Raw genomic sequence first — 144,179 nt, 5'->3', positions numbered from 1 at the left:
CTGGACACTGTAATTAGTTGTGACTGTTATCTTTGGTTGGATATTCAACCGTTTCTGTTTTGGATTTTATGGTCTATTTTTATGATTAGTCTGTTCTTGAGTGTTTGGGGGGTTTTCTTTGGGGTTTTTTGGCTGTGTGTTCCTCTCTAACCTGCTATGAAGACTTTACTGCTAGACACTCAGGCCATGTTCAGTTGATCCACATAGTCCCAACAGCCAAGGTATCTTGCATTCTCTTGGAGTTGGATTATGTGCTTGTGCATTTTAGGATGATGCATAATATCCTGACCAGGAGAGATGACTGTGGAAAAAAGGAAGAGGAGACTGGGATTCTGAATCAGGTGACCTCTTGCTAGCTTTAGGGAAAGAGCTGCTGGAAAGCAGGTATGCTTTTAAGGGACTGCTTTCCTATTATGGGTCTTAAGAGTTGCACAGCTTTAATTCTCATTTTAGGATTAGTCTGCTGTTCCTGGTTATATCCAGATCACAAAGCAATTTTGCCATTGCTGTGCTGACCCACTGAATGATGCTGTTTCAGAGCAGAATGGTAGTGATTGCTAGTCTAGCTTGGGCAGGAAATGGCCAGTGTATCACTACTATCTCTGCCAAACTCCAATTTGATTCCTTCTTTGTACAGATGTAAAAGGAGCGTGTGCTAACACTCCTGTGCAAAGCAGATCTTACAGTATAGCTGAATGTAACTGAAGATCAGAACTACCCACCAGATTTTATAGTGTATGATATATGATTGATCACATGGAGACCAATTTAATGGAATCTTGGTCTGTTGTACTGCTGTACTTTGAAATCAATCCCAATTGCACAATTTCACTGAGAAGGCCTTTATTCAGCAAAGACTTGAAATGCAGTTTGTCCTTCCCTCCCTCTCCCACTTTTTAGTCTTGTACGACATTCTTGAACTCACCACGTCCACCGTGGCTGGCCAAGCACTTGGAGTTGCTGACCACTTTGACACTTCTACCTTTGCCTGACCTCTACCGAATCTACTCCTTTAGCAGTATTTGCAGTATCTTTCTTTTCTGGCCAAAAGAAAGCATGTACATCTTATTTGTATTCAAATTTTTGGTTTGTGCCTCACTCAGTAATTTTGCTAGAGGGGGCAGCAGTGTGAGTTTGGAAGGAGGGCATAAGTTATGTGAATGATGTTGTCTCAACAGACTTTCTCTTACAGGCAAAGGCCCAATGAGGGTCGGGGGAAAAAAAGCAGCTCTTGATGTTCAAAATTGGACAATTATTACATGTAGAACTGTCTTTTTAAAGATTTGTTTTTCTTTTTAAATTCTTGAAGTGTAGGAATGGACATCTCTCTCTGTTACCCATTTTGTCAGTGCTGGCAAGTTCAACACTGCAAGTGTTGCTTGTTGATGAGCTGGAATTCCAGCGGTGACACTGCTGTCGGCTCCCTTGCTTTCTGCTGCTTTCTCTTCCTCTTCCTCTCTGGTCGGTCCCATGGTAAACAGTGGTGATAACTACCACTTCTCAGCATGTAAGTATACTGTTCAGCATCTATAAAGCAGTGAATACGTTATGCTACTCATGGCTTTGGACTAACTAAATTAATTTGAAACTGAGGAGTTCCTCTCTTAAAACATCCTCAAGATCTTGTTTGTAAACCATCTTAGAGATGAGTGATGCATCTGATTTTCAATATTTCTCCTGTTTTTAAGTGCTGAGGGAGACAGTATAAAAAGTGTCAAAAAAAGTATCAAAATTGGTGGAAGCAGCTGAAAACTGATTTGTTTTAGGGAAAGGGAGTGCTGGCTTGAAGGAATGATTCTTTAGACCTAAGTGCTTGATATTAACACTGAAATTTCACGGGCTTTGAATGCCATAGACATAAGTTACAATAAGGAGGTAACAGGGCAGCAAAATGAGTCAGAGAAGTGAGAGAAACTAGGCAACTCAAATAAGTTCCCTTGTGGTAATGAAGTCTTGAATGTATGGGGTTTTTTTGAAGAGGTGGTTCAGAACGGTAATCTGCAGCATAATCAAATGTGTCTTCTGAAGGAAGAAGCTGCTATTATTATGAAATCTGAACATGCAGATGTCTCTGAGCTTGAAGGAATATTTCAAAAAGTTAATTTTGAGGACTTGGAAAACAATCTGATAAGCATATGTGGAAATTGCTCCATAGGACTTATTAGGTTGGCAGAAGTCATTGGTTTACACGCTGATAAAATACCTCTTTCATAAGTGTTGCTACTCGATAAGTCTAAGAACATTATAATTTGGTTTTGCAGCCCTTTCAGAAGATGTCCTAAATAATTGATACCCTGGCCAAAGGAGCTAAGAGAGAAACTGTAACAGAGGCACCTCTGATGTCACATTTTAGTTGTATAGGAACACATTAAATAATGAAACCTTTAAATCTATGATCATATTTTATTTTGGCTAAGATTGGTGTTTATTTAATTACAGGTGTGCTCTAATTCTAGCGGTTTTATGAGAAAGTTTTGGAAGTTGAAAATGTTCTTGCTCAGACTGAGCAGTTGAGTTGAACAGTTGAGCATGGCAATTTACTGCAAGTCTCATTAGACATTGATGTTACCTATGTTGGGATATGCATTCAGGGTGGACTGCTGTGACTTGAATCAACAGCAGCTGGTTTACAGATACAAAAGGACTCGTTTGTTTGCCAGGTGCATCTTAGTCAAAGTTGCTGGAGTTATTTGAATGTACAGTCAGTGAAACCTATACACAGGCTCCTGTGTAGAATTTAGACAAATATCACTGGGATACCCACACTCACACTGTTTAGAGCGTGTCACAGTTGCTGCATTTTACTTGTTTAAATCGGATTTGGGGGATGAAATAGTTTACGCAGCTAGTACTTGGCTTTTATTTTGGTATAACTAATTGGTATGTAAAGGATGAGGATGGAATTCAAACTGAAGATTAAAGAATGAGTTTGCCTAAGAGACCTCAAGTAATGTGATTTGCTGTCTGAACTCATGACTGAAGCTCTAACTATAGTACATGTTTCTGGCCTCTGTTTCTGTACTGGGGCACTTTGTCAGAAGAAACTCCCACCTCTGTTACTTGCACTCTTGCACATGTCAGAGGTAACTCAGTAAGAGTGCACATTGCAAATATGCAAAAAAGTCCTGATTTATAGCTGAGGTCTGGCTGAGCAGAGCTATACAAGTGCAGGTTAGAAGTCACTCAGATAACATAAATCCAGAACGCTTAGGTTTGCCAGCTGGCTGATACATGAAGTGGGTGTTTTACAGCACATATTCTCTAAACTGTAAGGGAGGGATTGAAAACAATTGTTGATTCCTAGATTTGCTGTAAACCCTGTTTTAAACTGTTTGTATTGTGCTATTGATGGTGTATTTTCCTGTGTTTTTTAGCTTGAAGGTAGGAAAATTCCCTTGAACATAGATGAAATTCAAAGATGATGCAAATAGGTACTTTTTGCATTCATTGAGGTTCTTACCCTTCCACATTCAGCACAGTGGGTTACCTAGCTGAGGAGGAATTGCCTTTATGATGTGTCTAGCTTTTCAGAAGCTTTTTACCAGCCTAAAAAAACCCCTCAGTCTTAGTCATTTTGAGTTTGGAATGCCATGTTTCACATCAAAAGGGAAATCAAATTTACCTTTTATGTTGTAGTCCTTTGTGTATGTTTCAGAAAATGCACTTACCTGCTACTGGCTAACTGGTAAACTGAACATCTGCCCTAAGCATGCAGGTTATGAGTTTGCATGGAGCTGCGGAAAAGCAAGAGGGCACACTTCTGTGCTGGGCAGGACTGAGCTGGTGTCTCTGCAATGCAGTTTCTCAAGCATCTGAAACAGGGAGGTCTGCTCTCATTCAGATGTCTTCCCCAGCGGTGAGGCAGGAGGAGTGCTGACTGAGTTTGCCAGCAGTGATAAGGCCTCCAGGTGGTCGTCACAGTAAACATGCTGCGAGAATCACAGCCCTGCTTTCCTGGGAGTTACATGAGGCAAGGTTATACTTCTGTCACTTGTTCTGTTGGAAGCTTCTTGTTGCTAGCAGCTAAATGACATGCAAAGCAATCAAACTATGGTTCTTTCAGCATTACTGGTATTTGGCTTGTGGTACTTGCTTCCATTTTGAAAGCTGAATTTGTCAGCATAGACAGACTACTTAACTCTGAAAATGTAAACTCTTATCACAAGTGCTTCTTGTTGTAATAAACATACCTAACTTTCCTCTACAAGAGCTGATATCATGCTTGCTTTTTTCCACCCACTGTTTATTCAATAGCCTGCCAAACAGCATAGGTATCTTCTGAAGAGATTTATGCAAAACTGGCAAATCAGGTGCTAATGGTGTTGCTTCCAATAAATTCAGACTATTGTATTCTATGTATGGTATTCATGGTTCTATTACTGACAAACAGGGCTGCTATTGGCTGCAGTGAAGTACACCACAAAATCACTCTGATCTTAGACTTAAGCTATAATTTGAGACAGCTACCTTAAAAGAACCTAAGTCCATATGTAAGCTATAAGCAACATAAACTTTAAATAGCAGAGACAATTAGCAAGGAACTACACAAATCCCAGAGGGCTAGATAATATTTACCATCATTATGTAGTCCACTAAGGGAGTAACATTTCCAAAGCTTAGCTTGTGAATAAGACCAGATTGTTTGTGATATGATTTCATAAAACTAACAAGGAGACTAAAGGGTCCAGAGGCTACTTAAGGTTTTGCAGATGTGTTAATGACTACTACTTAATTGTGTAAAGTATGTATAAGGAGATACATGGCAGTTGTAGAAAGAATATCTAAGAAAGAAACTTATCATTAGATATATGCTGAATTTCTTTATCAATATATCTGTTTCCAACTGTTCAATTTTATTACCTTCTGTTTAAAATAACCTTTAAATGTTAAGTGAGATTTTTGCTGCTTATTGTGCTACATAATGTGTGTTCCTGAATATGTTCTGTCTCCTGTATTCCAATTGTGCTAATAAAGTGACCATTTTCTGTGACGTTTCTTGTTCTCCTTTGGTACTATTAACACATACCTGTTCTGATTCCATATATCCTATCTAATTCTGCCACCTAAGACAGCTGTGCCAAAGAAGAACTGGGAAGAAAACAACACTTGCAGCAGTCTAGAAAAAAATGCTCCCCAGAACATGAGTGCTGGAGGAAAGATTGCTGAGAAGAGGTGTTCAGCCATGGAGTTGGTGGACTTCCTAATGGGTTGTCTTTCTTGGCTTTTGAGTTAGCCAGCCCCAAAGAGCCACAGAAGTATAGCCACCGTGCTGAAGATCATAGGAAGCTGTAGCTTCCCTTTGGGGTGCTTTAAGAATGGATTGGGCCTCTTCCCTTTCTTGAGAGCAATGAGATTCAGCTGTTGGGGACATTTTATCTAGGGACCCTCCTGAAGACCATGTCTTCCATTTTCCTTTTTTATGGTTGTTGTCTAATTGAGATAGAGCAGCATGTGTGCTTCTGATACAGGAATTTGCACTTGTTCAGATAAAACTGCTGTGTGATGCCCCCCCAAATACAGAAGGAATCACAGAAACAGCAGCAAAAGTTCTGCATGTAGGCTTGTAGAGGGGAAGGCCCCTTCTGTGCCTGTTCACTGTTCCCTCATACTGGAGCCTCCCTTGTACTAGAGCCTCCCTCATACTGGAGCTTCCTGCAAAACAATGGCTTGTCCTGCTTAGTAGCATGGATCCCTTTGTAAGCTTTATTGTACTTCATAGTGTCTAACTCAGAGCCCCTAGAGAACTTAGAAATTTGGGTGATGGGAGCCACTGAATTGTCCAAAATGGGTATTCTGTGGACAAACTTCCTTTCCTTAGGCACATAATCTAAAAAGTTGCTCCAGTGAGTTTAACATGAATCTCAGTGCCTTTTTAGCCTTTAGTTTACTCATCCTGTCTAGACCTCTGTGAAACTGGAGAGTTCTCTTCATGAATGATGGACTGGAAGCTGGATTATGGGGTCTAGCTACCATGTTCTCACCCACGTGTACCAGCTTCCCCCTTTACACCCCTCTGCTTTTCTGACCCCATACTGAGTCATCTGTGTTTAATGTGTAAGGAAGTGATTGAATTATTTTTATCAATGCTGGTCTGAAATGAGTCAGTGCAGGGTCAAACATGTTGTGGAGCAGGGAAGGGATAGACTCATGCTGCCAGGGAGAGGTGTGGGAATCTGGCAGCCAGCAGCTGGCCGAGATTGCCATGCAGCCACAGACCAACCCCAGTGATTTCTCCAAGGTCACACAAGCTTCTGTCAGCAAAAGGTTGAAACCCTCTCTCTCATGTTATAGGATGCTGACCGCAGGTCTGTCACATGCAATGACTGGTAGGAAGTGGCTTTAGGTTTATTCTACTTGAATGTATTGTTTGCTTGCAAATACTGATGTATGAATTAATAGATGCTTTCTGGTCTATGCCAAAATCCAAATGTACTGAGCTGGTTATAATGTAGAAAACACAGTTAACTTCAGGTAACTTTCCCTTAGAAATGTGATCTATTTTTTTTTTCTTTGATAGTGATCTGTCAACTATAGCACGTTTACGGGCTGCTGCCTTTTAATAAAGATAGCTCAGGAATTAGTGTCTGAAACAAATCCTTATGTGGTATTATATTGCCAACTCAGTAAAAAAAAAATGAGTCTGTACAGAGTTGCCAGATAACTCACACAGTTTGCAACATGACACTTTATCAGTGGCCTAATACAAAATTTAGAAACCCGGACACACAAATTTCTTAACAGTTACAGCATTTTAAGCTATCTTCCTTATCATTAAGGCAGTGCTTAATGTAAGGATTTGAGGGCAGAGGTTAGGTCATGTATTATGGCATCAATTTCTATGCCTTATTTTTGTTTTGGATTTATTTGGGAAGGAATAAACAAACTTGAGTGAAGAGTTTAGAGCTCTGTGCTGGTTATGAAGCATCTGCTTCACTCCTGTGTTTCTGCAATTTCTTCAGAAAAACAGCTATCCAAAAAAATTCTGGACACAATTATATATAACGTGCATTTTCTTTACACAATACACTATGGTTAATTCAATTTGAAGGGCTTTCTACTAGTTCTGGCAAACTTTGTCAAGCTACCATTTTGACTTCATTTCTGTGGGTTTTGTTTCGGCTTTGTTTTTTTTAACTTTTATGTTTTAAAATCAGAGAAAGCTTGTTGCAGTTAAAAAAAAAAAAAAAAAAAGGACAATATTGGAGAAATCTGTTTCCAGCAATCTAATATATTGTCTGATGTTCTTCTAGGAACAAATACATCATGTGGATTTTTATGTGGGAGGATTTTTAGACTTTTAATGGTTGGGTGTTAGCTACAAGGTTCATGTGACATGACAAATGTGGAACATCTGTGTACTGATGCTCATCAGTGTTCTAAAAGTCATTCCCATCACCACATGCATTGAATTAAATACAAGAATTTAGGGAAAAAATAGTTGGAAGAACATATTTTGTCAAATACAATAGCAAGAATATGTTGTGCAAGCCATCAGAGCTCACTCACGCACTTCTTATTCAGAAGTCTGATGTGCTTTATGCATTAACTGTTACTGCCTTTGGACTGGGAGCGTGTTACCTCTCTAGTCAGAGGCAAACTATTTTCTGGATAGAAATTACAGTTTAATGTAAGGGATTTCTTGATTCAGTTCCTTGTCTGAGTGGTGTATAGGCTGTACATGAGATAAGGGGTTGGCCAAGTTGGCATACTTGAATTGGAAATGAAGTGGCTGAGTGGCTTTGACCAGGGTCTCTCATATTAAAACATGAGTGGTATTCATAATTCTGCCTGAAATGACCTTTCTTAGCAACTGGTATTCTTGTAAATCCTGAGTGCTACTGTTTGACTCCGTGCTATAACTGGAATAAGAGTTTTTGGCTATAAAATGACTGTGATGTAGGAAAGAAAAGCAGTTCTTCTAGGAAGAACTAGCATTCTGGACCAGTAGATGGGAATCCCATTTCTTCTTAGACCGCTTACCAAATTGCATGAAGGGTGCTGTACTTCATTACGACTTGTATGCTTGGTGCTATAACTTTAGCCTCCCAGATGCTGCCGGGTTTAGATTGCAGGACACAGTACATTCGAAAAGCAGACTCCAGGATACAGGTCACAGCTTATGTTGAGGTGGAATTCATTGCTGGGGTGGCAGGAAGCTCACAGCTATGCAGAAGGCAAATGTGGTAGGTAATAGTAGTTGTCTTCCTAGTGACATATATTTCAGAAGTGGTCTGAAACTTTAGATGTTTAGTTTTGAACACATCATTAAGTAGCGTTTTTCAGGTTTGTTTTAAGTAATGCAAAGCTATTCTTTCAGATGTTGTCACTATGGATAAGGATTTATTGAATTCTTGTACTCACAGCTCTAAAGCCAGTCTTAAAAACTGAGTCCTTACTTTATGGATTATCTTCACAGGCTTGAATCTGGGAGTGCAAACATAAAGGACCTCCTTTAGTTGTTCTGAACTTCATTTCAAACAGCTATCTCTGAAATGATTTCCAAATACTTCCTTCATACATGGAAATTACAATTGGCTGTTTTCATGCTGTGCTTAACTCTTTTTGAACTTAATATTTCTGAAGCTTCTATGACCTTGTTCAAAAGCGATTTCAGTTTATAAGAGTTTCTACATAAGCATGTACATAAAAGCTCTCATTCCAACACAGCCCATAGGCCTGCATTTCAGGGACAGTGTGTACAGACAGTGGAGAGCTTAAACACTGAAAATGTCACTTCACTTGGAAACGGCTTCTGAACGATGCCCTGCTTTTAAAGGAGGTGTAAGGAATGATCTGAAGGGAACATCTCTGGGATTTGTTGTCCAGAGTCAGGTGCTTAGGGAGTGGACAGAAGTGGTCTACAAGTACCAAATAATTTGAGTATCCATTTTAATAGTCCTGTTCAGCAATGCTGTTGTAGAATTTGCTACACTTTCATTAAATAGTTTTTATCATAAATCTATAGTTAGTTCTTAACAAATGCAGATTCTTTAATCATTGAAGTTGTGGGGGAGGAACATTTTTGTTTGGGTTTTATGTTGAGAGTTTTGAAACGAATTTATATATCTTTGTTTGGTTTTTTGTTTGTTTATTTGGGGTTTTCTCTTTTCAAAAGCTGTTGGTCAAAACCAACCAGACACTCTCCCACCCCTGCCTGCCTGGGCTGTCTAAGAGGCCACCTCCCCAGCTGACTGTGAGCCCTGTGACTTTAGTGAGCGAGGACCCATGCAGGCTTTTATATCACATTTCCAGCAGACTTCTTGTCTTGAATGCTGGCTACAGTACGTATATCTGAGTCAGCAGTTCTGTCCACATGCACTCTAAAAGTTTGGTACAGAATCTGGGCTGATCTAGTTGTGATCTATCTGGTACAGGACTTGCCCAAACCAAGTGTTTCTATTTGAAATGGTTTTTAATTGAGCTTTGTAAAACTAGTTAGGAAAGAGTTCTGTACATCCAGACTGTTTAGGTGTTAAATTAAGCTGGTGTTCAAAGTAGTTAAATGCAACTTTGATGTTAATTACTTTATGTAAACACAGCAGTATCTTCACATCCTTAGAACAATTTAAGTTGCGTAGCTTCTTTTAGCCATGCTCCAGTTTTGTTAAAAAATTGAGAGTAATCTTTCAAGGCCCTTCTGACTTCAGTCTGTTTTATGGCATGAAAATATTCTTCAGAGTGCTAGGAAACTAATCTGATAATTTTTCTAAGGCTTTGAAAAGGCTCTGATGTCTTGAGTCTTTATTACACTAGAGGTCAGTGTATGACGGGAGCTTCTGTGAGGTGGTATAGAGTTTCTTGCAGAATCCTATTTCATCAAATTTGAAACCAGATTCTAAGAGAAACTGTAGCCTACTACTGTGGAAAAAACTTCACATTCACTAACATGTCTTATGACTTTCTTGGCTAAAGGGCTTTTTTGAGCTTCCTGCTTTTAATTCTCTTTGCTTAAGGAGTATTTGGCAAGTATCAATAACAGCACTTTAATGTGGTAAGCATGAATATGCACACTCTGTTGTTCCAACGTGCATCTCAAACGTTCATCTTGCAATGCAGTAACACGACTTTTTGGTTCAGATATATTTCTATATGCCATGCTATTTATAGGCATCATCCTTAACTTGTGCACTGTACTTATTAAGGGCATGGTGGGAGAACTGCACGTGGACCCGTTAATCTTAGTGCAGATGTCAGCTTCCTGGGCACTGAACTGGTAACTTCCAGGTGAATGGCTGCACTTTTGGGTGTTGAGGGAAGCATAGTCAGATATGATTCTATCATGATACACATAGAGATTGTTTCCTCTGCAGGTGTTCTTCAGTTGTCCAGAAAAGTAATTTCTTTAAACATCTGGAATGTACAAAACCAGATTGTTTCTGAAAACATCATTGGGCAGAGGGTCTGGAACAGAGGGTCAAACTGTGACAGTGTTATGTGAGGTCAAATGGGAGAGAAATGCACTGGAGGAGAGTCCTGCTGACTGGAGCAGATCACATCACAAATGACAATTTAAGTAAGATGGTGGAATAGGAAAAAGTAACAGCAGGGTGGATTTGAGCTCTTGAATGTGTTTTCTAAGAGAACTGGCTACAAACAAAAGTGCCTCTATGCTGTTACATTTGTGTAGGGTTCTTCTGAAATGTCTTGAAAACAAGGAAAATAAGATCATGGGATATTAAGAGTTTATACCAGCTAGCACCAATATAGAGGTTTGTAGAGCTGAATTGTGCTGCTAAGTGTTTTTTCTGAGTGTTCAAGAGAGACCTGGACCAATGAAAATTCTTTTTGGCCTTTCTTTTTGGTGAGGTGGAAAGGGGAGGGGACACTGTAAAAGCATAACCAGCATTCTGAAAACCTCCTTTGCACTTGGCTGCTGCCCAGTATGTTTTGTTACATGACTCTGGAGCATTAAGAAGGATGACACCTCAGTTGAGATAGCGTGAAGGAGGTGTTAGACTCTGGTTTAATCGAACTCCCTGTGAGGATTCCTGGCTTCACAGGGAAGTTGCACTCCTCTACCTCCTTCCCAGGTTTTCCCAGACTGTATGTTTTTTGTTCTTCTTTTTTATCCTCTGTAAGAAATGAAGAATTTTGCAGAATGGGGCCTTATCAAAACATCTCTAAGTTTTGGTCTCAGGCTTTCTTGGGTTGGGTTTGAGGACCATGAGAAGGCAATGGCTTAGCAGAACTGGTGTGATATAAGTCATTAAGCAACAAATAAAACATCCAAAAAAATTATTTCCTTTTCCTGTCCTTTTGACATTGGAGGAATGCAACCTTAATTTGTTTCAGTGAAAGTCTTTAAAGTCTGTTCTGCACGTAAGACCTCCAGATCTATGAAGATTATCTTAAAGAAGAGAAGCTGTTGTAGCTGTCCTGTAGCTAGCCTAGTGAATAACCTGATGGGTCACTGCAGATTCTTGCAGGGGAGCTGTATTTCTGTCTGCTGTGCACATAGTAACAATCTTTCCTGGTTCAGCTGTCAGGTGTTAAAATTAATCCAAATATTGATGTTCCCTGCATCCAGCAGAATCTTTGTCTAGAATAACTGTAAGTTTGATTATTATCCTGGATCAAAAATGATGGATCTTTGTAGGTAAACAGAAGTGATTACACACTAATCCCTCTTTCTAGTTCATAATTTCAAGTATCCAAATGATATTTTTATATCTGTCTTTCCTTCCTGATATACTGACTGATTCCAGGACCTATCTATTTTGTAATAAAGCAGAGTCCATCAAAAAGGCAAAAATTAGTATTTGGAGTGTCTTTTCCTGCTTTTGTTCTAAACTCTCAAAAAGTGGGAGTTATCAGATACACGGTTCAAGTGGCTTGCCAGACACTTCTCAGATGAACTGGAGAGAGAGTGCAAAAAATTGTAGCTAAGGTCAGTCTTTAAAAGGTTGGAATTCACTTGCCAGCTTTCACATTTTGGTTTCAATCTCAAATGTTCCCTGGTAGGTGCTCTGTATTTGTTAGGCCTCGTGTTTGTCTCATCTTGTCTTCTTGCCAAAACTTCTCGTAAAACTTCTGACACTAAGAGGGTTGTATAGAATATAGTGACATAGGCAAATATAAAAAGACCTGTCAAGACAGTTCAATTCACACCAGATATTCAAGGTTCCTTTAAAAGGGTAGACTTTGACAGGCTTCAAAGCCACAGGCCTTCAAAACTGCAGCACCACAGTGTTCTTTCTCTTGATCCAGTACATAAATGTAGTATTTGCTAAAAAAGAAATAATGAAATACACTAGTGGGATAGTGGCAGTGCATATGCTGTGTGTTGTAAATGTTGTCTATTCCCACCTCACAGTGGCTTCCAGGAAACCTGTGAAGTAGTTGACCATAACTATAGTTGGATTTCAAATCCTTCCTTTTCTGTCTTTTTAAAATGTTAATACGTGAAGAGGAAGAAGGTAGAAACAGTAGAATTAGGCAGCCCTACAGTTAAGTAGCAGGAAGGAATTTAGAGACTGAGCATTATGTGATGGTGGAGAAACTAGTTTCTTTCAACTACCCCTTGCTGACCTTCTTTTTTTCTTCAGTTTTCGTACCAGGATGAAGTGAGTCCCCACTCATTTACCTTTCCAAAGAGCAGGAATGCTCATCTGAGGTGAATGAAAATTGAAAATGGGAAAACAATAGTATGTGGTTTACCATATTCTGGGAACTGTAGCTAGTTTCCTGCCTTAAATACTAAGATAAATGTGGGTAGGCAGTAAAAACTGGCTTAGTTAAAATTTGTGAATGGCTGCATAACATTAGGGAGAAGACTGAGTTGCTGCCTCTTCTGTTCTATTGACTCTAATGTAGTCTATGTTTGGAGGTTTGCTTGTCTTCTAAAATCAGATTTCTTCCTAACTTGGGCAAAATCCCTGTCCTATCTATCTTTCAGTCTTTTCAATTAATTATTTTTGTTTTGACCTCTTCTCTAGATACTGTTATTAGTGTCTGACACGTCCAGCAGCTGCAGTGGAAGCAGAGCAGTGGCCTGACTGCTCTTAACAGTTGTTGCTCTGGTCACATAGGATATCATGACTTCATTTTGTGCCTCTTAATAGATTAAAAAGGAAGTTTAATAAAGCTGCTGTGAAAGTGAAAGCAGTGTGTTTGGCACCTAAAAATATATACAGGTGAGCTGAATCGCACCCTGGAAGAGTAAAAATGTTGTTCTGGCTATCAGCTATATTACAGGAGAGAGAGACAATAATCCGTTTAACAGCAGACTGTTCCATGGAGTTCAGGTCTGCATTGGTGAACTCTTCACTGCTCTGTGGAACCAATCAACTGCACTGGTGGCACAGAATAGAGGTAACAAGTCAGAGTAGTTGATCATTGTGAGTTTTTATGAGTTCAGGGGCCTGGCATCTTTAATGACAATGTGGTGCTGGGTAATTCAGCTAGTTTGAAACAGCCTGACTTGGATACTGCATCAGCATGAATCTCCACATGGATTAAATCACCCTGTGGGAAAACAGTGTTGTAGGCAGAGCTAGAGATGTTTTGTGTTTGCCAAAGAAGAAAATAAAAGCAGTTGTGGTTCAAGGTGTGGGGATCAATAAACAAGCTATGTAGCAGATGTTGCCCGCAGAACTGGACTTTCTTGACAGGTCAAGTGCTCTCTTCAGGGAGAGGTCTTAGGTCTGTCTCCTGATTGCTGTGGTTCTAGGAAGACAGATGGCTCTTCCAGTTGTATCCACTAGTGTTTAAAATTAAAGATTTTGAGGGTAGTAGTTTTTTTGGTATATGCTGCTGATCTGTTGTTATCTTCATTGCTGCTTCACCTTACTGAAATGTGTAATACAGACTACTTCGTGTGAGGTGGCTAAGTGAAAGCTCGGCATTTCTAGAGAAATTGGTAGTTCAAGAATGTGTCTCCTGTTAAAGGCTCAGACTAATAACTGAAGGGTCAAGTTCCTTGGGGTTCCTAGCAGACTTGCAAGGCTTCTCTTTCCCTGTCAATATAGCTACAGTGCATTCATAGCTGGGCTTTGAAAAGTGCTGTTGCTTGTGGTAAACATCTTGTTTATATGAGTGGTCAATATACTCTAAACTGCTTCATTCCCTGTAGTCAGTCAGGTCATCCCATTTGTGCAGCTGCCTGGTAGATCTGAAGTTCTTTTCATACCCTGGGATGTGCATTTGTGGTTCTTACCTATACTTTTTTGTATATATGTTTTTTTTTACTTACTTTGTTGTAGGAGGAGGACTGCCTTTTGGATTGTGAGCCACTTGGACATGGTGATGCATATCTGCCTAGAGGGTCAGGCCTGGATATTTGGAATTTAAGGTGAGCTTGTGCTGAAAAATGAATGTGGATGTGAACCAAGAACTATGGGTTGTTGTTTTTCTTCTTTTCTTTCTGCAGTTGTTTGTATCAAATATTTAAAGAAGAATCTGTGTGTGCCTCATGGTACATATGTAGCATTAATAAAATGCAGTGGTATAATAGCTAAGATCCCAGAGTACCCTTTAGGACCTTCAGAAAAGCTGGATGGTATTTGAATACCTAGGAGATGCTAATGCTGCTTTAAGAAGAAATGTTATTCAACATGAAAGTGACAATAAGTGTTCCCAAAACTTCACCTCAGTATGCACTGAAGGCAGCAGGCAGCTGAGATGGATCCCCTGTTCCAACCTTTCTAGCATTTCCTCTTCCAATTGTGTAACTAAATAGCTTCAGCCATTCTAGACTATGGACAATCCCTGTAAATGTAGGATTTTCATTATTTACATATCTGTAGTCTACCTTTCATGTTACCTGCTCTTCATGCTGCAGACTTCTGCTGATAATTTCTGGGTTTGATTTGATTCAGTTTTTGTCAGTTCTTGGCTATGGGAAAGCATTTCCCGATGCAAACACAAACAAAGAACAAAAGGGACATTTTTTGTAAGTCTGTGTAGCAGGTTCTGTCAGTCCCATAAAGGCAGAGCTCCCATAAATTGTGTAGTGCATTGGATTAATCTTGCTCTTGGGTAATTTTGTGAGTGGAGAGATGTGATTTCTTGGAAATGATCAGGAAGATCTCACTGGTTTGTATCAGAAAAATAATATATAGATGATCTATCTCTTAACTTTCCCAGAACAGAACTAATGTTTAATTCTGGCCATAATACCTGGAAAGAGCTGTCAGCTGTCATCCTACTAGTTCTGTCACCACACATAGCCTATGTTTTTTCCTCGGAGCTATGGTAGGCACTGTGTCAGTTGTTGCCCCAAAATTATGTCAGAACTGTTTTCTTTGCAACTTGCCATAACTTCTGAAGGCTGGGGGGACACAATGTAAGAAGTGGAAGTTTGAATAATAGCTTATTTTGCTGTTTGCAACACCTTATTTAAATAAAAAATAAAGTGGGGGACTGGGGATAGTGCCTACTCTTACATGTGCTCAAGAGCTTGAAAAGTTGGAAGGGCTTGTAGTAGAAAAGGGAAACCTTATCTTGATTCCCAAAAATTTGGGTTTGGAGCATGGTCATGCAAAAAATTGATTGGATCTTGACAACTTTGCATTAAAGCATTTGCAGTCTCCTCCAAAAATGTTTAGAGCAAGTGTATTTACATCACAGTTACTAGCTGTATACTTTCTGTCAGTGAATAATTTAATGAAGGTGAGCAGAAGTATCCTGTTCTTGCAAGACTAAAGCGTGTACTGAAAATTCTTTGAAGAGTCATGTCAATTTAAGTTTTTAAGGGTAATGTGTACTTAAAGAACTTCTTCCAGCAAAGACTCAAGTAAGTCAAGCCTCCAGAGGGTTTCTTGCTGAACTTGCTTCTCGGTATATATCACCATTAAATGGTTGTAACCTTCAAGAGATGATGCTGTCAAACCATGTGAATGGGTATTCTGTCTGTATTTAAAATCAACAACTAAAATCCATGAGGATGAGATACTGTCTTTTCATATCATCACAGTAGCCACAATTTCTGAACAGATATTTTGGTTCTTTTTTAATTTACAGTGTGTTGGCTTTGCTAGCAGCATACTGTTTATCATATACTACCTGTATATGATAATAATATATAATTATAATATACTTATTATTAATACAAATATTTTAATTCATTTTTAAATTATCAATTTATTTATTATATATTATATAGTATTATAAAATTAAGATATTAAATTACATGAAACATTATTTCATTTCTACCATTTCTAGGATAAAATTGAAACATAGGGGATGCCCAGTTTTTATAAATCCCCATCAATTAAGCAGTATCCTTCAGGTTAATATCACATGTTGAACACCTGTGCTATGTTCTCCCTAACCTGGACACAAACTTCATCCTCGCCCTTCTGAGGATAAAGGCAAAACCAATTGTTTCCTATTTATTTTCTCAGATGTTGATAAGACTATGCCCTTCCTCTATGGTTTCAATTCAACCACTTTTCTGAATACTTTATAAGCTGAACTATTAATGCTTTCACCAATTAAAAAAACAATGCCATGTCATACCTCACAATCTCTTGCTGACCCAGAATATTATTATTTTTTCTGTTTTGGGAGCAGTGTGCTTGAAATTTCACACTTCACTGCTACAGAACAGTAGTACTAGACTTCTTGCAGAAGTCAAGCTTACAGGGAATGTTGTCCTATTGAAAGGGGTTTCCTCTTATACAATGTATGATAATGCTTTTGTTAAAATGTGTGTATTTGGCATAGTACCTGTTGTGCCTAGTGTTCTCTGACAATATTGCTTATCCTCACTTTGCCTGGGGATGGAAGTGTTAGCGCTGGATTAGCCTGGCATCTTGTGCAGAGAGTCAGGTCCTCAGCTGTGCTTGAAAGTGTACCATATCTTCACCTTCTACCTTGTGGTAAGGACCACTCTTTTGCTATTTTCTCCTAACAGTTCATTGCAGGTTTGGGATTGTACTACTTGAAGGCATACCCAAAACTTTGATTTTTGTTGTCATGGACTTTTTTGTTTGTTTGTTTAGAGCATTGGGAAATTTTAGTAAAGGTGTTGCCAGATGAAGAAGGGTGGGATAGGGAGAGTGCAAAATCATCTTCCTTACTGCTGCATTGCTTTTCAAATTAATAATTCCTGGTAAGAAAGGAAGTTATGTCCAATGTCACTCCCAGAAATTTAACATGCACATGGCCTGGGCTATTGACAAATGTCCTTAGCTATTTATTATGGTCAACAAAACAGCATCCTGACTATTGGAGAGTTGTAAATTTTGGATTAAACCAATAATCTGTTCAGTCTGACATCCTTTCTGATGCTTTGTGCTTCTTTCTGTAGTAAGGCTTTTGAGGAGCAGCCTGGCCACCTGGGACATTTCCTCCTAATTTCCATTCAGTGAAAGATTTCAGGTTTGTTTCTAGGATCAGAAATACTCATGCCTCTTTCCAAAACTTTTATTGCTGTGTCCTACTGGAAGTCTAGAATTTTTCTTCTTTAGGAATATTTTGTTTCCCCCAAATTGTAATAACTCAAGAGTGTTGGTGCGAAGCCATGGAAAGCAAGAGAAGGTCAAGAAATCTGAGAAATGGTGACTCAGTTGTACTGCTTTTGCTAACTACTTTGAGTTGTGGATTCTAGCTTCATTAGTGGCTCTACAGATACTGGTGTTTGAGACTTGCAACTGATACCTTTTCTAAAAACAGAGGGAGGAGAGGGAGTACTCTGTTTATTTCCACAACCACAAGCAACAGTTCCAAAATACACTTGTGGTTGTATCGCAGAGTTATGAATCTTAGGTTGTCTAGTGGTGACTAACATGGTGAGACAGTAGCCTAATATGTCCACGCTTTATTTATAAAAGGTAGCCCTTATTGGAGACAGGAAACACCAGTGTTTCATTCACTGTGTTTGCTGTATCCCAAAGTACAGATATCAGGTCTTTCCAAATATTCACCTTTCAGGGTATGACTGCAGGTTCTTAAGGATTTTGCAGTGCAGAAAGAAAGAAACTCCTCTCCTCCTCCACCTTCTCTCCTTCCAGATGCTCTTTTTAGGCTGTCCTGTGGTTTGATCAAAGTTAACAAAGGGTTGCGATATCTCTTGATCAGATAGATTTTTCACTTACACTGTGCTGAATTTGCAGCCACTTTATTATCTCAGTGGAGTGGGGGCTCACAAATAGATTGTAACAGCTTTCTAAATTCTTCAGGCAGAATATAAGATTATACCAGTCATTACATTTAGAGAACCCTACAGGTAAAAAAAAAAATTACTTCTTCCTCACTGCAGAGTTTAATCTGTAGAGTCTGGGTGTCTGTCTTCAGAAAGGCAGCAATCTTTTACTGTTTTGCTTATTTAAAAATAAAATGGAAGAGCAAATCATCCCTGGAAAACTGGAAGATCCTTAGTTTTGGGGGTTTACATTAAAGATAAGGTAGGTTGGAGGGCATAGGTTTTGACACCAAAACATGTAGCCAAACTGAAGTCTGTGGGACTGTCCTCCCTGACACTCTGCTCTGAGTGCAGGTAATTTTTTGGCCCTGTGGCAACAACACCAACCATAGTATGCATCTGATAGTGGAAGAACGAATAGTTTGTTCTCCCAGAAAGACAAAAAGTGTTTGTGTTTGGAGTTTTTTTGTTGTTGTCGGGGTTTTTTTTAAGATGAAGAAAAAATCCTCTGTGGGTCATTTTAGGCTCTCACAGAAACTTGAATATGCTAAATGAGTGTGGTTCCCTAGCTGAGCCAATAGGGATGGCCAGGCACAGGCAACACTTTTATCCCATGAGAGGGAGGAGGGGTGAATGAGCTAGAAGATATAAGCTGAAACAAAGCCATGCTGTCCTTCTGAGTCATTCGCATACACTGGATGGGTAAGGCTTCCTGCTTCCTGGGACACAGAAGTGGGGTCATGATTCTAACAATGGATGCTGGTAAGTCACTTTTTATTAAATTTCTCTGTCTGTCTTTTCTGGGAAGCCTCTCTCCTTCTCCTCCCTTTCCCAGCTGAAAAGAAGATATCTGTAAACTGGGAAGTTGAATTGTTAAATAAATGCATGCTTAATCCAGACTTCTCAGGCTGTGTGTGCTTTACTGTGCATCACACTGGTGTTATTTGACTGTTACTCATTGAATCACATATCCTCTCTTGCAATGCAAGACCTCAGTATTAAAAATGTGTCTGTTAATTTGTACTTCTGTCTTCATGGGGACAGAACGTGTGGCCTGAGAAGTACATGATGTCTCACTCTCTTTGGTAATAGAGGTGATAGTCGCTGGAAGATGCATACTAGATTTTACTTTTGCTGTAAAGAGCTCACGGTGATCTAATGTATTGGCTGTGGCTTTCGCTACTCTGTTTACAGAGATTTTGTCTTGGGGAAGAAGAGGGAGAGACAGCTGCATTTCTGTGGTAGTCAGTTCTGCTTTTTGTGTTTATAGCCAGGGAAGTTTATGTGAAAAAAGCACACACAGAATTATTATTTTTTATTTTTTTTTAAATTAGGTGTGAAAGTGAAATCTAACATAGTTCCTCGTGTGATAGGGAGAATGAATATAGAGTGGTTTCTATAAAAGAAACGTGCAATCCCAGTCCTCCTTGAGAGGGAGTGTGTTTCTATGTCATAACTCGCATCCTTCAAATTCCACAGTAATAAAAGACCTTGGATTTGAAATGGTTATGGATAGGGCATAAAGCACCAGTGGTTGTGCTCTGGCAGCATGCTCGCGGCTGCTTTTTCTCTTACCAGTTGCAAGCATGCCTACTGCATTTTTAAGAGCTCTGTTGAACTTTTGTCAGCAGTTGGTTCAGCTACTTTTTTTTCACCACAGAAGCATAATGTAACAAGTTCTACAAGCTGCGTTCAAAGTGCTAAACTTACTCAGGCAGATCTTGCTGGTCTGTTTTATCTACTTGTCACATGCTCAGTTTACTCCACGCTAATGAAAAGGCACTGTCCCCTGTGTATCTGAATTGATTTGGTTGGGCATTTGCTAGGGCCTAAAGGGAAAACTCTGTGCCTTCTTCAGTTCTTTGACTTTTTTGAGACTTCCAGAAGGTGACCCAGCTAGGTTCATGATGCTCAATTTAGAGGAGATAGCAAACTGTTTCATTTAACCCACCCACACTTAATTGAACTTGCTTTGTCATCATTTGTAGGCAAGATTGGAATCAGTGACTCTTTTTGTGTTCAAGGCATGTTACATGCTTTGCAAATCAGTTAAAACCCAGGCCCTTTAACTGAGATGATAAAATTTAACACAATATCAGGGAGGAGTAGGATGGCATATGGCTGACAACTTTCCATGAGGTGGAAGAGAATGGGTTTTGTATTTGTCCCTTTCATTGGAATAGCTTCTAGAGGAGCCAAATTTCAGGCCCTTCTTAAAGCAGTTTGCAATTAGCAATCCCCTTCTCCCCCTACTTGTACAAGGACCGATGCCTAGATGGTAGATGTTATGCCCGGTATTATAGGAGTATGCCTTGGCAATGTTCAGGATTTACGTGCTTGCAGGAGATACGGATCCAGGCTTTGCCCTCAAGACACTTCTTCCCCTTTGAAGTACCAGAGTCCTTGTACTGCACTGGAGTAACTGAACTTTTTGTGTTGGAAAGGCTGGATGGTAATAATTTATGGCTTAAAAAAATCTTTTATTTGCGTATACTTCTGTACTTGCATTGTATGCCGTTTCTTTGCACTGAGATGAGCCATAAACATAATGCTACTCACCTGTGTTTCCAAACCTATGTCTTTTTCCAGCAGTGTCACTGCAAGGAATTACTGCACTCTAGTAGTCCTAGTGGTAATTTTCAGAGTTATATTGACTTGTATGTTTAATAAACGTACATTCTGGAAGCTCCCAGTTCCTTATGAATTCTTAAATTATAGTTCTCAGCTTCTTAGCGGGAAAATGGTTTTAACTGCCTGAAAGGAGACATTGTAAGTCAAGGATACATGAGTTCTAGTACTTCTCAAGAGTATTTAAGTTACAGAAAAAATAGACAAGCAATTCAGTGCCTTATGCCTTAATCTGGGACACAGATAGTGCTCTGTGAAGTTTATCTGCTTAGTTTCTTTTAAAAAGTATCTTTTAGTATCTAGTAAAAAGTATCTTAGTATCTTTTAAAGCTGAGCTTACTGTTCTTGGAACTGTTTGCTTATTTCAAATTGTATGTTTACTTTACAAGTAAGCACTGATTTTTATTTTTTTTTAATGTGCATCAAATTCTTAAGCTGTTTTTTAACAGAATAAAATATCTGTTCCTTAAGGTATTTGTAAGAATACTTGTGCTTATGTTTCAAATTTTTATTAGATGCATTTTATTTGGCTGCATTTGTCTTTGCAGCTTTTAGTTTCTCACAGGAGCAGAACTAAAAAAGTTTTGGATGAAGGAAGAAAAAAGGAGAGCTGCAAGATAGAGCTGACAATATAATTGGATTTGAAGCTGCTACAGGCTGGGACTGTTGCAACAGCTGATTTGATCCTTCTGAGTTTCAAGAGCTATTTATGGTAGATTAGCTGTATCAAAGCTGTACTGTTCCAACCATAAAAGGTTGGTCCTATGTGAAGTTGCCGCACTGCATTTGGTTTAGTCCTCTGAGGTTGGAGAGCCTATAGCTTTTTATGTGGATAAATCCAGTGATGGATGGAAATACTAAAGGCATATCAAGGAATAACATTGCTGAGACCTTCAGATGGCAGCGAACTCTTAAAAGGAGATTTTCACTAATAAATTTTTTGCTCTAATGTTTGGAATCAGCTCTTGGATATAGCTCCTGCATATTTACTGCATTTGGTGAACGCATGCTTTTAGGAAAGCGCTGTTCTAAATTTATCTGACTTATCTGAATCATCTTGACTGCACACGTACTTGCCAGCCTTGCATGTTGATATTTGGTAACTTTTGTGAAGTCACTTTTCTGTTTTCTTAGCGGGTGAGTGTTAAGTGCTTTGGAAAGGAATCTTAGCTGAAGTGAGAAGCTTCTATAAAACAAGAATCATTAAATACCTGGCTAAAGACAGCTTCAGGCATTATCAGTAACTATTTTGAGAAGACTTTGTCCCCTTCTGCTGCATCTATACTTTCTTTCCTCCCTTGTGTAAAGGCAGACAAGTGGATTTTTTACTGGATTCTGAAGTAAGTAGCACCTCATTCGGAGAGCTTGCATGCAGTCGCTTGAGCCAGTTGTTTGAGAATCTTTGTGACTTTGTCAGGTTGAAATGTGAGTGGGTTTATTCCAGCCTATGCATGCCAGTCATTCAGTCTTCCTTAAGGCATTTTGTGTTTTTATTCTCGTGGTTTTGCTTAGAGGATGAGTTCATTCTGCTATGAATGGAAGGCCCTGTCACTGGTTGTTTGTGTGAGATGTCTCTTTTTCAGTTTTAATCCATTAACCTTAGTGGCAGTTGTACCAGAACACTTCTGTAAAACCAAAGATTTTCATTAGTAGTTTTCTCTTGTGTTTTAAGAAGTTCTATAAAAACATGTCAATACTGTTGCATTAGATGACTCTTGTATTCTGAGACTTGGAGTGCTCTGGAGAAAGCTTCCTCCAACTTCCTATTCTCTTATCTTTACAAATTACCAGGACACAACAGGTGAAAATTACTGGTACTGTTTTACCTTTCTCTCCTGCAGCAGTATCAGCTGTTAAAGCAGAGGAGCACAAGGGGCAGGGGGGCGGAAAGAGGAGGTTCCTTGCTTCAAGGATATTCCAGGTGTTGCATTTTAATCTCCAGAAACACAAGAATGGTGTCATTCCCAAGGAAATTAATTTTCTGTTTTTCAGTTTCCCTGTTAGGAACTAACAATTTAAGGCCATCTGCCATTTCCTTTGGATTATAAATTTGTATTTCTCTGTCAAATGGATATAGAGTTTTAATTCTGAATTATATAAACCTGTGTTTTAGCCTAGAGAATACCAGAAGATGGAACATATCTGAAGAGTTACTGTTTAAAAACTACTTTGTCAGTTTAAAGATAGGAATATTTTATTGAAATACCCCCCCTATATTTAATCTTTCTGACGCAGACTTTGTTAGATATACATTTAGATTTCTATCTGCATATTTTATAGAAGATTGAATCCTCCTACCTGCAGAGGCAGTGAAGGTTAGGAAGAAACTGCCCAATCAATATCCTTTTTCAGATAGCCTGTTAATTTTTGTCTTTGATTAACAGATGCGTACTTCAGTTTGATACCTGACTTTAAACTGTTTTTACATTGCTTCCAGTAAAATTAGTATTTTTAATAGGCATCCTTTTTTATATGATCTGATTATTTTTTTCCTTTGCTACTTGCATTTTAAAAAGCAAGTTGACATAAATTGCTCCACTAACATGCCTGTGTTATGTTCCTATAAACCTGTTAGAAGATGTCAATTACTTAAGAGCCTTAAAACAGACCACAAAGACATCAGATGTCGAATTTAGGTACCCCACAGTGTGCACAAGAGCAGGAAGACACTGTTAGAGCTCTTAACTTGGGTTTCAGGCTTAAATGCGCTAAGGGTGTGATGCAGGAAACATTTTCATTAATGAGAAGTAACACTACTAACTCCTTTTTGTGCAGCGGATGCTTAAATTTGTTGGAACTGGTAAACTTTCTTCCTTGCTTCTCTGGGGGTTAGTGAGTCAATGTAAGCATGAATTCTACCTCTTTGAATGCTGTTTTGTCTTGATTGCATTGCTAAATTACATTCTTGGCAAAAACTTCCAGTAGGAAGGAGGATTTCAGATTTCTAGGAGCTTTATTCAGAAGGACTATAGCTTCGTACTTGGCATTTCTTTGCTGAATTGCTTGTATTTAATAGTTTATATAGGGTAAAGGTAGTGGGGACGGGCAAGGAGTATTAATCTAGCTATGCCATTTTTACATTTTATACAGAGGAGAGAGATTATGCTGTAACTGTACACAGACCTCCCCAAAACTATCTACGTGAGGGAAAGTGAAATGGTAGTACATGTTCCTTCTTCACAGCAAGTCAAGGTAGACTCGGAGGTGGTAGAGTTGAGCCACTTGTGACCAAGACATTTCCAGACAGGTCAGAGGAATCTTTTGCCAGTTTTCTGTGTGGAAAGGGTATGTGCGTTATCCTACATACATTGTAAAACGTTATGAGCCAAGGTTTTTCTCTTGTTTAGATTTATGTTGATTAAGCGGTTTGAAAGCTTTATATAGTCTTAGTACATTGGTTTATGCAAAACATTCTTAATAACGTGTAGAATTTATGGTTTGTAGTTTTGCTTTTTTTTAAATGCAGCATTATCATTTCCCTTCCTTAGAACACATGCACAAGATTGGCTCTTGTCTGTGAAGCCTTTAATGTGATGAACATAGGTAAAAATTGCAGAAGCTTATTTAGTTTGAATTGTCATTGTTTGAGTTCATGTTTTTTCCACAATGTGTTGGCTGTTTTGCACGGCAATTTCACTACAGTTTTAAAGAGGCAAAAACTTGGGAATGGTTTGCAGTAACAGGGTGTTTTGTTGCTGAGTGCATAGGCTTCCATTTCTCCAAAGAGAAGCCTCTATTTGGCATAATGGAAGGGAATAGTGTGCACAATGTTCTCATTAATTCAGTGGTTTTGGTACTTTCCCAACCAGACCCTATAGAGTTAACAGACACATAGGAAGGTTGTGATTTTGAATGAGAAAAAAAAAAGTCCTGTTTGGAATCTGCCTTAAGCAGATAAGAATGCATTGGGTAACTGGTGATAAAAATGCTTCTGATGTCACTTACTCAAGTGGTGGTGTGTTGAAGGTAGTCTTTCAGTAGAGAGAGTACAGCAATTATGCATTAAGTCTTTGCTGATTTATTTGGATTTAGTTGATGGGTAGTTTGTCTTTGCTCTTATGATGCCAGTTTTCAGAGTTAAAAAAAATATAATCTGTGAAGTCAGATTTCAAAGACCCAGATTAAAATAATGGCATGTCTCTCTTCAGATATATAAAAAAGCATCATGATGAACTTGGACATGAAGCATCAATGTGTCACAATAACTAAGGCCAGATAATGTTTCCAAAACAACTTGAGGCTCCATCAGACAGTTACGCAGGAAGTGTGTAATTTCCTGACAGAACTGAGCCGTTTGACACCAAAAGCTGCCATGCTGTTGCTAGTGGTCTGTTACAAAGGAACTCCATTCAGGTGTTAGTTGAGAGATTGCGTGCTGAAGTACTATGAGAAGTTAATCATACTTCCATGGAGTTAATGACTGCCAAATGTGTTCCTTATGTTCCTTATACCTGTAAAACTCTTGGCAGTCAGCAAAGACCTGCAGGATGTCATTCTTGCTTCATCATATCAGCCTTAAACAAAATTATTGTCTATTCCCTAAAAAAAACCAAAGCTAGCACCGTCTCCTATTAGCTTGCTGTGAAAGGAGTGAGGAGTGTGGATTACTCTTTCAAAACAGTTGCACCAAATGATCTAGGGAATATGTAAGTCGTATGTGCTTCACATGTGAAATTTTCAATCTTGCCCTTTCAGACAAGAAGCCCAGTTAAGCCTCAGAGACAGCTAGAATAACTCTTTACCTCTTAGGAAATAATTGCCCCCAAATGTTATTATTAGTGTGAAAACTGGACAGTATTTCAATGTCAATTTCCATTAAGTGCCAACTGGCCCCAAACACAAAGTAAGAGCCTACTGGAAGCAGTGTTTCAGGCAGCTGTTGGCTCTCCAGAGGTGACTAAGGGTTGGTAATGCTAACCCTGTAACCACAAATTAGGTCTGGGAGTTGAGCCCTGAGTTCTCTTGGCTTTGGTGTCAGTCACTGTAACACCTGCCTGCCTTCAGTTTCCAATAAAAAAAAGTTACCTGATTTGTTAACACAGGCAGCTGGAGCTGAACAACTGAGGCAGTTGTAGCTCCAGAAGCACTGCATTTCACTTTTTGTTCATCTTCATTGTGAAGACAAGTAGCTATTTTTTGCAGTGAATAAAGCTAATCTTGAATGATGTGTTTCTTATTGTTGTCAAACCATCCAGAGCATAGAACACAGACTCAAAGATTAAGCGCTGATATTTCAGAGCAACTTGATAAACTTTTGAAGTTGAGGGAAATAAAGTTTACTGCATGCCTTAACCCTAACTAGAGTTAGTTTATACTAAAACTACTTCTAACAAAAAACATACATCAACTCCCTGAGTTGCACTCAGTGAAACCTGTGTGAATTGCACAAGCTGACTTTGAAAACAGCTCAACATCCATCCTTTCATGCTGATAGGATAGTAAGGGTTGGCTTTGCAAGGAAGGAGTCTTTATGTTCATAGCTGAAGGTTGTGTTTCAGAATGGGAAACTTCATTTTATAACTCAAATCTTTAAAGGCTGCATTACAGGTTTCAATAACCAAATTCTCAAGTTGAGGTTTCTCATGTTTTCTTACTTCCATTTCTTACAAAATAATCACTGGGGAAAAATTAGTAGAAAACCCTATACTTTATAAAACAGCACAGAATAAGTTTTGGTTATAGAGCTCTACTTACTAAAGTATTCTGATTGTCAGTACACAGATACCTAAAGGTATGCAACAAATATAATTGTGGCAGATGCAATTTTGATATTGTCAAAATGCATTTGTCAGTTTATATGTGCAAGTATTGGAGTTGCAGATGTTTTAACAATTGTTTATTTAGTATTTGGGGCAGGGTGAGTTGTGCCACTCAGCTGTTTAAAACTGAACTAAGCAATTAACAGAAAAATGTTTATGTATCTCTGCAAGATATCAAGAACATTGCCATTTCAGTCAGCCATAACCAGTTGTACTGAGAATGAACAAAACCATTTGAAGTTTTTTGGTGATCAGTTCTGCTTATATAGCAATCATCAGGAATTGTGCTTCAACTGGTTACAGTTATTTTGTACCTGAAACACTAGTAAATCAGAACAGCTCTGGAAGAAGTGTATTCTGTTTGCAAAATTTATGTGTGTTTGGGGTATGGAAAACTTTGATATTTTTTTCCTTGTTGAAATTTCTAGAAAGGATAAGGGTCTTTTGGCTTATTCAAAGCAAGAAAGGCCAACTGAACTAACCACACATACTGACACAGGTAAGATCATTTAATTTTATGAAATGCCATGTGAATCTACTCTTGACATCTCGCAAGGATTTTGGAGGAGTATGGATCAGGCAGTCTTAAGGATACATATGTACATATACATATCTCTGTAAAGGGAAAATAGACTAAGTGAACATAATGCCACTTTCAGCAGATGTGAGTCACAATACTGAAGAGCCAGGCAGGCTAACAGTGCTGGTGTGAGAAGAATTGGCATGTAGAAAACTGCACTAAGTCTTCATCTAGCTACTGATCGCCACGTGTATTTGATGTGACCTGTCCAGCCAAAGATCTCACAGAGATGAAAATGGAATATTTAAGCTCTAGAAAACCTGGTTAGGTTATTTTTTGTGAAAGAGTAGCAAAGAATTGGTTGTCTTGAAGTATCTCAGAGCTCCAAAGAATAGATCTGAGGATGTACATGATGTACACTGTACTCATGTGTAGCATATTGTGACAGATAAGAGACCTGTTCAGCTTAGAGGAACTTTGGTGACTTCAAGCTGTGATGTTAAAAAAGCCCCCATACATGCAAATCGTTAGCATTTCTCTTCTGACCAGAAGCTGGAAGCCTTTGCTGGTCAGTTAGATGAAGTCACAACCCTTTTTATGTAAGGGTTCTGTTTAGGTGGGCACAGGAAAAATGATCCATCTTGGCATTTACTCAGCGCCATAAAGGCTTGGATTTTCCAGTGCTAATCGTGTTTCTGGCTATTTGGACTATGTATATTTGGACTATGTAGCTATAAGGATTTGTAATGGTTAAGTCAATGGAAAAAACATAGCATCAATACACTTCAGTCCAACATTTTGTTCTCTGAGCTAGTAATGTGTGTCAGACATTAACTAGGAGGATTTATAGCAATTACTAATTGCAGAAAAAACATGAAATAGTAAAACTGTGTTCTTCATAGCTGCCCTGCTTTAAACAATGGGGAGTCAAGAGCAGCTTTCCTATTCACTTGCTTGTAGACAGGCTTTTAGGACTGTTTTGAAGTCGCTTCAGGCTGCTAAGTTTCAAATTGAGGTCTCTGCATTTCTTTTGGAAATACCTAGGCAGTTTGGACACCACTTGGTGAGGCTGGTCACGTTCTTTCCTACTATTGTCAGGAGTGATGGTTGCTGTCCACCGAAATTAGATACTCTAAGCACACCTACTAGATCATGTCCCCGCAAATGTTTAAGACTAGGGATTCCAAGTCTGTTTTTCTGACTGCTTTAGGCAGCTGACAGTTTGGATTGGTAGATAGGAATAGTGGAAGTCACAACCTTGCTTTAAAACACCAGTTTAGGAATCCCTCACACTCATCCCCCTTCCCAGTTTGCTCCTGAACCACTCTCTCCATGTCTGTCAGTTGGCTGTGTGGCTGCACAGATAGGGAACTACTCAGTTTGAGAACTTTTTTCCCCTTCCTCTCTAGCCCTGTGGGTTCCCCAGTCCTGCTCACCATGGCTATGCCAGTGCAGGTGCTGATTTAGGGGGGGATGGGAGGAGTTGAGGTTTGAAAAGAGCTGCTTAGTGTGGGAGTGAAAACGAAGGACAGGTGAGTAAGGAACATGGCTCCTCTTAGATGGCAGGAGAAGGGACAAAAACTGGGGGCCCTATAAACTGTGAGGTACTTCAGTGCTTTCCATTGCTTTCACCACATCAGGTGGAATGTCAGCATTTAAATGTTTGTGACTCAAGGATTATCATACTGTGTTCACAGTAGCCTCGGTCTGCTTGTTTTAGAGGCTTAAACAAACCATGGTAAGGCAGGTAGGGCGATGTGTTGTGCTAATATCCTTATGCCTAAAAGAATTTCTCTCTTATTTTAAGCCACTGTATTAATTCTTGGACCAAGCCTACTGCTCGCTCTTCTAGTCAGTGTTAAAATTGCCCAGTTATCTATTTGCCTCTGTGCCATGCTTCTGAAAGAGTGTCGTGGAGAGTTAAGTCTGAATGGTCTCCTACTTGAAATTAGTTAGCTCTGAACCTTTTATTTGAGATGTAAGTAAGTGATTGTTTTGAATTATGAAGGCTTGCATATACTGCCTGTGCTGAGTTGTTTGGACTTAAGTAAAAATAGGTGTAAGTAAAGTTAGAGGGTAGTTTTGAAGAGCAGCTATGAAAGACTTAAAGTTTGATATCACAGGAACTTTACAGCTTGATTGAAGCCAGCACAGAAGTAGTTAGTTTCTAGTGAAACATTAAATGGATGAATATTTCTGATTTAAACCTGGGGCTAGTAATTGAGTAGACTTTTATAAGGGACTTGTAAATGCCTGTCATGATGCGAGACTGAATGCAGACAAGGAAATGTCATGACAACACAACTTTGTGGAAGTTAATTGTCAGGGAAAAAAAGTGACTCCACACACATTCCTCTCAGCAAACACTTAAGATAAATCAGGAACTATTAGGCTTAGTGGCCCTGGCTTGTCTTCCTGCTGTTAGGAGTAGCCTTCCACAGCAGGCCACTTGCTCCCCGTGCAAGACTTTGGAGAGACAGAGAGAGAGAGACAGGAGAGAAAGCAGGAATTGATAGAGATCAAGGATTAGGGACCAGGCTTTGAGATGCAAACGTAGAGCTGGTTTCAAGGAGCAAGGGAAGCACTTAGAGAAGAGGAGCTCTCTCATGCTTTTGTTTTCACTGTCTTGATTGGATAAATGGGCTAGTTTAAACAGGATCTTCAGGTCACCTCTCTGCTGGGAACAGACAGGGTTGATATGCTGGGATAATAGTCTAAGATTTAATCTGAGTATTGCATCATGAGATTACACCCTAGGAGGCGTAAATGACTCGTTCTCAACATGACTTCATTTATGTGTCGTGTACCCTGACAATGCCTCGTTCAGTACTTTGGGATATTTTACTCCATATTCATGTCTTTGATTCAATGGCTATGAAATGCAACCTGATGCTTGACTTCAGATTATTAACGATGAAGAAATTAACAATTAAATGGTTTGAGTTGAAATAGCTCCAGATTGATTAACACTTCTGATTACTTCCCTCTTGTGACATCTGACAATTAGTTGAATTACCAGGTAGTTTTCTGGTGACTGCATTGCTTCCAGAAACCTGAATTTTTGTGTTGAAGACTATTTCCCTATTAGCAGAGAGGCAAAACTGAAGTGTGGCCCTTGCATATTCTAAGACTGGTGGGCTGGAACCTAACCATGAAAGCCAACAGAGCTGAGATGTGCCCTTCTGCTTGCAAAGGGATGCTTTACTGCAGCTCTGACTGGGCAGACATGTGTTAATCTTCCTGACACAGAGAAGTAATTTTGTCACTGAGTTCACTGAGGGGGTTAAGTGTATTCAGGAGAGTACAGTAAAAAACAGTGTAGTTGGTGGTACTGTTCCCATGGCCATCAAGCTGTACTCCCTGCAGGTGGTCTAGCAAGACAGACAAGCTCTAAATGTTTGGAAATATTTACATAATTCAGGACCCTGACCAACCTGGCTGTATAGCCTATGAGGGTATTGGGTGCTAAAAAAATATTGGGCATTCAGCTTTATCCCAGCCCATCATGGTTTTCCTTGTAGCTGTAAGTCCTTCCTACAGCCACCTGCCAAGTGTTGTAGCTGTTTAGCTTTAAGGGTTGACAGCTACTTAGACCTGTTTTTTTCGCAGGCCACCAGAAAAAAAGAAAAAAAGAAAGGGTGTTTGGGTGGGAATAGAGTTCTGCAGGGCAGACTTGGTTTGGGATTTTTCCCCCCTCTTAAAAATCAAGCTTTTAGCTCAGGGTTCTTGAAGTAAATTATTTTAACCTTCTGTGTTTTTTAATAATAATAACAAAACCAACAACAATAATAATAACAACAGTCATAATAACAACAACAACAAAACCCCCATTCTGCTTCTAAAGGAGATCTCTTACAAGTGAAAGGTCCCCCTTCCTCCTCTACCACAAAGGATCTGTCCCTGTTAGGGCAAACAGGCAGCTTGTGACTTTGACAATAGGTCTTTGTGTTCTGAAGGCATGGCATAAATTATTCCGTCCCCAAAGAAGGCTGGGAAAGAAAAAACAAGGCCAAAAAGTCAGGTTTCTTTACAGAAGCAAGCCAAAAATACTGTAATTCAACCACAGTTGTGCTGTGCTTGCTGTACCCTGAGTGGTGTCCAGGACTGCCTGCAGTGCAAAGCTTTTCACCAGGTTTTGGTAAGTATTTACAATTCTATTCCCAAACACCAGTCTCTGGGCAAAGCAGTGGCCTGGGAGCTAGAGGAAGCATCAAGAGAAAAATCGCAAGTGATAATGTTCCGTGAAGCCATTTTATTTATGGTACTTCAGATTTTCTGGACTAGCCGATAGGCCATTGTATCAGTCACAATTTTAGCCTTTCCCTTTTTAAAACAGGATCATGATTACATCTTTCAGGACTTCTGACCTTTCATTACTGTCTGAGTTACTGGTCTTTAATTTCCCATCCCTTTCCCTTCAAGGATTATACTCTTTTATTTATTTAATTACTTAAGTTATTCTTTACCTGCATTTCTCTCCTCCTTTTCTCCTGCTAACTTTGAGTAGTCTGCAAGTTCCATTTGGAAATACCTTTAAATATTGCATTTGCCAAATGGTACTGTTGGAAATGACTCTTCCAAACTGAGAGCTTTTCATTGCTTTGTAAATATTCGGATTAAAAGAAAGCAGAAACTTTGAATGCTCGTTTATGACAGATCAACCCTCTTACCATGTTTGTTCTGAAGTGGTGATGGTGAGGGGAAAATAATTGCATCATTTGTTCTAAGCGTAAGGTTTGACTGTGCCTTCAGGAAGATCTATTTAAATTCATTTTGTTAGGAAAAGACAAAATTAGTTCTGAGCTTTCTTGAGCTGTCTCTTTCTCGACAAAGGAGAGGCATAGCCAAGGAGTAGGTAATACTATTTGGCTTTCTAGTTTTGCTTTCTAGTTTGCATGAATATTAGGAGGAAGCTCTAAATAACTAACTAAAAATACACATGGCTTAATACATTTAATGTAGCCTTAAATAAATTTCACGTGCCTTACAAACTGTGGCCTAAACATTTGTTGCCCGATTCAAGTTCATAGGAGCTTCTGATCTGCCTGCACTATGAACTCCTGTAGAGCTCTCCTTTCAGAACTGGAGATGCTTTACATCTGGGGATGGTTAGGTCACACGTCTGTGAAATACAGTAATGTCCAAGCCAGTGTTTTAAAACTGCAGCACTGTCACAGTTCTGAAAAAAATACACATCTGTCAAACAAACTGCATTTTGGTACAGAACTGTTTATGCCTCTTGGTAATGGAATAATGTGTCACAAACTTTATTTAGCTGTTGCAGTGTGCCAGTTTCATCTGACTTGTAGCACTTGCTGAAGCAAGCTGACTGCATGAAATAGTTGTCCGTACACATCTCATAAACCCCTTGTGGTCTGGGCAACTGTTCTCTCACATAGGAGCAGCCTTTGAAGGGCTGGTTGTTGCGTGCTTGGCTTGTAATTGCAGTGGCATGTAGGAGGAGAGAAACGGGAGGAGATAAGGGAGAAATAGGCATTATAGCCTAGAACCGATGAGCGATGTGAAGAAGCATCACGTCCAGTGGAGGGATTAATAGGTATCCTTAGCAGGAGTACTCGAATGTCTGCTGTGTCTGTTAATCTCCGTGAAATGACCTAGATGGCTGGACTAACTGCAGACCTGATGCACTTTCTGACAGCATAAAATTGGCTTGTAATAAATATGCTAAGGAAGCAGCAGGAATAATGGAACCTCTTTAGGAACTGACATGGCATTGGGTTTTTGTAAATCCCTGGAAGTGTAATGCTAGTAAATGAATATTCATAAACCAGGCTATTAAAATTTTAAGAGAACCTTGAGGGGTGGTGATGTCAGACTCCAGAGTTAATTACAGAGATGGTAAAATTCTTGGCTAACTAGGTTGAACACGCTCTCAGAACAGTTTTTACACAATAAAACAATCAGAGGGAGCCACAGCATTGGATGTAGGTTCTGAATCTCCTAATATGTTCCCTGAACTGAAAGTCTACCAGTGTAGAGCAGAGGAATTACTTACATCTGGCTACTGTGGGAATAAATCATCTTCAAGTAGCTGAGTTGCTGATCGTCTCTGCTTGTTTCTGTAATGGAGCTGGTCACAGTTTGTGGCTCACTTGCTTGACATGAAGTGCCTTGCTGGGCTGGGAAGCATGTGGTGGCTCTCTCAAAAATTGCCAGTTTTTAAATGCAGTCTGTAGCATTCACTAGACTTATTATGGGGGATACTAATGCCACAGTAACTTCACTTACTCAAGGCAGCAATCAGTTTTAAGGATTGTTGCTTTGTTTTAAGACACTCTCAAAAGAGTTATGAAAAAAATCTGATTCCTGATTTTTAGGATAGCTGTATTTTATAATGTTTTCAGAATTACTGAGAGGTTGGAAAGAACTACAGAGGTCACAGTTATAGTCCCACTTGGCAGAAACAAATTGAAAAATCTCTAACTTTTGTTGATGCTCAGTGTACTCTTACTTTTCCTATTGCATTTTTTCCACAGTATTGATTGAAAATTTAGAAGAAATGCAAAAGCAAATCCCTCATACATGTCCTTGTAGTAGTACAATGGGCAAAGGCACTGAATAGGATTCTAGTTACACTGGAATCAGGGTAGTTAAAAGGTCCTAAATTTTAGGACCTTACTGAAATTAATGTTACTGTTCCACTTCAAATAATAAATACCTCCTTTCCTAAATAGAAAGGGTGAAAAGGAAGGACATGTTACTGTGTTTCTTGAATCAAGATCTGTAACACAGGACCCTTTTAACAGCGTAACCCATAGGAGAAAGAGGAACAAAATAATACTTGGCATTTTTTTTAGATGTGGTGTGATGTTAAAACCTAAACCGAACCTTTTGGTCAAGGAACTGGAACAGCTGATCACCCCCTTTATTTTGCCAGAACAAGGAACAGTAAACTCTGTAAACATAGATGAAGCAGTACTTAAATCCCAGGAAAAAGCCTGAAAACAACTGTGAATCTCAAAACATGCTAAATAGGATCTTGAAGGTTTGGGAGGGTTTAGAAAATCATTCCAACTTGTTTTGAAATTGAAATCTTCTTAAGAGGCAAGTCTTCAGCAGTCAGTAAGTCTAAAAGAGTTGGTATGTGACCATAATAATGCAAGAAGTCTTAATTTTTTAAATATACTTTATGAGAAATAATTCTTCCAAGAGCTCTCACCAGCTGAGGGAGCGCAACAGGAAATCTCTAATGTCTAGTGAGATGTGCTACAGTTCTGAGGGAGTGAAAATCCCTTATTAACTTCAAACTTTAGCAGCCCTTGTTGCATGGTAACTGAGGAGGTAGTATCTGCTTTTGGGTGTGAAACACAGGCTGCCTTTTTGACAGAGGCCTTCAGATTCCTATGAGAGGAAAGTGTATTTATCGCTTACCTAATCTTGCAGTTTCCATGATTAAGTAATCATTAATTCTTCCACACTTATTGCTCAGTCTTGAGTCCTTTTACTACAAAGGGACTTGTGCCACAGAAACCGTCTTTTCCCCACCTACCTCTTCTAACTTTAAGCTTACCAAAGGTGCTTTAACTGTGTGGCCTCTCTACATGAGATCTGGCAGTGAAACCCCCCCACACATTTGCAAGATGTGTTTCATGATAAAAAACAAAGTCCAAGACTGTTCTGAATGAGAGCCTTTTGAATGTAGCTTGATAGCAAGGCTACTGGCCACCAAGGAAGAACTGAACAGATGCCAAACCTTCATCACAGGACTGTCCTCTGGGAAGAAGAGCATTGTTTGTTTGAAGTCCAGGCTTTTCCTTAGCAAATTAAGTTTTCTAGTAGGTATTTCCCCTTCTTTCTCCCATAGTTGCCTCATTGTTATGTTGCTATTGTACTTGGTTTTCTTGTCTAAATTGTTCAGACTTTCTAGATGGGAATCGGCATTTTCATGCAGATGCAGACCATGTCTGGTTCGAGAGATTCTTTGCGTACTCTCCCAGGATGAGCAGTATCCACTCGCCTAAGGACTGGCATAATCAACCATCCATCAGAAGATGAATGTAAATGATTCTGTCATTGAAGTCGGGTGCTTCCATGAACACTGTGGTCTAGACAGGTTGGAAGTGAAGTCTGGGTTGGTGGTGATGGTCCACCGAGGACCAGTGCTAGGCATCTGCAATGAAGTGGACTTTTGTTCCTCAGTTTAACAGCACTGACCCAGTGCTCCAGGAGTGAGCATAGGGAATAATCCAAGCTAAAGATTGTGCAGAATGTGAATTTTAACTTCTGGAACAAAAGTTCTTTTTCAAAGGAAGATGAAAGTACCTTTAAATAGATACCTCCTCTTTCTGTTTTGGTGTAATGCCTTTTTGTATGGTTCCTCTATTTGACCTTGGTGCAATACCCAAGAAGAGGAAGGTGGGGAAAAAAACTTGAATGGAACTTGATAGAGTCTTCCCCCCACCAAAAAAAAAAAAAAAAAAAAGAAAAGAAAAAGAAAAGAAAAATTGGTGACTTTCCTAGCTGAGAGCATTCCTTGGTGTGAGAGAAAGCGGGGTGGAGGAAAAAAATTCAAATAGATCCTCACATTGCATTTGAGGTGAGGTTATAACTTCAAATTCCTGGGGTATCCTCACTAGGTTTCCTCTGCCACTAATGTTCCTGAGACTCCTAGGAGATGGGATTTTCAGGAAGATAGCTGGCCTGAAGTTTTAGTTCCGTTTATTTTTGTCAAAGTGGGCTGGTCAGTGGCTGTGTAAAAATAGTCTCTTCTCCCTATCTGTGAGAGGAAGGGGGATGTGATCTCAAGGAGCCATCTTGCAGGTATTGCAGTGAACAGACAAGCGCTAATGCCGGTGTGTGAGCTGTATCTTATTCCTGCATTTTAGTACACCGGTGGTGCCCAGTTTGAAACTCCGTGTCCAGTTTGTCAGCACTTCAGTTAGCTTCCTGTCCCACTCTCATTCACAACCAGAGCTGGCGCTGCCTGTGCCTTTCATGAGGCAGTGCCCTCTTATCTAGAGCTTGCTCTTAAGAGCAAATACACTGCAGTCCTGAAGATAGCACTGTGATACAGGTAGTAAGTGTCCTAAAGAGTATAGTTGTGCAAGCTTCAAGCTTTGCAGGATTTATGTGGAGCTCTGCTCTGTGCCTAAAAGCAGAGATAAGAATTCTCTTCTTTCCTTTAATGATTAATAAGCAATTACAAAGGGTTGTTTTTGGTTGTTTTTGTTTGGGTTTTTTTTTTGTTTGCTTGCTTTTTTTAAACTGTAACCTACACATTTGGGTTGGTGATTTGTGTTTGTTTTCTTTTTTTTTTTTTTTTACAGGGACAGTTACAGGAGCATATGGCTGTATTGATTGTGCAGAGCTGCCACTCATTTTGCTGATTGTTGTTAGTTTGCGTGTGGCCAGGCAGCGTTTATGAAAAAGCCCTGCCCTGCTTGCTCCTGCATTGTTTCCAAATAAAGGCACGTCTGAAAGGGGAGTTAAGCCTCCAACTGCCAGACCTTGGAAAAAATAAAAAAGGACTTTTCACTCATGTATTGAAAAGAGGTGATCTATCTGCAACAAACTGCCTTCCCCGCCACCCCCTTCCCTTTCTCAAATGAAGTGAAAAAGTTGCTTTTAAATTTAAGTCATGAGAACCGGTTGTTTTACAGTTATGCTCTGTAGCACAAAGTTTAGGAACCTAAACACCAGACAAGTCACCTCAAACTTATAAAAAAATGTTCGATCAATATATTTATTTACATTTCGAGCAGTTTAAACAGAAAATGCCCGTGTTCCTGGAAGGTATTTAATAAATGAGCCTTTTCCCTGCATATTAACTAACTCTCATCTGTGTGATGAGTGGAGAAGTTGAGCAGCGACCTTTATATAATGCAAGGTAGTAGTTTGGGTGACTTTGATTATTATTAGTTCTTAAGCCAGAAGTACTCATTATCAGGGTTTAATACAAGTTTGAAGCACCATAACAGTGTTTTGCTGTGTATGATCTAAGGACACAGCTAACATGAGGTTGTTAGGAAGAGGTAATTTATTAGACCAGCTGGTGGGGGGGGGGAATGAGACAAGCTTGCAGGCACACCAGCACTTCATCAGGTCTGAAATAGAAGCAGCAGATTTCAAGGTTAAACAGAAGTTATAAAAAACCACTTGGTTTAATCAGACATGCATTGAACTGTCAAGGAAGAGCTTGCTGGTATGATACTCCTTCAGTGGGGGGAGGAGGCTGAGAAGATAATTGTTTCACTAGAGAAAGAAATAAGGAATTTACAGCCTCTTCATCAGGGCAAGGCTATAAAACCAGTACCTGATGACCCCAGGGCTGTTCTCAGTATCTAGGGGAATTAAGAAATTTTAGTTCTTTGTCTTGTCTTTGGAAGGTTTTATTTTTGTAAGTTTACTTCAGAATCAGGATTGCAAGATCAGTCATTTGTAGACAGAGTTGAGTTTATCTAAAGGAACTTTATCAGGCAAATCTAGTTTCAGGCATTCTTTGTCAACTAGTTTCCATCCTTAGCCTACACTGCTAACTTAAGGAGTTACCTAGTAGTCAGTTTATAGTTGTAAAGGTAATGGCAGAAAGGAAATACCACCCTTTATTGTTGGTTGGTTGGGTTTTTTTGGTAAAAAGCACAGAGTATTTACTTGCAAAATCCATTCTAACAAGCCCTGAATGCTTGTGGGTTTTTTTAATCTATTATTTTCCTCAAGCAGAAGCCAAATTCAGAGTTGAAATGTTTAAAAAAAAACAGTTTCAAGGCTCTGCAGAATGACAGGTTCTTTACTTGTGCTGCTAACAGAGTTGGCAATGTGCTGGTTTTAAATTTTGAATTAGGATGTTTTATCAGCATGGTTCCAATACACATCTGATGATGCAGTGTCAGTATATGTTGGACTGTACACTGTGGAGAGCAGAGGAAGACTATTTGGTGCTCTTTTTCTAAAGCTTTTAACTGTTTTTCTGTAGTGCTGTACCTGAAAGTGATTAATATTGTAGTTAAAGCAATGTCAGGTTAAACATGTTAAAGTAGAAGTCATTATCTTCTGATTTGCTCATCTGACTTCTTAGTTCTCTTTTAAGGCTTTCCATACAAATGCCCCCTAAATTAACCTCTGTATATAGTAACAGTTGCTTTTAAAGTTATGGTATCTAGCTTTATCATGCAAAACTAACTTTCAGTATCAATTATAATACTCAAAACGATTGATGCTGTCTGAGACGTGTCAGGAGGCCCAGGAACCTGCCTGTTCTCTTTTTCTGAGTCCAACTGCTGTATGTTAAGAGGGCAGAGCTGTTTACTCAGCTGTGTCCTGTTAGTACTGCAGGGGCTGGATAGGTAACCCTTGCATTTAACCCAAGGTCTGGGTAGGTGGAAGAGGTCAGAAAAGCTTAATCTAATTTAGATAAATAACTTCCCAGGGAAGGGGTGTAGCTATGCTAGCATCTGTCATTCTCTGCCAGAAGACAGCTTCCTTCAACTTGCTGAACTAACAAATTGAAAAAGAAGTTGTTGTGTATTGGGAGCAGTTTAACAGCAAGTAGGATATACAGGGGGAGAGACTGCGGTATCTTCTGTGATCCTTGATATTGTGGGATATGGCATATGTGTCTTTGCTTCTTTGAAGGCAGTTTCACAGAAACTCAAACATCAAGGTATGTTAAAATGTCCCTTTCATGTGGTGCTAGCATAGAGCCAAGGTTTTTGTGGTTTGCTCTCAAATTTTTCAAGAAATTACCTGTGATTAGTTGTGAATGCCTGCCACCACTACCTCTGTAGTAGTACCATTGCTTTAGTAATCTGTCTTACAGGTCTCAAGATATTTCCTGAAAACCAAAGCTGGACACCAAGTCACCCTAAGACTGTTCTTGAGGTATTGAATGGCTTGAGTATGGCCTCTGTGTAGCAAGCTCACAGGGAAGCTAGTGTTAGAAGCTGAAACTAATGTATTGAGTTGATATTTAACCAGAAAGAAGTAGCAGCACTAGGCATTCAAGTAATTTTTGATGTGGAACAAGTTATAGAAACACTGTAATCTAACTGGAGCCCAATGGAGTGTGATGGCTCAGTTCTAACAGGTATGAGCTTTGTTTGTATATTGGCTGTGCATTGTATAAGTAGCATATTTTTTTTGGTACAGCTAAACAGCATGCTCTATAATGTTGGAATAAGAGTATTTATAGGACTCAATCCTGATGCATTAATACTACCAGTGCTTGGAAAGAGAAAGAATTAACTGACATAACACTTGATGGGATTAAAAATGGGGAGGGGAAATAAAGGCATTCATAGCAATTCCAGTAGGTGGAGATGGGTATAACTATATATTATTCTAACATAATTGGACCCAAAATCTGTTACGAGTTCTTCTTATCATCTTATTTTCCAAACCCTCCCTCTTAGTAAGTGTAACTAAAAGGAGGTCAAAGTCCTGCTGCAGTCTCTAAATTTGAAAACTGAAGTATCTTGTATGGAGCCAATACTTGTTTATTTTCTTCACAATCTAAAATCGTAAGAAAAAAAATTGTCTATGAACGGGAAACAGTTAAGCCTTTGGATAAGGAAACAAATAAACTGTAAGGTTTCTTTATTGGGGGGCAGAAGGGGGAGATAAAAACAGTTTATCACTAACACAGAGAAACAACTGCTGGACTTCTTAAATAAAACAAGACAGTCATCTACACTGATGTAGATTTCTGGCATTCCTGGTACTGATGCACCTTGGCATCCCTTAGTCTCCACCTTTCTCTTCCGGGCCTTTCTGTTTGGAAGTCATTTTTCAAGATTACTTACCAAGCTGCCTACCTTTTGCTTTTCTTTGCTTCCTGGATACAGGACAAAAAGATAGGATAGGTGAATAAGACTCTTTCAATTAAGAGTTGTGTGTTTATTCTAACAGATTTTCTTACAGTTAATAGATGAAAAATCTTGGTAAAAAGGTTGGTTGGTTGTTGTTGTTTTTTACTGTGAATGCTTTGTAAAATCCAGATTCTCTGCAGATAGTTTTTACCCTTGAAATATCAGAAACTAAATGCTCTCACACTGTTCCTCATAATGACTTGTAAGAAATAAAGATAATTTTTGGCAAACAAAAAGCTCCCAAAAAAGCAACTAGTTGAGAACTTACATATGCCAAACTGTTTAATAGAATACTTTCACACACACCTTTGAGGGAAGAAAGTGAGAATTTGACTATAAAAATGAAATTATGCTTTCCAAGTGAAATCCCTATATAGTGGCCTCTCTAGGAGAAATCCTCTAGTTCTGCTCAGCCTTCATTAAACAGCATTCTAGTGCTCTGTATCTCCTTGGAAGGGATTTTGTTTTTTTACTGCATATTGTGAGCTAATGCAACTCCTGGACTTGCTCCAGTCTGTGCTGTCTTGACATCTAGACTTGGGGTATAAGCTGCTGATTATGGCTTCAAACTTCCCAGGAAACAAAAATAAAGAGCTGAAGAAAATGCTGCAGCATTTCACAGTGATCTCATGCATGGCCACATGCTGTCAGGATGTTGAGGTTTCTTGTACAGAGTTTTAATGCAGGCACACTTTCCATGGGAGTTTAAAATACTGCTGTAGTTTGCCTTAGTAATTTGCAAGCAATACACTTACAAGATAGTCTAAATGCCTTGAATTCTAGCCTTGACTGAGCTTTCTTCTGTTTACTTGACTATTTATGAACTTGAATTTTTTAAATGAAAGCAAGAGATGTGTGTGCTGATGTGCAATACAAATTTTTAAATTGTTTATTTAGAGAAGCTACTGGATTACCTAGCTCTTCCACTGCTTTATTTTATTCAGTTTTTCCATTAGCACTTATAAAAATCAGGTCAGGTGTAGAAAGGCAGTGAGGAAAATAAGCATCTTGGTTGGCCTTCAAAGTGCTTTGTGTGGAGCATTGATATAGAACTTAATAGTAAATGTGCCAGTAGTGCTGGTGTGCCAAAATAAAGTTATCAAATGGCTCCAGAGGAGGGTCCCAGCTGTAGGAGGAAGACTATGTTCATGCCATAAGAATATCTTTTTGCAGACTGTGAGCAGGGCACTGTGCTGATGGTAAACTAGGTGCACTTCAGTGAATTTCTCGTGTACCCATTCTGTACATGTTCTATTAAGGTGCTGAAGCTCATGTACAACTGCCATGTATTACTTGAATTGTGAACTGTGGCTCTAGCCTTAACCGTGGCTGTGAGGATGATGGGGCATTTTAGCAATGAAGCTTCTTTGGGGTCTACGCACCCCCAAATTCGCCAAGGCTTGTGATACCTTATTGCTTCTGAGAACTGCAAGGTCATTGATTTGAAGAGAGTTTGATGTGGGTGCTGAAGAGCAGCCTGGCTGCAGAACTTGCCCTGTTTTCCCGCTGGGTTTTGCAGACCCTCCTGAGCACTGTCCTCCTGCAGCCCTTGAACGTACTGCTGCCTTGTCTGAGCTGTCTGAACCTTGTGCTCAACCCTAAACTGCATTCACGTGTGACAGGCCTCTAGTGACTGAGGATTTTGTAGCATCACCTGGCACAGGGCTGTGTCCCACCGTGTCCTGCTGGCTAAGTGGCATGGTACCGTTCATGTCTGTGACTTCAGTTATAACACACTATTCCTGAGCAGTGGTTTTGCCTCACTTTTAGACAAATACTACTGTAGGTATGTTTTCAAAACCTGGGTTGTAAGGCCTCCCTTGCAAGGACCTAGTCCAACACCCTTTGTGTAACTGGTTGTTAGCACATTGCTGTAATTGCCAATGACCATCAAGACATCTAGGGAGTTCTTCATTCTTTCCAACTCTGATTTGTTCAAGCTGCCTGTCTTTTATCTCTTTTTAAGGGACGTCTCTTTTTTTTCCATTACACATGCCCGGTGCCTCTCTTCAAACAACACAGCATTCCTTTGATGCTATTCATGGGACAAACAAGTTGGCTGATGAAGGGAATTTACCTGCAAAAGAAAAATGTCCGGGATGATCAGCATGTTTACACTATCACCCTCTGTTTGTTGGCCTGCTCCATAGTGTGCTGCTGAAGTTAAGTTTTGTGTGCTCCAGCTTGGTTCAGCTCTCATGAATGCACATACTTAGTTTCCCATGTGCAGATATTGCCTAATAAAGGGGAGAGTAAGTCTGCTAGATTGGACAGCCCTTTACTGAAACCTTGAAAAGGAAACCAAAACCCTGCTCAAGAAAGTGGCCTGGTTTGGAGAGCATGTGGAGTGGAGTCGGTAAAGCGGGCCAGTGGGGTGGGGCTGGGTCTCTAATGCGAAAGTCTGCAGTGGGAGCTGAAGAAGAGCCAGGGGAAAAGTGGACGTAGATTGGAAAACACTGAAGGATACAGGTGTGGTCTGGTTACCCATAGGATGGGGTGCACGAGGAAAGTGCAGGTATGGAGAGTGCAGCAGAAATAAAATGAGAAGGGAGGGACTGGCAAGGATGAGAGCTAGGAGACTAAAAGGAGTAGAGCTAGAATTGGCAGTTCTAGTTTCAGGAAGATGTGTGAACTTTGGGGCAAGTACAGCTGAGCTTCTCTCATACGACAGTAAAAGCTGTTGTGTGGCGGAGCACTCCTCCCCAGCCATCACGTAGCCCCCAAGGCAGGTGTAACCTTGATGCCTGTCCTCTGTACATTCCTGAGGTGGCTCAGGGAAGCTGCACTATAACAAACCTCTCAGCTCCCCAAGCAGCTGCCTTTGTTCTTCCATGTGTAGGCCGTTTTCTCTGCTCACTACATTTTATTTGAACAGTCACAATGTTTTGCTTTTGAGCTTGAGCTGACCATCTGTACACCAGGAGAAGAACTCCTCCCCATTACCTCACTGAAACCTCGTCCATCTTCTCAGCGAATGCGTGCCTGCAGCACGTGATTGTTGATTACGTGGTAGCTGTGTTTCCTCTCGTGACCAAGGGCTGGGGTGGCCGTTGACTCTTGTAAAGTTACTGGAGGAAGTGGCCTGTTTGGGGAAGTGTGTGTGGAAAAAAAATTTCCTCAGCCTTTGTTTAAAGTAACAGTCTGACGTGAGCCATTACACTGTTCTTTAAGCATCACCTTTGATATGCATGGATTTTGCTGAAATTACTTTTATACCCTGTCCTTGAAGAATTCAGTGAGAACTTGGCTCTCTAACTCTGCACCAGTCAGGTATAACTTTGTGTGTGCTTTCTCCTGAGCAATGAAAAAGCCATGCTTCTTTGTGAGGGTGACTTCTCTGCCACTTAGGTGTCCTTATGCATTGAAGATACTCAGAATACAGATAAAAAATGTTAATTCTTTTTTCATTTTTTTCCATCTTTAGCACAGTGGAGGAGATACTGCTGTATTTCTAGCTGTCCCAAAAATTCCTTCCTGAAGCCTGTCTTAAGGAATTCTTAATATCTGTAAGCAAAGATGGAAAATGGAGAAAGACAGTTGTTACTTTACCTCACATTTAAAATGAAAAATGTGAAAGTGGAAAAGATTTTGAAAAATATTTGCTTTTGTGCAGTTACACAAATGGTCCTAAATTAACTGGCGTGAAATAAGCAGTCACTAGTGAGGGTGTCATGGTGGTGGTTTGTTTTTTGTTTTTTTTTTTCCTGGATGTGCCTGAGTTTATTGAGATTCTCCTTTTTAACCAAGAGGACAGACAGTGTTCCCCCTAGTACTTTGAGTTAGTGGGTGTGTGTTTTGAGAGGCTAGAAACAAATGGGTGAACCCATTTCCTAGCAAGTAGTGCAAGACTGATGGGTCTTCTCTTGTCCCAGCCTGGATGTCTGTGAAGCACGACTGACTTCCATAGTTGAGGGTTATCCTGACTCCTTCCTAAACTCTGTTAAGAGTCTCATTTCCAGTGTGTTGTTTAGTTTCCTACAACATTCATTATTGATACAGTGACCCGCATGGATGCAATTCTATGCAACCTGCTGTAGAACCTGCTTTAGCAGGTGGTTGGACTAGGTGATCACCAGGGGTCCCTTCCAACCCTGACAATCCTGTGATATTAGGTAGTCATAAGAACATATTGTGCTGCTGATGTAAGCAAATTGAACACGAAGTGAGCTTATTTTAGGACTACTTGCGTATAATCGTGTCTGACTGGCCCTTTTTTGAATGTGTGTGCCCCATTTCTTTGTATTAACGAAGCATATATTGGGTGAGAATAGACTTTTAGCAGAAAATTAGTTCTGAGCCAAGATCTGTGTGTGCATCTGGGCACAGCTTCAGCCTAAAATGATAATGGCTAAGCTTACAAGCTGTCAGCATGATTCCCAGCTGCATTTTTTTACACGCACTGTTTAGAGTGAGTTGGCCATATATGCTATCTCTTTTAATTATAATAGTGTGAACTCTGGGTTCATTGCAGAAATAGCACATAACTGTGGTAGTTTGGTTTGTTTCAGTGGGGTGATAACCATGGTTTAGTTTTATCCCCTGCGTGTTAAGAGATTTTTCTGGCTGTGAGAATTATTTGGTAAATGTCTCATTATATCTGGTAGTATTAGGTAGGTATTTAAGCCTTACAGGGTGGTGTCATTTTTCTGGAACTATGCAGCTGTGATAGGGAGTTTACAAAACGGAAGAACTACAAGTTTCCAGGGCAATGGACAGGATCCTCGGTTTCCTTTCCAGTGCCCTCCTGTAGACCTGTGTTCTCTGTGCCGGTCCCTGCTGACAGGGGACAGTCTCTACCAGCCCTCCAGCAGCAAGCTCACTGGGGATGCTTCATTCAAGGCAGCAAAGTGCTTAGAAAATTGAATGCCAGTTTTAGAACTATCAGGGTACAAATAACATCTGAACTGGTATTTTACTGTTAAGTGCCAGGCATCGGCAGAATGAAGGACAGAAATGCACTGTCTGTACTGACCTGTAGGGAAGAAGCCAGTCTGAATGACCCCTCGGAGCGGGCTCACAGCAGTTCTGTGGGAGAAGGTGACCTGTGCTGCTCCTCTGTCTGCTGGCTCTAGCCACAGAGTGGTCTTGCAGCTTTCCTTGCAGACAGACTCTGCTGGGAAAGAGGATAGAACGGTGTTCAAATCTAGCATCTTGAATTTACCTCGGGAGAGGTATAAAGGAAAAACTAGCCTGAATCATGAGAGGCTGCGAGCAGCAGAAGCATTTTTTATTTTATTTTTTTTATTGCCAGATAGCTATTTTGGGGAGAGTAAATCGTTACTTTTGAAGCCATCTCTCTGAATTGCAGTGACTCTCAACATATCTGATAAAGAGTGTTAAATAATTGAATAGTAGTGTTCAAATGAGTGTCTGTACCTTGCTTTCATCTAGTTCACTTGGTTCTGGTGGTTGACAGGTACCTGTCTGCAGTCTTGGGGCTGTGAAGGTGGCTGTTTATACCTGTGCTGCTGGCCTACTTTCAAGCAATTCATGCAGTGAGAAACCTGATTATTTTTTTCAGTCTAGTGGTCCTAAAATGTGCTGTGGTGAAAACTGTACCTGAACTCACTCCAGTTTCACCCTGCCTGTGGTAAAACTAAAGTACGTCACCCTCAGCTGCAAGCTGTTGGCTGAGCTTAACCTCTCCTGTAGGAGCAGCCAGAGCTCTTGACCAGTGCCCGTCTGCCGAGATTCCTGCGGTGTGGAAGCGCAGGGATGGCAGAGCAATGGCACAGCAGTTGTGGAAGGCTGGCTGAGCCCCCTCTGCCTGCCAGAGGGGTAGGTAGGCTCTGGCTCCTGCTGTGCTGCTGGCTTGCAAGGTAAACACTGGGTGACCTATAAGCCAGCCAGTCAACTCACACGTGGCCTTATTAGGCAAGCTGTGGCTGTGGTGTCTGGGGACAGAACATGCTGGATGGCGGCGGAAAGCGTGCAGCCCAGAACAGATCCAGCGCAGACCCCAGGAGATACGACCCAGTACTGCGGTGCTGACAGCATGCTGCTGGGGAGCTGCTGCTGTCTGAGCCCAGCTGTCAGAGACTGAACTCTGCTTGGCAAATACCAAGAATTATGCTAGAGATGGTGTAAAAAAAATAAATCCTTTTATGTAAATGTTAATAACTGTAGTTTTCCTTCCTGACATATTTTTCATGTGCTTGGTTAAGGCTTAGGCTGCTGGTTAAGGCTGTCATTCCATATACTGAAACACTTTGCAGTGGCCTTTGCTAAGAAGTATGTTTTCATTCCATGTGCTGCTGCCTGCTTTCTGACACACACCTGAATTAAGAGGGATTAATTTGCTTTTTGTATGACCTCAGGACTTGTTTCTTCTCTCCTCTTGTGCAGTCCTATGCCCTTTATTGGAAGACTGACTGTTACTGGCTAAAGCAATGATCCTGCTCCCAGGAGAAGGGGAATATTGGCACCCGCTGCCTCTGTGCAGACCAGGACTTCAATAAGTTGCTTCATACTCACCTCATAAAAACTGACTTTCACATGGAAGAAGGCTTTTTTTTAAAATAAAATAAAAAAGTCTATGTGTGTGTTTGGTTTTTTGTTTGTTTGGTTATTTTTTTTTTTTCTCCAGTAAAATCCCTGTAGATTTAGATGAGTACAGTGCTATGAAATCTTTCCCGGGCAGCTCTGGGAAAGCTCTTCAGATCTAACTTGTGATTAACTTGCTATTAGTGATTGGTACCCTCCTGAGCACTGGGCATGTTTTTGATTTATGTGGGGGTCCTGGGAGTGTATGAGAGCAATAAAGAGAAAAGGCTGTGACTGCTATGAATTTAAACCTGCTTTCTAGAGAACAAGCTCCAGAACTGCAGTATCACTGTTCTAACCAGATTTTCTTTCCTCATGAATTTTTGCTTAGCCATGCTGGATGCAAATTAAGTCTGATACATGTGCTTTTTCATAGTGACATTATTTTCAGTGGCAGTACTTGTAGTTGAGCTGCCCTACCTTGACCATCAACTCTCGAATAAATTACATGCTTTTTCTTTATTTCTCTTACTAAATATTTAATTTTCTGGGAAAGCATTGCAACATGCTATAAACAGGATGGGAGCTAGGGTCATGGATTTGTTGTCTTGCAAGGTTGCTGTCTGCCTAAGGCTTGAAAATGACAGTTAAATTTCAAGGTAAGTATGCAGGGATATGATGTGGCCTGTGAAATGTTACCATCACAGTGGTAAACAAAATTGATGTTTTCCTTAGATGACTATTGCAAAGAGCCAAATAACTTTGTTATAAATTCTTTCTTGTGGTATGTGTGCCTCCCTCTGCTCCCTTATTGGGCTTTTACACGCATGCAGATAGCAGTGCAGAGTTGTTAAGAGCAGCCAGGAGAAAACTCGGTAGCATGGCTGGGCTTTTTGTGTTGCTTAACTGCATGGGTGCACTCGCTGCTCCAGGCAAGGAAATAACCTTGTGGTGGTTATATTGCACTGTGGAAGAAAGTCTTCCAGAGAGTAAGGAGACCAGAAGTGTCAGAAGATGGGGAAACCCATCCTAGAAACCCTGGCCGCTTGTTTGGAGGACACGAGTTTTGCAGACACTCTCCCCCAAAAGCAGTTTAAGCCCCGAGCTGTTGCAGCAGCAAAGCTCTCATTCACTGCGGTAGTAAAGAAACTGCTGCTTGTGTCATGACTTCAGTGCAGGATGTCCACAGGGCTGTGGCTGACCCTGTGCCTTCATGATCTGAGCTGCAGTTGCTTTACAGTGAGCCATGGTGTGAAATGCTCCGATAATTGTTTTGCTGGGCAAAAACCTGTGCCTTCTCAAAGTCCTTGGGCTGTTTAATCATTTAAATTGTACATACTCCTGGGAGAGAACTTGCTGCCTTATACTTGTTTCCAGCCATTTGCTCAGTCCGTGTCTAACCCTGTTAGACAGTCTGGCCCTGTGCATGCTTGACATCTTCTGTTACCATTTCAGGCCCACAGGTCTGACGCAGTAGGGATAATGTGCCTCGCTGGTGTATCTGATTATCACATGTGAGGGGCTGCATGGCTTTTGAACTTCCTTTAAGGAGTTAGTCTAGACTGATCCTACTCCTAAAGAGGAAAACCTTGAAGATCTTTTAATTATGCTACAGTCTTGCCATACGGTGTTGTGAACAGTGATACGAGATGTAGGAATGTCAGGGGACATTACCTTCATGTTCCTTATTCTGAAAACGTGTTGTGAAAACGTGTTGTGAAAACGTGAAAGATTGAAAGGTACCAAAATCTCCTTTTAGGAGCAATTCATTGTAAAATTAATTACTTGAGCAAGATTTCTTCAAATCTGAAATAATAATCTAGGGACTGGAAGGTGTCTTTTTTTAGTGTGCATGGAAAAATACCTACTGTTCTCACTTTTCCCAGAGCACATGAGTAAATAGCCAGTATAAAAAGACCATCCATTTAATGCATCTGTCATCATGTACTAAAAAACTTAGTCTTCTTTTTAACACTTAATGATCAGGGATTTTTTTATATCTTTGCATATGACCTTTTTTAAACTACAGCACACAGGCAACACTGCTGAAGTTTATCTGAAGACTTGTCCAAAACATAATCAGTAATCAAACAGAAATCTTTTTGCCAGGATCATTATTCGAAAACTGTTGCACAGTGGGAACAGGGGTTAAAAAAACAAAGTGAAAAGGATTATATCTGCTTTCCACTGGAGGGATGATACTATGTCAGTAAACTTTATCCTAGTTTAGAAGTCCATAGGAATGACCTTCATTTATGAAATGAAAATAAACCCACATACATGGGATTTGGATGGAGAAGACAAAACTGAATGGCATTGCCAGCCCAGAATATGTACTGTGTTTGCAAGCTAGGAGTGTGTTAAGTGTTGACTACTGAAGTAATCTTCTGTTAGATTTTTGACCTGTCCTTTAGCTTTGGTCTAAATTATTTCTCAAACACTTTGGCAGAAATTGCTGGAGAGTGGGGGGAAGGGGAAATGAGAAAAAGGAGGCTTTTCTAGTGCCTTGCCACTTACCTTTGGGAACACATGCCTACATGCCAAAAACTGATGAGGTGGCTTGGGGTGGGCGAGTAGCCTGGAGCCTGGCAGGGGAGGTCAGATGGACTAATGGAAGTGAGTGGTCTAGTTTAGTCCTCTCTTAACAACCTTCATTCGTACAATCAACAGCATCTCAGACCTTGGCACAGCTCACTTTGACTTGCTATTGCAAGGGTGCTCTCCTTGTCCAGAAGAAGAGCAGTAGAATAAAATTCATGAGCTCCTTTAGATCTCTGCCCCTGAAGTGCAGATGAAAATATGATTTCATCATCTTTATTTATGCAGCTCATCTCAGTTTTCAGTGCTGCTCAGACTCCTCTTTACCAAACTGACATATTTGCTGAAAGTTTCTTTGCAGTCACTGTGGATCTTTTTCCTCTGCATTCTGGAGGTTTATTTATTTATTTATTTATTTATAGGCTTTCTTCAAACAGCCATCATGGGCGGCTTTGATTTTTGCTTTTACGATAACTGGAAGTCACAACAAAGTATCTAGTTCTCCTTATCACAGAGGAACACTTCTAAATATAAATTCATAAGCCATCAAAATTCAGAAAGAAAAAAGACTTCATCTTGGTGGGACCTAATTCATAATTCCTCAGTGCTTTGGGTTTGGCAGCCCTGTAGGTTGGGAACAGTTTTGCAAGTCGTTTAAACTCCAGCTTTGATTACAGTGATTGGTTTTGCCAGACAAAAGGAAGATATTTTCCTTCTTTTCCTGTGGGAAGCTTCAGAACAACATTTAGCTGCCAGCTGGTCTTTCATGAGCAGTCTCAGATTTGAAATGCATGCATGCTTAACCTCTAGCTCTTTGCCCAGATGACTGCAAAACTTAACTTCCAGCTGGGCTTGCCCCCCTTTCTAACGGCTGAACTGTTGTTCCCTCTTTGTTTGCTTATGTTGGAGGCTGCTAATGCTCAAGAATTAATGATGGCAGAGGAGGACAAGAACATTACTACTGATTTGTAACACAGCCTTGATAATGTAGTTTGGCTGAGCATACTTCTAGGTCCTGGAGACTGGATCTCTTTGAAGGACAAAATATTCTTTCTCCTTCCCTCATCAAGCATTTGGAGATGGATTTCTTTTCTTCTGGAAAACACTTGCTTTTAAACCTGCTGTTTCCAAAAAAGCAGCAAAAAACTAAACCTAAGATTTCTTACACCTGTGCTTGACCCTGCTATGACTTACTGTTTTTACCACAGTGTCTTCTCTACTGCCAAAGCTATTATGAGACAGCACAGAGACCTGTCTTGCAATAGGTGGTTCTTTTTTGATGGAAAGGAGGAAAGGAAGTTGTCAGTTACCTACAGTTACATCTGTCTAACAATGTGTGTGAAGTGCATAAGATTGGTCTAATACCCTAAGGCTCCAGATTCTCATGGCTGAAAGAGTTTTATATTGGAAGCAGCTTTGGCACATACCCCTCATCTTGAAGTGACACTGAACAAACTCTGGTGTCACAGATTCTGCACAGTTTCAGTATTGACAGCAGTGACAGTAATGTGAATTCATAGATACTGTGCACAGAGCAATGAGTGGTGATCACCTTCCAACCTAACATGAAGAGAATTTTAAGCCAAACTGTAGAGTGTTGATAGTTTTGTGTTTTGGTTTGGGTTTTTTTATGGGGTGTTTGTTTTTTTTTGTTTGGTTTGGGGTTTGTTTTCTATTTTTGTTTTGAGAAGACCTTGCTACAGAAGTTTCTTTTCTTTGATATTTTACTGACCTCTATCGTAATTCTCTTTGATCCTGTGAGATGACCCCTGTATTCTTGACCTGCCAGCTGTAAATAGTAGGGAAATGAGTCCTACTTGCAGCAAAGCTTATCACAAGTATTCCTTCCCAGTTGGTAGCCAGAACTGTTGGAGAAACTGGTTTCTTATTGTATTCTGTGAGTAGAATTTGAACAGTACAAGCAAGCACCCATTTAAAATATACACATTTGTGAAAGGCGTTCTAGATTCTGTCTTTCTGCAGCTGTGTGTGCTGTACCTCATTTACCCAGAGGATGCAGAGGACAAAATGTTGGAAATTATGTACAGCAGAGGAATGTTGGAGTCTGACCCCTCCCTCCATAAATACAAACACACACCTCCTCTCTGTGATATGGGACATTGCCAGACATGGGGATGACAGTCAAGCTGAGCTCCTCCTTTGTTAGCTGGAAGGGTTGATCCCTTTCCTGATCATAGAATCCTGTGCCTTTTCCTTCGTTCTGGCACCTCCTGAAGAGCATACCCAGAAAAAATAAAAGGGAGTATTTACTGCCAGTTTAGTCATCTGACTGGGTCACTAGGGGAGTGGGACCCAGCAGAGATCCTGCGGAGAAAAACTGGTAGGACTCTGGTTCTTGGCAGCCATGAGCTATTGCATCAGCTCAGCTGTCAAGTCTAACTTCTCTTTCAGGCTTGCTAAAGACTCTAGCCATGGGATTTATCAAATGAGTATTATTTATCTGTTCTTTATGGGAAACAGTTTCCTTACTGTGTACCAGATGGGTACAGGTGCTTAAAAATGTTCCGGGTAGTAATACTCCTATTCACAAGATCAAGTAAGCAGTCTTCACACAAGCAGGATTTGGAAATGAGACACCTTTACAAAACTGGATGTCTCTTTTATTCATATACCCACACAGATACTGGTCCAGAACATCCCCATTAGCTGCTACCAGGCAGCTTCTTTGTTATTTCTACACTGTCTCATTTTTGTTTGTTAAGCACATCTGCACTTATGTCTAGGCCATAAAGTGGATTTTCAGGTTAATGGCAGGTTTGGACCAGTGTCGACAGAATGTATTTTTTGTTACTGCTTTTATAGATATTAGGCTCAAGTACATGTAGGCCTTCACACCTGGCCAAGGCAGCGTAGCGGTCTTTCGTTTGTGTTCTATGGGTGGTGGTGTGAAGAGGTTTAGAATTCAATGCGAGAGCCAGTAAGGTTACAGGCAAAGAAAAAAACGTGGTACGTACTATCAAATATTTCTGAGTCAGAGACTTGAATGCCATGTTTCTTGTGTTGGGTGACTCTCGTGGTGACTCTTGTTCTAGGGAGCTCTGGACTGTTGAATCAGCTAATAAAAGGTGCTTCAGTTAAGGTGACTGCAGTGTTATTCATGGTTAAAAATGAATAAATGAATACAAATAGCACGGCCATTAGACAAGATGGAGCACATACTCTTCTATCCATTGCAAGAACATGTTAGCATGAAAAACAGTGTTTTGATGACCTAGACAGGCTAAATACAACTTCATGGCGAGCCAACAGAATTTAATAGATTTTTGATAGATTGTATTTTTCTCTTGTGGTTAAGCAGTCTCTTTCACAGCATCATTGCTTACCTTTTGCCACTACATAGAGCTTCCCAGCATGGATCAGGGTCCTGTTGTACCAAATATCATAAAAACGGATAAGAAAAGACAGGAACTGCAGTCTTGTGTTTCTAGGCTGTCTTTTCATGGTCCTGGCAACCCCAGCCTTGTGGTGAGTTTTCTACTGATACTAGTTGAAATGGTTTTGAAGGGAAGAAGTCTGTTGGAGGGAAGCTAGTAGGCAGTTACTGCCTTTGGTTGGATGGGGTTAAGTGTGTGTTTCAGTCACATATTTAATGCTTCTATGTGTGCTGAATGACCAGGTAGTTTAGTTTAGTGTGGAAGACTGCGCCAGGGTTATTGCACCATTTCAAACAAATATGATCAGATTTTCAAAATTAACTATAAAGGGTTCCAACTCTTAAATCCAAAATCCATCAAAAATAAAAGAATATGGTAGCTAGACAATACTTCTGTACAATTTTACACCTTCTGTCTCAAATTAAAATATTTGGAGCTGTGGTGTCTGTTCCTAAATCCCCACCCCCACCAGTAATTTTGTTCATATGTTATCCATAAATCTTGTCTGTTCTAAGTGTTCCAACTAACAGTTAGGCAAAGCGTTTAGCATAATGATATGATTAACAGAGTCCATTTTTTTGGCAGCCTCAATGCTGTTTTTCTGAAGCAAGCATTGCAGTTTATCCTGATTAGAGATACGAAGGAATTCTTCTTCTTCTTGGAGGTTTTTTTTCCTTTTTTCTTTTTTCTTCTGTAGTATGAGGATTTAGGGGTTCTGCATTCATTTTTCAGGCGTATTTTGTGTGATTTGGCTGGATCTTTGAAGTGGTAATATTATAAATCTCCCAATCACCATTGCCCAATCTGTTTTAGTATTCAAGTGCCTAATTTCTGTTTGTAATCTGATTACTGGCTTGAGCTGCTCCAGCTTGCAGCCTATTGCTATGCATTTACTGTACTCCCTAGGATGCGATAGCCTGACAGCTCCAGTCCTGTGCTATGAAAAATCTCTATGCGATATTGCTAAGACAGGCCTAGGGCTGTGGCTGGTTGAGAATTAGCTGCTATTGTAGTTTCTCTTTGCTGAATCCTTTGTTTGTGCAACCATGTTCAGAAATCCTTGGATCTCCAGCTATTTGGGAAATGTTAAATACTCTGAGGAGCAAGGTAAGAGTTCCAAGTAGATAGGAGAAAATGCAGTTCATTTGTGTGTGTTTAATCTTTCTTGTATATATGTGTGCATGTGTAAATATTGTTTGACTGGATCTTTCTGCAGCTACATTAGCTACTTTAGCAATTAGTATGCAGTTAGTCACCTAGGCTATTTCTTTATTTCCTAAAGGACACTTTTGAAAGATCCGATTAGATGGATCTTTTAATTAGCTTAACTTGCCACCGACTTAGGGCCTTTAAATATACTAAGTAAGACTGGAAGGTTGCATCTACTTTTTTTTATTAAAATTCAGCATTTTTGATTTCCTGTGTATTAAATTATTGGTAGTGGTTTTATCTGGTAGTTTGTACCCAAGAGGGAGGGGGACTAGACTGAACAAATGGTTAAACTTGTGAGCAAGTTTGATTTACACTTCAGTAAATATACTCTTGGTTTTAAATACAAATATTTAAAATTGTTTTAATGTGGTTATGAGCATGTTTAGAATTCCTCAGTGAAAGAAGGAACAAAATGCTGTTGCAAAGATTTTCCTTCTGTGTATTAGGTACTGCGAGGGTGGATTTTTTTCTTTAAATTAACCATTGAATTAAGACTGTGTTAAACTGATGTTTCTTTTGTAGGCATATTTATTTTCTTTTGAAGCAGAGTTGTTTTACTTTTTCTCCTGTGTTTGTATTTCATTTTAAAACTTCCATATTGTAGTAAGTTTTATTGAACTTTAATCCTCCTACATGGGGTTAAATTTGAACAGGAGGAAATACATAAAATATCAAAATAATATAACAGTATAATTGGGGGGGGGGATGGGGGGTGGAAATTTTCCCTGTGAAATATAGCAAAGGTTTAAGATGTTTTTGAGGTATTATAGATGTCATATGTTTGAATGTTACTGAATGTGTTTAATGGGTAGCAAGAGCCAGACTAGCTTGTGTGCCCCCTCTTAGCAGCCCTTCTCCCTCCCATCTCCCAAGCAAATCAATGAAAGCTACTTTCTTCCCTTCCAATATCCCCTCTCCAGTTTTGCCTAGGGTAGGGAGAATTTCTCTGTGGTCTACGTGTGGTTTTCATGGTGGACAGCTGTTTTAGTGCCAAAACCTATAGGATGGGTTATATCCTGTTACAACAGCTATAAATTTAAGATATGTCTGGTTCTGATTAGCTAAACTGATACTGAGCTGGGCTTTTTAAGTTACTGCATACTCTTCTCACAGTAATGTAAATCTAGCCTTTTTAGAGGATACTTATGGCATGGAATATTCTTTTTAATGTTGTAGTGTAAAATATAATACTTTCTATACCATTCATACTGTTTTTCTTATAATGCTCTATTTTTGTCTAACAAGATGTTTCTTTGTCATCTGCGTGCTTTATTCTCCATTTACTTGGAAAGAGAAAATGAATGTTAACAAAAACAGGGAAAAGTTGCCTATTAAAGTTGAAGAATGCTATTAGCAAAGCTGCTTGAAATCTGCACTGTCTTGAAGCAGATGACTAAAATATGCCTTTTTGCACATTTTAAGCCACTTTATCAAGCTGGTTTTTTGTTTTGTTGGTTTTTTCTCTTCTCTTCTCCTAAATCTGCATACCTGCAGAGGTGGTAGAAAGAAGTGGAAGAGGGGAGGAGGGTGAAAATTTTTCAAAGGCATAGACAAGAGATACACTCTCTAAGTTAAGACCCATGTCGTCAGCTATAATTTTCATTAAACCTTTTCTGCAAAAATAAAGAAACATCCTACCTAGACTTTAAAATACTTTGTATTAGCAAAACGGCCTTTGAAATATTTAAATCTCAGCTCTGAGGTAGAGTAAAAGGGGTGTAGCTGCTTTTGAATTGTTCTAAAGTACAGGTTGTGTAATATTCAGGTCTGTCTTTCAAAAATAAAATGAATACTGCATCAGTGACCAATTGTTTCTTAACTTAGGGTCTTGGGATATTAGAGTTAACACAGATGAGGATGGAAGGCCATTTTCCCATCGGAAGTAAATTATTAGTAGCTTCATGTGTTTTTCAACAGCAGTCACAGAGCAGGTACTCCCCTGCTTCCTGGCTAGGAGTTCGCTAATGTCTCTTAATAGCATCCTCATTGTTGAATGGAGGGAGCTGGTGCATGGAGCACTGGTCCCCCTTGCCACTGGTCATCATTTAAGTCCTCTGATGATGCTCTTCACTGCAGAAATGAAAAAGTTAAATTGGGGGGAGATATGGGCTTGTTATGGTTCACAAAGCTTTGGGAACCTAGTAACTTTGTAATACATGCTTTTTGAATATAAGGCTGCATCTCACACAGATGTGTAAACACGTGTTCCTCTCTGAAGGAGAAGGTAAGCATGTTCAGGCTATTCAGAAAAAAAAATTGGAACTTCCAAATAGTAGAAAACCTTCAGAAATATTTCGGTCTTGCATGGTGTAATACTGTTGTTGCAACAGATCCTTAGCTGGACCTCTCAGACTTCTGCAGTGAATATGCAGTTTTTATAGTGTTGCTAGGCTTCAGCCAAAAAGGCTCTTACTGTTTGCAGCGTTTCACATTTGCAGAGTGCTTCATAAACATGTCTGCTGCCTGTTTTATAAGCTGGGAAACCGAGTCAAGGAGTTTAAATGATACTGCAGTGCTGTACCATGAATACTGGGATTAGAACGTGGCAGTTCCATAAAGTGTTGATGCTTTTGATTTACTTATCAAGTTTACTTATATACTCATTTTTGCAAGACTTTGGTTTATCACCATCTTGGATGTGACAGCTTATGCTCCTTTGACTAGAAGGAAGTCCTTTGTATGGTCTTTTTCAGTGAAAAAGAACAATGATTGGAGACTACAACCTAGCTTCCTAAAAGTTTCTCTATTGAAGCATGTTCACTATGGTGTGTTTTCTTTTCGTTTCACAGATTTTGACAAAGAAAACTCAGTCAGATTTAAACCTTCACGATTGCTCCAAAGAAAGGGAGCATTAAGGTAAGGTCAAGTTTTTCTTGCCCAGTGAGGATGACTGGTTGCACGATTGTAACTTGCAGTTATTGCTTGAATCTGATTATTCTTTTGTCAGGGCAAATTATTATTGGTCCTCTTGCAGGACCAAGCTTTTGCATAAAGCAGATGCTCTGAACAGGTATTGAAAACACTTAACTGCCTCCGAAGTGATGTGAAAATTTTTAGCTGGCATTGCTAAGGGAAAAGTCTTACTCTGCACTGAGCCTCCTGCCACTGCAATGCCCCTTTTTCTTTGCATGGCACAAACACAGTACAGACATCTAGTGAACCGGCTTGGAAAACTGGTCTGTCTAAAAAAGAAGGTGGCTGAAGTGGGTGAATTAATCATACAGCCATACAGAGAGCTTTGTCAGCACATGGGAGGGGGATGCTGCAGAGATGAATGGAGAGGTGATGCTGCTTCCTTGCAGGGCCATGCTACCTCGTGCCTGCAGTCTTAGGGCACAGTTCCACAAGGCTGAGTCAGGGGATACAGTTCAAAGTTAAGCAAGGTGGTAGGTCACATTCCCTCTCTCTTCCCATCCTCACTCTGACTGCTTTTGGTGTCCACCTTTGCTCTTGCTGGACTCATTCATAACAGTGCAGAGAGGAGGTCAGGGAGTTGGGAATTGACTTCTGCCCCAGCAACCAGCTGTTTTGTTGGCTCAGCTGCACAGGAATACACCACCTTTAGGCACCCAGGCTTATGTGTGCAAGCATCTTTTCAGTCAACGCACACCATCTGGAGTGCACCTGATTCCATATAATATTGTTTTTTAGAGATGGAAGGAATTAGGTGTACAAGATGCATTGTGTTATGGAAGGCAAGTAGTGGAAGGTAGAAGTGGGAGTAGAAGAGAAGGATATGACTGTAGAACAGACCTTTTACATAACAGTCCAGGGAAGGAAATACTCCTTGGAAGTAGAAAAAGAGAAGAAAAATGAATGCCAATCATCTAGCTGGCAGGTATAAAAGCAGATTTTCATGCATGTGTTTCAATCACGAAATCTCAGTGTATCCCATAGCTTTAATCCAGGTGGCAAGGTAGTGTGATCAGTGGCATTCGGATCAAACTTGTGCTTGCTTTTGGGCATGTAACTAGGTTAGTGGGGCAGCTATTTAGAAATTGTATGCTGCTGCTGCAGCAGCAGATGAAGTTTTCATCTTGGAATCCCTGATGTATAGAAGCAGCCCGCACTTACCTGGGAAGTTGCAAGAGCAGTATAACTACTGAGACTGTCAAATACTTTACTAATGTCACATTACACATTGTTTTTAACGAAAAACTGTTGAGACTGTGAAATATTGTTGCCTGTGTTTTAATAGGAATCATATGAATTCCTGAACATTGGAGAGTATAATGGGTTTGTTGGGAACCTGAGACCAAACCACACATAAATCCTACATGAAACAAACTCATGGGACCTCATGCTGTTGATTGCATTTCATAAACCATGATCATAGGCTAAATTTCAGGCAAGCAAAGGAGAAATTCCTCTTGCAGTATCCAGATTTAACAGGGACTTCAAAAAGAAAGAGTTCTTGCAAACTGCTAAATTCTTTCATTCATTTAGAGAAACCTATATATGCCTTAAATTGTTCGAATAATGAATGTGCATAGCCTACCTATTATGTGCAGAGATTTCTGGTGCTGCTTCTCAGAATCTGCACCTAAATTTATAGCATGATTTCAGAAATTAAGAAAAGTAAAGGTGAGTAGATGTAGTAGATGTAGTTCTATAACAGGATTGCGGATGAGTTTGGAAGTACAGTGTACTTGGCATCCAAGTCTGACAGTCACACCCTGCTTAAGTCACTAAATTGATGATGCAGCTGCTTCTTTAGCAGAGAAACTAATAAAGCAGGGAGACATCTGGATAGATCCCTTTGAGTGAAAAGGGAAGTCTTGGTGAGGAATTACTTACAACTGTATGTTGTGGGGTTTTTTTAAAGCCTTATGAGTAGTGTCCTGTAATACTTTTTTTAAAAAAATAATTTTTACTATTTGGAATTGCTTGAACAACCTTCTGACTCAATTTAGATTCCTAATGAATGTTCTTATTGAATACTGTGACATGTCCTAAATATGTCTACTTTCATTTTTAGAACTAATTTTATATATGTATCTATAAATACCCAATTGTTGGCTTGACTGTATCATCTTCAGAGCAGTGGTCTGTCTCTGAATCCTCTGTGCAAGTGAAAGCAATGTAATTGATACATCAGTTTAAAACAATTTGTGTTTCTATTTTTATTATTTTTTTATTTATTTATTATCTTATTTAAAACAAGCAATGCCATCTGCAGCTTTGCAAGAGAAAGCAAAAACACTCCTGAAGAGGAAAAACTCCTCCATTGTGGATAAAATAGTCATGATATGAAAATAATTAATCATTTAAAAATAAACAAGAAAATAAAAGTTTACAGTCTGTCCAGAAGGAAATGGAAAATGACGAGCGTAAGGGAAACTGGGAAGGAACTTTCACAAAGCAGATAGCCTGTGATGCTCTGTAGCCCACTGAGGGTTAAGCTTAAAAAGTTTGTGGTTATTAAAAGAATTTTAATGAAATCTGCCGGTGAGCAAAGCTTGGAACCCACCCTCAGTACAAAGGAGGAGGGAGCTCATATACAGGAAGAACTGGATGACCTTGAGGAGTAATAGAAAAAGGATGTAATGTAATAATACTAAGTGCACAGTTGTGCATTGGGGGCTGATAAATTTTTCTGTCACTTGCAACTGATGAAAGCAAAGCCTTGGCATATTAGTTTCTCGTGCAGGATTGAGCAAGCAATAATAGTGTAGATATAAAAATAAAAATGTATTATAGATCCTGGCATTCATCTGGCTAATCATATAATAATGTCTTCTCTTTTAAAATTCCTATTTTTATGAGACACTGCTAAGACCCAGGTCTGGCATGAAGACTGTCCAATTCTAGTCACCGTATACAAAAACATGACCTAAAACTGGAATAGGTAGAGAACATTTTTACAGATAACCAATGAAACTGAGAGCCTGTCTTGAGGAGCTGAGTAGATGTGGAAAACTTCTATTAAGAAAAATAAGGTAACCAACGACACAGCAAATGAATGGAAACAGAGGGAAAGACGTTTAGACTGGGTTTAGAGGGTCTCTGGCTTCAGAGTCCCTGGAACTCCCTGGAGTTTGGAGGAAGGGGCAGGAGCGAACCGAACTAGTTTACAGTATGTAAAAGTTTGTTGAGGATCCACAAGCAATCCAATCATACAACTCTTTTCAGAACCAGTGGGCTAGTGTCAGTTCTGATTCTGTATGATTTTACCTTTGGAACTTTGTGTGGGACTGAGGCATAGTTGTGGTTGTTAGTGCACAGTTAATGAAAGATTTTGCTGTATGAACGAATGTGTTTCCATACAGAATTCCATGTTTATGGAAACTTAAGGTACCGCGCTGTCACAAGCATTATGGAAGCAATTGGAGATGCTGCTAGATAAAGCCCAGGTATTCAAAAATCGTGAGCTGGGTCCCTCAGTGCTTTTGAGACAAGTCTTAAGTAATCAAATTGATTTGACAGAATACATTTTGGGTTTGATTTATAGCCTTAGGCCAATATTATTCACGTTTTTCAAACTCATCCATAGCCAAAAGGAGTAGAAACTGCTTTCAAATGGAAACTGGGAATCTCTCCACCTAGGGGTTCTCCAGAAGCTGTGTCTGTAAGAAAGGAACATATTGTGAGGCTAATAAGAATCAGGAGTGTTGGCAGTGTGGGTTAGGCATATAGAAACATGCGGTTAACTGTCTGAGTCTCTGCTTAGTCTCAGATGATACACGTACTCATTTGCTTGTGGCTTCTGTGTGCTGTTTTTTAATTTTATTTTGGTTTTTGTTTAGTTTTGTCCAAGTGTTTTTACCCTGTAAGGATACACAGTTTTCTGTAATGGACAGCTTATCGCAGCTCTTCATCTTCTCCCTTCTATTTTCTGTAGTGGCTAACATTGCTTTTCTTGGCAGTACTTGGAATAATATCTGTAAGTGCAGTTGTTGGAGACAATTAGGAGCAGGTGGCATGGTGCCTCAATGTGACACAGCCTAATTTCTTTATTGTCATTGGAAGAATTTTATTCTCTCTTCAGTGTCTTACAAAGGAGTATTATCTATAAATGATAAAGAAGCAAATACTTCTTGGAGTTCATGTAAAAAGTTATTAGTCATTACATGTTACATTTCTCATTGAAAAGTTTTTGTACTGGAATAGTGAATACAGAATTTAAAAAAAAAATTTTTTTTTTTCATTTCTAACTAAATATCCTTGATGAAAGGGTATTCGTTTATTTAAAAAGCCATTTTAAAACTATACTGAGGAAGGATTTTCCAGCAGGAAGGCTGTGCAATTTGTCTTACCAAAATATGACAGTAAATGATACGGCACATCATTACCATGGCAAAATGAAGAGCCTGGGATCACTGTGGGATTTTGTATCTGTTACACCTGTCCACACAGTTTACTAAAGGTTTTAAGACTAGTATAAGTTTTCTTATGCCTGGTTGGGATAGTTTAGAAGTCATAATGGCAGAATACAGCAGTTCTCTCTATTTTTAATAATTGGAGAGAAAAAAATCTCACTCTGTTTTACCCAAAAGGAGGAATACTTCCTCTAAAAAAGTCTTTGTAGACAGTAGCTACCTTAGACCATTACGACACCTACATTTTACAGTTAAAATTTGTATATTTAATGAACACATTTAAAGAAATGTTTTGTTTCATCTAAATGGACATTTTTGCTGTTTTGAAAAGACAAGATATAAAACTAAATGATCTGCTGCTCATATTAGTGTATTACAAGCCATATAAGATCCAGACATCAATGCAGTAACAACAATAGGGCAGTCATGCATAAGGCTTCTAGGTGGAATGAACATGCAGTACTGCGTTTGATGAAATATGTTTAAATATTTATGAAGAATCATTCAGTATAGACAATTTCAAATGTAGTTGCTAGTAGAGCATTTTGAAGGCAGTCTCCAGTCACTATTTTAATGTAAAAATGTGTCACAGTCTGTTCCAAACAAGTTTCAAATTATGTTCAGTTTGGCTTTGTGAGTTTCTTGGGGTTATTTCTTATTTTGTTCTTATGGAAAATATTTTCTTTGGTATCTCTGTTACACTATCTTGCAGTAAATTGGTTACATCTTGGGTTTATTTGATTTGTAGCAGAAACATCCACAGTTCTGTAAACCAGATGTTGCTTTCAGTTTTCAGAAGGAATTCTCATTTGAAGATAAAGAAGAACTTGCAAACAGCACAAAGGATATCGATGCTAATCTCTTAGCAGTACTTCCAAAAGGTAGGTAAGGGAGACACATTATGAACACAAGTGGTAATTTAACAGCATGTGAAGTTTAGTCTATCGAAGCGCAAGGCACAGTTAAGATCACTTAGGCACGGGTGTTTTGTAAATGAGTTTTCTTTTCCCTGTGAAGTATGCATAGGGGATAAAACGGGATTAACCAATGCTCTTTTACAAGGCCTTTTTGCATCCCTGCTTCATAAAGTGCAGCTTTGTTTACTTAGTTTTCAATAGGTTAAGATTAGTTGAAATTCAGAACTTGAGAGCGGTTTCTTTGTATAGTTAGATTAGTACTGATTTCAAGTGTACTAACTTGGCTTGTAGTCATAGCTTTTTCCATTCCCCTTCAGTGGCTGGGAGAATCACTGTGCTTGTGTTGCTGACTACACACTGAATTTTAATCTTGCATGCTAAAGGACTTGCAGTAGATATGGGGTTTGGGAATTTTTTTTCTTTAAACTTTTGTCTTAGTCTGAATGACTTATGAAGAAAACAGAAGTTCTGTCTCTTATCTTTTGACACAGTTCAGGTAGAGGTGACAATTAATTCTCCTGAATTATTTAGAAGAGATCACAGTCTGCTAGGAAATAGCTCTTGACCAGTAAAGGGGGACATTTTGACATAAGATCAACATGTAACTGGCATAAATATGTTCCTTTCACTCAGAGATGCTGTGAATCTCAGAACTTCGATTAAAAATCTAACGGTATTTGCCCTTTTCAGACAAACTACAAGGCTAGGTGCACTAATCTCAGCGTAAAGGAACTGGCTTGCTCTTTTAATGTCATTTGTTGCAAAGTTCCTTTAGAAAGGAGCTTTCTTCCAGTATAACACTTAAGTGATATTTGATGTGCTTTTTAAAAAATATAATCATTACAGATGTTCAAAGAGACTTGATTGACATAATGATGGGATAGAGTAATTTATACAATACAGATGCCCTGAGAACACCCTGATAGTCATGCTGGCCAACAACTTAATTGCAAGAGCCTTCACTTGAAAAACCTTCTTTGTAAGTTTCTTCTCAGTGAATGAATTCCTTTCCCAGATGTCTCTATTTCCTAAGAAATTATTCTCTCAATAAAGGCATCAGATTTGGTGTGTACCAAACTTAAGAAAAAATCAGCAGTGGGAGCTGATGGTTACATTCTGAGCGACTACTTAAGGCCAAACGCTTTCTGAAAATCCAGGTTATTTGTCCCATCCAGGGCCTAACTTCGATCCAGATTTGCACATGTTGGAAAACTGGAGGATTATATTTAATTCTCAACTGATACAGACTGAACTGAAGTTCAAAGAGTCTAGTTGAAGTCTCACACATTGCTGCCTGCAGTTAAGTATTTGACATTTAGTATGCCTCTGCTAGCACAAAGAAAAGATAAATGCTTCTCTAAGTTGGTTTGCAGACTATCATCTTTCTAGGTGAGAAGAGGAGGTAGGGACAAGGCTGGTAGGCTTCACTATTGCATTAAATTTTCCTCAAAATGAAAATGTATATACCTGCGTTGCAATGGTTATTTACTAGCTCTGAGAAATTAAGCCTCTGGCAGGTAAACTTCTGATCCACATCTATACAGGCTTCACAATTTTATGTGTTCACTCTCTAGTAGGGACTTTTGGAAGGCTTGATTTAGTTTTTACAGCTTCTGTATTTTAAAAATAAAACTGCTGTCACATGCCTGCAACTTTATCCACATGTTTCCCCTCTGCTGTTGTCAAAGAGGGCTTTCAGCAAAAACATATTTATATTCTGTAACAAATGATTCTGAAAGATTTCTGAAATCTGTAAGAAATCTTTCACCTTAATTTAAGGAGTTTTGTAAGCATTTTTATAAGGTGCCCTCCAGATGTACTTTTTGATTTTTATTCTGGGACAAGGCATGAAACAATACTGCTTTTGCTAAATACTGGTATTAGAAGGTAAATTTTGCTCAGAAGGTCTACAGTTACCAAAATTAAGATGCCTCTTGGGAGTCTACCTTAGAGAGTATCCTGCCATAGCAACCTGCTCAACATCCTAAACTAAAGCCTGAAGTTCAGGGCTGTTCCTGAACTGTGGCTGTTCTTCCTGTTGCCCTTAACTATACTGAGCAACAGTGCTTACAAAGTGTGTTGGCGTGAAGAAACTTAGATGAGGAGCTTTTACTGTGAATTTAGTTATTTTAAGCTTCTTAGTCTTTTCATATATGCTGAATCAGATCTTTGTGCTACGTTTTAGGTAGAAGTGGTGTTATTCTTTAACACTGTCATGGATGTTTTTGAAATGGTATAGCCTTTGATGGTCATGGGGAGAAACATCCCATGAACAGATGGGAGATTGGCACCAACATGTCCAAACTGCAAACTAAAAAAGAGAAACCCTATCACCTAAGCTTGCAATGGCCAACCACTGTCCTTATGAGTGAAATTTCTCCAACTGGCTTTCATGTTTTGAAGTCAAATACTTTATTCAGCAAAAAGAAATCACTAGAGTAGAAGACTTCCTGCATTTTGTATTCTTTTTTTGCTTTATTTGTGCTTCTTTTCCCCACTTCCCCAGACGAAGAATATTGCTGAAACTGCTTTCACAAAAAAGCTCTGCAGATGTTGGCCAACCTAGCTGAAATTACTGTCTGGAATCTCAAGTGTGGAAAAAGTGTAAGGCAGCATAAGAGTAGTCCCATGCTATTTTTGTCCCATCTTGTTTGGGAAGGTGTTGGAGAGATTCTTCATGAGGCCAGTGCTCTTTTTAGGACTGCAAAAGGGTAGTAGAATCTCTGGAACTTCAGCTAACACATAGCAAGAGGGTGTTGAGCTAATGCTGCTGGGAGTTCTTTGGATGTTCCACATTTCTTGTATATGAACAACTTATAGTCACGTTTCCTTTTTTTGGGGGGAGGTGGGAAGATGACTTTAGTATATGAAGCTATGCTTTAGAGCTTTACTAAAGCTGGGTAAAAGACCTGTTCTCTGATGATGGTTTTAGGGACTGTATAAATTGGTGACTAGGGAAGAAAAATGATCAGGATTTGGATGGAATGTAGTTTTATTAACTGTGAGCTGTGGAGGCCTTTGACCTGTCTGAAGTGGCAGAACAGTTATGGGCTTTGTTTTGACCATTTCATGTATGTATAGCCAACAGATGGAACAGAAAAACTCTTAAAAGCCAGAGGAACAAACTTAAACAGAAGTAGATTTGGCAGAGGTGAGAGGGAAATATTCGTAAGAAATCATTTTCTTTGGTGTGAATGTGAGATGAAGGCTGGTTTCATATGGTTAAATTCTCTGTTTAATACACTTCTATAGCTAGCACAGCTTGAATAGGCAGGGCAGCTGCAGGAACTGCTCATGCATTGTGAGAAAAAACTGTGAAAACAACATGTAAAGGCTCACCTTTGCTTTGGTATTGGTTCAGGATGCAAATTCTGCATTGCCCAAGTCCAGTTTCCACCCGTCTCCAGAGATCTGTGCCTGGAGTTTGCTGACTTTCAGTGGCTATCTTGCACTGTAAACCTCGTCAGCAGTATATAGGCTTCAATCTGCTTTGCTGCAGATGCTGAAACTAGGCGTGGAAGAAGTGTCCCTTGGGTTAGTGCTGTTAAGTAGCTGCATACTTGGCTACTCTGCATTGCTAGTTACATCAAATGTCTACGTATCAGATTTTTTTTCATGGCATGATCACAATCTGAGCTAACCTGGCTTGAGGAATTGAGGCGGATAGCTTGAGTCTACTTTCTGTAAAAACATAGACTAAACGAGTTGTTTTGGGGAGTGGCCCAGTTGATTTCTTCCCCTGGTTAATCACACATGCTCAGTGGGCCCTCATGTGTAGCCTCAGACACTACATTCATACCTCATTCATTTGCTTCTCTGAGTAGTCATGATCAGAACACATTCATTCTTGGTGATGCAAGAAATTTTACCTGAAGTCCTAGTGGCCTTTCAGCACATAAGGTTGATATGGCAGCCAATGTCAATAATGTCTGTATCTATGAGGTATGAGCAGTGGTATTGACTATAGCCAGCTTCCTGAATATCCATCAGCTGAGCTGAAACCCTGACTTAGCGATGCATGCAGAGGAAAGCGAGAGAAGGTGCATCAGACCTTTGAAAGGGTGGTGTTTCAATAATGTTTATCTTCGAAGTATCTAGAGCTATGAAGTCTGGTAGGGAAGAAAGGTGATAGATTTACTTCTGCTGTGGTGTGGAACAGCGTCTACTGGACACTTCTGGCTCATCAGGCATTTCTGATGGCAATCTAAGGCTGACTTAGCAGGCTGTAGGCTTTAGCTTGCTTTAACTTGTGATCCCTGGGTCCACAGGATCAGAACCCCAGAGGTGCATTACATCAGAAGGCACATACAGCTTTTAGCACCGTATCATTGCCTTGGCAAAGATACGGGTGGGTATGTGGCAGGGGGTTGTTAGGCACACCACCTTCCCCCTCCCCATCCTTTGGCAATGTGGATGGTTTCTCTTCCTGGTGGTAAGAAGTCACACCATACTTGTTTATGTAGCACTCACTGCTCCAGTGTGGTTTGCAAACATCACTGATAACTGCACATGTGTGTGTGTGTGTATATATATAGGGATTACTTCATCTGTCATGCCTCCTGTTGGTTCACTACTATTTTGTGAACTGTGACAGCTGTCTACTAGCACATAACACCACCAAACAGTTTAGGGGGAGAGAAGGAAAGTATGTCCAATTGAAACTACAAGGGAAAATTAGCAAGGTAGAAAGTGATTAGCCATGCAGGAATATCATGAGGGTACGTGGTAATTTTTACTCCAACCATGAGTCACTGTGATTCTTGCGATTTGCTCAATATAAGGGAGTGGAGGAAAGTAAGGAATAGAGGACACTGTTTCTCTTTAAACATACTCAGTCCCCAACCTCTGTTTAGACAAGATAAAGCAGTAGTTCCATACTACCTGGTTTTGAAATAGGTTATTATAGCATGTGAGCTTGACCTCAGCTAATCAAAATACAACATACCCACTTTGTACTAGATTTTGAAAACTGCTAGGATGGCATAGCAGATTCTACCTTAGCCTGGAAGTACCTGGAGGGGGGGACACCTTGGTGTTTACACCTGTGTACCTAATGCACTTTTGACAACACAAGCTTAATAATAGAGTAAAACAAGGAAAATGTTTGTTCCCTGACAAAAGCTGTTTCAAACCTCTTACCTCTATTTGACTGTTCCTTCTTATCCTAAAGCATTATAGCAAGTTTCTGTGAGTTTCTGAAGCTTAGTAGCTTATAAACTGCATAATCTTTTGTTGTCTCAGTTTCAGAATTAAGAAAACTGTTTGAACCAAACCACCAAGATTTTTTGGAAATGAAAAGGTAAAAAAAAAAAAAAAAAAAAGTCTTTGGCCTTTAAAACAAAACACACAGCTGTTTTGTTATCTCCTCTTAGAAACTTAGAAACCTCAAATCTTCAAAGATGCTTGATCTCACATTGTTAACATCTTTTTCAGAAAAGAGAGAATAGCTAGACGCTTAGAAGGAATTGAAAATGATACGCAGCCTATGCTTCTACAAAACTGTCCAGGATCAGTCACACACCGATTACTAGAGGAAGATACACCGAGATATATGCGTGCAACTGATCCATACAGTCCCCACTTAGGTAAGCAGCATATATCAGTCAATCTTGTATTGCTGAATTACTTCATGTTTACTGCCCTATCATTTGTGCAGTACATGGAAGGGAGTTTTATAGAAGAGCTGTAGTCAGGGGTTTTTTTAACTTGCCTTTTAATTCTTCAGTTGTCTTATTTGAAAAAGGTTTATTATCCATATTGTTTTAAACCAACAATAATTTCATATAAGTCTTGTAAAGAATTATAAATAATACACACTTCTTAATCATTTGTATGAGATATAAGTGCAAAAATGTCATGTGTCTATTTAGTCATTAGTACACTTTGTAAGAAAATGGGAAGCTTTTAGTTCACTTGATGTGGATGGCGGGTAGGGTACTTGGAGTTTTGGGATGGACTTGCTCATATATGGTGTACTTTTGACAGGAAGATCAAATGAAGAGGAAGAAACTTCAGATTCTTCTGTAGAAAAACAACCCAGATCATCAAGATACCGAACAGAAATCACAGGAGGTAATACAGAGCCCTTATATACTACAGGAAACATGGATGTCCAGGAACTAGAGTCAAAAGCAGAAAGAATAGCTAGGTACAAGGCAGAAAGGCGGCGCCAGCTGGCAGAAAAATATGGATTATCTCTTGATTCTGATTTGGATTCTGACTACTCATCCAGATATACACGGGCAAGGAAAGATCCTGACAGCATGGAAAGAAAGGGAATGAAAAGTGAAAGGCAAGGTGATGACAACAAGGACTGTGGCTCCTTGTATTTGTCTAGGACTGAGGTGAAGGAGTCGAAGAGTGTGATTGCTGAATCCAAAGAGTGCTCCAGCCATGGAAAAGATGTTGTTCCAGACAAAGAAGACCTCTCAAATGAAAAGAGTGATGGAAAAGCAGATGATGACAGTGCCATTGGACAGGTTTCTGACCCTTCAGCAACCTTGGATAGTTCTGTCTCCCTTTCACTTCCTGGGCGAGAATCTTCCTCCTATAATGAAGTGCCAATATCACCAAAGCAAACCCCCAGAGAGTCCCTTTCGTCACCAAAGCGGGCAGCCTCACCAATCCATTTGCAGAATGACCAGCACTTGCACAGCAACATCAGACAAAGGTAAGCATGATTTTTATTGTCTGTTTGTACAGTAGCTTCTTTTATCTTAGATCGCCTTCTGCAGCAATGTCTAATGTATTTATTACCGTTGATGAATGTATTAAGGGGCTTTGGATGTCTCAGGCCCTTTGGGGTGGGAGGAGAGGAATAACTAAGATATTTATGCAAACCAGAAATTGATGCACTTATGGTTCTAAATCTGCTTTTTTTTTTTTTTTTTCTTTCTCCTTAACTATTCTCCATAACTATTTCTTTTCTCCATTAGAGTAAGCCTTTAACTTTTTTCTTTGGCATCTTGTAATTGTTTGGTGGGGGGTTTCCAAGTAAAGGCAAGTTGTTTCTCAGCAAAGTCTTGAATAGCTTCGTGATGGCTTCCGCGAAAATAAAACAGTTCTCAGAGTTTAAAGCTGAAAAGCATCTTGGGTCAGTTGAAATAATAGCCCTTTTCCTGCTGAGACAGTGTAAAAAACCTTCTGAACTGTTACAGTTAATCTTTCAGATAATACTGGGGTATGTGTGTGAAGGGGCAGAGGGGAGAGTTAAAATTTCATGCTGAATTTAAGAAAATGTAGCCTTCCTCGTGGTATGCTAAATTGCTTCAGATTTGACAAATTTACTCCAGTAATAGGATAACCAGATTCTTCCAGAAGGAAAAAAAAACACAACAGTTTTCACTAATTTCACATCATAATTTCACATTATGGTATGGTAACTGGAAACAACGCGTAGCTAAGAATTTAAAAGCAAGATTCTCTCTAAGTGTGATTCTTTAATTTCTATGTAGATGCATAGATGTAAAATAGTAACTGTAAAAACTTAAGTTAGTGTTGCAGCTCAAAATGATGTAAATTGTAAGGAGAACTTAATTGTAAACACATCTGCATCATGCTGAGCAGTGCTGACTGTTTCTAAGAAACTGAAATGAACTGGCATAAACAGAACAACTACACATTTTGGCATTTTTTGCAGTAGGTTCAGAAGCAAGCTACCTTCACTCGGTGGCTTTATTCCTCCCTTCAAAATCAAAAAACTTGATTCTTACTTGTTGTGGCCTTTCTTATTAACTGGCATAAGCATACCTTAAAGTTTGAATGAAGCAGTCTTCCATGTCGAAGGTTAATGACCTGGAGGATTAAGTCATCTATTTACAGTGCCTGTAAACTGCTGAAATGTACTTAGCCTTCTCTTTCGTTTCACTTTATTGCATAGGATACACCAGTATAGTCTCTTTAATAATTTGTTTCATAGCTTTTGATTGTTTAGGTGACTTCTAATCCTGCTCATCTTCTTTTGCATGGATACGTAGCTATATGAGCTATCATTGGACTCTCCCAATTAAGCCAAAATTCTAAAGGAATATTGTAATTTCAAAAAAGCCATCAGAGGGAAAGTAAGTCAACATATCAACATACTTAGGAAGTATGACCTTCTATTTAGTTTATGTTTTAAGCTTATAATTCTGGTGCTACAATAAGGAAAATACTCATTGCAGGATCACCCATGCAGCTGAGACCAGAGTTGTGCTGAAACTCCTTGAGCTGACTAGGTTCTTTCAGGCGCCAAAAAACTTGTCTTTAAAGCAGTCGCAACTCAAATGCTACAAAATATTATCCCTTATCCTCAAGTAGTGAATTTGAGATAAATCTCTTGACTAATCCAGTTACTGATAGGAAGGGAAATTGGAGCAATGGACCCTTGGCAGGTTCTTTTCTTTGTTTTATCATGTGAAGGAAGGGACAAATTTTTCAGCCTTAGGACAGCAAAGAGAATATCCCATCAAACTTTATAGCCAAGAATGGTCTGCTGCAGTGTAAAAAGAGGGTTTATTTTTTTGCTCTCATAAAGAAATCCTAGTCACTGTTTCTGTGAGGGGAAACCAATAAAGCACTGAATAATGAAATGCCTTCTAGATTGTTCTCTCCAGCTCAGGAGAAGCTGCACTGCACACAGCATTGGTGGGATAGCAGTTGTCCTGGTGAAACACGTGCTGGCTATAGAGAGACACCTGAACCTCCTCATTCACAGATCAGCCTTTAATGTAGAGAAACCATGTCTCCTTATAAAGCTCTTTCATTTTTAGTTAGCAAGTGTGGGGTTTTTTTTATAATGCAGCTTTATAAACCAGTTACAAGTTCAGACTGAGCAGGCTGAAGGCATTATCAAATCATTCACAAATTCCAGCTGTTTCTTTTTAAAGCTGCCACTTCTGGCATTACCTATTTATTTATAATAAAAGATGCTGCAAAAGTTGGGTGGAAGAGATTTATAAGGAAACTGTTTTTAATGGGGACATACTTTTAAATATGTTAAAAGTTATATGTGTGAAGCACTAAGGGGTCAGCTATGTTTGGCAAACACTGGAGACAGGCCCCTTCTGCAAGGTCTTCCTTTTTTTGAGACTTTGTTGTTCTCGATTTCTAGATAGGTAAGATCCATTCTGAAGTAAGTTCTGACAACTCCATCCTATTTGTAGTATGGTCAGGTTTACTTCTCTGCAGTCTCTACGCTCTGCAGTAGTGCCATACTAAACAAAAGAGAGTGGGGCAAAAGCATCAGGAATGGAGTTGGCAGATCCTTTAAGTATGCTTTCCATAAAGTGCAAGAGTTCTTGATCCCCCCAGTGTAAGAAATCGGGAAAGCAAGAGACCTGCATGGATCAGTCAAGACCTGCTGGTCAAACTAGAGGGCCAGAAGGAAATGCACAGGCAGTGGAAGCGCGGACAGGCATCCTGGGAAGAGTATAGGGGTTGCTGCCTGGTTGTATAGGGATGGGGTCAGGAAGGCCAAGGTGTGCCTGGAGCTGAACGTGGCAAGGAATGCAAAAAATAGTAAGAAGGGTTTCTACAGGTATGTATACCAGAAAAGGAAGGTCAAAGAAAGCACACACCCCCAGTGATCAAGTTTGGCAAACTGGTAACAACAGACGAGAAGGCTGAGGTATTCAACAACTTCCTTGCCTCAGTCTTCACTGGCAGCCTATCTTCTAACACTTCTTGAGTGGATGGACCGCAAGACAGGGACTGAGGGAGCACAGTCCCTCGCACTGTAAGAGACGATCAGGTCCATGGATGCCTGAGGAACCTGAATATGCATGAGTACGGTACCTGTCAGGATGCATCCCAGAGTCCTGTGAGAATTAGCTGATGCAGTCGCCAAGCCACTCTCCATGATATTTGAAAAGTCATGGCAGTCAGGTGAAGACCCTGGTGACTGGAAAATGGGAAATATTGCACCAATTTTTACAAAGGGTAGAAAGGAGGGCTCTGGGAGCTACCAACCTGTCAGCCTCACATCTGTGCCTGGGAAGATCGTGGAACAAATCCTTCTAGAAGCTATGCTAAGGCACATGGAGAACAGGGAGGTGATTCAAGGCTTAACCAAGGGGGGGTCCTGCCTGACCAACCTAGTGGCCTTCTATTATGGAGTGACTAAATCAGTGGATAAGGGAAGAGCTATGGATGTCATCTGTCTGGACTTCTGTAAGGCCTTTGACATGGTTCCTCACAACATTCTTCTCTAAATTGGCAAGATATGGATTTAATAGGTGGACAGTTCAGTGGATGAGGAATTAGTTGGATGGTCACATCCAGAGAGTGGTGGTCAATGGCTCAATGTGCAGGTGGAGATTGGTGACAAGCAGTGTCCCTCAGGGGTCCACATTGAGACCAGCACTGGTTAGTATCTTCACCAATGTCACAGACAGTGGGATCGAGTGCACCCCCAGCAAGTTGGCAGGCAACACCAGGCTGAGTGGTGCAGCTGGCCTGCCTGAGGGACACGTTACCATTTAGAGGGACCTGGACAAGCTTGAGGAGTGGACCCATGTGAACCTCATGAGGTTCAACAAAGCCAAGTGCAAGGTCCTGCACCTGGGTGGGGGCAACCCCTGATACCAATACAGGCTGGGGGATGAAGGGATTGCGAGCAGCTTTGAGGGGAGGGACTCGGGGGTACTGGTAGATGAAAAGCTGGACATAGGCCAGCAATGTGTGCTTGCAGCCCAGAAACCCAACCGTATCTTGGGCTGCATCAAAAGAAGTATGGCCAGCAGGCTGAGGGAGATGATTCTGCCCCTCTACTCCATGGTGGTGAGACCCCACCTGGAGTGCTGCGTCCAGCTCTGGAGTCCTCAGCACAGGGAAGACATGGACCTGTTGGAGCGGGTCCAGAGGAGGGCCACAAAAAGGATCAGAGGGGTGCAGCACCTCCCCTACGAGGGAAGGCTGAGAGAGTCGGAGCTGTTCAGCCTGCAGAAGAGAAAGCTCTGGGAAGACCCTACTGCAGCCTTTCAATAATTAGAGGGGGCTTATAAGACTGAGGGGGACAGAATTTTTAATAGACCCTGTGGTGATAGGACAAGGGTTAATGGTTTTAAACTAAAAGAGGTTAGATTCAGACTAGACATAAGGAAGAATTTTTTTATGATGAGGGTGGTGAAACACTGGACCAGGTTGCCCAGAGAGGTGGTTAATGCCCCATCCCATCCCATCCCTGGAAACATTCAAGGTCAGATTGGACAGGGCTTTGAGCATCCTCATCTACTTGAAGCTGTCCCTGCTCATTGCAGGAGGATTGGACTAGATGACTTTTAGAGGTCCCTTCCAACACACACCATTCTATGACCCTTTGAATAAGTCATAACTTAGTACAAGTTACTGACTGCTTTATTACTAATTTCAAATTCTTTCTGGATGAGGCTTGGGTCAGTATTTGCATAAAACAAGTTTCCCACACTGTCTGTCTTTTGAAGAAAATCACCTGCACCCACAAGAGATATGGTGTAGCTCTTATACCAGTTAAGAGTTTACACTTTTGGTCTTGTTTGGATATGCATGTAGGCAGTAGTTGGTATTTTAAAAGGCCAAATTGCCAAGAGCCCATTCTTCATTTTAATACTTCTGACAACTTTGAGTGCTCAATGGTGTAATATTCACATTTAAGAATAACCTCTCAGAAACTCTTGTCCCTGTTGCTGAATGGTAAAGAAGTCATTGCCTATTACCATGCAGTCTGTTTAAAGCTACTATGTGGTAGTCTCCTATAAGGCCATTTGCACAATCAAAATAAGGGCTAACACCAGCTTTCCAGGTGGCTGCTGTTTTGTAGTCACTTCCACGTTATATAGGTTGCAGAATTGTTGTTATTAAATCTAAATTTGCTGAGTTCAAATTGGAAAATGAATGTGTCTTGCTTTGGAATACATATGAAAGGTTTGTGCCTTCAGTCCTAAGAAGATTTAATAATTAATCCTATTATCCATCACTGAGAAAACAACAAAGTGCTGAGAAGGTATCATTTGACATTGTCTGTGTTTGGCTGCTGAAGTGGCTGATTAACTCTAAATTCAAAACATGGCTTGTGTCCTTCTGACTACTCTTTTCAAAGGGTGAATGATCAAGTACAAATAATTGCTGCTTGGGCCATGCCCACTGCAAAATGTGCCAAATTACACATTAAGAGACGAGAAGGAAGTTTGCTTGTTTCAAAGCAGTTCCAGCTATGGGGGTCAGCTCCTGTGAAAGGTTTTTACCTCCTATTTGGTCAGTTTCTTTAGGAACATAAAAACATTTTGAAAAATAAAAGGTGTTTTTAACAGTCAGTTTGACCTTTTTCTAAACTTGATTTGGATGACATGACAACTGTAGGTGAGTTCTCAAATCTAAACCTATTTGCAGTAAATACACTGTTATCTTAAAACCAGTCATTGATTTCACCTTTTCCAACTATTTTTATTTAAAGACCAGCTAAGAAAAATGGAAGTAGATGACCTGGAGCTTAATTTGGGATTTTCATCCCAGATGGCTCTACTGCAATGTGAGGACTTCTTTCAGACATAGCTATAGGTAATGGAAAACGGCTTGGATGCTTGTCATCTGCAGGGAGTTTGTTTGTAAATGTTAGTGTGGCTGGACAGTCTGTGCTTGCAGGGCTAAAAGTATTTGATGTGACCTGTTGGAGCAAGTCCAGAGGGCCATGAAGACGATCAGAGGGCTGGAGCACCTCTGCCATGAAGACAGGCTGAGAGAGTTGGGGTTGTTCAGCCTGGAGAAGAGAAGGCTCCAGGGAGACCTTATAGCACCTTCGAGTACCTAAAGGGGCCTGCAAGAAAGCTGGAGAGGGACTTTTTACAGGGGCATGTAGTGACAGGACAAGGGGGAATGGCTTTTAACTGAAAGAGGGTAGATGTAGATTAGATATAAAGAAATTATTCACTGCAAGGGTGCTGAGACACTGGCACAGGTTGCCCAGAGAAGCTGTGGATGCCCCATCCCTGGCAGTGCTCAAGGCCAGGCTGGATGGGGCTTTGAGCAACCTGGGCTAGTGGGAGGTGTACCTGCCCATGGCAGGGGGGGTTGGAACTAGATGATCTTTACTTAGTTTTTTAAGCTTTTGCCTTTCCCCTGTCCCTCAGTGACACGGCATGTTTTACTTGAGCTGACTTGGTTTGCATTTCTGAAGCTTTTGTGATACAGGGCTACAAAAGGACAGAGGAGTTCCAGATGCTCCTGAGAATTTCTTAGGAAATATGATATAGCCATCTGAATTTCTACATTAGTTAAATTCATATAACTACTTCATTTTGGACCCAGTGGTCTTTACCACTTTAAACTACAAATTAAAGGAATGGCTTTAGCAACTTTTCCAGGTGTCCTTACATAAACACTCAAACGGACCTCCAGTGACAAATGGTAAAAAAAAATAAAAAAAATGCATAGTTGCTTTCACTTCTCAAATTCTGGACAAAACACACTTGGTAAAGTTACCTTTGCAGAGTATTTAACATTCTGAACACATTTTAGTTGTTTGTGGAATGAAAATGATAGGGTTTTTCAGTTTATCACCTTTCAATTTGATTAACCTGCTGTGCTTTTGTTTTCCTGAACAGTCCTCTCTAATTGAGTAATTAGAAAAAAAAAATCAGTGGGGAGGGAAGATTGGGAGAAAAAATGGGAGTATGTGTTGAAATCTCAAAAATTACCTGAAGTTCTGTTTTCTGTAGTAGTGCAGGGAAAGCAAAACCTGAATGGTTTCTTCAGAAAGATTCGGAAGGGGACACACCTTCACTTATCAGCTGGCCCTCCAGGTATCCTGAAACATAACTGTGTGGCTAACAATCAGACTACAAACCTGCCCTTTCTTTCCCTTTACTCTGTCTTCATTTAACATTTGCCTTTAATTTTCCTTTAACAGCAGCAAGTTAGAAAGCATTGTTTCTTGTGGATAAACAGCTGCTGAAACTTTCTGAAGCACCTGCTTTTACTGTAACTTACAACTGATTGGTATTTTGATAAAGTAAAAATGCCCCTAGCTTCTTCCATAGACACTGTCATTGTGGCTCCCATTGATTTTTATAACTTCTTTATTCTGCTTTGTACTCTGCAAAGCAGCAGATTTTTATACCACACACCATTCTATCTTAGCATTTCCTACAATGTATTCCTTGAATATTAAAGGAGAGGTACAAGAGAAATAAAAAAAAATATATATTGAAAAGTAAAGCAAGATCTTGATCAGAGCTACAAGCAGCTGCTTTCTCCCATTTTGGTCACACATGCAGTTAGCCCACCATGAGAAGCATTGCAGGAAGACTCTTTTTCCATTATTCTGATTAAAGTAATTCTTATAACCCAGTACTAACATCAGTGTTAATGTTCTGGAGAATGCTTGCTACATGTTGTTTAAAGAATCACTTTTTCAAACTGAGCACACTTTCTGTGCTTAACTTTGAGAAGTTTCCCTGATTAAGTGCACTGATCCTTAGGGATAAGAAACACCAAAATATTAGAAACGTTAGTGTTTCAGATAACTTTGGATGTCCTGGCTTATTCTCTATTAATTTGCCTTTCTTCCTAAATTTTGCTTTTTTAAAAATAATGTAAACTCCAAAATGTCTTTTGGTAGCAAGCCTGGAATTGCACATACTTTCAGATGGACTGCTTGCTTTCAAATAAAAAGCTGGTCTCCTGTGGTGCTTGAGTTTCTTTCCTTCCTCAGAATTAAAATCTTTGTTTATACCCATGTGGGACAGGAGGAAGTACAGAGCTTTAATTTTTAATATTGTGTATGCAATATTTACCCACGCTCGCCCTATAAGCTGTCTGAACACTTGACGTAGCTGTAGAACTGCTGGAGAGCTTGCCTGCAGTTGTAGCCATAGAGCCTCCGGCTGCACACGCTTGCCTTCCACTAGTGCAGCAGTTAATGAACTGTCTAAAGTTAGAGTAAGACTCTGTTTTGCATGGACGTTACACGAGTCTAGAGGTGATTGCAGAAAATACACTGAAGTAAGGTAACTTTTGGGAACATGCCTGTCAGTTTTGCATGTTAGAATGTAAGGAAACATTGTAAAACAGAATGCCTGTTTTTGGGTGGGGGTTTGTTCCTTTTTTTTTTTTTTTTTTTTTTTAATACTTTTCTCCCCTGCAAGCCCTCTGAAGAGCAACAGCCATCCATAGCGTCACTTCCGGCTTTAAGGCTTGCACTTTCAACATTTATTGTCACATACTGAAACAGGTTATACTAAATGTAACATTTCTTGCATGATACACAAAAGCACAAGTAAAAATGTCTCTGGCAAAACCTCTGAAGGGCTAGGTGGATGTAACAATGTGGGTTTTCGTCCCTTTCCCCAATGTAACAGCCTCTTAGTATGCTGTAAGCTGTCCAGTATTTAGGTATATTCAGAAATCTGACTACACATGTGACTGCCAAGGAAATTTGCATTTCAGGCTGAACCTAACACTTCCATAACATAGAAAGCAGTTTTGATCATCTTGTTTGTTTGAGGCTATGGGTATGTGCTGTTTGACACACACAGTTGTGACCTCATGGGAACATGCTGTACGTTTTCAGAGCTTGCTCAGTTACCTTCTCAGGAGTCGTGCATGTTTGAGGGCGTGTGAATCACTTGAATGTTTTTGAGCAATGTTACTGCTAAGAATTGGGGACAGGGGGAGGAAGGGGTTGCATCGTAAGATTGCTTTCTTTTATGTATTGATTGCTTTTTATTTTAATACGATGTTGCTGTCTGTGCCCACAGTAGGTGTCTGTGTTCCTTCCCAGCTTGGGTATTGCTGTTCACAGCTTTAATCCTTTTTCTTTCTTAAAGAGTAAAAGTTAGAGAGAAACTGGTGAAAGAGGAAAGTGCTCGTGGAAGCCCTGAACTTGTCACAGACACAGTATCTCACAGAAAATCCCATCCAGTGCCAGCCCACTACATGCCTCTTCAGACAGAAACATCTGCCTTTGATAGGGTTATAAATCAGCCCGTCAGTTCAGTCCGCCAACCAATACATGGCTATATTCAGCCTGCTGGCACTGCTCACACAGCTCAGCTGATGGCAACAGAAGAACCAGCAAACAACTCTGTTGGCAGCCCTCTCCTACCAGACGGTGTTAGCCTCTTAACAAAATCGTCAGCGGCCACTGTATCAGAGAGTGAAAAGAAAGAGGCACTTGGTTATGGAGCAAAGCCCGATGAAGAGGATTCCTTGGAGGGTGAACAGGCTTCCAAAGGCAGAAGACCAATTTTGCCCTCTGAGATTCGCAAGCAAGGGAAGAACCATGAAGGCCTTTTTGGAGGAGGAGAATTGGATACCCCTGTGGGGAGTTCCTCTTTCGCAAGCAAGCTCAAAGTTAACTCAGAAGTTCAGAGAGAGCTGGAGTGCAATAAGAGGCAGGCTCCTGAGCAGCAGTTTAAGACCTCTGAGAATATAGAAAGGAGCGAAGCTGTTATGTACATACAGAGTGGGTCTGTATCGCAGCCTGCCAAGGCAAAAACTCCTGTTCGGAAAGTGTCGACCGCAAAGCATAAAGTCCTGACTCGCTCAGTGTCGGACTATACTGTGGCTCCTAAGCTAGAAGCTTTTAAATGTAAGGAGAGCACGGAAGCAAATGCACCAAACGGTGAGATTGGCATGGTTGACACAAAAGTCTCTGTTGCCCAGCTCCGTAATGTCTTTCTGGAGACTGCTAATGCCAACAAGAAAACGGAACTGTAGGTGACATTTCAGACGTATTTTCGTGTGAAATTTGCACGTCCTTAGCAAAAAATTACACACTCAACAGCAGTTGTGTTCAGCACTTAAAGCACACAGCTTGGCTCTCACCAGTGTGTACTGGAGGCTGAGATGGTCTGAATCCTGCTTTTGTGCTTCTGCTTGCTAGCGCAAGTTGTGATGTGGGGTAGCTGGAATGTGTACGTCTGTGCATGTTGCTGGAGGAGCATGCAGAGTGATCTCTAGTGAATTTTGAGATGCTTACATCTATGCTTTACTTCTCTCTTCTATTTTCTTTTCTATGCACTTTCTATCATGTGGTTTAAAAGTGAATCTCGGTTTGAGATGGCAACAGCAGGCAGCACTTTGTCTGCCAATGGTGACCGTGAAAGAGGGCCACGAAGGCCGAGGCGCTATTTTTCTCCTGGTGAAAATAGAAAGACTTCTGAGAGATTTAAAACTCAACCTATAACGTCAGCAGAACGAAAGGAGACAGATAGGTAGGCACACACGTAGCTCTGTGTAGTGTTCCGGTGCAGGTAGACACGAACAAGCTTGTGAAGAGATGCTCATTTGTTAGCATAAACATTTTGCAAGTTTATTGTTTCTCTTTAAAAACAATCAAGTATTTGTTATAGCCTCTTATGACATAAAACCCAAAACATCACTGACAAAACCAATTTGTTGAAAATCCCCCCAACGTAAAATGGTGATCAGTGAATCATCTTAAGGTATTACAGCTGTCAGGTTCTGTCTAATGATAAATGCTTTTGGTTTTATTTGAAGAAAAAAATCTACTCTGCCTTATCGTTTACTTTTTTGTAAACAACCAAAGCTACACATTTTATGTTAAAAGAGTGGGCAGCAAATCTTAGACTTTTAACTTCAGCAAGATGAACTGGAAATCATTTTTGTGTACTGTATTTAAGTTTGGCTGCAATTGCTTGCCTTTCTGCTTTATTAAGGGATGTCAAAGTAGGAACTGTTGAAACTTGAATAATAGATAGTTTTCCTATTCCTAAGACTTTTGAGGTCCTGCTATTTCAGATGGAGTTTGCATTTAATTTTTTTTATGTCTCATTTCCAACTAACTTCCTTCTGTTTGATAATTTTTTGCTAGGTCAATTCTGAGTGCAGAAATACCAACTGCTGAAGGTATGTTACTACATTATTTTCTTAGGAAGAAATGGGAGCAAATGTTTTGTTTTAAATGAATAATTATTTGATAATGCAAAGAAGTCCACTTGAAAATAGCTATCATTACCTATAATATGTTGGAAGTACCATTTTTCCTTGGGTTGTGTTTACTACAGACTTGATTTCAAATTCATTTAAGTCCAAAAGTCTTTCTGTGGATACTGAACTTTGTATGGAAGTTAAGAGGGGGAATGGCTTGTTATTTTTCAATATAGTTGGGGGTTTTTTTCCTGATTTAGACAATAAATAAGCTACTTGGCGAGGAAAAAAACCCACACACATTTTAATCAGCACTCTAGGACTAATAACTACATAAATAACTAAAAAAACCTTTACTGTAGTGTGAAACTTATTAGTAACATTTTCTAGCTAAGGAGGCTGCAAAGGCATTGGTTATTAAATTATATAAATCAGTCTGCCATCTTGCTTCTCTTTCCCTCTTGTCACTCTCGGCAAGTGTGTCACAAATTAAGTCGGTAATCTCATGAGTAACTAAATTTAGATTTAATGCTTTATGCTATTTGAAAGCTGATATTCTCTGCAGCTTTGAGATGCTGGCTCTTGGATCTGGAGGATGCTGATTTCAGCTCCTAAGGATACCAGCTGAGCCTCTGAATAATGGGGACACAAGGTGGTAAACAGAATGACCAGCGCTTCCAGAAGAGACCATTTTGTAGGTTCAATTAGTAGAAAACAGACATTCTACAAAGCAGGATGAATACTAACCCTTAAGAAAGTCTTTCAATCTAATTATTTTCATAGTTCATGTGTTATCATAGATATATTAAGTTTGATTATCATAAAAAGTTACTTGGATAACTTGAAAGCACGTGAAAGTATTGAAGACAAGTCTTTTGTTCTCAAATCATGTTAAGGATTTTCCTCTGATGCAATATGTGTAAAAAGAAGTAAAGTTTAAACAATTTGGTTCATGATAAGTCTTTTGTTAAAAGGGAGGAACAGCCAGCTTATTTGCTGGTGGTGCTTCTTAACTTAGTAAAACATAACTTCTGAGGAGCTCAAAAATCATTTAGTCAAAAAACCCCTTGCACTTAATAGGAACTTGATTCCTTATATCCAGTCTCCTTTTTTCCTTTGTGTAGATGAAGAGAAATTGGATGACCGAGCCAAACTAAGCGTAGCTGCAAAGAGGCTGCTTTTTAGAGTAAGTATTACATTCTCTTAACAGAAGGCTGAGTTAAACATTTCACGTACAAGATGCTGAAGAGCCCAAAGTGCGTTAGAGTGAATTGTAATGCAGTTGACCAAGTCCAAGCTACATAACTTTTTTTACTTCATCTCACGTATCTATACAGTAGACCTGTTGCTCGAAAGTCTTCTTTAAGAATGTAATGTAGAGAGATGTGTAGTTAGTTTTAACTCTGTGATACCTACTGTGCAATTATTTCCTCCTATTTCAGAGATGGGCATTTGGGAAATTTACTACTTTGCATGCAGGAAAGCTAAAAAGAAAGTACTGTTTTAGAACTTTCTTCCCTGGTTTTAATTACGATATATGTCTTCTTAGGAAATGGAGAAATCATTTGAAATGAAAAATATTCCTAAACCACCTACAAGAAGTTCAGCAGTAGAGAGAAGACTGCGGCGTTTGCAGGATAGATCACACACGCAACCAATTACCAGTGAGGAAGTGGTCATTGCAGCTACGTAAGTATTGTACATATGTTGGCTCTAAATTTGGTTCCTGCTTTTAAATCTGGGAGTAAGTTCCATATATGTGGTATTTACAACTTCGTAACAGGGAAAACACTTATTGTTAAGGGCCAACTTCCTTGAGAACCACAATGGAAACTATATTGAAATTCCTTTTTAGAAGTAGAGGGACTAGTAAAGCATAACTTGTATGACTGTAATTTGGTAGAAAGCTTATGCACCTGTAGATCAGGTAAATGGGATTAATCATAGCATTGGTTTGTAACTCAAATAAAAAAAAATACATTGTGCTGAGGGAAATGGCACAATTTCTTAAGCAATGTATATTTGTATTGTGGAAAAACTTTTACACTCTGAAATCTCAAAGATACTTTTTGAAAATAGATTTCTTGCACGCTGGTCATACCTCATGAAATTTTCCTGAAAAACTAAAAGCAATTTTTTGGGAAAATTAAGCAAAGGTGAATGATTTTCACCTAATAATCTACTAAAAGATAGCTTATGTTATGGGTAAAGAGTAACTTCAATAGACAACCTGTTTGCTCCTCTGGGTCTTTAGTTCTTTGAAAGTATTTGAAGATATTTTGCAAAGATCGCAGCATATAACTCAGTTAATTAAAAAATCATTGCTGTTTGGCTTTTTTCTGTTTTGGTTTGGTTTGGTTTTGGTCTTTTCTGTAGTTAACACTTAATGTATTGCTTTTCTTAATGCTTTTTTCTTCTCTCTCCCTGTGAATTTTCCCTCCTTGGCAATTCTTTAAAGTGAATCTACCCCTGCTTCACGTTCTGTGAATACCCACACAGTAGTGACAAGAGTACCTAGTCCCACTGTAGTTAAGAGCACTGTACAACCTATCAGGTACTGGGCGGGATAAACATGCATGTTACATGGAGCACAAGATTCCTCAATAGCAGATGCATCTTTAAAGATTTGAATGCCTTTTCAATGTGTCAAGTCAATACTCATTTCAAGAATATTTAAAACATTTGCCAGCGTCATTTATGTTTGCATGATAAAACAATGCAGCTTTTTTTTGTCAAGCATCTGTTTTCAGAACCTTTCTAACCACACTTACCTGTTCCAGAAGCATATTCTTCTTTGTGAAAGAAATGAATTTGCATGTGAGAAAACCTAGCAGAACCCTCTTTGCTCTTGGTTTTTTTTGTTTTTTTTTTTTACACAGTAATGTCATCTTGTAATGAAAATACCAAAGCTGGGTGCTTGATTTCACAAGAAGTACATACCCTCTTTCTCTGTCTCTACATATATATATATATTTTATTTTTTTTAGCTTGCAAAATTAAAGGAAAGATAAGAAATTGCACCACCTATAGGTAAAGATGCAGAATACTGTTTGTCTGTTCTGAATGAGATGGGGGAAAAAAAAAAGATAATAGTACTAACTCCATAAATTATATTATTCTAGAGGTGAATGAAATATAATATTGTAGAGACAACCGCAGTTACAGCTTTTATGAATGAATATGTCTGCCTTCAGCATTGGTCAAACGCTCTTCAAAATTAATGGAGTATATTACAAAACTATTTTTTTGGTTTTGAGTTACCCGAAATAACTCAAAAGACAGTCTAAATTCTGTTCCACTTAAAATTATAAGAGGCACTACAATTTATTATAACCAAAAAACAGCACTTAATTTGGAGTTTAAATCCATCTTTTAAATGTTTTTATCATATGTGGTCCACAAGTTCTTTCTAATAAAATTGATTTTTACATAAATTGAACTGTAGGACCCATGTTTGTCCTACAGCAGGCATCTTTAATGTCTCTCCATAGCTTTATATTCTGTATAAAGAGATTGGTCTGAAAAGTCTCACTTCAGTCTTGAGTTCCCCTTTTAAAAAATTGTTGTGCCATAATCAAATGAATTTGTGAATGAAAGTTTAACTTTTTTTAAATCTTCAGCTGTTGAATTGGAATTCATCATGCCAATGTTGAACCACTGCATAACCACTTAGGCTGCTGTATTACATTGGCTATTGTGCTTCATGTGCAGTTCTGCTTCTGTCAGGTTGAGATTTTAAAATTTCATAATGGCTTCTTCAATACTCATTTTCAGTTCTGTTTCTTCAGCTTGCAGGCATCAGCACACCAAAAAATTTTAGCTAAAGAAGAGATAAGAGCAGCCAAAGAGGCTATGGGGCAAGATCAGTCTGATGAACCAGATTCTTCCACCTTAAGTTTGGCAGAAAAGATGGCTTTGTTTAACAAACTGTCTCAACCAGTATCCAGGGCCATCTCCACAAGGAGTAGAGGAGATATTAGGCACAGGAGAATGAATGCTCGTTACCAGACTCAGCCAGTCACTCTTGGAGAAGTTGAGCAGGTAAGTGCAGTCTTAGCTCTTTTTCATTTGTTTCTTTTTATTGGAGAAAACAACTTCAAGTGTAAGATGCTGTAACAACTGGTCTTTTCTTTCTCTGAGCTACACATTGGGGTCATGACATATTAGCAGGAAAAAGCTTCTCAAGAAGCAGTCTTCCGACACTGAGGAACAACATCCTCTAAAATGTTCAACTTCATTGATGTGTTTTTCTTTTTTAAGTAATTCAAGAGTGTATCATTTTCCTGATTAGTGTATGCTGTACCTTTTGCAGTGCCTGTCTTTTCTGGCAGAGTATTATATGTCTTTTAAAAGTAAATTCCTGACCAAAGGGGTAAAAACTGTGACACGTGTCATCGTGCTTTAGATGTATTTTCAGGGAATTTTGGAGCTTGTCATGTGTAACTTTCAGACTCTCTCCTGTAAGCACTGAAAGTGTTTCCATTATTAGTCAGGACATGTTTTGTCATTTTCATCCGGGAGTGGGGATAGATTTCTTTCCCACCTCCCCCTGCAAATGCAGAATACATTTAAAATTTAGAAGGTCATAGTCAAAATGAAATTATTTACTATGTGCAGTGGAATTGGGCTTCCTGTTCTGGTATCCTTCATATAATTGGAACTGAAAAGGATTGGCTTTTTAGTGAAGTTTGAGTATAAGATGGCTCAGCAGTAGTCTTTCAGAGCTGATGTTCACAACAGCAGAAACATCAGTCTCTTAGTATTACAGCTTTAAAAGAAATCACTTTAACAGTGAAGCACAACTCCTATGCATGTTGTATTTCTAGGGATTTGGATCCATCAGAGTGTTAGAAAGTTCCTGTTCTTCTCTTCCTATATGCTTCAATCATGATGTTACCTTTTCCGTATTATAATAATGGAATAGTGAAAAGGCAGGATTTCTCTAACTATTGGTGCAAAGGTGTCCAGATATATAATTTTTCTTTATGCTTACTTTACTTAGGCATGAAGTAGTAGTAAATATTTGGCAAATTAATTTTAACAAGGTTTCAAAACCTTACATAGTCCTCTTTCCATTCATTTTCCACATGCCACCCACTGTCGCAGCCTGGCCTCTTTAATATTAAAGAGTGTGTCACTAACTTGTTCAAGGGCCAGGAAGGTGATCAACAGAAATGGGCTGAAGAAGGTGGGAAAGAAGTGACATTCACATTAGTTTGTCAGACTTTTGCAGAACAAACTCGTTCTTCAAGGAAGGAAACGCAGAGGAAGCATGTTTTGTCATCTCTTTCTGAACCTAGCAAAACAACCCGGAGTTGACTCTGAACCAGGCTTGATAGGAATATATTTTCAAAAAGACTTTCTGTAGTGAACCGTTCATTTGTAGTGTTGGGATGTTTTGAGATGCAGTTACATTTTTTCTAGGAAGAAACAGAAGGTATCAAAAGAGATAACTAGAAGTTATATTCCCAAAATATTTTGCAAATGTAAATATCTTGTAATTAAAGCTGAAATCTCTTTGCTGATCTCTTCTAAATTTCTGATTCTGATAGATGCAATGGAAAAAGAATAAACTGGTAACTATTTTCTTATTCTTTCTTTGGAATCATTGAGCTAGCAAAATAGTCTTTGCTCTGCTTTCCCATTTGTTTAATGAATAACTATTGGCCATGCTTTATGGAATTTGCACGTGCATTTTAAGTTTTCAGTTGATTTCCTCCTACTGGTGTGATTTTTGTCTATTCCTTTTGCATGTTGTTCTCTAGCCCTGCAGTTTAAAAAAACAACAAAAAAGCCTCTCTTAATGTGTATGAAGGCATAATTTTCAGTTTCTTTCATAGCTTTTGTCTCCTTTGGAGAAGGCAAAGCCAAGCTCTGCATTTCAGAAAAATTTTGCTTCTTAACTTTCTGTAGGAAAACTTCACAAAATTATTGTTTTAGAAGAGTAGAAAAGATTAGCTTTTCCACTGTGGAGGCTGGAAAAGCAAATTTGGAGGTTTTTTAAGGTTTTTTAATATGTTTCTAAGATTCAAATACTTTGCTCAGAGGTGTACATGACAGCCAATGTTTATATTTGAAAAAGACTAACAGTCCTGCATGAAGGTGATTTATGTGGCAGAAACGTCAGGAATGTCTGCTCTATGTAGGACAGCACAGAGCAGAATCTCTCTCTGGCGCTGAGCTAGCTCCAGAGCTGGAAGCTGTATAACCGTATCAGAGCAGAGCTGTGCCAAAGCTAATTAGTCTTGCTGAGATGCAGAGTTGATTAGCTTGGGCACATGGCATGTCATCCGGTGTCTGGAACCTGAACTAATTTCTTTCCCCAGTGCTTCACAGTACCATGCCAGTATGAGCCTTTTTATGGAGCCCTGACACAACATTGCGTTGCATGCTACACACACACCCTTTATTACTAAAGATGTTGCTGTTCACATGCAGTCATTTCTTCTCTGGGTGGAATAATCTGCCTGCAGCCAAATTGTGGGGGCATTGTTGCTTTCCATATGTGTTTCTAGTCTGTATTTATAGAGCACTACATTCATAAAGAAGGATACCTCTGATACGATTAGACTGTTTTCAGGAATTGATGATTTCGGAGCTTTTAAATCCTTAGGTCCCTTTTTTTTTGTTTGTTTGTTTTTTGTGCATAGGTACAAAATGAAAGTGGAAAAATTACTCCCCTGTCAACTGCAGTTGCAATGTCGGTTTCAACAATGGCATCTGCCCTTTCTTCATTGCATGCTGGAGACCTGCACATGAAGCCAGCTGGTGATGGAAGCATGAGTGCTACCACTAGAGCTGATTTGAGATTCCACTCTTCAGCAGAAAACTTGGACTCTTCAGGAAAACGCACACAGAAGTCAGAACAGTGGCAGCCCTCAACAGAAGCACTAGAAAGTAAAAGAGCATCAGTGAAGCATGAAGAAGAGAGAAAAAGGTTTCTAGCACACGAAGCTAATGAAATTACAAAGTACAGCTCCTTTGAGGAAGAAACCACACATCCTGTTCCTGAAAAAACAGGAGACTACCATAAAGAGACAACATACAGCTTCCTGAGGAAGGGCAGCATGGAACTGTTTAGTTCACAAGCACTTTTTCAGCCTCTTGAACAGAAGGAAATCACTACTGGCATGCAAGGTAAAAAGGAAGTTAAAGAAGGCCAGTCCTTTGAGGAAAAGATGGATTTGGAAAGTGTTATGAAAAGAAAGACATGGCAAAGAGTTGCAATATATAGTTGCTCTTGTAGTAGTCTCATTCAGCAAACGGTGGTGTTTCTCTAGTTTAAAAGTCTTTATTTCAAGCATTATCAAGGCTGGTTATGTTTCATTTTTTTAACACCACTTAAAATTAGAGAATTACCCGTGAAATCTTAAGTTTTACAAATACACTTTTCTTTGTTACTCTTTCAATTCTTCAGCCTTTAAAGATGGCTCAATTTTATTCAAATTTTCTTACTTTGAAAGAAGTGGTATTATATGCTGAAGCTAAGATTTATCCTTTCTGCTTTTGTCCTTGCCACTGCCCTCCAGAATGCTGAACAAACTAAACTTGCTGCTCTGGGTTAAGCATCTACTCTTAACTATTGCCTTCTCATGCATGTATAGTTACATATTAGCTATATATGTGTATATGTAGTTAGTAGCAGATAATTTTCAGATAACTAATTTTGCAAAACTATTATTTTCTCTTCAAAATGGTGACAATATAAAAAAAGTAATTCTCAGAGCAACTACATTTCTATATGCACAGCGTAATTCAGACTTAACAAGTAAACTTACCCGTCTTTAAATAAGGTGCTTTGGAAATAGTCAGTTTGGTCATTGCATAAAACCCTTCTATTTGCTTGAATTCAGAAGGATGTTGTATTAATCTTCTGTTTTATTTTGATGGGATACAGGACCACAGTACCCTGTAGTGCTAGAAACATTTTTGTCTTCATTCTGTGAAGTTAATTTATTTTTAATTTAATGGTCTTCAAACAAGTGTAGGGAGGAGGGTATAGTTCTGTCTACCTTCCTCAAAAGCAGTGTCTGTTCTATCCAATTAACTTTCCGTGACTGCAGGGAAGATGGAGACTGGGATAAAACAAGAGCAGTTGTGTATCAGAGGGGGCATTGTGCTTGTAAAATTTCAAAAAGAAAAACGAAGATCATTTATTTCCTTAAGGATAACTGTAATGGTGCATTTATCTTTCATCAAGGCAGTTTTTCCTGTGGGTTAATTGCTGCTTGAAAAAACAAAACCAAATAAGCCCCCAACACCCTCCTAGAAAATAATACCTTTATTAAGTTATTAAATGCCCTCCTAGTATGCTACTTATGCATTAAGCTACTTTACCAATAAGTTAATTTCTTACTTAAATTTTGTCTGCTTATGTTCTCCTACTCTGTGTTCCACTCTTACTTGCATCTGTCCATTTGTTATCCTGTCGGTGTGATGACAGGAGCAGCCGTTTGTGCCTCTTCCATGTGAAGTTCAGAATTGTATATTGAACATGATATTCAGTGGCTTCGTGTGAACCTCGGTCACAAATGGCCAGTCTATGCAGCAGATAATACTGCACAAATAATCTTTGTACTGTAGTTCAGCCAGAGATTTTTTTTCTGTTAGGGTAGCATGTGATTTGAATATTAAAAAACAGATTTGCTGCTTCAGTGTTAGTAATGTAAAATATGTTTCAGAACAGCACTAAGTCTAATTCAGCACTTCTCTTTTGAATGGGCAGACCATGCTGAGCCTACTTCTGAACTCACCAGCACATCAGCAATGAGGACAGTTTCGCAAACTGCAGCTGTGGCATCCTGTAGACTTCAGGAGCTCTCTGAACAATTGGAAGGCAAATTTTATAAGAATTCCTCTGAGATGTTTTCAGTTGGAGAGAACAAAGCACAAACAACTGAGGATGTCCTTGATAATTCCAACAAAACGATGTCAATTAAAGAAAGGTACTTAAATTTCACTTTCCTTTAAAATGATCTCTATTAATACAATCATTAGACAGATGGTATAAAAAGAAGCTTTAAACCTGTTTCTGAAAAAGCTAAGTGGTGATTATTAGCCTTTATTAGATGTCAAATACTAACAGCAGAAACATGCAGCTAATCTGCCTGACATGCTTATAAAGCAGATGGTGGTGAATGAGAATTACTGTTCAAGAGAACGTGATAATCTGATTTTGAAAGAGCCACCTGAATAATCAATAAATAGTTCAGAAATTGAAAGTTGTAAAAATACATGTTCTAGTTACATTTATACTGATATACTCAATATACTTCCCCAGGTTCCGTTTTTAGTTACAACAGATAATAATGTGATTAATTTTTTAATAGCTGGTTTTCTGTTGGTCTCTGGGTGTGTGCTTTTAAATAAGCTCGGTACCGGGAGTCAGGGACAGACTCTGTGATGTTTCCCCCTCTGCTTCAGAAATACATGGTTGCCATTTTGACTTCTGAGAACTTACTGTAGGGGTTTTAAAAGGCTAATAAGTTAGACAGGTTTGTGGGAGTATTAGAAATATTTTTTTGAGCCCAAGATCATTCTGATCTGAAACAAAATGTTGAGTGTTCTGTGCTTGTATGGACAGTAGGAGTTCATGGGTGGACCTCCAATAGCTGCTGTAGTACTTGTAAAAGTCATTCTAATTTAGTTAAAACTTTGAGGGGATAAACTCAGCCCAAAACCATCAACAGATCTAGTAGCAGTCCAGTGAGTAAAACTGCAAAATTCAGGTTGACGAATAGGCCTGGTTTTACTTCAGTTTTTCTGCAGTGAAAACAGAACCAATAAATAAAAATAGCTGTTTGATTAAACTTTCGCTGTGTAAAAGCCTTCCTTTACTTGGTGAGGGGGGGGAGATATTAGGAACTCCTAACTTCTTTTGTTTTAAACATGATTCCAAAGCATGCTCCTTACGTTCATGTATTTCTAGGAGGTATGTGAGTCATCCTCGTTTATAGACCATCCCCACTCCCTGTTATCCCCTTAACATAAAGAGGGCATGCAGGGGCAGCTACAACAGCTCTATAGTCTTAGTCCCCCTTCTGAAGGATATACTTACCTTTTTCAGTTTGCTGTTGCTTTGTTCAAAGCAACCTTCACCCACGCCCACCCTCCACCCCTCTTCTGTAAATATGTCAACTGTCTGCACAGGTGAGGTTTAACACCAGTAACTTCTGGTTTATAGGTGATAAATTATCTGCCTTCCCTGATCCCAGTGAGGAAAAAGAGGTTGGAGGGAGGGGAAGATCCAAGTATTAGCAGCTGTTTCAGTCCTAAATTTAATGCTTCAGTTGAGTTGATCTCTTGAGGAACTGATGTTAAAGACTGTCAGTCGCACAGTCTGGAATTGCTTTCGTTAGGCCTCCATGACTGTCTAGTCAGTCCCAAAGCTGAGAAAAGTAAATACCTGCTGCTTTGTCAGGAATTTGTATATACTGATTCCACAAATGTCTGTAAAGGGCAGAATTGGTATCAACATGTTTTAGCCTTCCAAAATACCTCAGTAGTCTATTTCTTGGCCCAGAATTACAAAAAACTACAACCAGTTATTTTCTTTGCTTGGCTATTGCTGATGCCAAGTATTCATAAACCTCAAAGAAGATTTCTGCTAAAGATTAACTATTACACTTTGGATATTTTTTTTTCCCCTTTTACATTCACTAACTCCATCTTCCCATCCAGTGAATTTTTCTGGCTGTGTCAGACATTCTTTCACCTTATGGAAGAACAGCTTTTCCACAGATGTAATGATATTTGGGCAGGATGCATGCATACTGGTCTGGATGAAAGTGATTTTCCACAAAGACTTACTTTACTGAACTAATATTATCCTTGTGAAGTGAGTGCATGCCTGGCATTTCAAAATTACCTATATTATATGGAAGAATGAAAATAATGATTTTTCAAGGAAGAAAAGACATGTATCCTCTCTTATGTAAACATACAGCTTGGAGGTGAGAGGTAGCAGAGTCATATCTTTGGATAGTCTTGGCTGTGTTTTGTTTTAGGCCAATCCACTGATATGTTGTATATGAATGGTGGAAAGCTTTTTTTAATTGTCTTGCCTTCAGGAAGAGGAATGTCTGGGAGAACTTCAAGTGGAGCATCAGTTGTGTGTAACTACCTGTCTTTGTGCATTTATAAAGACCAAAGTTGCTAGAACACCACCCTATCAGGTCTGCTTTACAAGTTGGCAAAAAACCTACAGATAACTCAAATTTCTGGTGAATCTCTTACCATCATTCATTCCTTCTCAGGAAGAGCCCAGCCTAAACTTAATTTTCAAACTTCTTTGTTCGTTTGTTTCATGTATGGATGCCACAGCAAGACTTTCTTAGGCAGACTAGTCCCCACTATGGTGATTTTATGCACTCTTTTTAACAATCAGCTTCCTTTTTGTAGCTACTTATCTCATATTAGCCTCCAGGATTTATGATTTAGTTGAAAATACCTGGTCAAGTACAGCCAGTGGTGTATGTGTGAAAGCCAAACCTGTGTCCAGTTTAATCTGTGTTGAGGGTAACATTAGCGGCTAAGATACTAAAATATTGCCACAGAAGAAAGATGTGTCGTTTTTGACATTTTTTGCAAGGACTTTTGCCAAGGCGTTTCATACAGTGCTCCTTATTTAGGCAAAACCATTGTTCAGATCTTGTTTCTATTTCCCTTCAGTATTAATCCAACATTTTGCATTCAGTGGTGAAAGCTTTTGCTTTAAACCCATCCTGACACCTTTGGGATGACGATGATTCTGATCTTGATGGTGGATATTCTATCTCAGTAGTAGGTGAAAGAAGGATGCAGAGCAAGCTGTCAAAGATGGGCAGATATATAATCAGCTTTTTTCTTTCAAGGAAAGAGTAAAACTTTTTTTTCAGATCAGGAAGGGAACTTTTGAAGGCAAAAGTAGTATGAACAGAACTGTGAAAGCAAATAATGAATGATTATTCAATATTTATCTAAAGCAGAAAACTAAAGGTATGCAATGAAACTAGGCAGCAGGCCTTAAACAAATCCAAGGGTTAGACCCAATAATTGCCTCATTTTTGCAGACTTTCCAAAGAATCAACCGCTGCATACTTTGGGTTAAGCTACTGTAGCTGGTAGGCTTGCTTGTGTGAACCAGTTCAGTAGTTCTTGCATCTTTATTCTTACAGAAAGGTGCCCTCCAGTTGTTGCTCAGTCTGGGCAGTCTAATTTTATTGTTGTTTCCATTGTTCAAAAGTAATTCATGGCTTTAGGTTTTACACATCAGTCAAGTTTTCAATGGCATACAGGGCATACATGTTTAGTTTAAGTGGTGATTTCATTGCTCAAAACAGACAAATGTGTTCTCACTCTAGGAGTTGTTTCATACCAGTGAAGAGTGGAGGGCTAGTATGAATCCATCCTTATGGCAGGAGAAAGCAAAACAAAGTCTTCAGAGACACAGAAGCATAATCAGAATTAGATGTTCTGTTCCTGATCAACCAAGCTGTTTGGGGCAAAGGTCTAGGGTAAATACTCTGCAGTAATATCAGGTTAAAAAAAGGGAAAAATATTTTTTTTTTCTGCCTGCTATGCTGAGCAGCTAGAGGCATTTTTCAAAACAAACTCATCTCAGGCCACAACTGACCAAAATGCCTTTCAGCTTCAATTATCAGATCATTTCTAAGCAAAGCTGACCTGAGAGAACATAACTACTGAAGATAATTCAACTGCGTGGTGGCAATTTAGTCCCATCTTGGTCTCCTCCACAGTTTCACACATGCATGGATGCACTCCAGAAGATTAGTTCTGGGCAGTGAAATCTTGTATGCATTCTGGAAACAATGACTATGGCCTCAACTCCTTATTGTGAGTCCTCTTCACCCCTACTCGTCCTGTGCTGTGAGGTATGAAGCAACCAGGCAATGTGAAGCCTGCCAGCACTGCCTGCCGGGCCAGGAAGAGAGGAAGTAACTGCTTTCTTGAATACTAACATTCTTGCTGCCATTGTATTCTGTGGATTTACTGTTTTCTGCATTCTCAGTTTTTCTCAAATGACTGCCTTAAGGCCAGTTGGTCATCTTTGAATAGGTCAGTAGCATGGTTGCACCCCCTGGATTTTTGCAGGAAGCAGCTGCCTGAAACTTGGCTTCTAGCTAGACCTATTCAGTCCTACCCTTTCCTTCTCAGAGTTTCAAGACAAGACTTACTGTGAGTGTAACAGTAATCACATCTCTAGAAAGAAATCTCCATGTCTTGTGGTCAAAATAGGTTTAACTACTGAACTTGTTAAAATGTTACTAGGGTTAAGGGTTTTGTATAATCCTTACTGAAATGCCCTAGATTAAAGGAAGTTATTTAGTAAAACTTAATTCAACTAGAATAAAAATTACTTAGCGGACCGGTGGCAACTGTTTGCACAAGTACTGCAGATACATGTTGTATGGATTACTAAGGATAAGTTCTGAAGCCTGGACAATTCCTACAAATACTAATTTCTGAGGAAGGTAAAGTGAGATCATGCCTGTGTAGATCTTGTATTCCTAACTGACTTCCCCTACCCTCAAAACTAATCACCTCAGGGTTAGTATGGACAAACAGGTTCTAATTTTAGCAAAATAAATCTACATGCTGTCCCCACCAGAGCCAGTCAGTGTCCGTTTGTGCTATATTTAGAATTTTGCTCAAGATTAGGAAATAGTACTTTTAAAAGATCCTATTTACCTGAGATTAATGGTATTCCACACTTTAAATATCAGCCATCCTTTACATGAGTTGAATCTTGCACATAGATTTCACAGTTGTAGTATAGTTAGCACCAATTTGCTAGTACATTAGTACTACTGATCTGTGTCACAGCAATGCCTGAGCTAAGCAAGGAGGTACTAAGTGATCCCTAGGAGTTGTAGTGAAAGCAGTAACTGCAGTTGTCATTTGATGTGCCTGATGAGACCTAATTGGTGTGTGCCTGCTGAAAAGACCTCTTTCTTCTTGGACTTCAAAGAAAATAAATCTTAAAATCTTTTTTTTTAATGAGTACAATAAAGACCAAATGTAGGATTCTTCTTATTAACTCTGGACATCTACAGCATAAGCATCCATAGCTGAGCTAGTCACTCTCTATGCCTTATCGATGGAAGGGGAGGGAAAAAAGCAGTGATAAATCTAACCTATTTATATGTTTACTTTAGGAGGATCTGCACTGAATCTTGGTCTCCCTTGACTGTATTGGCAATTTCCACTGACCATACAAATTAACTGGAGTGTCTGTCTCAGATCTAAATGTCTGTGTTTTGATAGATGAACTCCCATTCAACATGTTCAGTAAAGGCTTGATGTTCGTTTGTGAATTTGGTATACATGTGCAAAATGTAAATAACTATAGTTAATGTTAGAAAACTTAATTTCAAATTCTCTTGAATGCAGCATTAGTGAAACACTAAGGGTAGCTTTTGAGGATAATGAGAAGTGCAGTGTTTAAAGCTACCTGTTGGCATGTTTTTTCTTCTAGGTTGGCGTTGCTGAAGAAGAGTGGTGAAGAAGATTGGAAGAGCAGGCTCAGCAAAAAGCAAGAGTATGCAAAAGTGCCTGTTACTGATCGTAGTGCACAGATGCAAGAAGTTGAGCAGCTGTTGAAGAAGGTAACTCTATCCTTGTTTGGAAAAAACATCTTGCTTGAAATGCTTCAGCTTTTTGAAGATGCATCCAACTAGACAGGCACGCCTAATACTAGTTACTAGCTTCTGCTATTTCTCTTGTTGTCAGGCTTGTTTAAATAACAATTTTCCCAACGTGAGAGCTCTTTAAACGAGAATGTCTTCACTGACTTGGGACATACACTATTGGTTAGTGTCTTTACATTAGCAGATTATGAACCAGTAAGTATCCTTGTAAGGCTTCTGGAAATTTTACTGATAGAATGATTTAAGCTTCCTCCTCCAGTGAAATTGGCTTAAAACTTTAAGTCTAGGTGTTTTCTTTAGTATGGGTGAGCTTGTAAAAATTTCAGATTCCTAAAGCTGTGTTGTCTCTGTGCATATACTTCTTTTTCTGAGCAGTAATTTTGGATCCTGGAAACACTGAGGAAATGCAGGTACCAGAGCATTCATGAGCCATTCAGCTTTTGGTTATCTTCCATGATCTTTGGTGTTTGTCATAGCCAAAGCTATCTGGACAAGGATTTTATTTGTTTTGTCAGTGTTGGTGAATAGAGTGGGAGATGGGTAGAAGGGTGTAGAGGAAAGTCCACATTGTTAGCACACTCTGGCTATGTCTATACATGTGTAAGTTATGTTGCCCATCAGGAGTGGGTCTGTAAAGCAGAACAGTTATGGATGAGGATCTGCTATCCATGCCATACTTGCTTGTTTTGCTTCACAGTGAAGTTTTGCTTCAGGCTAAATTTAATCTGCTCCTGTGGCCTGACTGCCTTACAGCCGTGGTGTTACATGGGAATCCAGGATTGTGCTTCAGGGCTTAGTTTCATCCAAAAGTCTGTACATTCTGCAGTGTGAACCAAAGCACACAAAATAAGAATGACTGGGAGATTTGCTTCAAAATGGACTGCTGGTTTAAACTACAGGACTAATGCTTCCCCTCTGCGTCTATTATTTTGAAAATGACAGTCAGATAAAATAGGCTATTTCAAAAGCCTTTTAATTTTTGAAGGGGTATTTTCTCAGAGAACAAGTGAGGATAAAATTTGTGTTATAAATTCTACTAGTGGAGACAGAAACCTTTGGATTCAATTATTCAGTTGTGAGAATGCTGCTTGAATTAAATAGCATAGGTCACCAAAACCAAAAAGTCTTCTGTTCCATCAGTATATTGGAAGTAAGGAGTTGTTACACAGTCTGTCATTATTGAGGATAAATATGTGCCTAACGTGTGACTCTTCAATGGTTGTGTGTTAACTGGACAGAAAAACAAGAAAGCTTATTTTTGCGTTTGGTTTATGGGTTTTGTTTTGGTTTTGCCCTGTGGACTCGCTCAAAAATCCAGTTGCTGGTTTGAAAGATGTCCTAAAGCAAAAATAGTTTCAGGGAGGAAAGCAAAACTGCGGTCACATTTTTAACAAGCTAGGCTCCGAAATGACAACTGTTGAGATCAGATAACAAATGTACTCCAGCTAAAGACAATGGGGCTGAGAAAAAGCTTTAAGGAGCTGCCAAGATTTAGGCAGAGACAAAACCTTTGTTCTTTCTGCTCACTCCCCAGCACCCATATCCTCCCTGCTGTGTTACCATGTGCAGCAACTTCATTCAGCGTAGCACAAGTTAGGCTTTTAAAGCAAGTAAGCGAGCATGAAGTGCTTGAAGGGTACAAGCTTTGAAGTGACAATGCTAGCAGTGGGAGTTTCTGTGACACTGGGTCACCCACTCTGTTGGTTCGTGTTGGCACTTGGCTTTTTAGAGCCTAAATCAAAGGATTTGCATGTCTGCCAATGGGTGAAATCTTGGATGTATAAGAAAAAACGTTAGTCTTATTAGATACACAACTCCCTGAACTGTAATGGTATTTGTGATGCTGATTTATTATGTGATACATGATAAATAATGTGAAGCTTCACTTAACTGACCACACTACTTATAACACACCATGTCAGCTGCCCTTAAATCTGAAAATGCTGTTATTGATAACTAATCGATGTAATGGCTATTAGAGGACCATCAAGCAGTGTGCCACTGAAGTCTCTGTTTGTAGAGACTATGGTGTACTTAAGAATCTGGGTAGTCTCTGTTGCTGGATTGCAATAAAAACGTATGAATTGTATTGATTACTGTGTTTTGAGCTAGTTAAAATACAATTTCCACACTTGCAATCATGCATTGACAGCAAGGGTGTGTAAACTTCTGTCATGCCTTGCTGGTTCAAAATAATGCCTTAAGTTTTTAGTTGCAGTATGTCACTTCTGTTAACATAGTCAGACACGTCTTTAGGTTTTCTTTTGTGTGTGTCTTTTCTTTTAAAAGGTTATCTAACTTCTTCTGGAGACTTGATTATTGAAGCATAGCTGTGTAAAAGAATATTTATTAGAGTGCATTTAGATGTCTTATAAACAACAAAAGTTGAAAGATTTATTCTTTTAATAAGATAGTTACATTAAATAGTGCTGTTTCATAACTTCTAGTCGAAATGCTTTGGCACGGTTTTTGCATGGTGAGATATTTCTCCAAATGTGTTATAGTCATTTATGTGTATGTTAATCTGTAGAAAACCCATAAAATTCATGGAAAAGCTGACAGAGCAATGTCAAATGGGGGAAAAAAGGGACTAAGGAAGTAACTCAAGGAGATATAGTTGAGGGGGAAAGTTGAGTTTTACTTGGAGGTCCAGCATCTGTCAGCATCTGTTTTGATGATTGCTGCACATAGGAGGAAAATTTGTTAGAAGCTGTGAGTTATTTATATGTACAGTAAAGCATACTTGGACAATTCAAAGAATAGCTCTAACATCAGGGGAACAACTGTACACTGAGGAATGTCTTACTGGGGAAAAAAGTCCCTTTTATTTGGGAAAATGGTTTGCATTTAGTATATCTGTATTTATCATCTCAGGTTGGATGGAAGGCTTCCAGTTTGTTGGGTTTTTTCATGGGTAGCCAAATGAAATAACTTTATAATCTTTCCTTAGTATCAAATTAGCAAGATTTACTGGAATGAAAATTCCCAGTTTATAGTCAGCCATTTTTAACAGTCCCTGATTAATGTGATTACCAGCTGCATTGCAGTCGCATTAAAGCAGTGAACGTCATTTGAAATGTACTTAATTCTTATAGCAAGTTCAAATTGCAGCTCAGCACTGGTGTTAAAGGCTAGGGCTGAGTAGTCAATTCAGAATTACTCAGAGATGAAGTGTGTAAAAATCTTAAAGGGAGTAAGCCCTTAAAAAGTGACCTTTAGGCAAAATATTAATCTCTTGCTGTGGTAATAGTTTTATCTATTGCATATATGGCATCCAAGTGCTCATATACAGTTCTAATCAAAGCTGAAACTAATAATTAGGCTTCATTTTGAGGCACTCTAACAAGCTGCATTTACCCATATCCTGTGTGATGTTCCACATTTGCTTTGACCTATAAAAAGGAAGAAGAATTAGAGATGATAAAGCCATGCCTAATCAGCTTTGGGTAAGCCCAGCTCTGAGGCAGGGGTTATTTGCAGGCTTTGTTTAGAATTGTGAATTCACCTTCACTGAGTGTTGTGGGCTTAGCAATTCCCTCCAGATGGCTTTTGAGTATCCCAGTTTTAGTAAGCATTCTTTCCTTTCATCCAGAAAATAGATGGCTTGTTATTTAGCAGGGTCTGATTAAACTTGCAGTGGTTATTCACATTGTGGTGGACATGTTCATCAATGTAATGGTGCATGAAAACAGGCACATAAAAACTGCCAGCATACAAAAAGTGTATCTTCTGGGTGTGCTGTTTTGTTCTGTGTTGAGTCATAGTGGTATTGTTACTAACTTGTTTAATTCCTGCATGAAATTGCTTTGGTAAACATGCTGTTGTATTAAGACAACATTTTTGATCTCTGGCTTTCCTATAGGGAAAACATCTCTAGAAGATTAAAAAACTCTGATTTACCTCATTTTAAGAAATTAGGGGAAGATGAGTTATTTCCCTCCATCTCCATTTCTGATAGTTCGATTCTTTTCTAATCCCTTTGCTTTGCTTCTGTCCTTGTCATAGGAACCTGTATATGCTTCTACTTATTCTCCTGTTATACCTGCTCTCCATAAATTTCATCCTTTTCTACCTATTAATCAGGTGAGCAAAAGTGTGCACAATTTAAATGCTCAACAATTCCAAGTAAGCACATTTTGGCAGTTTGTTGGGTTTGGGGTTTTTTTACATAGGAAATTAATAATCCTCTTATCTGATTAACCATCTTAGTAAATGCTGCTTTAAAGAAACATAGTATTATGTCAGTATGCTGTGTACACTTCAATAGACATTCTGCTAGTGTTTCTCTTATGGTTGCTTTTCTAAAAATTCTGTATCTGTTAAGACTATATACATGAGAAAGTCAATGAAGGAGACATTATTGCATTCATTATAACACTGAAAACTTGGAAGTTGTTAAAACGGGTATATAAAAGGAGCAATATGTAACTGCACAGCATTTATATTAGAATAAAATGCTGTGTACCCTGACTTCTCTGTAAGTAATGTGCATATACAACATAACACATAAAATCATCTGATTTATTGACTTTATAAAATAAGCTGCTTTTGTTCAGAGGTGACTTTCCTATAGGGCTTTTCCCTAGTGCCTGTCTAAAGGTTTTTTGCCTTCGCCTGTCCTGCTTCTATGCTCTGACTGTCCTGTCTTCCTGCTCCCCTCTCCCTCTCCCTCCCTCCGCCACCCTGCCACCCCACCCCCTGGTCTGTAGTACTAGTTTGAAAGAATTAAGCTCTCTGATTTCTGATGGATGTCATCTTTGGAGGTAGAAGGTGAAATGCTGTATAAACTTCCTATTTAGTTATTGAAGGGAGGAGTAATACAGAAAATTACATTCAGATTTAAAATGCACTTTCCCAAAGCAACTTGTGGCAACAGAGTTAACTTTGTGTTTGCTTGGGAATAGACTTCTGCTGCTGTTCCAGTAAATGTTAAGAGAAACTTGTGAAGCATTGCTCAAAATCATGTCCATACCTCTGCAATTCTGTCATAAACAACTTGAAAGACTTACTTATGGAGAATTAATAGATAATGGTGAATATAAACTTTCTTCAGCTAGAGGTACATAAAATAATTGTCTTTGAGCAGGAGTAGAATACTGGATCTTGATCTGAGCAAACAGTGCCTGTTTCACATGATTAGAGGTAAAAATAGCAAAGGCAGGAGCAAGTTGAAGAAAAACATGAGAAAATGAGGAGAGGTCACTGGAAGGTCTCAACAGATCTATGCAAATCTAATTCTGCTTTGTTATACTTCCTTGTCCCTTACCTCCCAGCTCAGGTCTGTGGTTGTACTACTACAAGGAATCCATTAGGTTCTTCATTCCCCCACAAAACACAGTGTACATCGCGTGTGGGGAGCATTCTGACCAGCATGCATAATGGCAGTGAATCCAAGGGGCAGGTATTCACTGCTGAAACAGGGGATGATGATTATGGTAGAGGCTACTGGAACTGTGGTTAAAATTTTGACTACTGTTTACCATTTCCACATTCACTTTCATAGCTGTTTTTGAGGATGATTTTTTACTCTGATTTTTTTTTTTATTTAAAAATTAAATTTGGGAGTAGTCACTGAAATATATTAGTGTTACCTCTTCTCTGTAAGCTCTGGATTTAATATAGCTTTATTACTATTTACCCAAGATAACCTATTCATTTTGTTGTGACAGAGTTCAAGCTCTATGTATCAAGAAGGTAAATATAGAGTCTTAATAACTTAATAACATAATGCACCTCCAGTAGAAGAGGTCCTTCAGTGGGCCCATACGTTTTAAAAGAGGAATGCCCAAAAAGTGTTCACCTTTCTATCAACCATGCTGAGCTACAGCCTGCCCTCTTAGAAGGCTGCTTCTTTCTGGTGTAGTTTCAAGGTGCATACAGATTTGTTTGGGTTTTTTTCTGGCACAATTAATCGTTTTGTTGTTTGCAGGAAACACGAGTTGAATATGTTCTATTTTGTTGAAACTGCTTTTGAACAGAAAGCCGTGCATTTGCTTTTGAGTTTTCTCCTTAAAATAAGACCCATATAAAGCAGAGGAGAACAATGCAGAAACTTTTCTATACTTGTACAACTGTTGGATTCTTCTTGTGCTTTTTTTGTCTTGGGAGCCTAAACTAGAAAAGTTGGTTGTATTAAAAAGTGAATAGATACTTTCTGCATTCTTCTTTTATATAATTCATAACATTGGTTTTAAATGGATCTCCCTTTTGCAAAGTATACTTTTTCTGTTCATTCTTGGTTTGGACTCCCCCAGGTAGGGCCAGTCTTGATCTTCAACATAGAAAACCATGAATTCTCTTATTTCTTGCATTAAAAAAAGACAAAACAAAACCCCAGACAACAAAGCAGCATGCTAACAGACCAATCTCAGTTGTGCTCTTGTGATGTAAAGAGGACACTGCTTGGACTGGAAAATTGTAGGGTACAAAATGGAATGCTGCCTAGATGTGGGCCCTTCCTTAGCTTGAACGGGTGCTGCAAAAGCAGTAGAGCGCATGTGCATACCCTCAAAAAATGTGTTGTGGTGCTAGAAATAAACATATCATCATCCATTCTAGCCAAAAGTTGGGGAAAAGTAATCCCTGTTTCTAGCCAAAAGTTGGGGAAAAGTAATCCCTGTTTCTGACTGTTCTTGCATCATGTCTGTAACTCCTTCTCAGACTTAAAAACAGATATTTAAAAAAATAGGCAGTCTTTATTCTAAACTGCATACAGTTTAGAAAAAATAAAGACAATTCACTGCAATATTAAGTAATTAATGTGTAATTACTCTTGCTGGGTAAAACTTAACTCTCAACCCTCTTCAGCAGAAATAAATATTCATCTGACTTAATCTGGGGTGGATATTTTAGCCCTTTCCTGAAACCTTGCAAAATCGTCAGCATCCTGGATAGAAGTGTAGAGGCAGGAAATGGAGAAGCTATTGCAGTACAGGTTATTTGTTGAGAACAACTGTTGCAGGGGAATTTTTCTCATCTGTCTTCTGAACCAGCTGGGTTTTGTTTATTTCCCTTCTCAAATAACATTTCTCTTAAAACCCTGGTGTAAGAGATTTTTCTGATACCCTTTTTTTTTTTTTACCCGTTATGTGATTATTTCTCCTTTACCTTCATCACTCGTCTGTATGTTGGTGTCATCCTGAGGGTCTCTTCTTAGCAGAACTATGTCTTTTTTTCCACGTGCATGAAAACATTTTGATTGAAGTTGGGATGAATGAGATCACTGCATGGCTGTTTTCTGTTTAGAAAATTTTTTTCAATTAACTAGTTTGCAGCCTGTAAGCTGCACTGGTATTTTTATATTGCTCAAAAAAACCTCAGAATGTCATCTGAGATTAAGTCAAATATATTAAAGAAATCAGAGGTAACTGTGTTAACATATTTAATCATAATTGATCTCATCAAACTTACCATTTTGATTAAACCTATTTTCCATAATGCCATGCAGAATGGCATTAATTACACTCCTGTGCTTTGATTCTTCATTGATTGTCTTACAGCAGTCTTTCCATGAGTGTCTGGAACAACACACGGCTTGTATGACCTGTACTTAAATGCTTTAGTTTTACTTCTTCTAAATATTGTCCTCATCTGAGCTTTTATCAGTCCTATGCATTTTCCCATTTTCAAAGGTTTAAATTTTTTTTTTAAATTCACTGCTCATGTTTGGGGCATCTCCTATTCTACTCATTTCACATTGTTGGATGCCAGTTCTTCTGATCCTTCTTCTGTTTCATTTAATTTTAGGAATTTATTGTTTGTCTGAAAAAAGAGATATCAATGAACACACAGAAGTATTCTTCATAATAAATTGGGGTATTTTGTTGAATTTAACCACCTTTTTTCTTTAATGGAAAAAAAATGCATTGGAGCTGTTGTCTTCCTAAGCTTTTATTTATTCTTGATACATCAATACTTGTTTTTATTGGGGTCTTTAGCTCCCCTTATCAAAATGTCACAGTTGTGTATTTGAGATTTATTCCTCTTTGAGATATATATACCTTTTTTTTTTTCAAACTGGAAGTAAAATTTGCAATTAAAAGCTTGTTGAGTTTTACCTTTCTTGCCATGTTTTCTCACAACTGGAATGTGCCTTGACCAACTCATTCCTCCATAAATGCTGCCATTTGATATTTGCGAAAGCTTTCTAAACTACTCCCAATTACCAGGTGTATTTTTCGTGAAATTTCTTTTGATAATTGCATTGGCTTATGTTAGTTTTCCAGCTATAGAAACTTATTCTTTCTTTTAATGATCACAGATACTTTGGTTTTTCATCAGTATTGTTATGGCAAATTAAAGGGGTTAGAGATTGCTTGATGTCAATTCAGTTTATCATTCTTTTAGTTCATTTGTTCATTAACAGACAAAGCTGTGAGTATTCATGTGTTAGGAAGAGATCTAATATGGAATTGCTCCAAGTTTTGTAACATACACATCCAGTCTGATTTTTTTTTTTTTTTTTTTTTTTGGTAGGAACTCCAAAGATGTTTTGCCCAATAGATCAGGTTGAAATCTTCCATTTTAAAAAATACTTGTTTCTGCAGTTAGACAGCTACTCTTTTGTCCTTTGACACAGCTCCAGAATTACTCATGATCTTTCTTAAAATTTATGTGTAGTGATTAACACACAAGCTTTCCAGGTCCGTGTTTTCAGAATTTCCAGTAGCTCTGCAGACTCAGAAGCTTCAGGTATTCACTGGAGACAAAATTCAAAATTAAGCCCCTTGTCACTTAAAAAAACCAAAACCGACCAACCAACCAAAACATATGAAAGAATCCATATGATTCCACTTCTTCCTGCCTGTTTGTTACTTCCCCTCATATTGTAATGGAAGTCTGCATCCTCACTAAATTAAAAGTATTTGTGTATGAAATTTTGTTTGTGGTTTCATTAGGTATTTATTAATTTCCCACCCAGATCTCCTTTAGTATGTTGCTGTGGGTTTTTTATTACCAGCTGTTCATCCCAGAGGTGGCCGTTGCTGATGCTGGAAGGGTAGAGACTGGGGGAAGTGAACAGAGATTACTTGCAGTGTTGTTCCTTAAAGCATTCAGAGGCTTTTACAGCCAACAAAGCAATACTGAATAGATTTGCATCTTGTTATTTCTAGTGAACGTTTCATTGTTCTAGGGAAAAATCTGATGTTTTTATCTTGATTATCATGACTTGCAGTCATAGTATTTGGCTGCCCAGCTATCTTTCCTAATAACTTGACAGTAAGCGTTACTGCAGAAGGCTGCAGAGATGCATGGAACTAGGGGAAGGAGTGGAGGGCTCTCGTGTCCTAGTCCTTATACAAGCCACTTCTTGTCTTTACTGTTCTGGCTGAATAATGCTCCTGGTAAATGCTGAAAGCTATGAAATCTCTTATTTCAGTGTGTCCCCTGCAGCCACAATAGTTTTAATATAAAGTGACTGATTTATTTAGTCTGATTTTAAGAAAATAATAAATAAGAATATCTGGGTCTCTATCTCTTCCTTGTCTCTTGAAAGGAGAAGAGTGTTTACTTTATGTTCACAAGTTTTTGCGTACTTTTTCATTTCTACTCTGTGGTTGTATGAGCTAGAGCTGTGCTAAAGCTTTAGATTTTCATGTGGTTTTTCAATTCTAGCAGCTAGGTTGTAAAGAAAAATGACAAATAGCACACAACTTCAAAGTAATTCTAGAACTGACTCCCATGCACTGAAAATACTTTTATGCTTGATTTCTATGCAGTATAATCCTGGAAATGTTGCTAGTTTTTTTAAGATAAGTGCATTGAAGCCGTATTTCTTTGGCCTGACAGCTCCAGCAGAGTATGTAAATTCAGTTTCTTCCCTACTTAATGTCCTGTCGTCAATCTTTTGTGTTAGGAGGGCACTAAGATAGTGCTCCTAGCTGCTTCTACTTATTCAGGCTGTTGGCTCCTAACATCTAAAGCAAGCAAGAAAAGCTGCGAGTGACCTAAAAGAAAAAGAAAAATCACCAGCTGAAGTTGCAGTACTTCATTGTTATTCTCTGTGCCACCTGCAGATTTGTACACTTGAAAACATGTGCTGAAAAGTAAGTTTAGTGATCTCACTGGTGTAGCAAGTCATGCTTCAAAAGAACAAGGTCTGGAAGATTGTATCATACACAGAGTAAATGTTTTGCTTTGCTTAGAGGGATGCCATTTGCCTTGGCTGGTAGTTTCCAGAAAAGGTCAAAGAGCGTAGAACAAAACCTTATCTTCACAGTGTAGTGGGGCAGTAAGGCAATGAAGCATGTCAGGGTCACAAAGCTGTGTCTGTGACTTGACTTCAGTAGCTTGTTCTCCTGTTCTCTTCCCTCTACAGCTGGCAGTTGAAATGTTAAGCCAGTGTTCAGCTATATCCTGGTCAGCTTATCTGTTTTTAAACATCTCTTTCTCTCTTCCCCCCAAAAAGCAGAGAACGGCAGATAACCAGGAGAGTCAAATGACCATTGAAGAAAGGAAACACCTGATTACAGCTCGAGAAGAGGCCTGGAAATCCAAGGGTAAAGGAGCAGCCAATGATTCCACACAGTTCACTGTAGCTGGCCGAATGGTAAAAAAAGGTCAGTGATGAAACAATCCCAATATAAGTAAGCCACTGCTTATCTGTCTAGTCAAAATTAAGTCAAGCTAAAGCTATGCAGAAACAGTATCCATGTTTAGCAAGAGGAGAACTGTTTGTCTTCAACTGAATATCATGCCATGAGGCTGTTCGCTCTTGCTTCTTGTGGCTGTTGGTATTGATCTGTTTTGTTCCACACTGTTGCACTACCATCCAGTTGTTACTGGGCTCTGCCTGACTGGTGGTAGTCCATCACTTGAACAGTTGTATGTTTTGGTTTTCCTTCTGGTACAACCCAGAGGGCACAGTTGGATTATTCTTTCTTATTTATTCTTCCTTTCAAAACCCAGGTGCACTGTCTAGGGAAAAGTTGTGAAATCTAGTTGTTGCTGTTGCTGGCACTTCCCCCACTCCTAGAATCACTGGGAATATGTAGCAAACACATGTTATTTTTATGGATGCTGTTTTGGGCAACAACTTGCAGTGTTGTGTTTGGCTGAAGAAATCACTGAACAGATTTCGGCATGGAACCAGGGAGTAGAAATGACAAGGGAGCAATGTTAACATTTTTGAGATCTCAAATTCAGTCACTGTTTCCAGATTAAATCATTCTTCTGAAGTGGACAGGAGTCTCTGAAGTCTGTACATGGTAGAAATACAGCTGTTCATGCAGTGTGCCTGGGAAGATGATAGCTTTGGGAAGAAGACACCTAAACTGATCTCTTTGTGGTTATTGAATACTAAATTTTGTTTTGTGAGAAGAACTTGATAATTAAACACAACAACCATGAACCTTGACTTAAATGACAACCACCAAAAAAAAAAAAATCATTGTCGGGTGAGAGCAGTGTTTCAACAGGGAGTAACTCCATTTGCAATCCAAGCCACATTCTGTTGGCAGATAAATAAATAAACGGTACTACAAATTACATCTATTAGTAACTGATTTTAGCTGCTGCTTACATTGTTGCGCTGCTAGAAATGCCTGTGGTCAGTGTTTAAAAGACCTCCTATTTTGGAGGGTCACCAAGAAAAAATGTTGTCCACGGACTGCTTTTTGAGATTTTTTTTTTTGCGCTACACAGATTGGTCTTTGGAAAGTAATAGAAGGTGATAGCATTTGCTGCTCTTAATAAGAAAAGGAAGATACCTTGAAAGGATCTCTTTAGGTGCAGCAATCATTCACTGTAATCCAGTGACAGTGGCATCAATAAAAGTAGCCCAAGTATGATTTTATTCAGATGTGTGCTGGTTTTGTTGCCTAAAAGAATAAATTATCGCAGTGAGTTTTTAAGAGATGATGATGATGAGAAAGCAATACAAAGTTAAATCTTTGATATATACATGTGCACAGAAGCTGTATTTTAATTGTTTCTTGTTGCTGAAAATTTTTCAGTCTTAATTGGAAGTTGATCCTTTACTAACATCTGAAGCGGTTGTTAGGGTGGTCTTGTGGGTTAAGTCCTGGGAGAGCTGCTTAAGAGCTGTGTCCTTTCAGTTATGTCTTGATGAAGGCTTTACTAGTTGACTTAAAAACTGCTGGAATTTTGAGTCTCTTAGGTAACAGGGAAGAAGAGTGTATGTGGAAAGCTACTCAATTATATTCTAAATCTATCTTGGTGTTAGATAATTACGGCTTGCTAGGACTTGCAGTAAAGATAGCGGAGACATGGTTAGTATATATTATCCCATCACAGTATTGGTTTAATCTGATCAAAATAACAAAAGGCTTCAACTTATGTGTCTCAGTAATTAGTAAGCTATGGCTAATTGGAAAATAAATACTACAGGAAAGTTTGAATGCCATTTTCCCTATTTACTGAAAGTCTAGACAACAAGAGGTAATAGATGTGATTCCTTGCTTCAGTGTGCTTCTCTACCTAATAAAAAACATGAAACGGAGAGTTCCATTTCTCCTAGTGGAGCAATGTAGATTCACATGAAAAGAACTAAACAAAAAATCATTTTATCCACTGGGTCCAGAATGAACTGCTTTATGATAGTCGCTGAGAAGGAGGGAGAAGAATACAACAAAAGGAGGGAGTAGTGCTTGATATGGTCGGGACTCCAACTTCTATTTCTACTTCCATTTCCACATGTTCTTAAAAATGCAACAGGGCCCAAGAATCACTGCTTAATCCAGAGACAGCATTCACAGGTCAGATGCATCCTACTACATTTATTAGTAGAGACAGGTTTAAAATAATAAGGGGGGTAAGGGTCGTGGTGGTAAGGTACCAAGCAAGATCTTGGTAGTTCCCTGCTAACTGTATCTTTTTGTTCAAAACAGTTTCATGTTTTTAAAATGTGGCTTGTGGTAGAACTGGAGTCCAAAATGTAGACCAAATAAACTGCTGCTACCTTGAAAACAATCAAAATTACTGTATTCAAGAGAAAGTAGGTATCTTTTGTTAGTTTGCTTGCAGACACTTGGAAACAAAGCTTTGTTCTTGTGAATGAGACATTCACAATCTGAAGCTGCTGTTTATTTAAGAAGCAGGCAGGGCAGTATACTCTGCCATACCTCATACGACAGTTGTTGAGGCTGGGGAAGTATGAGGGACTGCAGGAAGTGGCCAGGCTTGTCTGCTTTCCCTAAAAAGCTTCGCCTGTCATCTTTGTTGGAAACGTAGGCTGATCTAGAACTGCATTCCCTATGTTCTGTGTTCTTTTGTAGGCCTGGCTTCTCCAAGTGCGCTAACACCAGTAGCATCACCTTTCAGTAACCGGCATAAATCTACCACTCCAGTTACAAAGCCCTTGGAAGGTAAAGCATAAAAATGGCTGAAGTATGTTCAGGCATTTTTACTTTCTATCAATTAACAAGTTTTAATTTCTGGTTTGCTTAGAAATTGAAGCCAGGCCTGATATGCAATTGGAATCGGATATGAAGCTTGACAAGTTGGAGTCATTCTTGGGAAGGCTGAATAACAAAGGTTGGTATGAGTTACCAAAGGTGGCAATGTATACACTCTCCAGCTTCAATAAATCACTTAAAGTACCTCTTAGTTAAAATACCTGCTAACACAAACTGAAGATTTCTTTCTTCAGACTGCACTGACTAATGGTGCTTTTTTGTGATTCAGTCTTTGCTAAATTTTAACAAAAAAGCCTTATGCTCAGTATTACAAATATGCAATAGAATAAATTGCAAATGTCAAAGTAACTTTCTTCTTTCTCTGCATGCAATGTACTTGTTCTTCTTGAGAGCAGAATTTCTCAAAACCACACAGCAGTCTGAACTATATTGCCATATACAGTGAAACAGCTTTAAATGTGGTTTAATCTTATTAATATCAAGATAGGATGCTAAGCTGCTCCCAAGCACAATTAATTCACCTTCATGCTTTTTTTGAAAACGGACTCTCTGTAGCAGCTCATACAACGTCCTTGTACAGCTTGTTGGCTACCTATGAAGCTGTCTGGAGTTCTCTGGTGTTTCCATCTCATATGGCTGTCCTCCATTTGTAAGGCAAAAATCCTTTTGTAATTTGCAGAGTGTCAAATACAATAAACAAACATATTCACATTTCAGCAGAGGAGGCAGTAGCATGCAATAATGATTGTGCCGTACTCGCTAATCCAAAGTAGTGACATTTCCACTTCTAGTTCTAGTAGATCTTTTCATAGGAAGGAATGATGTGGTTGGAGGCAAGATGGGATATACAAGGCTATAAAATGCTTATATCATCCTACCAAAACAACTCATTTTTGATAGTACCGATCTTTATTCAGCTATATTTCTCAACCATTTTGAAATAAAGACTATTGCATATGAGTAGCAGTTACACTCTGTTTTTATCATTCTTTTCCAACAGACTTTTCTACTATCTCTCCTTCAAATTCCATCAGTTTAAAAAAAGAAACAAAAACCAAAACACCATCCCTACTCCAAAAAACCCACCCCAACAACTACCAAACAAGCCATGTTTACCTGTTCTAGAGTTAGAAATTCTAGTATGACATTTTCATGGTGTGAGGGGTTTTTTTCCTGCAGTTGCTGGGATGCAAGAGACAGTGCTGACAGTTACAGGAAAATCTGTGAAAGAGGTGATGAAGCTGGATGACGATGAAACATTTTCCAAATTTTATCGCCATGTGGATTTCCCTTCCTCCTCAGTGCCTTTGGACCTTGATGAGGACTTTGATGCTATCTTTGATCCTTATGCACCGAAGTAAGAACTTCCCCCCCCCCCCCCCGCCACTCCCATTGTTTTGTAATGCAGATAGAAGGGCAGTAGTCAAAATGTACAGCTTTAAGTCATCTTGTAGGTATCTTAGTATGGGGCATGTTCATTTCTTCTACACATTTCTGAAATTACTCTTCTACCTGAATCAAGGAACTGATCCTGATTTCCTAGCAAATGTCACCCCCAAAATCAAATCAAATCCATTGTTACTAGATGATTCTGACTAGGAAAATTAACTGATGATTATAAACACTGCTTGTTTTTCAGGTTAATATCTTCTGTAGCAGAGCACAAACGTGCAGTTAGGCCTACGCGTAGAGTCCAGTCCTCAAGAAACCCCCTGAAAATGCTGGCAGCAAGAGAAGATATTCTTCATGAATATACAGAACAAAGACTGAATGTTGCCTTCATGGAATCAAAGCGAATGAAAGTAGAAAAAAGTAGGCTAACAGGCTGATTTGTACAAGACATATCTTGCTATTTTAATTAAAAACTAAACAAAAGAAAAAATGTAAACACAAACCCCACAGCTGAAGTAATGGAACGTATTGTCTGAGAGGCAATAAGTTGATTGAGGTATAAGGTTGAATGTAGACTGTCTAGGTGGTCTGGAGAGAAGTGCATATGTGACTTCCTGTGGGAAACCTACCTACAGCCACCTCCTGTACATAGATTTATTTTTAGCACAGTCCCCCTGCACAGAGAATGAGAGAGAGTGCCACTGTGCCTGCAGGGCCAGGACTGGAGATCCAGGAAAGCAGATCTAATGTTATGCGGTGCGGGGAGGGAGAGCTGGCAAGAGTAGATAAACTTTTGTTCAGGTACACTGGCACAATTTTGGGTCCTGGTTTTTTTTCAGAAACTGGAATTAGCCCTCTTGTCTCTGAAAGATTAATTTCCATAAAGCATCATTTGTTTTTTACTTCATGTTGCTTTCCCCTGACAAGCAGACAGACAACAAAAGACGTTATTGTAAAATCTATTTAAAGGTTTGTCAAGCCACTTTTACTATTTTGGGTCCAAGTTTTCCTTACTACATTTGAACAAAGAGGAATCGTCTTTAAAACTTGCCTGTACTGATGAAAGCTACACTAATTATATGTGTAATACTTTGTTGACATTCAATGAGAAGCATTTCCCCAAGTTATAAATTCATAATATCCTTTGTCTTTGGTTGAGAAATAAGCAAAAATAGCCAAGAATTTAAGCTTTAAGTTTACAGTAAAACATGGCTAAGACTTTAAAATGTAAATGGCTGTTGCATTACACTGGCTGAGACAAATTTGAAGGAGATTTTAGATAATTAGCCTTGGCTACTCTGCTGTCTTTTATCATTAATCAATTATAAGGCATTGAAGATCTACAGAGTACTTCACAAAACATTGGGTAAGACATGTTTCCTAGCGAAGCTGGTACTTTTGCCAAATAACATAATTCTGACAGACAGTTTACTCTTGGATGATACTTAGAAACTTAGGTACTATGAAACCCACAAAGATTTTGGGCTAGCAGTTAATCTGAGTTCAACCTGGTTTTGCTATTGCTATCAAGAAGGAGAAAAACTGGAAATATTGGAAGGAAATTATTTTTTTAATGCAACAGCCAATTTTCTTCATATAATTTTGTTGTCTTCTTTTGTGTGTGTGTGTGTGTTATTTCTCCAACTTCTTTTTATGTACAAGTGTCTACAAACTCCAATTTCTCAGAAGTAGCACTTGCTGGCTTGGCAAGCAAAGAGAACTTCAGCAACATTAGCCTGCGGAGTGTTAATCTAACAGAACAAAATTCTAATAACAGTGCTGTGCCATACAAGAAGCTAATGCTGTTGCAAGTTAAAGGTATGCTGGAACTGCTTTTACTTTCCATACATAATAGGCTGATCGTAACATGAAAGAGTCACTACTAAGTTCTAGATCTCCAGCTTGAGATTTACGTCCAAAACCTAAAAGAATGAAAACTATGAGAAATGCAAAACCTTACAGATAGGTTTGCATTGTGGCCACTGGTGTGCGTGCAAGGAGAAAACAGAATATTGCAGGAATTCTAGCCATCTCCTGTGGAAATTTTTGAACTGTCCTGTTCTTCCAGTGCTCAGAGTAACTTGGAAGTGGCGTGACAGTATTCTTGCCCATTTCCCATTACATTGCATAGTAATATATCTGATTGTGCAAAATAGTAGCTACTTTTTTCGCAAAGTAAAATTCTTAAAACTTTTTACTGCCTACAGAAACTGTGCTATAACTTTACTTAAGCAAATGTAAAGGATTCTAGAATTTGGCTGCTGTCTGCCATTTATTTAATTCATTTCTTTCCAGAAGGACATGAAGTTGTTAAAGCAAGGACGGGAAATAATAGAAATATTAGTTGGTAGGAGGTAACGTTTTTTTGTTTCCTGTGAGTAAACCCTTTTTCCACAGTAGTAGTCTTTTAATTCTTCTTTAACAGTGTGTTTCCATATATTTTGTGAAACGTGCTGGGATTGTTTGTATTTCATTCAAAACAAATTAGGTCTTGGCATTTGATAACAGTAGTCAAAGGAATGTAATTAGCTTTGTTTTCTCTTTAGGAAGAAGACATGTTCAAACAAGATTAGTTGAACCAAGGGCCTCATCACTGAACAGCGGAGACTGTTTCCTGTTATTAACTCCACATTTGTGTTTCTTGTGGGTAGGCGAGTTTGCAAATGTCATAGAAAAAGCAAAGGTTAGTACTAGTTGGGGTTTTTTAGTATTTATTTTTAGAACTCTCGCAGTGTATGTCTCTGATGCAATTGAGCCTTGGTGCCAGTTGTTTCAAAAAGTAGCATGTAACAGATAGTCAGTGACAGGTAGATATACAGAATTTCTATAAATATGTTTTAGCCTGTGCACTGAATGAAAGCTGACATAGGAGTGTGTAGGTTGTGAAGCTGCAAGAATAAAGAGGATATCCTCAGGAAACAGATTTGCACTCAAACAAAAAATAGACTGAATTGCAGGATGTCCTTTTTATTCCCATGTTCATTAAGATCAAGTCTTGTTTTAAGGCAAATGAAAGAATTAATGTATTTCTGTAACGTTTTCTCTAGTGTCTGTTTATTTAGTGCAACGAATAATAACTGCTTCTGCTGCTGATTGCTCTGTGATATCCTATCTACTTTTGCCTTCTCACTGAACAAGATATGCACAAATATTCCAAAGATTTAAGCAATCCTGTTCAGGTAACTGTTAATCTCTTAGGCTTCAGAACTTGCAACTTTAATTCAGACAAAGAGGGAACTTGGCTGTAGAGCTTCTTATATACAGACTATAGAAGAAGGAATAAATACCCATACCCATGCAGCTAAAGACTTCTGGAAACTCCTTGGTGGACAGACAAATTACCAATGTAAGCATTCTTACAGTTACAGTATCTGATGTTTGACCACAGTAAATTAGTTAAATTAGTAAATTAGTCGGTTCTCTTTACTAAAGATAGTTGGATGTTAATTTTTTTTAATTATTTTTTACAATCTTTTTTCCTTAAGCGGCTGGAAGTCCTGAAGAAGATGAAATGTATGAAGCTGCAATAATAGAAACAAATTGCATTTACCGCCTTGTAGAAGATAAACTCATTCCCGAGGATGACTACTGGGGAAAGGTGCCAAAATGTACCCTGCTCCAACCAAAAGAGGTATCGTGCCACTTACTGCTCCTGTGGTAAGTGCAGGAACATACAGCTGATAATGACTTTCAGTAACTGAAAATGCTCATGGAGAGGATCACTGACAATTGGGTTCTCTGTGTTTCTTAAGAGCTTCTAAACACTTTGCTGTCTAGAGTGTGTTGCAGGTCTCAAGAAATTAATCGTGTTATCTTCAAAGTGAAATACTGGTTTAGGAAGTGTAAATCTTTTTGTCAACAGTGGCTCATTCCAAAGTCATGAAGTGCAAAACAGGTAGCACTTCGGAAAAACAAAACAAAATGCAAACCTGTTTTCCCTTTTGAGCATTTTTATTTCTAGCCTTAGCACTTTTCCCTTTTGAACAACCATTTCACCCATCTAAGTAGGAATGGGAGCAGATTTCCAAAATAAAGACATGATGCATTTTCTTGGAAGTATTCAAGTTGCTGCCTGTTTGCTGAGCCAGTTACCCACACTGTATATTCTGTCAGCCTTCCCAAGCTGCAGGATGAAGCATAGATCTAAATGTCAGTGAAAGCTGCTGTAACTGGACAGCAATCAGTCCTGCAACAAAAGCAGGTTTTTAGTAACAAGAGCTCTCTAATCTGCTAGTGACTTAGCTACCACCAAAAGATAGACCTCATAGCATTCCCTGTACTTGCTTCCAGTTATCCTCAACCATTGGACATCACAGAGCGCACCGCCACCCTGGCCTTACTTGCGTTGCAGTGCTAGTTGTTAATGCCACTGCAGAAACTTCGATATTTGGAGGAGTTTGTGTTAAACGCGCTGTCAGCTTGCAGCACTAGAAAACTGGAGGATCAGGGTACCACCTAACCTAATAGTAGATTATTTATTTGTTTTGGTTTGGTTTTTAGGTGCTGGTGTTTGATTTTGGCAGTGAAGTATATGTATGGCATGGAAAGGAAGTTACTTTGGCACAAAGAAAGGTTGCGTTCCAGCTGGCAAAACACTTGTGGAATGGCACCTTTGACTACTCCAATTGTGACATAAACCCTCTGGACCCAGGGGAATGCAATCCCCTCATACCCAGGTATTAAAACTCAAGTTTAGTCTCACTGCAGAAACTTAGTTTTCTTGTCCTTATTTCACATTGTTTAATTTGATTCTGGTTTTTTTATTCCCTTGTACAGGAAGGGACAAGGACGCCCAGACTGGGCTGTGTTTGGCAGACTCACAGAACATAATGAGACCATACTGTTCAAAGAAAAATTTCTTGATTGGACAGAGCTGAAGAAACACAATGAGAAGAATTCTAGTGAATCCCTTCACCAGAAGGTGCATATAATAAGCATGCTAGATATTTCAAACTAGATGACCTAGCTGGGATGGAAGCCAGGGATGCTTGTTCTCAAGGATCCAGAGCACTTTCTTTATCTTGCAGGCTTTGACCTAGGGATCAGAATATCACCACCTACAGTGAACCCACATAGTTGCTTTATGTTAGTGCCAAGCAACTCAATGAATACTGCCAAGGTGGCTTTGACAGAGCATCAAATGATGACAAGATATTAAAGTAATGAAAAATGGAACTGTGGGGTAAGAGGAAAAAAGCTATGCTCAAAGAAATCTCTTCTGTGTTTTTTGACAGGAAGAATCCAGATCTGACTCTAAACCGTATGATGTCATGCTAATGGTAGCTGTGCCCCCAACAACTGTAGGCACAGTCTTGGATGGAATGAATATTGGCCGGGGCTATGGACTTGTAGAAGGAGAAGATGGGAGGCAGTTTGAGATTATCACGGCATCTGTGGATGTCTGGCACATCCTGGAATTTGATTATAGTAGACTGCCTAAGCAAAGCATAGGGCAGTTCCACGAAGGGGACACATATGTGGTGAAGTGGAAGTACATGGTGAGCACTACAGGTTAGTGAACAATTCCATTTCATCCTGCTGAAACAAGGTGAAGTGCAGCTAAAACTGCTGCTGTACATGGTGAGATCCAGACCTAAACTTCCTTAGATGTGAAAATGTTTTAAAGATTAGGAATGCTAATTTAGCCTTCCCAGGCCATTAGGAAGTAGAGCTTCTTCCTTTATTTTGTTTAGAAGAAGGCATTAAAAAAAAAGCTGTACTTATTTTTCATACATCAAATGTAATACTGTCCATCTCTGCTTTTACTCAACAGTGGTGTTGTACACGTTCACAGGACAGCTCATTAAGCCAGAATTCTGCCCACATCTTAACACCAAAATAACTAGGCAGATGGACTAATGTCTTGCAAGAGAGGTAGGCTTAGCAACAGGGAAAGCCTGTGCTGGGTAATGGAGAACAGTAACAATGACAGGAAAAGCCCTTGCCAACTCACTGCCCTTGCTGTCCTTTTAGCTGTTTCTGGAAACTGTTTGCTATGGGTTTCAGTCTCAAGTGGAAAACTTTAGCAGTGTTCTGACAAAGAGCCTGGGAGCAGCATGTAAATGTTGAGAATCAGTCAGCTCAGTATGCTCACTGGAACTATCCCTTCTGGCACTGAAATAAGGATAGGTGGTTTTTGTGGTAAGTAAAATAGAAATAGTTTAAAAATGATTGTTCCAAATAGGAAAATATTAAAATTGGTTGAAAGCAGTATAACTATACAGCTTCAGGCTTTTAGCCAAAAACTGTAGGTAGGTCTTATTCAGGACTGTTAAGTTCAGATACTGGGAAATCCAAGAAAAATACAAAAGCTTCTAAGTCTTGGGAGAAGTGGATAAACACTAATACTAAACTGTAAACAGACTCCTAATTCAAATAAATGACATTATATTCTGTCACTCCAAAACAGAGTAGGAGGCGGTACTTTTATGGACTGAATGTACAGATAAAAGTGAAAACCATAAATTTTAGAAGTGCATAGTGGTTTGAATATTCTCAACTTAAAAAGACCAGGATGCTTTCTCTCAAATATTTCAGTTGGATGCTGCTCAGCTCCGCTGAAATCAAGGGAGCAATTTTAATATTTTATTTAAGAATCTGGTTTAAAGCTTTTTTAATCTGATTTAATTATATCTGTTTACTCAGTATTCACTAGAAAGAGTAAAATATTCCATAACTGGTTGTATTGTTGAACTTCAGTTGCTGTAAACATTATTTGCTTAACATAACAACTAAATAATGATATTTCAAGAAAAGAAGTTTTCTCCTATCCCACTTTCCAGACCAACATGAAATACTGAGTTAATTAAAAAAAAATAAAAAAAAAATAAAGCTTACCTAATCCTAACTTTTTATGACTGCAAAGTACTGTTTTGGTGTTCTGCTGTTCTGTAGTTTTCCTTTCTAGTATCACTTTACCAAGAAATATTTTTCTTTTATGCCTGTAGCTTTCTCAACTGTTGCTGTTTCCAGTATTGCTCAGCAGCCAGCTACTCTCCTGCTGCCAAAGAACAGCGTAATGTGGAAAATGAGCCATAATGCACTCTTCTGGTAACATGACTGGACATACCATTTCACATGCAAATTGGCTCAAGTGATGTCAGTTATTTTTCTCCAGATAGTACCAGTTCTTTCTACATCTCTTTCTCTGGCCAACACAGGCATCTCTGCCTGTGGGCTTAACTCCACCAGTTGAGACAATGCCAGCTTTGCTCAGGGACGCACTGGCTTGGCGGCCTAATGTTCCTCCAACTGGACATTTTATCTTTCCTGTTCTGGATGGGATAGAGCTGAGCTGGCAGATAAGATAAAACCATGTGTTGTTTAAACCTATAGCCAGAGTACTTTCTTCAGCATGTGCTTTCTGTTTTTTTCAGTTGGAAGCAGGCAAAAAGGAGAGCAACAAGTAAGGGCTGTCGGAAAAGAGAAATGCGTTTATTTCTTTTGGCAAGGAAGACACTCCACAGTGAGTGAGAAAGGGACATCGGCACTGATGACAGTGGAACTTGATGAAGAGAGAGGAGCACAGGTGAGCTTCCTGCAGACCTAGGTGGCAGACCGGGTAAGACTTGCCTGCCCAAGTAGCCACTAACTGTCAATGCAGATTATCTTTTTTGCTTCCTGTCTTTCTGTAAAGGTGTTCTTGCCTTACAGATAGCCAGATCTCAGAATTACTTTTGGCTTTATTCCAAATTCCAGAGACACCTAATTTCCTTTATGGATTGTCATTCCCAAATCCCACTTCTAAAGATGGTATTTCTTAGAATGGCTGGGGAGGATGTTTTCTCTCCTCTCCCTGCAGGAGCAGGTGAAGCACAGTTACACAAATTTGTGCCTTCACTTCAAGTGCATGTTGAGATAACAGGACTGTCTTGTAGTGCTGAGAACAGGAGAAGCACTTTCTGCCAGGCCAAGATACGAAAATACATTTGAAATTTTCGATGTATTTATTCTGTAATTACATAGTAGATTGTTTTGCAGAGATTCTAGCAACTGCAGATTCAGCTAGTCTGAAGCTCAGAGGACAGGCTAGCTTGCTTTGTGTTTTGGCAGTTAGCCTTTGCTGTGACTTGACTGTTAACAGCATACAAGATGCGAGGTTTAAAGTTAGTTTCTGTACCTTGATAATGCTGTACTTAGATTTTAACAGCAGCATAGACGTGACCAGTAGTACAGAAGTTCATAGAGGAGATAGGTAAATACACTTAATCCAGAGGGTGGGATACTGTGCAGCATAGCTCATTTAGCAATGGCTATATCGGTTTCATAATCAAAATGCAAAGTTGAATGAGCAAAGAACATGCATATTGTCATATAAATCCATTTTACAACAAATTTTAAACTTACTTCAGTTCCTACATTATCTCCATAAATTTCAGAGAACATCAGGCAAGATGGCCCAGTCCTGTAAAAAAATCAGATAATGGTTAGTTTAAATTAATTTAAATTAAAATTTATTTGGTATTCCAAATCCTCTGAAACTCTTGATTGTTGGATTCCAGCTAGAGGTTTCTTTTTAATATGCACGTCACATATGAAATCTATTGCATGTTGATATATATGGTAATTTAAACAATAGTCAGCAGTTGTATAGTAGAAGGAAAGCCATCTTCATGGGTAGCCATAACTATGTAATTTTTAATAATCCATAAAGACTAGTTTTTCTGAGTCTGTATACTTGCTGCACTTTTTTAATGAAGAGGGGTGCTTTCAATTTCCAGGTACAAGTGCTTCAAGGGAAAGAACCACCATGCTTCCTGCAGTGCTTCCAAGGAGGGATGATTGTGCATGCTGGAAGAAGGGAAGAGGAAGAAGAAAATGCACAAAGTAAATTACTGTTAGTTAAGAGCTTCTGCCCCCAGATCCTTTTTTTACCTATTGTGAAGGGCTTTGATTCAGTCTCAACTACTGTATTCTGTAGAAAAGATAAACTAATGCCATGAAACCCATGAGACAGCTTTGCAGTGCTTTGTTTCAAGGTAGTTTGTTTCTTCTTTGAGCATAGAATGGATTTTGTCACTCTAGAGCAAGCTGACTTCATTGTATTGGTATGCATATAAATTCTTCTAGTTGTTTTTTAGTTAAGTGTCCATTTGCTTTAAAATATGTTCTTTTCTGTGTAGTCAGGGCAAAAGAGTATTTTTAAGAGCAGTTCTCCTGCTCCAAGGAGAACTCTTAAGCTTTTGTTACCCATTCATTACTTTTTGCAACATATTCCTTGAATGCTGCAGTTGAGGTAGGAGAATTTCAATGCAGTAGACATGTTCCAGTTCGGATCTGAATGTGACCTCCCGTGCCTAACGTGCTCAGGGGAAGAGGAGCTGAATAGTAGGACTGCTGTATTCGTTTCCCTCTTTTTCCTCTATGAAACAGAGCAGAAACTTGACTCTTCTGCTCTGTTAAGCTCTTCAGCTCTTAATACTTGTACTTTTGTAGCAGGGTTTCAGAAAACATCTTTTCTACAACATGGTTTCTCAAGTATTGTTAGCCAAACCTGTTAGCTAGTTCATTCTGTGACAATATAGGGATGCGATGTGTGAAATTCATCCAGTATGAGAACAGCTGCTCCAGAGCAGAGGTCTTGAATTTTCAATCCCATGTGACTGTATAATACTGCTGCACTGTTCCTGTCTGCTCCAGGTGACTGGAGGCTATATTGCGTGCGAGGAGAAGTTCCCAATGAAGGAAACTTACTTGAAGTAGCATGTCACTGCAGCAGCCTGCGTTCCCGGACATCCATGATTGTCCTCAATATAAATAAAGCTCTTATCTACCTGTGGCATGGCTGCAAAGCACAATCTCACACCAAGGATGTAGGAAGAACAGCAGCCAATAAAATAAAAGAACAGTGAGTGTCTGACCTATGTTTTGGAGATGTTTATACAGGCTACCAATTTACTTAAAATAGTCTGCCTCAAACGAAAGTTGAAATAAATAAAGCTGTCCTCTGAGTACAACTGCAGCATGTGCATGCTTGGTAAGGAGGAGGAATGATGGGTAGTTGATTTGGTGGAGTGGGGAAAACACATGTTCTGTAATCACTTTCACTTAAGGTCAAACACACTTATTCTTCCTACTGTAATAATTACAGTTGCAAAAAACCCTGTTTCTTTCCATTTGGAGGGAGATGCTCAATATCTGAATAGCAAACTAAATCCCAGTTGATAGGAGGATTAGAATCAAGCCTTGTGAGTAAGGAAGAGGAAATGAATTTGGGAAAGCATGTGAGGAGGACAGCAGTAGTTACAAAAACAGGCAGTGAGGATCCCTACTGAGAGCTCATGTGAGCATCTCCTCCGCTCTGGGAATGTGATCAGTAATGATACAAGAATGGTTGCTGAAATTCCATATCTTGCTTATTGATGGTTTTTATCATCATTTTCCAAAAGCCTATGTTGACATGAATTGTGCAGCAAGCCTATAGAGTGCTTTTGGGTTCTAATAATGCAAGTGGCCAGCAGGTTTGTGTTAGCTGTGTTTGGGGCAGGAAAGCTGGGTTCACTCTCTTTCTTTGTTTTGTAGATGTCCACTGGAGGCAGGGCTGCACAGCAGCAGCAAGGTGACAATTCATGAATGTGATGAAGGGTCAGAGCCCTTGGGATTCTGGGACGCATTGGGAAGGAGAGATCGGAAGGCCTATGATTGCATGTTGCAAGGTAGATCTGCATTCCTGGATTTGGCACTCACATTTTAGTTTACTGGTCTATTGTATTGTGAGATTTAATGTAAAGCTTTTGAAGAACTGCTTGGTAGTTGAGATGATCCCTTCAGAGGGATGTTTCAAAAAACCTGCTAAGTAATACTGTTCTACAGGGAAAGTGCTGGAAAACCAAGCATTTCATTTTGTTCTTTTCCCCCTTCTGCAGTCCCTCTGTATTCATGCAGTGCAGAGCCACAGTTAATGCTGTAACCAATACACATTGCTTCTCTTCTGAAAGGATTTAGGAGGCAGTTCTGCACACATTCTTGTCCAGTCTTTGCTTTCAAACTGCCAACAAAGGTAGCAGGGGAATTGATTTACCAAGTGGAAAATTTGTCAGCCAAAAAGTAAACTCTGAGCTGGGCTTGCTTCATTTAAGCTGCAAAACAGCCAGTTACGAAATGGTGGATACTAACTAGCCATCATCGGATTCAAACTGATGGCAGCCAGCCTTTTAGCTCAAGTTCTTCACAGCTGTTGCTAGTCCCCCGAGACATCTGGGTGTCTTTCTTGATTTTTCAAAACCCACAAAATTTATGGTCACTCTAAAAGTTGATATTTTTTTTATTATTATTTTTTACATGAATCTCTGGCACTTACTGTTGGAAATCTTCTTAACCTTTGTTCTTTAAAGATCCTGGAAAGTTTAATTTCACCCCCCGCCTGTTCAGCCTCAGTAGTTCATCAGGAGAATTCTCAGCCACTGAGTACATTTACCCTTCAAGAGACCCTGCTGTCATCAATTCAATGCCGTTCTTGCAAGAGGATCTTTACACTGCCCCACAGCCAGGTACATGCTTTAAAATACTTAAGTAACAGGAAAACAGATAACTGTCCTGCATTGGGCAGCGGTTCAGTAACTGTGATCACTTTTAACTTGATTTATCACAGGAAAAGATGTGTATGTGATGCATATACAGCATTAAGCAGTAACAGTAATTTTTCTGTGATAAAGATCCTGAGAACTAATTAAACATACTTGTATCGCAGAAGTTTGCTATAAAAATACATTGTTTATATCAGAAAATCCGAGTTTAGCTGAGGTTCAGCTGGATGAGTAACAAAAGGGGCTGGTAAGCTTTGAAATGATCCTGTCCTGATGCTGACAAGCATTTAAGACTGGGGTTGTTTAGGGGATTCCGAGAACCAGTAAATGGCTGATGGTGAATTTGATATTTTTTGGCTGTGTAGCACTGTTTCTTGTTGATAATCACCATGAAGTGTACCTGTGGCAAGGCTGGTGGCCTGTGGAAAATAAAATCGCTGGATCAGCTCGAATCAGATGGGCTACAGACAGGAAATGCGCCATGGAGACAGTGCTCCAGTACTGCAAAGGTAACAGACTGCTGTGTCTGGCTGGTCTGATGTCATGTGTGTGTCATGTATGAAGTGTGTCATACCTTTCCACACCTTACTGTCCCGAGCTGAAAGGTACTCAGGTGCTCCCCCAACATTATCGATAAACATCACTGTATTTGAAGATGCGTTCTCGACTCTTCTTAGCAAGCAGTTTGTCTAGTAGTGGCATTGTTCCCAAATTGCCAAGACATTCTGCTAACTCAGTTCTCAGGAAGGGCTTTATTTCTCTTCTGTGCCCCCACTGTGGGACAATAGTTCAGACATCAGATCTCTAAAAGTGAATTCTGAGAACACAGCCTCTTAAACCTGAATGCTTTGTGTCTAGCTCCTTGTACATTTCTTAAGCTTTTGTATGTCAAAAGACTGAATGAAGATACAGTTTGCTGATGTAACTAGGTTTTGATTTAGTGGGGCAGGTGGAAAGACTATAAAGATCAAGAACAAGTCTCACATGGAAACAGGTGGCCGTTGGAAATACTGGAAATACAGCCTCAGTTCTGTGCTCATTGGTGCAAGACAGTTACTGCCACTCAGTGTGCAGTGGTTCAAGCTGCAATTGATGATCATGTAGCAGTACACTGACTAGTTTATTTTCTGCACTAGTAGAGTTTCCTTGAGACACCATAGTGCTTTCCTCTCACTTCATCTAAGGTTATGTGAGGCTGGGAACAGAACTTGCATCTTGTGATGGGGGATGAATAAAGAAAGATGTGGGGTAACATCTAGGAGGGGCATAAGAAACAGCCATGTTCTGTTAATTCAGAGCAGTTTCCCACTGTGAATAAGTCACTAGGGCATAACTGGTGCAAGCTATGTCCTCTTGCAAGGAAAGCCTGATTGCTTATAGACCTTGAGACCTCATAATGCCACTGATTTCTTTTGTAGCAAATAAACTTTAAAATTTGTGATACAGCTGGTGGTAAGTGTCATCTTCCTCCATAGACATTTGTATATTTGAAGAGGGAAGGCGGTATCCTTGATGGATTCCACCCTTATAAGGATAAGCCAGTCTTTCATTCCCAATCTGCAGGTCGAATAGGAGTAGGAGCAAGTGTTGTGTTTCTGCTCAGTTGTCTTGTGTCATCACTGAGGGGAGGTGGTAACACCCAACAGGAGACAACTGAAAACTGGTTCTGAAGACACCGAAACATGACCTTTATTGGGCTGCATGATTGCTCTGCATGGTTCATCCTGTGGTGTCCCTGGCACTGCCATGACAAACAGCAGCAGCATTTGTTTAAGAATGGGGGTGCTAAAGACAGGGAAGCAATTGGAAGAGTCTTTGGCAGTGACTGCTGAATTCCTTAAGAAGAGGCCAGTTACTTGTTCTTCAGCACCCCCACCCCTGGTTTTTGCAAGTCAGAAGGAGTGATAAAATGCATTTATTTGAAATAATTTCATACAATGTGCTTCACAGCAGAAGTGAATGTCAGCACAGAGGAACAAAGCCCCATGCAATGAAGTGCCCAGAGTTGCTCAGCAGGCTAGTGAGAGAGACGAATGTAAGATCCTGGTCTCAGTGTTTCTGGTGCAATGCTGTAATCTTCTGGTAATGAAAATCATGTTTTCTGGCCCCAGCAGAGATAGAATCAGATACACATGCTGAGGTTTGGATACTTTTCCATGTTTCTTGAACTTCATCAAGTTTGATGATGGGGAAAAGGGATTAATACCTTCTGCACTGGATAGGGTTCGCTGCATCAGAGTTTGATGCACAGCAGAAAGCTCTTCAGCGACTCCTCAGGGGTCTGAAGTGTAGCATATGTATCATAGAACAAGTATTTTTGCTGGGTGCTCACTTTACCTCTGGCCGTGATTTTGCAGCAATTTGGCTTTTATCCTCTTTGCCATGGGGTAGTTCTCTAGAGCTTTGGGCTGTGTGGTTGGATAGATACAGAGCAAGTGTGTTACTGTTAAAGACTGATTCTACTTGTACTGTTTCTATGTTAAGGCTGATGTGAACTTCTGTAGCAGTTTTTGACTGTTCAAACCATGCTGTTCTGGTGGTCGATCACTTTCACAATATCGTATTCTGTCAGTCACTTCAAAATTTCATTGCATCAAGCTGTGAGGGCTGACTACCTTTTATGTGTTGTTACTTACCAAGGTGAAGAAATTTAATTTCAAGAGATATCAACACTGCTGCAGTTATTTTGACTACCAGAATATAGTTAAGTGATCAGACGCATTAAAAGGCCTTTCTATTATTTTTCTCTTTCCATTTCTTTCCACATCTGTGTCTCCCCTGCCCCCAACCCCCCCCCCCCCTTTTTTTTTTTCCTTTTCCTGGCTTGCAGTGTTTTTCTACATGATGGTATGAAAGAGATTGATTAGCAACTCTGGATATCCCTTGAATATACCTAGCAGTTCTCCTTGTGCATAAACCTTATTTAACTTGTCAACATGTCTTGAAAGTTTTTCTGTGGTTTTATCTGCTAAATCAGCAGTTTGGAAAGCTGAGCTGCAGACCACTAGGAGAGGGAGGAATCTAGTTTGCCCTTAAGTGATTCTTAGTGAGGAGATCAGCTTGTGCTGAGGGCAGAGTTCATGCAGTAAATATGTTTATCCAGTTACACGCAAATTTATCCTACCTATGCTGGAACATTAGCACATGCCACTTCCTTTTATTTCTTGGCTGAATTACTGAGAGTGGAGCAGTGCAACTAGAGCAGATTCACGCATTTTTTTTAATGCAAAGTTTTTAGGTGCATGTTGAATCACTCCACAGAGCTTGTATCTGTGGTATTCAGAGTTTCATGTGAACATACTGTCTCTAATCAGTTTGCTCCCAGCACCTGATGTAAAGCCAAACATGTAATGTCCAGGTTTTGCAGACCTAATGGAACAACTATGTCCAGCCAGGCTCTCTGCATTCAGCACAGGCGTTGCATCAGTCCCTGGGGTGCTCCTTGGCAATGGGGAGGAGGGGGCTGTGTTCTTTTAGTCCCTCCCTCCTGACAGCCCATGCGCATCAAGTGCAGGTAGGGACTACAGTAAAAACCAGGGTCTTCTGTGATAGATTTACACTCTCTGGAGGAAATCTTATAATGTAGGGAATAACAGAATTTTGCAAGAGACAGTTTTTAGGGAAGCTACAGCCCTCAGAAGTGAGGTGGTGTCATGCTGCTCTGTTACTTTGACCTGATTCTGGACTTCGCAACATCTTCAGCTTTTCCATTGCCTATCTGGAAGAAAGATTTGATTAGACTGACTTGTTTGAATCCAAGTGAGATGAAGGTACAACATTTTTCTGAATGACAGCTCCTCCCAGTCCCTGACTGTGTGTCTACCTCTTTCTAATAATATTTGGAGTTTATTAGTGGTTTTGAATCCTTGGGGAATGAAATCATTCAGTCAGTAGTTTTTTCACCAGTACTTGGCATAATGAATTTAATGACTTAATTTGATGTGGCATCACTCCTAGGCAGTGTTATGTCCATGTCCTATATAGCGTGCACAGATACATGTGTTAAAGAAGCAGGACTGTCTTTGAAAATCATCAGTAGTTACCACCCAGCTGTTGCAGTACCTCTGTGAACTTTCAGATCCCATTCCTTTGAATTTAATAACAAAAGGATTGTGTTAGACCTCAGTATCCCAAGTTAAGAACAGTTTAAAAAAACTCACTTAAACCTCTAAGCTTAAGCTTTATTTGCTGCTGGCAGGACACTTCTGCTGAGCATACCAGAAGTTTTCATTTACCTGAATTTGGCTAATTTCAGACCATCAAACTCTGCTTACTCTATTCTAATTCTGTTTTTGTAAGATAAGAAATACATTGGATTAGGAAGTAACTGTGAGGAATTTTCAGCATACATGGGTTGATCTTTATGGTCAGATAGAGTAAAAGGCAGATTTAAGAATACTGGAAAACATGTTAAAAGGTGCCATACTACATAAAAAAACCCACCAAGACTGGTGAAACTTATTCCTACTTTTGTCTTAAATTACTTCAGCTTTTCAGGAGAGAATCATTCATACATACTTCCAAGGCAGCTTTGAACAGCGGGTGACATTGCAAAATATGGTACCATTTGTAATTTCTCTCTCTTTTTATTTTGACCGGTTTTAGGAAAAAATGTAAAGAAGCCCCCCAAATCCTATCTAATTCATGCTGGCCTAGAGCCTCTGACCTTCACTAATATGTTCCCAAGTTGGGAACACAGGGAAGACATCGCAGAGATCACAGAAATGGTAAATCTTTTCATGGCACAGACTGTTTCCTGTTGCTAATGGATGTGTCTTGTGTGGTCGTTAACATTGCTTGTTCGTGCTGTCAAGCCCCAAAATCCAGAGTATGAACTTCCAAAGTGCAGTTCAGGAGTGTGCACAGGAAAAAAATAACAACACAGCTAAATTCTGACTGGGAGTGTGGATATCAGAGGAACTCCTGGTTGTTCTTTCCTGTAACTTCTTATATTCTTTCTTGTTAAAAACGGGAGGAAAGTGTTATCTGAATCATCTCTTGGAAAGAGATGTGCTAGAGTTTAGCAGAACAACTCTTTCAACCATGTGAAATGGGCAGCAATATGCAGTTCTGGTCTGTCCTCCAGACTCAAAGTGCAGAGGAGCAAAATGCCCCGCAAAGGATCAGCTGGCTCCAAGAGCTCCAGCATTGACTTCCCCACCTGGGAAGCAGAGTCACAGCCGATTTACATGTGACTGCTTTAAAAGCCTTCAGTCAAGGGGCATCTCAAGGCGCATGACATGCTGTGTTTTGTCTTTTGCAGCCATCCTTAGTGGAAAATGATGGCTTTGTGACTAAACACAGAAGTCAACCTTAAACTGAGATTTTGAGTATGGGGTGTCCTGCTTAGTGCACACCCCTATTTTTTTTTTTCAGCTGTGAAATTGTTGTAGGGCAGCGTTGTTTACCTATATGCCAACCTGGATGTATAGCTTTGTGCTCTGTGGGCCATGCAGTGCGAGTTGATCCATGCCATCTTCAGACTGCGGTGGGAGCAGTTGGTGATTTCAGCATTGTGATCCTGTTCTCAGTTTTCCTTCTCTCCTTACAGGATGCTGATGTTTCTAATCAAATAATCCTTGTGGAGGACGTGCTGGCCAAGCTGTGTAAAACAGTGTATCCATTAGCGGATCTTTTAGCTAGGCCTCTACCTGAGGGAGTTGATCCACTGAAGCTTGAAATTTATCTTTCAGATGAGGACTTTGAGGTAAGGAGAGAATAGGTGCGCTGTTACTCTGTGCATGTGTGTCTAATCATGCTGTGAAGTCGTTTGACAGTTTTGCTACTTACAAGTGTTTTTAATAACGGTGTATCTTCTCATTTTAAATGCAGGTTGCATTAGAGATGACGAGAGAAGAATACAATGCACTGCCATCTTGGAAGCAGGTTAATCTGAAGAAGGCAAAAGGACTCTTCTAAGTTGTGTTTATTGGAGTGATACTAAAGGGATGTCAGTTTTCACTTCCTCTGCCCTTTAGAAGAATTGTTCCCACATTTACAGAACAAATAGAAATAATCTGAAGTTATTAGTGACTACCTATCCGGAAGTGTGTAATAATATAAAAGGCCAAGAGAACTCTTTGGAAATGGAAATCAACTTTGACTCCTAAAGGTAATGTGTTTAAGCTCTGCTCTCCTATGCACTTAAACAGTAGTTTCCTAAGCTACTGCTGCAGGTGTCCTTTGGCTATATACAATACTTCCCATTTTTGGTTTCGAAGAAGTTCTCTTTGTAAAGTGTTATTTTGTTAGTTTGTGGATTACAAAGAATTTATATTTATATAAACACATAGAACAAGTATGTATTTAACAATGCAATATATATTCACTTTCAAGACTTTCATTTCAAAACTACAGAAAAGTAGCTGGATGGCAGTTGCTTGTACTGAATTAGCTATACCACCAATATGTATCTCCTACGCATTCTGAAAACTTTCTCTTTGCAATAGTTAATGAATTGTTCTCAGTGCTGCTTCAGGTGCTAAACTGAACAAAGCGTTTGTATTTATAGCATGGATTTCTTGAGAAACTATGCGAATCAACCTTTATACTTTATTATCCAAAAATGTATAGTGCCTTGTTTTTTGTGTACAGTTTATATACAAAAAAAAAAAGATTGGTCTGCATTTTGAAGATGGCTTAGAATTGTCTCTTATGTTACTTTTATAACAGTAGAAATAAAAACATCTCAGTTTCTAATACTTGTTGTAAACATTAAACATGTCTTTTGTGATATAAGAACTGAAAGTAAAAGCTTCTGAATAAACTCCTAGCGATGCTCTCACTTGTCATTATTTTGTACTTTAATCTGTACTAAGTCATTGGAACCTTCCCTAACGTAGTATTTTATCAAAATATTTTAACCTTCGATACCTGCGGGTGTTGTACAGTTATAATTTGAGAGGCAGATAATACAGAAAATAATCAGTGTATGAGATAAAAATAGGTTGCACAACACTTCAATGCTGAACATTGGAACAGTCACACAACTCCTGTATCCTTTGGGTTTCCCCATTTTATAATGAAACTAAAATTATTAACTGGTTTTCAAACTCTGAAAAACTCTTTTCAACCTTTGTGTAATTGGGAGTAAAACTTGAACTGAAAATGAGTATGGCGTTGTGTCCATTCTTTCAATAAGCACTGCAGTCAAAATCATTTTCATTGAGCTAATTAGGACTTGAATAGAATAACCAGGTAAAAATTTACTATTGTTTGAAATGTTTTTCAGGCATCTGGCATTTCTGTTAACAACTTGTGTGGTTCCCCTCTGGTAGCCTAGTGGATTTCACATTTTCATTCCTGCCAGCATAAGTTTCCTTCTGCCCTGCAGCCATTCAGAACTCCTCCCGTTTTAGTAAAAAGTGAAAGTGATCGCCTGCAGTGCTGCCTGTTGCCGCTCTTGTCATTCTCCTAGGCCCAGGGAAATGAAGGAGCATCTTTGAATGTGTGAGGTGTAGATTTCATCAGGATCTGCAGTAAATATTGCTCCATAGTTAAAATTAATCTTGTTTTGATAGATGTTAATAAGTTGTAAACTAGCCTTTAAGTAAATAAACAAAAAGCCTAGAAATACACAAGTGTTTTTTGCCTGACCGGAGATATTACAGGTGAATTTTTAGCACTGGTGTATTTCCTTTAATTCATAATTTCTGTCAAGAAACGAAATTAAATAACCCAAGAAAAGGCAGCAACCCTATTCAGTCAGGACACTTCTTACATAGCCTCCCGCAAAAAGATGTTTAGATGTCTGATAGTTCCTCAGAGGTCCTGAGCTATGTCTTCTGCATGGGATATACTATTAGTTTGAAAATGCAGGGCTTTATAGTGACAAGTTTATTTTTCAAGAACTGAGAGGTTTCCAAAGTCACTGCTGTATTAATCTGAAGTATTTTTGCATCTATGTATTTTCCTCTTTCAGCCTCTCTGGTGATAAAATCAAGCAGGAGTTAAGTTTTGTTTATTCACATTCAGTCTGTACCTTGGGGGTAGCAGGTTCCTCTGTTTTGATTTTCCTCTCCAACAGAGAGCTGATTTGCATAGCATGATTGACCTTGTTTTTCCTTCTGGCAGGGTAGGATCATTTGCTTTTGTTTTCTTGAAAACACCATCAGTGCTACAAGTGCTGCTGAAGGGCAACATCCACTCACCCTTAAAGCTTTTAGAACCTCAACTAAAGGACAAGCCAGCACCAGACCTGCAGGCAGTGAAACATAATTCAGTGTTGCCAGCTCTCAAGAGTTGCTGTAATTTTTACATGATTTGGTATCTTGTGTCCCAGTTCCAGGGAACCCAACTTCCTACTTAGCTGCTTTACTCATAACATTGCCTAGGAAAGCTTCAAGGTTTTACAGAAAGTATAAAATTTTATTGTCCTTAATATACTTGTTATTTATCAACGTGCTTTCCGGAAATGTGGAACTTACAATGTGGCAAATTAAGTCGGTGTAAGGCCTCAGACAGAACTGTGGGTTAAGCTTTAATTTTCTGCTACCTTCCCTTTCCACTGTGGGCATGGCATTTATGGTTGGAAATTGGAAAGGGACTTTAAAATCCTCTTGAAGTGGTTTTACAGCATTGCATGGGAAATACAGCTGTAACAGGTTTTATCTGGGTATGGGGGAGGGGATAGTTTGTTTGTTTGCATGGGTTATGTGGTGGTGTTTGCTTGTTTCAAATAGACCCTCAAGAACACAATGTCTAGGGTGAATTCACAGGTGAAGTATCTGGTAGAGGGACTTTGTATGTGAAAAAGGCAGTACCTTGAACATGGCATTCTGCATTTTCTGTCGGTCTCGCAGCTTCCAAGCCTTGAAGCGTGATTCTTCTTGCCTGTGGTTTTACACTGCTCAATCCTGACTTAAAAATATTGCTGTTTGATTACACAAGCATTCCCACACAAGTGGTAAGCATTTGTGAGCAGTGAAATAGGCTGAAAACCAAATATGTTAGTACACCAAAACAGGAAATAAAACATCATGTCTGAAAAATCTGCAGCCTGTATGCTTCAGCTAGAAGAGATGGGAAATTGGAAGGTAAGTAAGGGGAAAAAACCCCGAAACTAATCCTTAGTTGGGGAGAGCTTGTTTCTGCCTGCTGCCATCCCACCACTCTCCCAAACAGGTATTAGCTGAGCAGGAGTTGTGGACTCATGTGCACAACTGGTGAGAGCTGGTTCTGAGCTTCTCTGCAAGCCCGTGCTGCTTTTGTGGGAGGCGGGCAGTGGCTGGCTGGTGCGGAGTCTGAACTCTGCAGAGCCCTCTGGGGTAGAGGCTTTGGCCGGTTTCCGTGCCCCCACGGAGCAGCATTAACCCTGCTTGACTGGAGTGGCAGGAAGAACAATTTGACCAGTCTGTGCTGTTAACTCTGTCTGAATTTCCGTTTTGGATCAAGCAGCAGATGGGGAGAAATGTCTCAAATGATAATACTCTCCAAAGTCTCTGCTTTCCACATCTTCTTGCATGGAAACTAAAGTAGGTTTGCAATAGCAGGTCATTGCTGCCCAGAAGTAGGAGAAAGCAGCCTGTACACCCAGGTCACCACTCAAATGTGAGGCTCCTGTTCACCTGGTGCACTCTCCCAGTACGGTGCTGGGAGCCAACAGCTGGTGCTGCAGGGAAATCCCTTTTGGGCACACGCTGAGTGAGGATCATGCTTAGCCAGTCTGGGGACACGTGGTCCCCTTTGCTTCTCACAGGGCAACAGCATGGGGTTGATCATGCAAGCTGAGATGCTGCCATGGGTAGATGAACAGTTTTAACCTTTCACCTGAGACTGTGTGAATCGATCTTTGATGGGGATGAAAGAGGTTGGGGTGCAGTGTTTGAAATGTCAGGCTGGTTCTCCCTCCTCTGGTCTCATATTTATATGCCCTGTAAGGTTAATGCTGATTCTACGGTTTTTTCCTGTGATTTGATCCAGTGAAGTAAGACAAGCACGTGGAAGAACAGCTAATTGTGAGTAACTCCTCTTTCTGCTGCTGCCCTGCTGAGGCAGTAGCCAAAATTGGCTGAAGAAGTCTGGAGAGTCAGTGCAGTTTCCTCATTCGCACTGGCTCTGTGGCTGTTTTGTTAAAACCTGTAATTGTGGAGTAGTGTTGTCACAGTGTTAGTTTTTCTCTATCTAATCCAACTACCCCGGTCCTGTAATAATAATAATAATTTAAAAACCCCAGCTAAAATATTTTAATAATATTTTTCCCTTCACGTTAAGCCTCAGCATGCGTGCTGTGCTGGCTCCTTGCTAGCAGTATTTTTCTGGGTGCTGACTTCCGAACTTGGAGGTGAACAAGTGCAAAACCTCTTTTGCAGACAGAGGCACAGCCCCAGTACCCACACGGTAAGTACAGCCAGTCCCAGAAAGAAAAGGATGAAGCAGCAGCTCTTCCCGCTGGTGGGCAGGAGGGCACTCCCAGGGACCGTGCTGGTCAGCCACTGCCCTACCTGGCAGGGAATCTGCTGCTCATGCGTGTGGTACCTGCCTGCAGGTGATACCGCTGCTCCTCTTCAAAATCAGCCCCTCTGGGTACAACCAAGGTGCTGGCTGCCAGGTATCCCACTTGTGCTATGACTCGCAGGTGGTCTTAAATTCTCCGTTTGGCAGCCCCGGGACCTGCTCTGTGTCAGGACTGTTTCGTGGGGGATTTCCCAGTTTGGTTTTGTGAGACTTGGGGCTAAACAGGGGGAACTATGCAGGCAAGTGCAGCGTTTCACCAGCCCTGCGGCTGGCAGCCCTATCCTGCGGGGAGGATAGCCCTTCTCCACGTTACTCGGGGCTCTGGGGTGGCTGAGAGTAGCATGGACTGGGAACCGGTCATGCAGGGACAATTCCTAGAGCTGGGGAGCCACCAAGGAAGCAACCCCAACCAGCCTGGATGCTCTGGAGCTGAAGCGAAGTAAATTTTGTCTCTGGCTCGTGCTTCTCCTGAAGTGCAGTATATTTCAGAGGAATGGTGAAAAAGAGGGAGCGCCAATATGCTGTGTGCACACCATCATCACTCCTGCAGCTGGACTACTTTGCCTTTGGGTGCTCCCTGCCCTTTATTCTTTGAGGAACTGGTGCAACGTGCCCAAGTGCCAAGGCAGCAGGCAAGGAAGATCAGCAGCAGAGACTGCATCTTCAACACGCTTTCATGCCGAATCTTGTGCTTTCCACGAGGATGTGCAGTCCAAGGAGTAAGGATCCTGTTTCTACAGCCACATTCATAAGTAAATGAAGTAAAGGGCAGCCCCATGACTTGAGGTCCACACGTGGTCCCGGTGCACTGACAAAGCAGAAAGCACCAGTTGCCCTCTTGGCAAAATGATAAAGTGTTCCTTATATAAAGCTTTGTAAATCACTCCTGCTCAGTGTAGCCCCTTAGACTAGCATATGAATGTATTTTCACAGAAAAGACCAGAATCTGGACAAAATTCTTACATTTTGTTGCTAAAAGATACAATATTTATACAAAAGAAGCAGCTTTGGGTTTTGCTTTCTCATCACAATAAGGGGTTTTCAAGAAAACTTTCCTTCATCTTTTCCAATAGAAAGTAGAGTCAGTTGTAGAGATTCATGGTAAAAACTCCTGAATCTGCATGTGAGGCCCCTGGCTTTGCTACCCATGTCCGCACACACACACAGTCCAGGCCCTGTGCTGACAGACCCGTGAGTCACATATTTCTACGCTTGTGGCTCTACCAATTCAGCCAAGCTGGAAGGGGCCTTGAGGGCTTTCTAGCCTGGCTGCCTACACCATGGTTGCAAACATTACCTAAACCAAATCTGAGCTCTCTCCTCTGTAGGGACCTGTCCGTGGAACTACTCACCAATTTACTGTACCAGAGAAAGTCCTAGAGCACACGCGCCGCAGGAAGAGCAAGGGGAGGCAGAAGGGAGCACCCTCTAGCATCCCCATTTTCCACATTACTACCTGACACTTGTTCAGCTTCAATTTTACAGTCCCCTGCAGGGTGGTGTTTGCTCAGCCCCCACCCTCTGCAGCCGGTGGGTTCCAGGCTCTCCCAGCCAGCACATGTTTTCCAGTGGCAATTGCTGAGCTGCTTGAGCTGTGATAGCAGCACTCTGGTATTTAATCACTTTAATTTGGAAATCTGCTGTATAAACTGTTTATGTGTGGGGCTATTAATTGTCTTCATGCAGCCAGTAAACATATAGTAGCCTCAATACCATTGCTACTCTAGGTAATGGTGAGTTGCTGCAAAGAAAGGCACCTGCTTCCTAGCTCCAGAAATTGGATGATTTATATAATAATGTTGTTGAAGTGGTAACACTTTATTATAAGTGCTTCTGTTCGTTCACTCCATACTTTATAAATTGACTCATGACTTATAGACAGAAAAGTAATTGATTTGGCTTGGTTTATTTATGGGGCCCCAGGCAATATTTTATCATTTCACTTCTATAGCTTTTTTTTTTTAACTTAAGTCATTTATGTAAGTAGTTTTCAAGCAAAATCTCAGCTAGTTCTAATGCTTTTCTTTTTCCGACTGACTGCTACCTTCATTTCATTGGAGTGTTACAATGTAAGTATGTGGGGTTGTTTTTTAACAATTCCAACTTTTGTATTTCAGGAATACAATTACTGGTACCTTACTGCACAGTTGGGGGGGTGGGGTGGGGTGTACTTATTTCCCCCCCAGTTCTTTCCAAGTGTTTTATTAGTGATCTGGGAAAGATGATTCTCTACTTCAGAAAAAAATTTTCCAAATCTGGCTGCAGACCAGAAGCAGAATTGTGCTCCTCCGTACCATACCGTACCAGACCAGTGGAATAAATAGTAAGGAACGTAGGACACCTCACAAAAGGAAAACTACCAGAAATAGTCTGCAGTTTTGGCTTTATCCAGAAGCTTCTGTTTTACTTTAGTATCAAAATTTCCAGCAAAACAGACAATTTTTGCAATGCCTTTTGATATAGATAGAGCCATGCATTCTGCCAACACATGACTGCTGGATGAGCAAAGACTTGCAAGATGGACTTTGCCAAATTGCCTTTAGGATGCAGCACCCAAGGCTGGCATTAATGTGAGGAAGGACCAGCCAAAATCACACAGGGCAGCAACAGGAATGAACTTTGAAAGCCCACAGTCTGAGCAACAGAGGAACAAGCTGGAGCCCTTCAGGAATTACTTGTGAAGGTGAGATCCTCTGGAACCACCACTGGTCTTGGTACCCGTTCGGACAGAGCAGATGCTACAGGAAAAGATCTACAGTTTGTCCTTAGAATATGTGGAAAGACTCCGTAAGCTGAGGTTTATGAGGAGCCCACATTGGCTGGACAAATAAGATACTGCCTTACCCAACACACCTCACTTGCTGTTCACAAACTCTAAGACCAAGTGCTAGAAGAACATGAGGGTTTGTATCTGAGGCTCTTACCACAGCTGCCTCATTTCTGATGACAGAACAGGCAGTGGTCTCCGAGCGCCTGGTAGCAGTAGATTCACTTCCAGGTGATATCTCTGGAACGAGATGGCCCTTATTTAACACAATGGGGTGTGAAAGCAGAGCTTGTGGAAGCACACTTGGGCACATGGCATCGTCGCTCAGTCCCCTGAGGGATCTCTTAAGGGTCTGTTCCTTCCTGAAGGGCATACATCAAACCAAACCTTCCCCTTTCTTGGCTAAACTCATTAAGGAATATTAGAGAACCTTTAAAGCAGCATTCTCCAACAAAGGGACTGGGCTGGCGGGGATAGGGTGGGGTGGTGGGGTAGGGGTGTGAGCCATCACCAGCCCCCTGGAGGCGCACCCCTTTCCTCTGGCTAAACCTGAGCTGGAGGCAGGCCGTTGTGTTGCCGCAGGGGACTTCACCTGGTGCCCTGCATCGGGACGGGCGCTTAAAAGCCACGGGGCCTAGAGCCGGGGCCGGGCCCGGGGCCCGCTGAGGCCGTGCGCTGCCCCACACGGCTGGCCGGCGGCACCCGTGGTTAATGGCCGGGCGCGCGTTAAGCTGCGGCCGCAGCAAGAGGCGTCTGCGGGACGCGGCGCAGGGCAGCGGGAGCGGGGCCGTGCCTGCCCGGCCGCCCTGCCACCCCGCCCGCCCTCACGCCGCTCGGCAGCCATTCCTCTCAGCCGGTGCCTCGGACCAGCGTCCCGAGGTCACCGCCGGGGCCGGCTGCAGGCCTGGGGGCGCCTCGCCTCTGTCCGCCGGGCCCTCGGAGACCCTTCGTGCCCGTCCGCAGACCCCAGCCCTGCGGCGAGGCGGCGCCCGGCACCCCGAGAGCCCGCCCCGGCCGCCCCCCTCCCGCCGCACCTCAGCGACAAACCAGGGCCCGCCCCGCTCCCTCCGCCGCCATGGAGCCCCGCCGCCGGCAGGGGGCGCCGCCGCCGCGCTGCCTGCGGGGCCTGTGCTGGCGCTGCCGGCCGAGCGGGGCCTGGCGGGCCCGGGGCAGAGCCTGGCAGCCGCGGGGGACCTCGCCGCGGCCGCTTGCCGTGCTGGGAGCAGGGCGGCGGGGGCGGGCAGGCCTCGCTGCCGTGCGCCCCAGCGAGGGGCGTTTCACTCCACGGCTTCGGGTGATTGTGGTCAGGGACGTTAACCTCGGCCCGGCGGCGGGCTGGGGCTCGGCGCCAGCGTGCTGTCGGATAGCGGAGGCAGCACCCAGGTGAACCCGGGTGCGCCGGCTGCCGCCGTCCCAGGGGGCCCTCCTCACCACCGGCTCATGGCTGCCGGCGCTGGGCTTCGGTGCCCGGCCCGCACCCCCGGCTGGCGGGTTACGGGGGGTCCCGCGGGCCGGCGCCGGCCGCCGTGTGCCCTGGAGCTCCGCTGCCAAGGGGCATCACCAGGCTGCGCCAGCCCCTCACCAAAAGCCTTTAGCAGCCGCACTTCCCCCCTGACATCCCAGCGCCGCCTTAGAGCTGTCCTGACCCAACCTCCCCGCGCAGGCAGCGCTAATCCCGCTTGGGGACAGCAGCTGCGGGTGACAGGGACCACGCGCCTCCATCCAGAGGCACATTAAAAGGGCAAACCTATCCTTTGACCAGGAGAGCAGGAGTGGCCCCTCGGGGACAACGGCCCAGGGGACAGAGGAGGGGCCTGCCCTCCGTGCTGGCACGCTTGGGGCGATGTCAGGGGCAAACGTGTTCCCCACCAGCGGATTACCCGGTAGCCGGTCTAAGCGAGTCAGTGCTGAGAGCCGGTCCCCTGGGGCAGCTCAGGCAGTGACCCCCTGGGGACACAGACTGGGTTTCGTGGCGTTCCCTGCTCTGGGACAGGCGTGGGGAGGGTGGCCACCCTTTTCCTCTCCCGCTGGACCCAGCGGTTCGGGCTGGCCAGGCTGCAGGGGTGCACAGAGCATACCCCAAACGCCGGGTGCTACAGAAATTGTGCTGGCTGCGTGTCAGTGAGCATGGGTAAGGTAGATCCACGCAGCCCTCTTCCATCGGCCCCGAACACACGCACATGTCTAGTGGCTCTTTCTTCCCTACTCCAGCAGAATAATTGGCACATTGACTAGAAGAGCAGTGGCTCGCAGCTGGCACAGATCAGCCACGGCTCGCTGGCCCCAGCCGCTTCGCTTTGAATTCGCTCACTTGCTGTCGCCTCTTCCTTCCCCCCTTTTCTCCCAAAGCTGCACAAAGAGAGCTGGCAGGGCCGCCTGGCAGGCACCGCTCACCTTGCCAAGCAGGGCCCCCTCCGTGCCCCTTCCCTGCCGCCCCCCCAGCTGCTTTGCCCCCTGTCTCCATTGTGTGGGCTCGCCTTTGAAACTGGCAGGAGACATCAGCTATGCTCACATGATGAAAAGAGAGGGAGAAGCACCTGCTAGCTTTTGGGGCTTGGCTTTAGAGCAGTGCTTGTGCTGCATACATACACCCTTATTTGGGTGCTCGGGGACAGGGGAGTTGGAGAGGGGCTTTTTTTCTGCTGCTGAAATACTCAGCCAGATCACAGCATGGCAGTTTGCAAAGAAAACCCCTCCCCCCCCCCATCATTTTTAAACACCTTATGTGCTGAATACTCAATTGCTTTTTACCTTGCACTGGGAATACTGTTAGGAAGGGCTAAATGGACTAACCAACAGCAGCCTTCTTGCCCTGTTACACCAGTGACAGTGTTGTCACCTGCATGCATCATGTCTCTTGAAAGCATTTTGGGACCACAGTAGTTTCAACCTGTAAGACACATTTTAATACCTAGGAGGAGGCAGGCAGCATCTAACAAGTGATAAGTGAACGACATTTTTCCAGGACATGGGAACTAGCAGAGTGAGGGTAAACCACTTGTGCTGGATGGTTGTCAGCAGTTCACTCATTTCCAAGGCATAGACCCAAATGGGTGACCAAAACCAGGCTTGGACTTTCTGCTCTCTCACTTGCTATGATTTTTTCATGGGGTTTATTACCGTATATATAGAAGGGAGAGGGAGGTGGGTCTTGCACACATGGCCTGAAGCAAGTAGTGTTTATGAGCCCTGTATGCTTCGAACCAGGCAGCAGCCCAGGGCTGCCCATGCACAGAGAGCTACTAATGGCACGAGGTGCAGCCTGGTGTTACACAGACTTACCAGTGGGTCTGACGGCAGTCCTGACACATTTGCCTGGCATTGCACCTGAGCTAATAAGCCCTGAGTTTGTTAGCTTGGGCACAGCACTGCACTGACATCAGGGGACCTACACTGACTCCCAGCCCACCAACTGTGATGCCTCTGGGCTGTTTCCCCTGATTCTGGTGTTGGGTAAGCACAACTTGAGAGCCGGGACAGCTACATCATTCAAAATGTCCCTTCCTCACTTTTTGCAGCAGTCCCTAGAGCTGAAGCCCCAGTAGTTCCTCACCTTTAGCTCCTGCCTATGAGAGGAGATGGCCAGGAATGGCTAAGGAAGGGCATGGAAGCAGCTGTAAATGCCTTTGTCTCTGTGACCACTGCAGTGCCCTGCCTGCACACTCTTCCTTTTGCCTGTTTTCAGCCTTCAGACTTGCAGAGCATCTTGCACCTGAGTACACCTGACAGTTCCACACAGGGGCTAAGAGGAGGTTGTGGGGAAGCAACCACCACTGCTCAGATCTACAGTCAGCAGAGCTCTGCTTGGTTCAGCTGCTGCATTCTAGGATTGGAATCACCGCATCCAGAAGGAGGCATGTATATCAAGTCAGATTAACTGTATCCAGAAGGATTTCCCCTCACCCTACTGACCATAAAGGAGCCTGGGATATGGCTCGACTATAGAATGAGGAGAGTAGAATCCCACTGGATACAATTAGAGTCTAGAGGCGCTCAAGTTTCCCCAGTAACCCAGGGCTCTGCACAGGAGGCCTGCCCTGAGCGCTGGCCACTGCAGCAGGACTCCTCACGTTCCCGCCTAGATCTGTGCAGGAGCTTGGGGTCTTCCTCCTCTCCCTGAGGAGCTCCAAGGCACAGGGGTCTCCACTAATGACCTCTGAGCAAGGCCCACCGGACCTGGCTGCTATTAGGCTGGCGAAGCCAATACTAGCTTCTATTTGCCCCATAACACTGTAATCAGAGCAATGGAGAGATTTGGGGTTGATGTCAGGCCTGAGGGGCTGCAGAACCTTTACCTTGCAGGTAATCTTCCCGACCATCCAATGCCAGCCTGCTGGGGCAGGGGAAAAGCCAAGGGGACTGGGCTCATGCAGGGGGAGTTTGAGCAGGTGACTCCTGTGTCATCTACCAAGCACTCCAGCACTGAGTGTTAAGGGTCTGGGGGGCACATCACATCAGCCACTGCCTGGAGCTGGCCCTGCCTGCCCAGGTGTCAGGCAGCTGGGTACTGGAATGCTCCAAGAGGTGAGTCCTACTTTAGTAAATATTAGTTTGCAGAATCATTTGCAGTCTACTGAAATGTAAGCTGTTTCCTGCTAAAGAGCCATTTTTCTAAAAGCTGAAGGGAGTGAGGTTAGGAATGCTGATTTCATGTTGGCAGACATGATGCCTCAGTGGTCGAGTGGGAAAAAGCCCCGAGGAAGTGAGAGGTGCAATGATGAAAGGCCATGAACAGCTGCTGAAAGTGTTTGTGAACCAGGAATAACTTTACATAAAGAACTAAAACAGAAATAAAGCCTGGTTTGATTAAATAGTTGGATTCAGGAAAGCAGGTCACCTCCTGGAAAGCAGCTTAGGTAGGTGTGAGGTGATTCAGGCTATTTCTGAAGAGAGAAAATATGCAACAGCTTGCTGGCTAAAGCACAGGCCACCCCACTCCCAAGTAAGGCCATAGTTGTCTGGTGACCCTTGTCATCACCCCTTCAGTCTCTGTGCTCTTGGGGAGTACTGGTGTCCCTCTGCCTGCTCTCTGCCTCCAAGACCAGAACACCACACACACAAATGCACACAAACAATTCCAACTTGCTGAAATTCATTCACCCACACGAAAGCAATTGCAAAGGTGAAATTCAAAAGGTGGTGAACTTTTCTGCTCTTGGTCAAATCACGCCCAGATCTCCATTCTTTAGGTAGCACGATGGCCAAAATCACTGATGGAAATTTTAAGCATTTGGCATATGAAAATAAGGATACATTCATTTTTGTGTCTAACCTCAAATAAATGCTTGGAATAAATACCTGATGATCCCCCCTGAGGACTCGGGGGTGCCATGCAGGTCCTTGCAGTAGTTGGAAACCTTCAAGCCCCTGTGACCACATGGGTCAGCTGGCAACCGCTACCCATCCTGCCCATGTAACCAGGTAGGATGGAAAGAGAAAAGCCATTTGCTAACCCACAGTTTGTCAGTATGACTCGTGAGACACGGGATCTTGTGGCCTGGGTGATTTCTTTGCAGAGTCACTGACAGAGGACCTGGATATACATCCTGGCTCATCTCTGCTTTCTCTGTAATTTGGCCCAGGCAGTTGAAAGCAAGTGAGTGATGATGTAGCAATAATATGGGGGAAGCTGGAGAGGTTAAAAATAAGAGCAAGAAATAACCAACTTAGGCTGTGCCTGGGAAAACTGAAGTTAATACATGCCGGGCAAGTAATCTGAAACACTGCTAGTCAATAGGACAGAGAAACCTGGAAAGCAGGCACAGCAGTTAGTGGCCACTGCTGCAACGTGGGAACAGGACAAGCCTGTGCAACTCAGAGCTGCCCACTGAGGTATCACATCCCAGGGCGAGGGTGTGCTGGGGCTGCACAGGGCTCTGCCACAGCTGCACCTGGGCTGTTGCAGTTGTTGCTGCGCACCTCAGGCCCGGGGTGATGCAGATGGGCTGGAGGGCTTTCAAAGAGCACCACCACAGATGAGGCAGGAGGGAACCGTTGGATGAGGAAAGCCTGAAAGAATTCAGCATAAACAGCTTTTCCAAATGATGACTAAAGGAGGAGGATATGATAACCCTCTGCAAGTATTTGAAGGCTATAAACACTAAGGTTGGCTCGTTTGGGTTAAGATTAGATGTAATGGGATGAATTTACAGACAGGAAAAAATGTGTTTTATGCAAGGACACAGGTACAAAGTAACAGAAGGTGGTAGTTTCCCAAAGTAGGGGTGGAAGTCCCCTTGGCATATACAAAACTGCTCTGGCTATCAAAACAAGATCATGTGCTGTTAGAGCAGTCCACCACAGGAGAAGTAGATGAGGTAGCTCCTCTACCTTCAGGTCTTTTTCTGTGAGGCTTGCTGTTCTGTAGAAGAACTTATTGCCTTGCTTTAAATTCCCACCAGAAGCAAGCAGAGTACAAAAGTGTGACAAGACTTTTCCCACATTGATGAGGTACATTGCTTATCATAACCCAGATCCTGCTTGTACAATGAAGAACGTGTGATGCCCTGCTTCATGTGGGTTTTGTTGAGGATGGCCAAGAGAACATAAAAAGGGATAGTTAGCAGCAGCCACCTATCATCACTTGTGTCACTGGCAGCATGCCAGCAATAGCAAAGTGATTTCCTCACACACTGCATTCTTCCTGGAAGTGAAATTCAAATTAAGTCAGGGTGATAGTGACAAAATGTTGCTTCTATCCAGCATCAGGTGATTGCCCTCTGGGAAATGAGGCAAATAAGCTTTGCACATTTCCAAAAGGAGCTTTCATACTGGGGGCCAGTGGCATAAAAATTGTTTGCAGTCTTGTTCCTGCAGAGAGTGAGGTCTGGTTGGACCCCCTCCCATCCAATGGGAGGAAAGAGAGTCTTATATTGAAGTTTTTCCCAACATGGCTGGACCGTTTTAGACAGGCAGGAGATACATACACCACTCTATTGAGAGGTCCATCCTACATGGCCATCAGCCCACATTGCACACTGCTGTCAGTTACAAGATGTTCCAGCTCTGCAGGCTAGCACAGCAAACAAAGAAAAAAAAAAAAAAAAAAAGAGCAAAACAACAACAACAAGAGTTTCAGAGAGATTTGCTTCATCTTACAAATGGTGAGGTGGCTCACAAGACTAGCATCAGTCCCTTCACCTCCCAGTTGGATTGATACAGAAGGTAAAGCCACACCTCCTGCCTTTCATCATCTGCCTTGGGGTTACCCTTGGGTGTCATTTGTGGTCTCATGACCACACAGGCAACTCAGATGACAAACTTCAGGTGCCCTGAGCTGTATTGCAGCATGACTGTCTAACAAATTTAGTACAAACATCCACCATGTTGCAGCACAAACAAAACTAGCACACTGCAACAAGACTTTACCTTAGTTAAATTCTACTGTCCACGCTGTTTCTCCATCCTCCAGACCACATGCCTTCTCTCTGCTACATCCAGGTTCTGCCTTCACTGGGCTCCTCCTCCATCCAGCCTCCCTCTCCCACACTCCTCAGGCCTATTTAACTATTTAGCAGGAACGAGCTACAGCTGCACATCGTCCATGTCTATCAACCCGCTGCCGTCGAGGCAAGGCCCCAGCTGCATATTATCAATGCTAACCAACCCACTGCCTTCATTCCTCTACACACCGTATTTATTTTCTGAATAAAGCCAATGCCCAGGCACTCTGCGATTTAAATGGAGCAAGTACATTTGTTAGGAAAAGATGTTCTGAGACAGTTAAAGAAATCTAGAAACAAATTTTCCATACCATATATTGGGAGTGTTTATTGGCCAGTGTTACCCAGTGACCAAGCTGTAATTAATTCCTGGGACTGCAGCAACGACCAAACCAGAGAAGGGGCGCTCCTGTTCCACCACTAATTTTTCCTCACAGTAGAAGCGAAGCTCAAATTTTCACCCATTTTATTTAGACCCTTTGCAGGCTCTGACTTTCACTGGCATTTTTAAGGGGGAAAAAAAAAATCAAGACTTTGATGCAATCCTATCCCCTGCTGATGGCTCTCTCCGCTCCAGTCAGTGTAAAGCTGAGCAGAAAAGGGTTTTTTTCCCCCCTTCTCTGTCTCTCTTCCTCTCCCACTCCCCTAAATCTGTGTAATCTACAGGGGCTGGGGTGTACAGTGCTGCTCACATCCTGTACTGGGCTCATTAAAATGTCAGACTCGCCACTGCACACCCAGGGCACTCATTCCTATTGACATCAATGGACAATGAAGTCGGTGGGAGTTGGGGAAGTAGAAAAAGCCCACAACTTTCTTCATGACGAGATTAGCAATCGGAGTAGCTTTAAATTTTGCTAGAAGTCCTCTCGTGTCATTAAGCAGAGTTGTCAAGCTGTCTGTTCCAACACAAACACACAAACATTTCAATAAGTTTTCCCTTCTTGTGTAACTCGGGAAAGAAATGTGTGTCTGACACTCACTCGTGCTCCGCTGCCGGGCTGTGCCAAGGCTTTCATGCTGCTGCTGATCAGCAATACATGAGGAAAATGGATTTTGCTGCTGTGTTTCCAGCCTTTATAATGCATCACACAAGCCATTTAACAAATACAGAGCAAAGTGAAAAATAAATCGTTCTACGAGAAGCCCGAGGTGATCTGAAAGCCGAGCACAAAGCTGTCAATGCGCTTCTCTGGAACAAAACCCTTCTATCCCTTATTTTCAGACTACAGAATTGAGTTAGCAGCTACTGCAAACTCAGTTGTTCTTTACCTAGTTGCTTCCAAACCTTATCTAACATATTTCTTAATGGGAAAACAAGACTGCTGAGGGAAATAGTGCAGAACCTGAAAATAAGCATTGACCAGAGCTAAAATTTCAGTTTGGTACACTAAGCTATTGCTGTCTGTCATCTTCTTCACATTTAAAAGGAACTTTGTATTTTCACATTCAGACAAATACATGCCTTTCCCATAGATGAGAATTTTATGTCCCCAAATATGTCTAATAACATTTCCAGTTTAATTCTGGAAACGATTTTAATGAGGACTGTCTCTCTCCCAGTAAACTGGTATAATGGAAGCTCATTAAATATAATCGAAAGGTTTCTCATTTAATAAATCATTGTAATATTTTATCTTGTATGAAAGCGGAGGTGATTCTCAGCACTGCTAAACGTTCCATATGTGAACTACTCTTCCCGGTATTACTGAGGAATTATTTTTTCACTGGGTTTTCCTCAAAGAAAACCAGAGTTAATGTTTCTCCTTCAGTTCTCGTTTTCTGCTGCCCCAGGCATCCCTTAGGGAAGCAGAGGGGACCTGCAGCGGCCACGGCTTGGGCTCATTGCATGTTGCCCTGAGGTTCCGTCCTGGTGCGAGGTGGCCGCGGGCAGCGGCAGCGGTACTGCTCAGTGCGGGCACGGCACTGGGCACTGGCTCCTCAGGGAATTTTCCAGTAAGTGCTAAAAGGGGCCGGCAACTGTGTGGCACAAGGCATTCAATTAGCATGTTAAATACTCACATGTACGTGTCAAAACAGTGCCAGCTGAGCAGGAAAGCAGCGTAACTCACAGTATGAAGGAAGCAATCATATTTGCAAACATTTTTTTTTCCTTAGGTTGATTGTTGCCTTTTGAATAGTAAAGAAGAATCTGTTTTTTTGGAAGTGGAACATACATTGAAGTCCCTTATTAAATCAGCTGGCTGAACTGCAACTGCTGAAGGCAATGGTGAGAACTCGCCAGCTTCTTTTGAAAAGCATCCTCTTGTTCTGGCACGGTTTAGGCTATGCAAGTTTATTGCAGATGCTGAACTCTGCCCCAGAGGGTAGGGGCACGCACTTCGGCATACATCATTACACATTTCTGGGACACTGAAAGGCTGCCAGAACAAGTTATCTTGCTCCACCTGGAACCAAGTGAAAAGGAGATTTCTTTCGCTTTGATTCCTCAGTGTCTCGGCCAGATGAACTTGGAAACTTAACCTGCCAAATTCGCATGGTTTGAGAGGGTTCAGATTAAACCTATGGGGCCATACTGTGCTTTCCAGAGCTTTCTCCTGGCATTCTTTCTTAAGCAATCCCTTCCAGCTCCATCGGCCCCAGGGCCTGACACAAAATAGTCCTAAGGAAAACACCTCAGTCTCAGTCTGCTTTAGCTGCCACCCGGCATGAAGCTGGCCCAGCTCATACACACTAATTTTTCCTGTTTGGGCCATCTTCACCGGCACTGTCCTGTGCAGGCTGCGGAGGGCAAGAAGGTATCTGTCTCACCCACTGTCAGCTGGAAACAGGCATGGTCCCGCTGCAGCCTCTGTTGCCCTGCAGATGTTTGTACCTGGGACATAAAGCACTTACACTTCAAAAAAGCCAACACACACAAAAAACCCCCAACCAAACAACAAAAGCCAAAGAAACACATTAGGTGCCCCCCAAGTCCTGTTTTAGAGACACTGGGAGTTGTTTTAAGTGGAAGGCATAGCATCAGCATTCAAACCACTGGTCTAGGAGTTGCAAAGAGCTGCTCCCCCTGCCTTGCTCCAGTTAGAGCA

At 40.4% G+C, this 144,179-nt stretch overlaps 1 protein-coding gene across 2 annotated transcripts; it reads left to right on the top strand.

Moving 5' to 3' along the window:
- Window positions 1-48,045: 48,045 nt before the first annotated feature.
- SVIL (supervillin) lies at window positions 48,046-127,249 on the top strand. 2 transcript variants are annotated; one of them, XM_080383030.1, is made up of 40 exons: window positions 48,046-53,339; window positions 56,234-56,300; window positions 61,553-61,644; window positions 66,922-66,979; window positions 67,114-67,265; window positions 67,666-68,350; window positions 75,351-75,434; window positions 77,460-78,347; window positions 78,678-78,848; window positions 79,469-79,503; window positions 80,649-80,710; window positions 81,074-81,213; window positions 81,983-82,078; window positions 83,313-83,565; window positions 85,077-85,100; window positions 86,175-86,661; window positions 88,250-88,469; window positions 94,001-94,130; window positions 98,178-98,255; window positions 104,581-104,731; window positions 107,408-107,497; window positions 107,580-107,666; window positions 108,728-108,905; window positions 109,188-109,360; window positions 110,603-110,758; window positions 111,487-111,623; window positions 112,139-112,286; window positions 112,426-112,571; window positions 113,441-113,616; window positions 113,717-113,861; window positions 114,175-114,451; window positions 116,317-116,468; window positions 117,661-117,766; window positions 118,580-118,787; window positions 119,462-119,595; window positions 120,274-120,429; window positions 120,831-120,974; window positions 125,071-125,192; window positions 126,017-126,172; window positions 126,298-127,249. In XM_080383030.1, the coding sequence occupies exons 1-40, from the start codon at window positions 53,279-53,281 to the stop codon at window positions 126,382-126,384; spliced, it is 6,912 nt and encodes a 2,303-aa protein (XP_080239156.1). In that variant the 5' UTR covers window positions 48,046-53,278; the 3' UTR covers window positions 126,385-127,249. The 2 variants fall into 2 exon arrangements, with proteins under 2 accessions (XP_080239156.1, XP_080239157.1); XM_080383031.1 differs by lacking the exon at window positions 85,077-85,100.
- The last annotated feature ends 16,930 nt before the right edge of the window (window positions 127,250-144,179 follow it).

Source organism: Falco punctatus (assembly GCF_963210335.1).
Source record: "Falco punctatus genome assembly, chromosome: 4".
In the NCBI taxonomy this organism is placed as follows: Eukaryota; Metazoa; Chordata; class Aves; order Falconiformes; family Falconidae; genus Falco; species Falco punctatus.
Note: the sequence above shows the minus strand (reverse complement) of the source record. Positions and strands in the feature narration are given on the sequence as shown.

Coding starts and splice junctions, on each gene's coding strand:
- SVIL (XM_080383030.1), top strand. CDS start 53,279: ATGTTCAGAAATCCTTGGATCTCCAGCTATTTGGGAAATGTTAAATAC. Junction 61,645..66,921: donor CTTAGCAGTACTTCCAAAAG/GTAGGTAAGGGA, acceptor TTGTTGTCTCAG/TTTCAGAATTAAGAAAACTG. Junction 114,452..116,316: donor GTACATGGTGAGCACTACAG/GTTAGTGAACAA, acceptor TGTTTTTTTCAG/TTGGAAGCAGGCAAAAAGGA.